At 32.2% G+C, this 141965-nt stretch overlaps 1 protein-coding gene across 3 annotated transcripts; it reads right to left on the bottom strand.

The window, feature by feature from the left end:
* Window positions 1-22723: 22723 nt before the first annotated feature.
* Window positions 22724-136577, bottom strand: LOC123716038 (immunoglobulin superfamily member 10-like). Of its 3 annotated transcripts, none has more exons than XM_045671530.1 (19): window positions 136287-136577; window positions 119416-119449; window positions 85281-85450; window positions 36653-36785; window positions 36324-36532; window positions 35941-36051; window positions 32229-32432; window positions 31480-31631; window positions 30534-30675; window positions 28923-29053; window positions 28394-28553; window positions 27439-27595; window positions 27219-27358; window positions 26745-26881; window positions 26401-26566; window positions 25154-25304; window positions 24605-24771; window positions 24203-24351; window positions 22724-23858 (listed from the first exon to the last, which is right to left on the bottom strand). In XM_045671530.1, exons 3-19 carry the CDS (start codon window positions 85384-85386, stop codon window positions 23712-23714), a joined length of 2562 nt encoding a protein of 853 aa, XP_045527486.1. In that variant the 5' UTR covers window positions 85387-85450; window positions 119416-119449; window positions 136287-136577; the 3' UTR covers window positions 22724-23711. The 3 variants fall into 3 exon arrangements, with proteins under 3 accessions (XP_045527486.1, XP_045527489.1, XP_045527488.1); XM_045671533.1 differs by having other exon boundaries at window positions 22724-23855; XM_045671532.1 differs by lacking the exon at window positions 119416-119449.
* Between the last annotated feature and the right edge of the window lie 5388 nt (window positions 136578-141965).

Below are 141965 nucleotides of genomic sequence, written 5' to 3'. Positions count from 1 at the left end.
GCTAACAAGCGATTTCTCCCAGGCCCCTTATAGATTAGTCAATGGTCTCGGTTTATTGGACAATCTCTTTGTGCGATGGACTATGATAAATGTCCCAATTAGTCGATAGCAGAAAGAGATTTTTGGCGAGCTTCTTCGAATAGTTTGTAACAAAAACTACAATTAAATCATCTGAATTACATACGATCACGTTTAGTATTAGTAACAGTAGACAAGTGCCTAAAAACGCGACCTTTAACCATATAAGGGTCATACATTCGAACTGTATGCGACTTTCTTATTCTTAACATTAATTGGTCGTAAGAACAGTGAAGGATTCAGCTGCAATAATTAGAGGCTATATAGCGCTATTACGAATTTAAAATTATTATACAAAAGACTCTCTTATGAATATAGTGCGAATTTTATAAAATAACTTAAATGTAACATGACCAAGTCGAATCGGAAAATATTAGGTAAGGTAGAAATAATTCGAAACACCGTTAGAAATAAAATCGTAGGCAAAAAGCGAAATAACGTTATATTAGAGGGAATATGGTCCCCAGGTGATTGTTGAACGAATGACCGAAAGAATGAAGGGAATGAATGGGCCGGCCCACTTAATGGCGCACGTCAAGACTTCTTTGTGAAGTAAAACAAATACGAATGTTTCGCTCGTGCGTATTAATCACTAAACTATTTTGGTGAATTAGTGTGACTTGCTTATTTTTTTTTCTATTACGCGATAGTATCTTTTTTTAATACTTGGAGGAGTATTCATTATAATATATTAGAATTACATATTATATATATATAGTTTTGTAATTTATATAACGTACAATATTTTTTGACGATTTTCAATGTTTACCAACTAATAGAATAATACTTATTTAAAGTATATTATGAAATAATCGGAAGTTGTAGCAAGGACAACGCACCGGAAGTCACCCGGACAAACTTCCGGCTTGCGCCTCCGGAAACCGGATGCAGTTACCCGTCCGGAAAAAACTACAACCATAGTCTATACAAATAATTTTCATTACACTTTATGGTTCAATCTTATGATAATTAATAAGATACTAATGTATAAAATAATCTCCAATACCGCGAAAAATGTGTTTGTTGCTGTTGTTCAATTATCTTGTTTTTTAAAACGTAATTCGTTATGGCTTATAAGTTTTTCACTCCTTAAGATACTTCAGAATACATAGTAAATGTACAAAAAGTAAAACAATGTATTTTTATCTCTATACGACTTATTTCCCACTGTAAAAAAAGGTAAAATGTACACACTTACAAAATGATTATTATCACGGTGAAATGTTTTGAATCTACTTATTTTTTTGTTTAGTCACAGCAAATTTCAGTTTACTGAAAAATTTATAAGTCGGAACAATGGCGTTACTGACAGCGGCCATTATGTGTCCCATTTAAAACCGTTTATACGGCTATGCCATATATATATATATATATGCGGCTTATTTGACTTGCATAAGACTATTCCATAGACGATAGTAATAGTGACAAGACTCATTATTATTATTAAAAGTCATTTATTTTATTGAAAAAATGGCGGTACTGCCTCTTTCGTGTTCTTGTGAGCATTTATCTTTAATCTATTTTGCTCTCTTTCCGTCATATATGTAAGGGGTAATGTTTTAATTTGTTTAAACAATTTTTTTTTTATAAGAAATCTAATATCAACTATTAGTAACAAACCATCATCGCAATATATCTGAAGTTGCAATTCATTGTACTCGTGGTGAGTGGTTGTCCCTTCTGCTAGTCATTAGTCACTACCAGAAGAGTAAGAGTCCTTCCATCCTGTAACTATTGGTGATTTAAATAAAGTAATATTTTTTCATAATTAACTTTTCCGTTAATTTTATGCTGTAAATATTTAAAATTTTATAGTTAATTCTATTTCAGATTTCATGTATATGGCTGGTAGCTACAGAACGTTGAGAATATTTCAGTAGAACTGTAGAACAGTTTAACTCTCGCAAGGCGAAGCAATTAAGGCAGCTTAGTCAATAAACAACCCAGCAACTGATCGACCTTAGCACAAAGTTCTATGTTAGTTGTCTTATTGTGCCTCTAACAACCGGATATCCGGTTTAATAAATGAGGATGTCAATGACGATCCACTTGCGTGTATGCAATTGTGATTCAAATAGAGAATTGTTGAACATCCCAACAACTTAAGCCCTCAGACACAGAAGGCCGATGACCTACTTGCCTGTTAGAAAAATAAATAATAATGAAAAAGATATAGAATTCTAAGGCCTTTAAAAGTTATAATGCCACTTTTTTCTTTTATTTAAATAATATGTAGAGCTATATTTGAATTTGGAATAGTAAACTATATCTCTTGCCCCTGTATAGGAAACGTATCACAAATGTTAGTTAAAATATTAATTTAAATAATAATTTGCAGTGATTTTATTTAAAATTACAATTCTTTACTTGACTTTTGACTGAATTAATGTCTTATAACCCCTAGATGGGGCAGAGGGCGTCCACAGTGAGTTTCCATCGCGTTCGGTCTTGAGCCTCGTGTTTCACCTCGCTCCAAGTCTATCCGGCTCTCTTTGCCTGTTCGGCACCAGGTTTGTTTGGGACGGCCACGCTTCCGCTTTCCTTGGGGATTCCAATCAAGCACATGCTTGGGATCCCTTCGGAGTGTATGGCCTATCCAATTCCTTTTGCGTCGCTTGATCTGCTGGCTGATCGGGTTTTCTCGACAGCGCTCCCAAAGTTGCTCGTTGGAGATCTTTTCAGGCCAGTAGATGCCCAGAATACGGCGAAGACAGCGGTTAACGAAGACTTGGAGTCGTTGCGAGATGTCTTTGGTGACCTTCCACGTTTCACACCCATAGAGCAGCACAGATTTGACGTTGGATACGAATATTTTAACCTTGATTCGACGCGTCAACATCCGTGACTGCCATACAGGCCGAAGTTGTGCAAAGGTTGCAAAGAAACGTATCACAAATGTTAGTTAAAATATTAATTTAAATATTTATTTGCAGTTTTAATTTATTTAGAATTACAATATGCTCAAATATATTTATCTAAATATATATTTATTGTTAATTTAAAAAAAAGATTGCTCTGAAAAAGAATTGTGATATAAAATATTATTTGTTTATATATAGCTAACTTATAAGTTTTAACGGTAATTTCAATTTATAGTATATATATCTATAGAAAAGAATGCAATCTACATCTGTATATTTACAGGCTAAATTCGATAATATAAACCGATGTATCCAACCTAATCAACGCTGGAAATGGCAATCAAAAGAAAATTAGCTGGAGGGAGTTCTTACAATTTGAAATGGAAAAACTTGTGGAACCCGAGAGACCCACTAAGATTAATTAAAACGGACTCATCCTTGTAATTTTTGCTACGTTACTGCTATGCTATATAGCTTACTTTCTGTTAAAGATTTGCCACTGATATTTCATATGGTAGTTGGGTACGAAAAACGACAACTGTAACAGTAATACGTAAATATTTTTCATAGTATTTATAATTATATTTGTTTAAATTTTTTGTTATTAAAAAAATACATGTTTACATAATGCACATCTTTACACATTAAAAAAACATAATATATAAAGGTAGCGATGTGGTATGGAGAAAATAGTAACGACATCGGAGGCACCAAATGAGTGCAACCGCTGTGTGGTTGTCACAGAACCACGATTAATTAGCAAAGCTTCAGCGAATTGAATATTTTTTCGCAAATATATAAATAGTGTTGCAGCATATCAAATAAAATGTATTTGTTAATTAAAAATATGCAATCTATGAATTAGTAATACATTTATAACTAAATTTCAAGTGCAAACAAAAATTAAAACACACAGATGTATATGTGTATTAGTAAAATGAAAATATTCCATAGTCACGAAATATTAATATAAACATAACTTACGGAGCATGTTAAAGATTATTTACATATTATTTATTAAAAATATTAGCATCGTAATGAACACTTTCGTGAAGCAAGTATGTTATAATAATTGTTTCTATCGATATTTTACGGGAGTAATTTTAATTCTATAAGGCTACTCGTTATATCTTGTATTAAGACAAATATAGAAAGATACAATATATAATAAGCACTCCCCATAGGTTAAAAAAATAAAGTTTAATATTACCCGACTAGCAGGTATTAGCTATTAAGTTAGCAAGGCGTCGTTTTGCAATTTCGCACTTTTTAAAGTGGTAATTGCGTTAAACTGCGAAGCCGGAGCCTGTAATTGTGATCAACCTTGATCTGACAGATATTACGTGTAATTCTGCATGTTTGCGCTTTATTACGTATAGACCCGGTGTTGAATAAATAATAAACAAAATTTAACTGATTCCAAATATTTAACCTTGTATATATTTAGATACGATTTATAATAATTTGATCATGATTTAAAGAAAATTTTAAAAAAATCCATCTTTTTGTCCATGTTTTTATTTGTGTAAAAAGTTTAATTTATACTTCTTCATTGATTCGCAAGAAAAAATCAAGAAAGTTTTCGTTCCACTCTAGTGTCCATATAATAATTATATATATTTATGTCATCGGGCGCTAGATTATCAGATTGTTAAAATGTGATAAAATTCTTATATAGTCTATATTACAATCACACCAGAAGTTGACTCTTAGGCTATCAAGAGATTACAGCTTAAGAAATATTTATGAGGTGTAATAAACAGCTATCAACATTCAAGTAAATTATTAGGAATTACCTTAATCGTATTCTGTGCTAGCCTTTCCCTAGGATGTATTTTATTTGGGAAGGAATTTAAAATGCGATAATTGGACAAAATATAGTATTTATTAAGATGGACACACATGATAACTTTTAGTCCATAAAATGGTAACCATGGTAACAAAGTAGTACGCTCTTTAGTCCACGTTTCATATTATGGCCGAAACTGTTCGCTCGCTATTACACAATACATGACGTCCTTGTAACTTCCTGCCTCCACAAAAGAAGTGCTCGTTCGTACAATAAAAGAAAATGCTTAATGTTAAACAGGCAATTTGGGGTGCATAAAATAAACGTAGTCGAAACAAACTTCTGAAATAAATCGAAACGACTTATTTATGTACTTGTAAATATAGTTTACATTTTTACTTCGTACTTAGGAAAACAAACAGCGGTCAAAACACCTGACATCTATATTATCAACTAAATAGAAATCAAAAATATTATAAATGTAGATAACAATTAATGTAGATCATACTTATATCAAAATATTCTGATAACATACGTACTGCAACGATATTGCTAATATAATATCGAGGTAAAGGCCGTTTCAAGCATATTTTTCCCCAGATCCTCATAATTGGTTGAATTGTATAGAATACATTTGCGCTAATTGTGTCTAATCTGTATTTATTAAATAAACAAGACATTAATATTTGAAACAACCACCAGATCCAGACAAAAGTTGTGCTTTAACGTTTACAGCTCTATCAGCTCTGCCTACGTTGGAATATACGAACTGAGAATATGAATTAAATATTAATTTAATAAAACGAAATGAATAGAACTAAAGTGTTACGCATTAAACTGTGTTGTGTATTAAAACTACTAATTTATTATTAAGGTAACGTTTACTATATTAAATACCTCTATAAAATATTCAGGACAAGTATTTAATTAGCACGTATCAGAAACTACCAGGAGGTTAGTACTTCCACGAAAACTTAATTAATTATACCTTTGTATTTTTATAAGCAGTTACAAAATCGCTGAAAATATTCACCCGAATGAAAGGCAAGGAAAAATAACTTTTCCTCTTAATTAATAGAGCTTAAATTATTTGATGGTTCTGAATCCATGATATCCCCGAGGACCCATTTGGCTATTTTAAAAGACAGACTCTTTTTCATAAAAAGTTTAAAAATGAATGTAGAATTTCAGAAGTTTGCGATATGTGCAGCGGTGAAATAGAGGGCTGTTAGAAATTCCGGACTGCTCCGGACCACGATCCGATGAACCCAATGGTGGGTCAATGGAGACCTGATATTTGTCCGGATGCGAATTCAATAGAAGGTCCAACAAAAAGGGTTTATGACATCTGGTATTCGCGTAATTTCATCAATTGCGTCAAGTCGTGAAAGGATTTTCTCGCGTGATCAGAGCCCAGCCAGTCGATACGGTGGGCGTTACGTTACAATCGCTATTTTATAACACAGCGCCGAATTAATACTAACAATTACTTCGGTTGCACGCACAAAAATAGCGGACAAATTGCTACTGTGCGTGCTTTTATCGAGTTGGCCCAAGCCACGGGTTACTTAAAGACATACGCGTATTACATATATAAACGGAGAATAATAATTTGCTTCTGTTACCAAGGTGGTCGGGACTTACGGTCACTAAATCACTTTTACGATTGGTATATTCTTTTTTTAATTGCAATTAAAATAAACATCGTCCACTTTTATTTTAAGGTATAGAAGAAATTTCAGTAAAATATGATCAGGGCGGGGTTTTTATAATCAACTAATCGTTTATAGCATAGACCATATTGACTTCAGTGTTTTTGAATTCGATTACATCAATTAATTATACAAGAGCCCTACCGACGCCACATGTTTGATTAGTACTATAAAATTAATGACCTATCTATCGCCAACAATTAACGTACTTCTGTAACTACAAGTTCGCTTATATATGAATGTCCACTGGTCTTAGAAATCAATAATTTGGGGAGAAAAACTTATTTAGTAAGAGGACGTATTACCTATGGTAAACTCTTACGCAACAGAACAGGCAAGACGTAGTCTGTATACTTCTAACCGTGTAAATTATACGCGCACGTCTGGTTTTTTTGTAAATTGGGGAATCCTTTAAAATCGTTGGACACTGGCAAACAATAAGGTTTATTAGCGGCTGATAGCTTTTATACTAGCATTATCAAGAGTCTTTATGTTTTTGTTAAGTACTTACATACGGTTCTACTGTTAATTAACGAACGAAGGTTTATATATTCACAATTATTTGGTTAACACAGTACGATTGGGGTGTTTCTTTTTTCAAAATAAAAGTAAGATTCCATAACAACTAAGTTTACTAGACTATTTTAAGTTTTATTTCTGTTAGGTATATAATGTCCACATATTTATTTCAGCAGTCGTGATTTGTATAAATAATCTAAATAAAAAAATCGCTGTAATGTTGCGTTTCATAAAGAAAAACGTTAAACCACCATTTTAAAATCGTTATAGTTTCAAGAAAATTATATTTTTGTGTACATTGGTTTTCAATTAGTCTCTTGTGACCTTTGTCACGAGACAGTTCCTTGAGTCTTTGCAAATACTAAGGAACTCATATTTCCAGCTTTGTACCCCTGGAACGTAAATTGAAATTTAATATTTCGGGTTTAAAACAAAAAGGTCTCTCTTCACATTGATTATATAATATACAGTATATTGGAGAGTTTATTGCCAGTTCTTCTCGTCCGTTATACGTCCTAGATTTGAGAACTGGCAGTAAATGTAAAATTTGAAATATTTAGCATTTAATATCTATTTCTTTATTTAATAAATGATTTTTAATTTCGGTTATTACAGTAAATATATATTATACAGTAAAATTCATACAAGTCCAGTGTGTTTAAAGAATGCATAGTGCGCACTTTTTGTTGATACAAACAATTAAATATTGGATGGATTCGGTATGAGGCAATTGAAGTAGAATAACTAAAGAAATACTCAAATTCTAAACTTACGTTTATGCAAAAATATTATATCATTTTTAATAGTCTGTCACTACTCTAATCCGGGATTTAAATGTAATCTTTGCGAAGTCAACTGTCGTGTTTAATCAATTGTCATATGCTCTCGATTGTCATATTTAATTAAGCTAGATAATTCATATTTCTGTCATCAATTGTGCAATCTCTTTTTTAACTAATTAATAATTAGACTCTTGTTCAAGCACATGTAAGTTTTATTAAGTAAGCGTAGGCGTGAACATTTTTTCTTGAATAAACGGAATTTATTCAACAGTTAATCTATAGCGATGACGCCGGGTTCATATGAGATACGTTGTTTTATAAATAAATAAAATAAAAATAAAATATGTTTATTATGGAACATAAGATACAATTATCACTTAATCCACGTCATTAAATTTGTATAGGTAGACATCCCTACTCATCGGCAAAGAAGACGGAGGACGTAGGCCGAGAGAAAAAGCCGGCGTAAAAAACTGTCGGTACTCTTTTAAAATAGCAAATCATCAAACAACAGTTATTTTAAAACAAATATCGCAAATTAATTAGAAGTAGCCTGTCTAGCTCTAATCCCAGGCCCTTTTATCAACTAGATAATCGTTAACTTTGTAGTAAGCCTTTTTACACAGACCCTCTGGGATTTTATTAAAGAAGAGTATCCCTTTTCCCAAAAAAGAATTACTAAATTTAGATAGTCTAGTACGGGGAAATTGCAGCCTGTGTTTGTTCCGAGTATTAAAATTGTGCATGTTTTATACTAGTAATCTTATCACTATTTTTGTATACATACATAATATTTTTATAAATATATTGCGAGGGAAAGGTAAGTGAATATGAATTTCTCTCAGAGATTCCCTACATTTTAAATTATAGATTGCACAAATAGGCGTCTTTTGCAGTATGAAAATAGTTTCAACATCAGCAGCATGACCCCATAATAATAAGTCATTAAGCTGTAAAAGTAACTAAAATAAACAAGTCAAGCTGTATCGACATTAGCTAGTGAGCGAATTTTTTTAACCGCGTATGCTGCAGTACTTAAGTCTCTTAGTCAATCCGTCAATATGAGGGGACCACTGAAGTTTTAAATGCAAGAAATACAGTAGTATCATCCAGAATCAATCAATCCTCATTATTTATAATTGGTGTAGTATCCATAATCCTTGCATTTTTTGCACAAAGTTTAATGCATTTCGTTTTTTACCATTAAGTAGAAGGATATTCATACCAAACCAACGGACAATCGAATAGAGAGCCTTGTTTACATGGTCAAAATTTGTTACATATATATATCATTTATATATACAAGAAAGAGGAAAGAGCCAAGAATTGAGCCCTGTTATACCCCCATATCAACTGCCGACCCAGAGGACCTCTTACCATTCACTTCAACCTTCTGAGTTCTACCGCGTAAATAGGAAGTCAGAAGTTTCAGTGCGGTATTTTGATGCCATAGTGGCGGAGTTTTCCGATTAAGGTCTCGTGTTGGACACAATCAAATGCTTTGGATAAGTCGCAGAAAATACCTAAAGCGACTCCTCCCAGGCCTGAACGATATATCTATATAACTCAACACCGGCATCGGCTGTCGACCGACCATTGGTAAAGCCGAACTGATTATTATGTAATAATTTGTTTACGTTAAAATGAATTACTAGTTGATTTAATACAGTTTTTTTTTCAAATATTTAACTAGAAGTAGGTAGTACGAAAATTGGTCTAAAGTTACATACTACCTGCTTTAAATAATGGAATTACTTTATAATATTACTAATGTTACTTAAAATTATTTCAGAACTGTTGTTGTTATTGAAGAAAAACAATAAATAAATAGAATCGATTCACTTCACGGAATCATACTAAAATACTACCTTTATTTTATTTTATTTTTATTTTTCTTGTACTGTTAAAGTTGAAAGCCTAAGAGGGTTTTGTTTGGAGATGTAGAAACAAAGATACACATTAAATCACAAGTATTCAGAAATAGGGGATTATAACAGTATTCGCAAACAATTCTCGCTCAATTTGTAATGTACGGCATTTTTAGATTTATAGTTGTTAATTCCTCAACGTAATCACTCTAAAATGAAGCTATAAACGTTGGCAAAGGAAATTAAAACTAAGCACAAAGTCCGGATTAAAATTTTAATTACGTAGGGTTTGTGACGCTTACAAATAACCTAACGTATGTTTTAATATTAGTGATAATCTTATTTCAATATTATAATCTGTTCCAATTAAGTAGCGAAGGAGTATTTTTCAACACTTTTTAATACATTTAGCTAAATAATAAAATAAAATATTACATTACGTATGTATGTTCTGATACTTATATAATTAAATAAGCCGTCGATTCAGGTGCACAGACGCTAATTAAAGAGTTAAGTTAGCACCTGGTATATAGTAGTTTTTATCATCACTTTGTAGGTTAAGAATATTGTTAATACAGTGTATTTGTTTTTCACGTTTAATTGCATGAATAAAATGATTAAATAATACATACTGGTTATAACGTTTGTTCGTCAATATAATAAATATTAGCGGAAAAGCCTTTAGTCGGCGGCGGTAGCCCGATTTTTTTTCGATTGTGTACATTTGATATTGACTCCTATCAATGTCGGACAATGATTCGGTTGTTTCCGGAAATAAGACCACTGGTGAAGATCTGTATGTGCATTATTAATTTGGGAGTAATTTAATATATTGCTACGAAGACAGGTCGACTGCAATATTTCTAGATTTCAACTTTTCAGCAGGCTTAGATATGATTTCTGACCGTTTCAGGAGAGGGTCAACCACATATTAGAAAATTGTAATTGCCATAATATAGATAAAGTGCGAATAAAGACAAGTGAAAAGTACTGTTTGAAGTGTGCATAATTAAAGTAATTAGTGACTGTATTTTGTGTGTGTATTTAGTGCATTTCTGCGAATAATTTGGGCTCATAAAATCCTCATTGATTTATCAAGAAATAAACCCTGGAAGAAATCTAAGGCATTTTCTATCCCCTAGCTCGTAACAATGTGGTTTCTATTTCCTTTGTTGCAATGATTATTCATTTTTTAGATTTCAGTTCATCTCCTATTAAGGCTTAATATGTTACAATCGTTACTTTTTACATATTTGTAAGTACCTACCTGTTTCTATTTGGTATCATAAATATTGACATTGTTACAAATTATTATATTATTCGGTTTCGTATTTTTTTTACTACCCTGGACGGATAACAAACAAACTGATTTTAATTTATTATTTTCAATGATCACGAATCAGATACAGAAATCTGAGGCCCAGACTTTGAAGTACGTTGCGTGTCGTTCCCACGAGAATACAAATGTTTGCTCCTATTTCCCCATGCCTCCTGCTGACAGAGGACAAATCTTTGTTTTTAATTTATTTTATTATTATTAATTACTTAAGATGTCATGTAGAATAGGAGTAGTGGTGGCACTCCTTACAAACGTTGTGTAAAACTAAAAACTTGGCGATTAAAAAGAGCGGTGGGGAGCTTATTGGCAGTTCTTCTCTTCCGTTCTACGCCCATGATTTAAGTAAAATTAGAAGCATTTCATATATATTTCTTTTTTGATGTTCATAAGTGCACATTATGTTACCTATATTAATAAATGATTTTGAATTGAATTGAAGGGTGTAGTACCACTGGTTTTTGTATGTCTGATATACTTGGAATGTCTTATAAAATATATATAATTTGTTTATGTTAAATTGTGCCTTGGTGTCAGATTTTGACATCTTTAGTTGTTAGTGTTATTAAAAGGCATGTACGTGATATGCGTCATTTGTGTGACACATCATATGACGTAAACACGGTGGATTCAAACAGACAGCCAATGATGGTTTCTTACGTTAACTCTCTTATTAGTAACGTATAAAAAATTGTATTAGTAAAATAAAAAAAATTATAACATTTAATTATCTAACGGTATTTATGTTTCTGGCCGTATAGTCATGTTTTGACATTTAAATGACATTTAATTTAACAACAATTGAATTGTATCTTACGTGCATTATATCTGTAGTGATAGCAAACATAATTTTGTTGTCTATATTGTAATTGCTATTATTTTACTATTCGTGGTTGGCGCTGGTTATATAAAAGCAAGCTGTGAATTCACTTTTAGTGAAACAATTTATAGCTTTAAACAATTGTAATAATTTCTATCGGTTGGTATCGAAAGCATAGCTATATTTTTGTAAATAATAGAAAAATTTAAATACAGTACTAATTACAATTTACTTACGTATAATAATATATAATATTAGGTCGTAGTTTTGAATACCGCCTGTGTGTATTTATGTGCGTATAAAATATGTATTAATTGAGAACATTTCATCAATTCGTTTCTTTATTGGTATTTGATATTAAATAAATTATTGTATTTGTATATTATATGAGCTAGGTATAAAACTCCTTTTCAGTTCGTTGTTTAAACTCCTGCCTCGTGATTTAAATAACTTTTATAACGCATAAATGTAGCCTTACTGAAATAACTAGAAAGTTTTAGTCAGTAAATGCTTGAATGCTCTAAAAAAGCAAGTTACTATTCAAATCCTAAATCGATATAGTAAAAATTCGTTAATTGGCTTCAGAAATATATCTAAGATTATTACCGAAATAACTCAATAAATATAAAGGAAAGGTTAAAAGTGCGCCCATTAAGTTAACTGCTGGACACCAACATTATTCATGGAACAAGGCTAGAGTACAATACAAGCGATCCAGTTACTCGACTCGTTTATAATAACCATATAGCAACCTTATTCTGAATGTTCCTCTTTTGTTGGGAAGATAATTAATATTTATCAAGAATATATAGACATACATACTTTATTACTTTTCTAGAGAATAATTTATCGACAATAAGCCTTTTATTACATCAATAAATTGTTAATCTTATTTTGATGAAATGTTTCTCTAATATTAATTTTCATAGGAACTCCACAAATCTAAACGCTCTCAAAGCAATCTGTCCCATTGAATGCATCTTTCGTTTGATTGGAGGAGAATGCATTTTATAAATAGTTAATGAATTCGGAAACATCTTTACTGTATAAGGAAGAATGTTTTAGGAAAAAAATATCGATTCTCTCATAAACTGAAGTAAAAAATTCCACTAAAAGTATACTTATTGATGAAGGAAATCTGATAAGGCGATGAAAATAATTACAATGGTGTTTGCTATTTCATTAAGCAACTAAAGTTGTAAATAATTAATGACTAAATTATGTGAAAAAAAAACTAAGATGTAAGTGGCACTAATATACATGGTACATCCCACACCCGGCGAAACAAATGAAACTTAATTACAAGATGCTCACAAATCCGGAAGAAATCGAAAGACACGGCGGCACACAAATCTATACGGACGGCAGCAAAAGAAGTATAGGAGTGGGCGCCGCTTGGACGGAATGGAAAGATGGAATGGAACTAAATAGCAAGAAGATGAAGGTGGCACTCCACTGCACAGTATTTCAAGCCGAATTGACTGCACTACGATACGCGACTAGCCACATAAATAAAAATAAGCTTGACGCTAAAATATACAGTGACTCTAGGTCAGCACTAGATGCTTTTGTGAGTGGACGATCTCTCGATCCCCAGGTAGCCAAGATCCGCCGGAGCCTGGAAGAGTGCCGCAAAAGAGGAACTCATGTAAGCCTCTTCTGGGTAAAGGCTCACGTTGGTACGCCAGGGAACGAGAGGGCGGACACATTAGCAAAAGAAGCGGCGGAAAAACTCAGATCAAAACCAGAATACGCCGCATGCCCCCTGTCATATATAAAACAACAGATAAGGCAGAGGACTCTAGAAGTCTGGAACGAGCGCTACCTGGGGGGGTGAAACAGCTGGAACTACAAAATTATTTATCGGCAATGTAAGAACACCGTATAAGTTAATAAAAGAGAAGCGTTTCACTCCCCAGATGGCGCAAATTCTTACAGGGCACGGAGCCTTTGCACATTACCTGCATAGGTTTAAAATTAGGACAAGCCCAACATGTGCCTGCAGTAATGAAGAGCAAACAGTGGAACATGTCCTTCTACACTGCCCTATATTCGCATCGTCCAGGCACGACCTGGAGCAACAAATGCAGATGACTGTAAACCGTGACGTACAGGACATGTTAATAAAGCACAGACCGTGCCTGGAACGGTTCTGCGCAAAAATTATTAAATATTTAAAGGAGGCAAACAAAACCGAAAGAGCGGGTCTCGTGGGGAATTGCGACCCGGCTCGCCCATGAATATTGTAAATAAAAATATTACCGATGCAGCCGGGGCGTATTTCGCGACGCGTAGCCTGCCATTCGCAAACTAGCAGAATTAATTAAAAGCATATTGTTTTAATTTTTGGAAAAAATGTGGTATAAAAAGTCCCTGGACAATATGGCACGGGAGGAGAGTGTTATAAATTTATAAAAATATATATATGGTTTTAAAAAAAAAAACTTTTTCCTGGTAACCCAGAATAAGTCTCCCAATGTCAACGTTAGTTATAACTTTAAGAAATCGTTTCAACATTAATAATATATAGTGATGTAAGCAGTAACAATGAAATATTTTATCAATATATACACAGTAAGGGTAGACAGATAGATCCCAAAGTGTAAAAGTGTTCCTTGTGTGTGGTCTTCATTGTCTTGGTACCAGCCTAGTCTTGGGGTTTCCTCTCTATTTCGGAGCAACATCAACATAGCCGTCTCATCTACTAATAGGTAAATTTTCAACCAGATACAGCCAGGTACTATAAAGGATTAACGTTTTTAATGCCATTTTTATTATTTATGATTTCATTAATCATCTAAATATTAAAAAGTATCGATAAGTTAAATTTTATCGATACTTGATATTGATGCACCACCTGCCCCTTTATAGAATGTGATAATGTATTGGGCTCAAAGTCAGCCACTGGGCGAGCGCAATATTGCCTACTGACTATTGCGGTTAGACATAACGGTGCAAAGACCTCGGTGTAAGAGATTTGCTCATATTCTCGCTCCTAATTCGTTCAATAGATCTCTAAAATGTTTTTATAAGCTTATAAAAAAGATTTATAGTAACAAAATATTATATTACATAACAGGTACACTATGCGTCTTGGCCCAAAGATCAAAACTTCTTAAGCAATTTAAAGTCGGTATTATGAAATACTTAAACGTACAAAGACAGTCGGGTGAGTCTGTCAATAGCCGCTAATGCTGCTCAAACGCCAGTATACGGGCTCTAACGATGTGTCCAAAAGGTTAACTAGATTCAATTTATACTGGCCAAATTACTAGGAGTTATTTCATAAGAATTAAGAAGAAGAATCATACTTTTTACCTGTTCTTATTGTAGCTTTTTCTATAACTTATAGTAAAATAAATGTATTAAATAAAACAATTTTTACGGAATATTCTATTTCGAAGCAGCGAATTTTTATGAAAGCTTGTAGCAAAAAAAATGATGATTTCGATTTTGAAGTCAGTAATACTAATTCACCGAATATCTTAAAAATTATGCTTAATACATTGTAAATTTGGTCAACGACAAATGGAACAATTATTACAATGGACCTGTGGTGTTATTCTTTCGGCTTTTTTCCTAGCTTAAGATCATGAGCGAGATAATATTTTGAAGGAAATATACTGCAAAACGAGCCAAACAGGGCATTAACCGATTTAATAAACAAAACAAAAAATACGATGGATTTCTATCTCGAATAATTTGGAGTGTTTATTTTCCTACCTTAAGAACTAGATCAACTAGTTCTTTCAAAAGTGAAGTCAGCAAGCCAGCAGTCAGTATTATGGAGAGTAAGTTGTCACGCCTTATTATATAACCCTGTTTGCTACACAAATAATAAATATAAACTACCTACTATTTTAAGTAACACGATACCGAAATTTAAATAAGAATAGTTCTGACCACAAAGACACAGTGAAAGAATTTCAGTGCCATAATTTTTTTTATCGACGAGTTTTATTTGGCTCCTAATTCTTTGATTCAACTAATCACGCCAGATATACATATTAATATTAAGGCCATAGCAAAAGCGATTAGAAGAAAAATAACTTTACGCGTGTATATTTGAACTGACGATTCAGTTACGAGAGAAGTATCAAAGTTCTTGATGTTATCAAAGGATAAGGATATAATAATGTCTGCATGTTTTTTTTTTTTAATACAGTCCACTATTTTAAAGGAAATTTTTTACGTACATTTTTTGTAACATTTTATTTTTATATAAGTTAAATCATTGTTTTTTGTATAAAGTTAAGTAAGTTTAGGTCCAATATTATGTAATGTATGTCATTGAGTTGCAATAAATGTAGAGAATGACGTGTTTATTTTTGTTTTAATTTTATTGTCGTAGTTATTTCAAATTGAAACATAAGTGATCGAACAACTACAATAGGGCCCCTTATTCCAGAGCGCCAATTAAACTTAAATCTAGTTTAATCGGCTGTCAAAGCAGTTTTCTATATGAAATCTGCCATATTTGACAGCGCTCAAACGGGTTTATATTTTGAGCTACAAATTCGAATTGGATAAGAGTTTTAAAATACTTTATTCTTATGCGAGTTGTAGTTATAGTACGAAATCAGGCAGCAGGATTAGTGCGTTCATCGGTTATTTGCTAAAAACCAAATTTTTATATATCTATAATTGGAGAATATATATCTACCAAGTCGCCTATCAAAATATGGCCGCTATTATTTTTAATCGATTTTAGGGAAAAAAATTCGTTCACTTGTATTGTTTAAATAAAATATCTGCTAAAAGTAGGCAATTTACATAAAGATTTAAAAAAATCGCGGTTGCCGTTGCGCACCTGGCTGCATCTCTTCGCAGCCAGGTGTAAATATGTATGATTTCGGTAAAAACTTCATTCATAAACAAGTTAAAGTTATTTATTATTACGAATAAATAATATGGGTACATTTATTAATTATATATCAAGTGGATGCTAAACTAAATATGTTATAAGAATGTGTTTAGAGACATTTTATATGTACTATAAATGCAATACCGAGATAATTCTCAAAATATTGTATATTATATGTGGATTATTACATCTACATCTAATATACAATATGTTGAGAGCAACAAAATGTTTAGAAAATTGTTGAACAATAATTTTCGTGGCCACACCTGCTCTGATCAGTCTTTAAGAAACATTCATGAAGAAACTTTTTTTTTATACAATCCGTGTGTGGTAACAATCATACGAAGGTTTATTTTATTTATCACGCATTAAATTTTACGGTAAAACGCTAAAGTTAATTACATCTGAAATTGAGCTGTGGCTGTAGTAGATTATTATTGAAAGCGAGATCGGTGTCTTAAACCAACTGCTCGATTTAATTTAACCTTAATAATATTGTGAACCCTTAAAAGGAATCCATAAAATTGTACGAAAATCCTGTTTTTTGTATTCGCCATCTAACCACGCGACGCCTACCAAGCTCGCTATTGACGGTGTCAATCACCTATCTATTTACCCTCATTTGGCCTTCAACTACTACTGCGTAGTTGGATTGTTAATATAATAAACCAAATGCGATTGCAAATAAATCTTCACTGTTAACAATAATGTTCCCATTTTTTTAAAATTAACTTAAGTATAATGTGTGTTGTAAATAAAATCAAGTGTTAATTAGTTAATTGTAAATAACTGAATGATTTAATTTCTTTTATGGTTAAATAATTTAAAAAAATGCTGGTTTCAAAACGTAATTATTTAGGTATTGCTCTAGAATCGATGTTATAAATGGCTACCCAGACTTAACTCCTAATTTATTGCATTCAACTGCCGATAAATTAGTTGCTCACTTAATTATGTGGCTATTAATACTGCAATTGTCAATGTATCTCGCTGCTAGTCATTATAGTCCATAATCATAATTTATAATTTTGGTCATTTTAATCGATTATTTACAGATTTTTAAGAATGTTTAAAAGCTAAAAGGTATTTAAAGTACATATTTCCAGAAAGGCGGCATTTGCCATCTTACATGACTTAAGCGTAAAATGAATTGTTAACATAATAAAATAATGAACAAGGTAGGCTTCTGACGCTTCCTGGATGACGTTGAAGACTCCGGACGTATTTGGGGGTTACCATTGACCGGAACCTCTCCATGCGGCAACACGTCTCCAGCGGCGTATACGCTCAACTCACTCCACCGGAAACCTATCTCCTGTACCAAAGTCGCGCTACTTAAACTCTATATGCGCTATAACCTTACGTACGCGGCAGCGGCGTGATACTGCTACACCAAGGAGCGCAACCGCCAGAGACTGCGCGCCGTAGAAAACACAATGATACGGCACGTATTGAATGCCCCCCGTTACGCGAGGAACGCCACTATAGCGCGAGATCAGCGGATGGAGTGCATCAAAGAGTTCGTTGCTCGGCTCGCGAAGGGGATGTTCAATTGAGCGGACTTCTCTTAGCATCTCCTCCGGAACTTGGCACCGTAGCAGTCCAGCCTATACATCACTTCCGGTACCCGCGCAGATTAGCTCACGCGGTTATGTGATGTAGACCAGGGAATGAACCACAGTGGCTTCGACAGTTGGTCGTCTTGCTAGGCCTCCGGGTCAAGCGGGCACACGCCACGAACGGGCACTTCCTCGCGAGGGATTTATTATACCTTACCTTGTGTTGTGTACATTTCTCAAATAAAATATTAAAATACAATTATTGGGTTTCGTGGCCTCCATCTTTTAAGGCGACACCTTAATCTCTTAATTAATTATACTTGAGAAACGGCTACTCATTCTCGTCTTAGGTTATTGATAAACGAAAATTAATGGGCTATCTAAGAAATTGATTTATATTCATTTTACTCAATATATGGATTAGTGATAATTATAGATTATAATATACTTTAAGTGCCAATGTTACTGATTTGGTAAGATAGGACAAAGATGGCATTTAAGCAACGGATATTTTGTTTCTTAAATTTGTTAGTTGTTGTTGCTAAATTTAAGGAGTCGTTTAGTTAGAAGAATATTTTTTATTGGCTTGCTTGTTTGAAACTGAATGAATATTATACTTGTTTGTATAATATTCAGTCATACAGACATTACTTCTTGATGTTTTAACAAAATGTTTAAAAACTATAGAGCAGACAACATTTTTCTTTGAACCAGTAGATCCTGAAATAAGAGCGTTCAACCAATCGAAAAAAATCAGTGCATTATAATATTTTGTATAAACTCTTATATAATCCTGGCATTCCAGGTATCACAGGACGAATGGTTTCGAGTAGGTAGTCTTCAAATAAAAATGGAAAAGGCAGAACTTCATCTCGGCTTTGGCTAGACTTCAAAGTATTTGATGTAATGTAATATAATATACCATTTTTAGTTGAGCAGAAAAACGAACAATGGTTCGTTGAGAATATTTCGTAAAAAAATTGACATACGTTTGTATCTTGCCTGTGCACCAACAAGGTCTTTTTTCTATTTGATTAACGACGATGTATGTCAAGGACTGAAGCTTATAAGCTACCTGTCTAAAAAAGAGCGAAGAAACAGGTGCACTGAGAGCAAAAGAGCATCCTTTGTGTAGGTTATAGCGCTACAGGATTATTATAAGGTTAAATAAAAACTCACTGGTTGCCTTATAAAGCCCACACAGCCGGCATATGTTAAAGATTGTTATTTTGGCGCGTGAGGGATAAAATATGAGTGTAAATTTTTACAATGCGCGCGCATACCGTCAAAAAAACTGACAACGATGTTTAGTACGATATTTGAATAGTATGTGTTTACTTGGATATGGGCAAATTTGATATAAGAGCAAGCAGCGGAAAGTGTTGGGACCGATGCCCTTGACATATAATGCGGTGCAAAATATTTCAGAAGATATACCAGTGATTATGCGAAAGCGTAATATGAAGAATGTATTTTGCACAACATACCACTGTGTTACCTTATATAGGACACATTATTATCACTTACGTGAATACATATTTAAACACTTTCTTTCCTTTTTAAAAATACATAAATAACTTCAAAATGCACTAAATCAGAGAGTCCGTGTATTGCCTTTCAATTGTGTAGTGTCTACCCATATATCGTTATCACTATACTTGTATAAATCTAAACCGTTTTAAATCATCGATATAGGTTAATAAATCACGGATTTAAAAGCGAGTAACTGCGATGCGGACTTTAGGAGCTTTCTTGAGACATTTCAGTTAATATTCGAAATACTAATAGAAAGAGAATCATTTAACTTTTTCAACTATAATCATGTAACAAATTAATTCATTTGCAAAGTTATTTTAAGATCTAAACAAGGTCGTTATTCCATTTCTTCTCACGTGTGCTTTACCGTGTTGTCTCATTATAAACTTTATGATCTTTATAAATACAGTATATTTTATTCAATAAAACGACGTTTACGTACTGTACCAATAAAAACGTTTATTGTATAACAGATGCACGGGATTTGTAGTTAGTTAATCGACAAATCCCGTGCAGCGTTGCGTAATAGTTATATAATACCCTTATATAATTTAATATGTAGCAATTTTATTTTCTCTTAGATATATTTAGCTGAGTTTCGGTATCGAAAAAGGTATAGTATTGTTACGAGCTAGGGGATCGGATAGAATGCCGTATATCAGTCAAGGGTTTATTTCTTATTGATTAATAAGGCATTTATAGACACACACAAATTACTCGCATGTAGAAAATATAGTCACTAATTACTTTAATTACACACACTTCGCACAGTACCTACTTTATCACTTCGAACTTTATCTCTTGGCAATCGAAACTAGACTAACTGTCCGCGTTCCGGCTCGCTTATATATTCCTGGAAATAATCTTCAACAATATTCGATAACTCTCTAGGCTGAGTAGCGATTGCACAATTCTAGAACGCCGTACTCTCTATCTCTTTCTCACATAGCTCCGTCCTTGTCGCACGGCATTCTAAAGTGCACAGTCTAGTTTCAAGCAGGTTCCGATATTCCCTCTCTCTCCTGTATCATTCCGTCCTCGTCCCACACCTAGAAAATTCGGTCTAAAATATTCCTTCACCAAAGGGGTATGACTAGACGTGAATACGCCTGAAAACTGTACAACTCGACTACGCATGTTCTGAAACTGTCTGAAAAAATGTTTCATCCTCCTGAAGACTACGATAACATTATGCAAATAACCAATATATCATTGACCGTCCCCTGAAACGTTCAGAAATCACATTTCAGCCTGCTAAAAAGTTCTCTAACTAGTGGAAAAATCAAGAAACATTGCAGTCGTCAACCAGTTTTCGTAACAGTATTAATATAGTAGAAGTATTAATATAATTCTTTTTAAATAAATCACTAGGTACATTATTATTGTACACTATATCTACAAGATATTTATTTGTTGTCTGCCATTTATACAAGTATAATTGAGGGATCTGATTTGCACCCAAGCTCATTTAATAGTAACTGTACCCCAAGAAAATACTTACATTGCACTACCACACAACGGCAATTAAGAAAATCGGTGGTATCGTACATTCGTCGTCACGTGTCTGGCCCAGTGTGTAAACATTGATACTAAAGTTTTATGTAATGTCGTAATTTAAAACGATTTATAATTACACTGATTCATTACAGTTGAAAATTGTATATAACTTAATAAAATATTTGCTTAAAGGATGTTTTGTCTATATCTTTACGTGTATTTAACGTTAATGTGTTTTAGGTCGACTTACTTGCGTAAGCTATAAATAAATTAAAATTAATTGAGATTACATAACAGTAACGCTTATCATTAGTCTTATATAATATCGAGCAGTATAAATGAGTAACGTATATATATCTTAACATTGAGCAGCAAGTTATTGAGACGTGCAACTCTCAACCTTGGTCGAGCAATCGAATCACTACTGTGCAGTAATCAATTTTAGTTTCTATGTGGGCATAAAAACATTTGGTAAAGGAAAACATCGCGAGGAAACAGGTATGCCTTCCAAATATCGACGACATGTATCAGCCACAAAAAATTGTTCACTTATAAAATTCATAAATATGTAAGAAATGGGTGCCACTTTGTAAATATACAACTATGGTCAATACTGTATTCGAATAATACTTTTAGTTTAATTAATCTTATTGTTGTCGTTCATTAAAGCAAATATCACAAAGTATTAAACTATCCTATCCTGTTATTTTAAATTTTACACCCAAAATAAGTAATTGTTGCTATTGAACGCTCTTTAATACTTTTATTTTTGTATATACAATTTAATTATCTTTTACGATGTGATTGTAAGGCATGATTTAAGATAACAAGGCTATTATTATTTATTATATGGTGAACTTTCTTATATCATTATGAAATAGCTTAAGTTACTTTTAATGTTTGTTTAATGCCGTTATACTTTATATTAACAGTCGTAGTCAATGACAGTTAATATAATATAAAGATTTTTTTAAAACAAACACTCATTAGAAAAATATATCAAGTTTGCTAGTTTTTGCAACTCGTATGTTGAGAGGTCAGTAAGGATTGGAATAATTATGCATATAGGAAAGAGAATAACATAAAAGCCACGATCATGAATGCTTGATATTTTATTTCAAAACATTTTACAACAAACAAATTCCATTCAACAATGAAACATACTTTGTATGAACTGACAATTGATAATAGCCTAGTTCGTTAATTTATACAGTACTTAGCACCGTTAGTACTAATTTAAGACTAGATTTGCCTTACTATTTACATATATACAATTTACATTTGATCTGATTAGAATAAAAAAAAAGTCAGTCATCATTAAGTTTGTGCTCATCACAATAAATTAATTACAAATGTATGAACTAAGTAATGGGGCAAAATAAATAATTCATAATATAAATTTTTCAACAAGTTGAATTCTTAATTTTAAAATAATCGCCATATATTTGATTATATTAATTACTTATTATAACAATATAATATAACAATAATATTACGGCCACTTAAAGTAAATAACACAAAACAGGGCTTAAATATAATATAATATATTATGTTTAATAACGGTTCAGGTAATACAATCAATAAAGTGTAGTTTAAGTATATTAAAACATTCCTGATTTTGTTACTCCTGGGATCATATCAAAGATCGCACATCTATACGGTACTAACAATGATAAGTGGACCACAAATACTAAGCAAAGTAACCAAAATAAGAAAAATTCACGTGGTTACGAGAAACGATCACGACACCTTGTTAATTTATAAGTGTTAGATTTGAATAACTGCAGTGAAAGTTTATAAACATCTAATTAATATGCAAATAAATACATGCGATATATAGTAAACTGTAAACAATTGGAAAGGTAAAATAAATACAAAAATATTTTAATTAAATTAAGAACTCTATCAAAAAAAAACTAACTAACTAAACTCAAAATAAAAACACAGTCAGCTGATTATATTAACATCGGAGGGATTTTGAGCATTTTCATGATTATATTATTTAGATCAAAGTAATTTCTTCTTAATAACAGAATGGTCTACTTATGACATTATTGAGGGCTTTTAAGAAGAAATTTGCATCTAAAATATATGACATCCAACGAAGAAGTGAATATTTATTTTATTCGAAGAAGATGAATGTGATCATGGAAATACAATATGACATACCTTACTCAAAAAAAATATTTACTCTAAGTAGGTCTGAAAAGCGTGAACCTGTTTAGCTTGGCGTCCCAATATTAAAATCTAAATACTATATAATTTTTTTATGACACTTAATTTTTTAAATACAAATAATAAAAATCATATTTCTCTATTGTTGTATCCCAAGAATTGAATACATTTAATATTTCTTGGGATCTATTTTTCTATTTCAAATTTTTGGAAATACTGCTATAATAAGGTTTTTGGTACACGGAGTAAAGTTTTCATACCAAAGAACATTTACCTATTCTTCTATCTAGATGTCACAACAATGCTGTAATGCATTTATATACAGCTTTCTTGCACGCGATGTGAGGTGGTAACCACTTCTGGTCGCAGGCGATGTGCGGTCAAAGATGATGTGACGCCGCTGCCGGAATTGGGGCTTGTCGTTACTCCCTTGTTTGCTCGTCCTAGACTATGGTATGACTGCTGAAAAACACAATACATGTACCACAAGATTTGTGCTAAAACGCACTTAGAATAATAAATAAAATTTTCGTTTTTCTAATTAAACTCCTCCGAAATGGCTCGACCGAATTGAAATTTTGTGTGCATATCGGTTGGGTCTGCGAATCAGGCAACATCTTTTTTCGGATTTTTGGCAGTATGGATAAATTTTAAACTGTGACCTTTTTACAAGACCAATTATTGAAAATGTATAGAAACAAACAATTGGCATTAAAATCCTCATGACTGGTACACCTACCGTATTATCAAGTTCGGAGATCATATAGGAGACCATACAGTCAAATGAAATCGTTATAAAAACTAACACTAGTCAAAGGAATCCTGTAGTCCTTCTTCCGGAAGTCATAGTAGCCCGCACCGTCAAGCTCCGATCTCAAGCCATCGTTCTTGGTCAGTTTGTTGTTGGACAAGGGACGCTGTAAGCTCATATATCCATTCGAGACTGGACGACGGTCTGTACGAGGAAAATATATGCTTTAAACTAGCTGCTCTAACGTAATTATTTACTCCCGTGTCATTGTTATAAAACTACACACTTCTTATTAAAATTTGATTTACATGGAAAGGCTTTATGTAACTATAGTTCAAGTACTGCGAGCGTGATGATCAAAAACAGCTATCCTGTTTCATTAAAGATAATTTTATTTTGTGTTGCAAAAATAAAATAGTAATAAATATGTTATGTTGGAACAACGAATAAGTCTCACCGTATAGGTATGGTATAATGTCTGGATCGGCGTCGTCGCCGAGGTCTTCCCTTAGTAGCGCTCTACTTGCTCCACTGACTCCCGATCCCACATTGCTTCCTTCATTGCAAGCCTCTTGCTTCACAGGAGTAGAACATTGTCCCGTCCGATCATTATAGGTAGCCTCACTAAAAACATAAGTTTTAACTTCAATAAGTAAACATAAAGATGAACACCTATACATGTCTATAGGAGGCAGATAAGTTCTCGAAATTGTTACAGGCGCACGCACGCAATTTAGAGAACATTTTTCCATAATCTGGAAATTGCGTGAGTGCGCCTGTAACAATTTCCAGATTATGGAAAAATGTTCTCTAGAGATACTATATTTATCTCAATCGTTTTTTTAGGTACAAAGCCATTGCTTATTTGAGATTTGACGATTTAAAATGGGAACTGGTGTTGGTCCACAGCTAATTAAGACTATTTTAGTGAAACCACCACTCGTTTCGATTTTGTTTCTGTTCATTAAAACTCCCTTGTTCTACGGTTAAAAGTAATAGCACTTACTTCAAAGGCGAGTGTTTTGCAGGCATGTGTCTATGTCTGGCATGCCGACGGTATAGTATAGCTAACACGCCACACAGCGCAGTGGCAAGCAGCGCAGACATTGCTGCTATTGATGCCAACACCGGCGATATTCCAAAAGAGACACTTTCACCTATCAAATAGTCATCTATTAAATCAAAGTTTATTCCATTATATTTTTAAGGTGCTTTTTCATATTTTTGTGTACTTTTCATGATAATTTGTCTTTTTAAAAAGCATGTAGGTGCCTGAGACTACCCATCGATTGCTGGGTGACGACATGAGGGTTTTCTCTCGATGTTTTCCTTCACCGTAGGAGCAAGTATTAAATGCGCACGTATGCGCGCTACTAGACCAACAATACTCATGTTCTAAGCAATTTTATAAACATATATGAAATGTCGTGGAAAAAACGTCTTAAAATCGTTAAAATATTCACTTTGTACTATATAATACTTAAAACAAATCTTGTTTAATAAAAACAAAGGAACCTACTAAAGTAGTAAACATTTCTCATTTGGCTATAACATTCGTGCGTAGCATGCGATCTAGACTGAAACTTGAAACGTATTGAGAATGTATATTTCTTTAATAATACGTATAACTTCTACAAGTAACAAGAAATATATATTAAATTTAAATAGTTGGTTTTAATAGTTGTTATTTTCATTTATTTGAGTTTAACAAGTTTTCAAAGGTAAAATATTAAAATAAGATGTTTCGCACACCTTTCCAAAACCACCTTTTATTATTCGCCTTTATCGCCATTCAGAACGAATAAAAACCTCTAAAAATTAAGTCATTCCTTCTTCCGTAGTGGCGTGACTTCAGTGTTCAGATTACAAGTGAGTTCACGGCTTTATTATTATTGGGTAGTAAAGAAATGGTCGCAAAATTAGAAAAACCTTTTTACACAAATATACACTCATACTCAACTCAATAAAGTTCAAATTGCTTTTGAGGCTCAGCGTGAATAAATTTCAGGTTGTTTTGTAATTATAGTTTTATTGAGGAAAATTGCTTGAAGATGTTTATTTGTGCCAATTGACGTGGAAAAATTGCAAGAGGTTTGTATAAACTCACAGTAAAAATAATATGGGGTTTACCTCCGTGATATACAAACTTCATTTAAACAAGAAATTTATAACCTTGCAATTAATTAACAATGCTGTTTGCATTAAGTGTAGAGATTAATTTTATATTAAATGGGAATGGATCATAAAACTTACCTGTATACTTAGCTTGCCCCCTTAGAGTGACATGTTCTATGGTAGTGACATCACTCCTGCCCTTAGCGTTGACCGCGTACAAGTCGATTCTATAACTGACTCCTGAACGAAGGCTACGGATTTCGAAGACCGGTGGAGTTTTATTTGTAGATACATTATAACGGACCTGTAACAACATTAAACTAAATTAAGAAACAATATCAAACATGAAGGCTTAACATTAAAAGCTATTTCATAAAATATTAATTATACAATAATAACAATGAAATTGTTTCAAATATTTATACTTCTTTACAATAACAAATTAAAACCTATAAATAATTTATATAACACTTTATACGTACAGTTAGCGATGGTAGCTCAAGCAACTCCATGAGGAATGTCTGTGGCAGACCACCATCGAAATTCTCGACGCACTCCACAAACAATGAATCCAAACTCTGATTTGCTACTGTGCAGTTCTGTACTTGAAAAGGCCGACCTAGACGAAATAGTTGAAATTTATATATTTTGTATCAGCATTGCACCAATGGTTTGTCCTTGAAACGTGCAATGAACACTAGTTCGTACGTTTAAGGAAAATGTCGTGAGGAAACTGAAAACTGTCAGGCAGAAATTATAAGGCCAAGAATGTGCAGTGACATTATTATTCAATAATCACGATAATGTGAATGTATTGTAGTCACTTCAATTCAATTTATTCAATTCTGTTATGTTGTTGATGTTACCTTCGATTTTATTATGTCACTTACAAAATGAGCCAGTCAGTCAGTCACAGTATAACTATAAGAATTAAAGATTATATACTTAGAATTTACCTGCAGCCACTAATTGAAAAACGCAAGGCACCTTTTGATGGCCTACAGAATTTTCGCCGTAGCAAGCCAATGTCCCATACTCCATGTCAGTACTGGGCGTATAATTTAAAGTAGACGTGTGTCCTAAAACGCTGGATAACCTGAACAAGTAAACGATAGTAAATAAATTTAAAAATTGTTTTAATTTATTAAAGGGGGTCTATGTAAGATAGTACAATACCGTGGAGGTAATTCAGTCTGTTCGCCAGAGTTGTTAAAAGTCCAATGGAAGGATACAACAGCTGGATTTGCGTCAACACTGCAGTGCAACATGACCGTCTCATGCTTTAGCGCACCAAAAAGCTCGCTATCACGACGTTCCGCGCACACTGGTGCATCTGAAAATTACATTGGCTTAAAAGAGATCTCCACACACAATTATGGTTTTATACACATATATCTAACTTTATTACAAAATGAAAGAGTATCATTTCAATGACAAATACATATATAGGGACAAATATGAGGTTGGTTAACGTACAATCTCGATCAATTTTATGCGACTCAAAATGGAGTATAAATGAATTTTAATATCTCATTTGCATCTAAGGTATTATAAAGAGCCTCAAAGTAATCTGCAGAGAAAGTAACAAAAATGGTTAAATGTTCTCGAAAACCGAATCCGAGTTTTATATAATCTGGCAACCCACATCTAACTTCTTGGTTTGGAAAGTTTTTAATCTAGTAAAATGTAGTAAAAGTCGGACGAGTCCCGGGGCATGGGATAGCAAAAACACCTGACGTAATCCAATTAGATCGGATCGGGTTAGACAATGAAAACAAACATTCAATTCTGATTCGTATGACCTAATCCGTGCGCTTCGGAAAAGTTTCGATTCATTAGCTTTTCATGGTTCTGGCGAAAATTGGGAATTGTCGCAATCGATAATCTTACTGCAGTATATGGATAAATAATGATCTTATTGCTTTTGTAAAGCTAAAGTATATTTGTCTGACTATTAAATCAAGCTAATAATAGGTATATATATCAAGTTTTGTTTATTTCAGCTGAAGTCTAATCTATATAATATTTTCAAATAAAAACCACTTAAACAATTCATGTTATAAATAGAACACACATCACAATGTATCAAACTGTAAGTGAATAACTGCAGATAAAGTATGATGATACTCACATCGCACCAATAAAGATACAGGATTGCTTGTTCCCTTTCCTTCACTATTAGCTGCCACACAAGTGTAGTCTCCAGCCGCGCTCCGCGTTACGCTCTGTAGTACTAGGCTTTGGGAGCTCAGAATTATACCCGCAGAGTCATTGTGGAATATTTCGTTATGCTAAAGAATACAAAACTATTTAGAAGTATAATTCCGGCAAATAAGTTGACCCGAGTCACTAGACGCGAAGTCGTTATTAATTTTTTTTCTACGAATACATACATGCACACTCTATTATTAAAATAATAGTTTTCTACACTGCGCGAAATTTGGCCAATTCAATAGCCGATAAATATAGCAGTTTTTGATATTATATTTTGTAATATTTCATAACCTATTTTACTTGTTTAAAGAGAACTTAGATAATAAATAAATTTCTCAATACTAATTTTTATTTTCAATTCATATGAGAAGTTAAAGTATTTGTAGTATATTTTACTGAATAAACTCTTTGATACTAATTAATACCGTTTTTAAATTGTTACTTACACCGTGATACCAAACTAGTCTGTGTGATTTTGGATTTGCTTTGACAGTGCATTCGAAGTATACATCAGCACCTTCTTTTATTTCGTCTGGATTCAAATTTGATCCCATCTTCAAATCTACAATAGGTACATCTAGACAAAAAAGAACATGTTAGTATCTGATCACTTTAATTATTCTAAAATTTATTTTAGAAATAATATAATGAAATATTTCGATAGAAGATAGATATAATTTTTCTCAAGAAAATCTAAACCACATATTAAAATATATTTAAACTCAGTTCTAGATAGATATGAATGATATAAGAAATACTTCAGTTAGTGTTAAGCCTGTAGTAAGTATTAAGCCTTGAATTCTTATTTAAGATTGAATAAATATCAATTTCGCATTCCATATTTCGCTAAAAGTGATCCTTATAAAGGTTCACAAAGTCAATAGTAAATTGATATTCAAATTTGCATGTCATAATTATATTTTTACGGGATGGAAAGCATACTTAATTTAATAATATTTGGCTGTTGTACTATTACTGAATTTAATTACATGGGATATAACTAGTATGGCCATAAATACTGTTACATAAAATCTTTCTTTTATTTCAAATTTCTAATTATTTTAAAATTTTATATATTTTTCGTGTTCATTATCAAATTACTATATCGAATGGGTTGTTAAAGAAAATAGGATAGCAGTGATCGCCTTGCAGAAAGTGGATATGGATCCGTCGGTCATATTACACACACTTTTAAAGATTGGTATCAGCCGTATGTTCGTATATCGTACTATCAACAGATACAACAACAACACTACGTCTGGCGAAGACCAGAAAAGATCGGGGTGGCCGCCTGCTCTTAGAACTACAAAAGCTGTAAATGCTGTCAAAGCCAGACATGATGAGAGCCAGCCAGAAATTAATCGAAACCGCATTAGGAAACAAAAAATCTCTATCGAGTCCTATCCATTCCTTCTAAATAAAACAAGAATTGAAGCTCGGTGCTTATCGTCGATATACAGGCCATGCCCTAAATCAATGTTTACAATTAAAGAGTGGATCGATCAAAACGCCTTTACCGACGAAAAAAATTCATGATTGAAGAACACTACAATAAGCAAAATGATAAATTCTACGATCACAGTTCTAAAGAAGATGTTTAAGTGGTGGGAAAGGTACAACGTGGTCATCATTCTGCGTCAGTGATGGTTTGGCGGGGCGTGTCTTATCAAGGAGTCATACAACTACATTTTTGTGAAAAAGGATCTTCAGCCAAAGTGAATCAAGATACAGTCTTCGAACATGTTGTGAAACCCTTTCTAAAAATTTCTGCACCTAGTCACAAGGCACGAACTACCCAAGCCTGGCTTGAAACCAACGTTCCGGACTTTATAAGAGCTGAAGACTAGCCCTATTCTAGCTCAGACCGCAACCCTTGAATTTAATGTTTGGATTCCGTGAAAATGTCACAGTGACTACCGACTCTGTCGAAAAAGACGAGAGAACGACGAGAATATACATTAATAACTCACATATTGTTTAGCATTGATCGTTTACTAAGTTAACTTTAATAATGTCATTTGTTTTTTATACAAAAATAATCATAATGAAATATTTACACTGCACGTTAAGCTTCCATTTGTCTTCAATAGCTGAGTCCGGGATGTGTGTATTCTCCGCGCGGCACGTCAAGTACTTCCCATCATCTTCAACACTCGGTACTAAACTGAGCACGCTTAGTGTCTCATTGTTCTCAGAGAACTAGAATAATAAAGATTTTTATACAAAAACCACATTCTTTGAGAATGCGTTTATTATTTTCGAGAATATGATGGCATAGTTTCCTCACGATGTCCTTCACCGTACCAGCGAGTGTTAATGTTAATGGGCAGATAGACTAAAAGTCACACATGCACAGCCGGGGTTCGAACCTCAGGTATGAGAGTCTATACATAATATAAGATAGAGAATTAGTATTGGTAGGCGTAGCGAAATGTTATTGTATAAGATTTGATATTTAAATTCAAGCAATATAATGTTTAGAAAAAAATGTTCACGTATTCAATTCACGATATAAAAATTACAATTATTATTTTATTCTTGTCTTTACAAGCAAGCATTAATTAAGAGCTTCATTTTACTCCCAACAATGATACAGTTTGAAATAAAGAAAAATCTTAAGCCTTCAAGAAATAACCCATTATGCACTAGAACAGTTCTTTAACGTCGAAGTTTAATTAATTTAGAACCCGATCCCTTGATATTAAAAAGGTTCTTAATAAAAGTAAATATAAGTTAAGATTTTTTGTTAAAATTTCTGCATAATATCAAAGAGTATAATAAATTCTTCCTGGATATCACTCACAAAATAAAACCACAAGTTTGATTCAACAAGACGGATCAATAATTAACATAGAATTGGTTTTATAATATCACTAACGTTATAACTTTATAGAAAAATATTTTTTGTTCTATATTATTATAATCCGTCGTAAATAATGTCAAATACGAGGATAAGGAAAAGATCTATTAATTAAAAGACAAAGGACATAGACAAAGGCTCACATTTTTCGCCATCCGCTTGAGTTGTCTATTGTTCTTCCACCAGGATACTGAAACGTCGGGCCGCGAACCAGTCGTCTTGCATTCTATTTCGTATCTTTTGTCGGCGGATACTTGTTTTTCTTTGTTCAATATATTTACTGTGATTGGTTTCACTGTGGAATTGATAATTAAATGTTTGACAGATTAAACATTATACTCATAATTTTAGTTATATCGAATTTAGTTTATCAATCAACCTTTTTTCCTCTAAAGACATATGTAGGTTCGAAAGTAAGACAGGCACATGACTTGTTTGTGTATAAATATACTTAAACAATAATCAGTGTCACGGCCAAATGCCACTGCATGGGCATTACAATAAAGTGCACACGCTAATACGGTAAAAACATTGTGTGTAGTTCGTTGCGGGTATAACATGTATATCTAAGTGAATCTAACTTCAAAATAACCTTTTTTACATAATATTATGACTGACACAAGAAAGTTGTGTGTATTTGTGTATTTACTTTAACCAGCCAGAATAAAATTCACAGAAATTCGAATTAACAGTCTTGCCCAACATTTATCTATTTTACATTATATGTTATGACCCTATTTCATTTGTGTATTTGTTTATTGTAACGTAATTGATATGTTCGACTACAACGGTGCTGTATTGGTAGTGATACTTTAAGTGTGAACAAAGTGTGGTCGATGATATAATTACGATCGGTTAATTCGTTGAAATTAAGTACCAGTCAAGTACTTACAATTAATGTCTAATATTAAAACTTTGGTCTCCGGTGGCGCCAAATTAGTATTAGAAGCCTGGCACACTAGTCTCGCATTCAGATGTTGCCTTCCTATATTGGGGAATGTCAGGGAGTTGACAGTGATACCGTCGGATCGCTGGTCACATGAGTCATCGATCACCACGTTCTCAAGATACCATATAACTCGAGGTCTTGGTCGGCCTGGTGAAAAGTACAAACTTATATACGGGTGCCTACTAATTTATCTAATATTATTTATATAGGTGAATTAGTAAGTAGTGAACCTCGTGATCCTTAATTTGTAAACTTTATTTTGTGGTTAGTAAACTATCAGAAGACGATTCTAAATTTAAAATTGACTTAAATAATTTTTTTCCCTTCAAGAAATTTTAATATGTATTTTAAAGTTTTCTTTTTGTTTTCTGAAATTGCCTACTATTACCTGAAGATATTAAGCACTAATTTTACGAGAGTTCAAAAATATAGATCATTTTTAGTTGTGTAAAACTATCGAAGATACATAGCCTATTTATCTATTAATGACATTAACAAAACAATGACGCAGTAAAAAAAATCTATCACACCGTGGGCCAGGATTTTAAAGTAAAATTATTTTTATAATTGAGCCGTGAAAAAAAAACTGGGCCCCATTTCAAAATGCACCAATTAAGCTGTATCACGCCTCCACAATGTATAATTAAGCCACCCATTCACAGGTTTTAATATAATTATTAAATATAACAATAACTTTATGGCTTATATTCCAAACAATAGGCATACTTCAATGATGCCCAAAACAGGACTTGCCTATATTCGAGGTATATCATTTTGCCATTATGATGTCACTATTAACTTTAATTATACATTATTATTACTTTATTGTCACCTTATGTGTAAATTAAGAAATAAAACGGTCATTGGTATATATTATTTAAATTGTTAATTATTTCGATAATTAATAATTTAGAGATGAAGCATTTATGGTTCTGACTAATTTAAGACGTCATATGAAAAATGGCAAAATAAAAGTCTTTGTAAGCCGAATTATTAATATTTTAAGTAATTCTAAATACATTAAGATATATTGTTATTACAGCTTTATTAATGAATCCATACAACAATTGGTTAGTTTACATTTCTGAGTATTAATTGTGTTAGTATAATTCTAAAACTTTGAGTTAGTTTTTTAGCGTCCTCCTCCAAATTTTTCTATTTCTCTTTGTCTTCAACATTGTCAGCAACATTCATCCAGTTTATCCCCGCTAATTCTATGAGTATAACGTCATCTGTCCATATTTTCTTTTGTCGTCCATCTATTTTCAGTAGATCCTGTCCATGTTGTTGTTTCGAGTTTCCATCTTTTATCACGCGCTCTAGAAATATGACCTGTCCATTTCCATTTAAGCATTCGAGCGAGCACAAGTGCACCTTTAAGTTTTGTTTTGTTTTGTTACAAATGTCAACATTTCGTGTTTTGTTTATTCTTATCAACTTTATGATGTTGGCAAAACAGGATTTTTCTTGTTTTCTTGATGAAAACCCACGTTTGACATGCGTTTATCAGACAGGGTAGAATATTTGAATCCATAATTATCTTTTGTTATAGACTGTAGTTTCTTTTAGAATTTCCTTGAGGGTCCTGTACTTCCTCTAAGTAGCATTTATTTTCCTATCTACTTCGTTTTCACTGCTGTTCTTGTCGAAAGATACTTGTTTTCCTGCATACCGGTAATTAACATATTGTAAAGGTTTATTGTCTATTATGATTGGATGGCACAGACAATTGGATTAAATTCTGTAGCCCACACAAGAACACAAGACTTTTTTACTATCCTTGTCTAGGTTTTGAAGCATTTATTTTTATTTTTGTAGCGGTCTTTGAAGACGGCTATGTTATCCGAAAATCTATGGTTAGATGTTTGTTTCGTAACCAGAGGCCGTTCTTATGCCATTCTATAACCTTGGAATACATCTTCGAGGACCGCTATGAATAATTTTGGCGTAAGTGGGTCACCCTGTCTTTCAATTTGAATTTCTCGGCCTTTGTTCTACTAACACCATTGCTGTATGTGCTCTGTAATATATTTATGTATTTTTCATTTACTTTATTATTTTTAGCGCTTCCTGCAGATTGGCCTGTAGTTCTCTAATGTTTAATGGGTTGCCTTTCTTGTACAGCAATACTATATTTAATTGGCGCCATTGTTTTGGCACTTTCTTCTTCTTTCTATTACCATGTTAAAAAGTATTGTCAGATATGTGACTAGGATAGTTGCTCTGATCTTTAGGGCTTTTTTATTTATGTTTTCTGGCCCTGAGCATTTTCCTGACTTTAAGGTTTTTATGACGTGATGCAATATTTGGCCTTTACTTATAGGCATGACCGTTGTCTATCTACGAGTATATCTATATGTTCTTGATTGGTTGTTATTCGACATGTGTTGTCTGACATCTATTTCTTGTGTTCTCTAGGTGTATTTTAACAAAGTTCTAGATAAAAATTGGTTACAAATTCAAGAATATCTATTTTTGGCTTTCTTCTCACTGTTACCTAGGCTCTGCATCCATGTTTTGTTTGAATTATTAACGTGGTTAACAAAATACTCCCCAATATTGTTGTATTTTCTTTATTTTATTTTTTAGTTGCTATATTCTACAGGTCCTGACGTTGTTTTGCTTTGCTCTGGAGTGAAATATATTATAGATTTTGTTTATTTTCTTGAGCACCGTTATGTCATAACTGCTGCTGCTGTTTTTTTCAGATGGTGACACATTTTCTACTTCAGACACGTTAAAAAATTAAAAAATATGTATTATCTCTGGTCAAGGTGGTCTTGTGGGAACGTTATTTCAATGATACAGATAACGATCTGACAAAGATTAAAAAGATAATTTATGGTGTTAGAAACCGCCTTTAAGAAGACCGTAATTGCCATATTACAAAATATTAATATTCATTGTTTTTTTTTTTTTTAACAAATAATGACTATCATCAAAAGTAGAAGGTTATTATAGGTAAATACATGTTCCTATTAATCAGTAAACTGGGTTGTGTTATTTATGAACGCACGTATAAAAGGTAATTTCGTTTTCTTTTGTCTTCAATATTTCCATAATGATAAGAATAACATTCAATAGCTCTTTAAGGTTTCTGGACCACACCAAAAGTAATCGAATCGTATAAAATTATGACTAAATCTTATAAAAGTAGTTAAATATCGAATAAAAGATCCCAATCCAAAAATTGAATTCATTTTTAATAACAACTATTGACAAGCTTTATCAATCAAATGTGCTCAAATATTAACGCGTCGCTATACAACACGAGAATAATTGTCAGGTGCAATTCCCGGGCAATCAATAATACCTAATTGTCTTCTTTGTGCATTGACATGCAACATGATATTGTGTATTCTGTAACCGAAATTTGGTGGCGCTATTGTATTTTTCAACGAATATAGAGGGCAGATTAATTTAAATGGCTAGGCTGTAGTGATCTCCTTTATTTCGGGTTTTATCAACTCGAGTTTTAGACTCAAAATCCTGTATAAATTTACATACGCTTAATATAAGTTAAGTAAAAAGTTTCTTCATATTATATATAGTTTATGACGTTGAAAAAGATAATAATTATATACAGGTTCATGTTGATTTTAAAATGCAAGTAGATGACTGTCATGTACATGTACTTAATAAGTCTAATCTTTACCTCCGTCAACTTCGCAGATCAATAAAACATTGGATCCTTCGTTATAGGGCTCCACGAGTTTGGTCCTATCTCTTCTATTTGCGTCGTATATCGCTGGACGGCTCGGAGGTACTATAATTATAATATTTGACATAATATTGTAAATATTTTTGTTAGTAGCCCACAGTATAATTTTTTCTTTTAAATTTTTATCTTACTGACTTGACAAATATGGTAACTAAAGCTACGTTTCTTTCAATGTCTCTTATACTATGTAAACGAAATTTTATTGTATCGTGTATTTTGTATAATGAGTATATGAAAACAAAAGAGTAATTGGTAATTTTTTTAAATAAAAATAAATTTTAAGGTACAATAAAAAAAATTATAATACAGATACTTACTTATAACAGTGAAATTAACTTTAAGATTTCTAGTGGGAGAGTTTTTGAAATCTACTCGGCATCTATACACTCCAGCATCCATCGCAGTTACATTGTCAACCGTGAGAACTGCTGGTGTTGCTGCCCCGCGGAAATACGCCCGATTTCCGAACACCAGTGGGGAAGACCAGAGCTTTGGTTGGTTATAGGACCGTCCTCGGATGTCAAAACTATAAATATAAGGATATGAGCCTCGTACGATTGGCGAAAGAACCACACCATTTTTTGTTCGTTGTAACACACACTGATACTTGATGACTTATAACCTGAAACATATGACTTTTTCTCACCTATACAATGGTTCTCCATCCGACTCCTTAAACCATAGTACCATAACAACTGCGTCGTCCGAGTGTAGAGGCTGTATATCACAAGGAAGTGAAGCTTTTTTGCCCAGCACTCCCTGGACGTCTAAAGTTGGTACTGAAACACATTTAACATTGTCAGAATCTACTATATAGAAAGCATACGAATAATTAAACTCTTTCGTTTGCCTTTAATAAATCTCTGTAGAAATTTAAGCTTTATAAAGTAATATTGAAAATATCCAGTTATAATTAATGACTCCGACATGATTTTTAATTATATGAGATTAAAATCCTTATATATGAAATTGACGTTTTGTCGTACTGGCAAATCAAATACCATACTCTTTGGTTGGGAATTTCAAATTAATTCAATATTAACAGGTATTTACGCGTGCGTTTGTTTTACGAAAACAATGATTCATTTCATTTTTGCGTTTTAATTTTTATTCTTAGCGTGACTCTATTTATAAAATGGAAAACATAAAATATCGCGTTATTTACGAGTACGAGTTCCACCGTGGCACCGTGCTGCAGAAACGGCTCGAAGGATTAATAATGTGTATGGCGGTGATGTCGCAAAAGAAAACACAGTGCGTTTTTGATTTCAACTTGTTTTTTTCTGGATATTTCGACCTGCAGAACAAACCTCGGGACGGCCGGAGAGCAAAGTTTATAACGAACAATTGAAGGCTATTGTGGAAACGGATCCATCGCAAACTACGTCTGAGTTAGCTGCAGGCTGCGGTGTTAGTGATAAAACTGTATTAATCCACTTGAAGCAAATTGGGAAGGTGAAAAAGCTTGAAAGGTGGAAAACCTCACGAAATGAGTGAAGCATATCGACAAACGCGCCTTGACTGCTTCGTTACATTACTCAACCGGCACAATAATGAAGGGGTTTTAAATCGAAACACTACCTGTGATGAAAATTTGATCCTGTACAATAATCGAATCGCTATACCCAGCCGAACCAATCAAATGGTGCGAACAAGAAAAAATTTATTCCGAAAAACTATAACTTGCTCGTTCACTATAACTTTCTTAAATTTGGCCAGTATTACAGCAGATATTGTCAGCAACTGCAGACCTTAATGAAAAAGCTATCTGCTAAACAACCAAGGCTGGTCAATGGCTCTAGGCCAGTGCTGCTTTACGACAGCGCTAGACCAGATTAGAGAAGTTTCAATTGGAATGTCTAAAACATCCACCTTTACTCCCTGATCTTGCTACAACAGATTACCATTTTTCTCGAAACTTAGATAACTTCTTGCAAGGTAAAAAATTCAATTCAGATGATGCAGCCGCAACCGCCTCCAAAGATTTTATTGATTCCCGTTCGAATGTTTTCTTTAGTAAAAGTATCAATAAACTACATATAAGATGGCAAAAGTGAAAAGACAGCATTGGTACATACTTTGATTAATTAAATATATTCTATATAAAAAAAATCTACTTTTTGTTCCTCCTATACAAAACACTAATTTTACATGTAAGAATATATATTATGTCCTTATTGCACAGCACGAAATCAAAAAAATCGGCAAAAAATCATAAACTTAAAATTGAGATATTCGTTTTAATACTTATAACTAGTATGAGTTGGGAAAATAGATAAAAACATATCGTATAAACAAAAATCAATTACATTAAATAATTTTATCGGATATAATCGCATAAAAACTGGAGTATGCATACGAATATTTAGATATCCATTTGTGTAATACAATTACATATACAACAGGTATTTTGGTATAAGTAGTGGCTAAATAGCGCTGGTAAATCTGGTAAAATTTGCTCTGAAATAACCTTGGACCGGTGATACAAAGTAAACATTTTATAAATTCGATTCTATTTATATTTTATTCTTATAAAAATATATAATGTAATTCAAAGATTAACATTTAGAAGAAAGCAATTTTATAGTCTGTTGTACCTAACAATGCCTTTGAAAAGTCGAAGGACACATAAAGGTTAAGACGTCTTACATTTGAAACCTACGATTTTCTATTAAATCTTTTCTAAAAGTATTACGCCAAAGAAATGATAAATTGCTTTATTTGAATAAAAATACGCCAAACTTGGCCAAAATAGTTTCTTAATATAATTATACCTAGAAAATCATAACGCAGGCTATAATTTGAAGGAGAGCGCTTTTGTAACCGGGAGCGAAGGACCGTGCATCATCTTGGCAACAACAATTAGGGTTTGATTTCTGGTCGAAACGAAAATCATAATTAAATTTAAAATGTGTACGATATCTCCAGTGGGTTTTCAAGACCCGACGAAGAATTACGTTTCGGTAAGTACTGCATTTTCTCTTGGTAAAGAAAAGTATCGTAACGAAACCTGTATGTCCTTAATCTAAAAATCCAGGATGCTCATAAGGCTGTTAAAAGAGCTTATGAACGAGAAATGATTCCAGACAATGCAATCTGATGCCAAAACATACTAATGACAGTATTATTATTTTTTAATAAAAACAAAAAAATCCGGTAATGAGATGAAATATATTCGTTTAAAGTTAATATAAAACGCAATTTATGAAAGCCCAAGAGCATTTCTCGCTTGTTCTGAAAGTCTCAAGTATAAATCCATGTCAAGCTTACTGCAGCCGTCTGACAAATATAGTACTGTAACAGGGATTCGAGTAATACGACAATGAAACGACATCCCTTAGTCTCATATAGACTACATCTTATTTAATCTCTAATTTATCTCGATAATAATGTACAATCAATACAAGGCTATAGCTGGTGAGTGTGATAATCAATATGCGAATTCAAAGCTTAAGTAAATTAATATAAGCGAGAAAGGATTTCATGAAATAAGTTTTGTGTAAGACATCTTGAAGACAATAATGCTATTAAAAAGTTGGTAGGTACGCATTTTCATGACATATGTCATGTTTGTGCATATGTTTTTTACTGTTTTTCTTTACCGTAAGACCGTACCGTACGTATGCTAATTGCGCATATAGAAACAAAAATTCATTAATGTACATTTGGTATTGGAGTACACGCACTACGCTTAACACTACTCCTGATTTCGTATTAGATTACTTTTTTTAGTGATTGATTTAACACACAAGATCACGAATTTTCCATCTACGTCAAAATAAACGTCGGAGGTAAATTATAATGTGATTTTATATCTGGCGGGAATTTTAAAACAGTCTCATTTTATCCAAATTTTACGGCAACTAGCTTTATGGTTACGATTATATTATCGTGACAGTAAGATCTAGTTCACAAGAAACATAGTGTCTTGAGTAACAGCTGGTGTATTAGCAATCAAACGCGAGACGAGGTCATAACTTTCTTCATACTAAATAAGTCACGGATACGGTACATAAAGGTGATGCAAGAATATTTATTTCAAATATACTTAAATTACATCCTTAAACTTAAAATTTAAATAAAGAAAAATCCACGCGTTATAATCCATTACAAATAGTTACCGTTAATTGAATTAACGGTGAGCGTAATTGTGTTGAAATGAAACCGGTCGAGACACTTCAATAATCCTCACAAAAAAATAATATTTAATTTTACTGACGTTAAATAAATATCAGGTTTCTGTCTAATTACAATACTGAGATTAATGAAATTATATACCATTATAATAATATAATTTTAAAACGGATAATATTGAATCCAATAATTATTGAGAAAACTTAAACCAAGATATCCTATTTATAGTGTACCTCTACCTCAAACTAGTTTTTATTCACGTGAATGGAGCCCGGACACGCCAATAGGGTGTGCACTTAATGTCTGACATAATGTTTGTTGATAGTAAAACGGTAGTTCGGGATATAACGACGTTCAGACGCGCACGAAAACTTGTTAGTTTGTTTGTTTTGGGTAATAGGAAACTTTAATAGATAAACATGTTTTCCGTTACGGGACAGATGCATTTTCAAACTCTTTTGATTATAACTTGTCTCAAAAGAAAGTTTACGTTTATTTATTTAATGTTAGACGACTGCTTGGTGCATGAACTTAAAAAAAATCCTGGCTATAACCAAAGAACATGGTTTCAGCAGGACGAGGCAACGTCACACACGTCCAATACGTCTCTGCCACGAGTTTGTGAAATTTTCTCAGGCAATGTGATCTCCGGGAAAGGTTACATAAGTTTACCTCCACGCAGTCCTGAGGTTACATAAGTTTACCTCCACGCAGTCCTGATTTAACCCCTATGGATTTTTCTTATGGGGTTATCTTACGATATCTACGATATAAACCGACATCTCTCTCTCGTCACGAATTGGCAGCCATCACTGAGTCCACCTACCGAGCCGCAGCTGAGCATTTTTTTGTTTGATTAAACGAGCGCTACATTTGGACGACAGACAAATTCCCAAAATGTGTACTTTAATAATTAATAAACACTTTTTGATACACGACTTACATTTTTTTCATCGATCAACTAAATATGAACTTTCTTTTGAGACACCTTCTATAATTAGTTGCGTATGATTGAGGTTTAAGGTGCATACGCCCAGGGCAGGAAGAGAATAGCACGGAAACTAGGAGAGGGGGAGAAACACGGAACATACTGACAACCTGCCCATTAGACAAATGTACGGTATTTTTTGTTCGTAAATACATATATATTAGTGTTATGGGTAACGTTTCTTTTAGGAAGATAAAGTATGTAAATCTTCGTTAGGGAATTTAATCAGTGATATTTAAATAATTACCAAATATCATTAATGTAAACTTTATGCAATTTTTCTTACTAGGTAGTTGTGACGTTCGCGAACCATTAATGTACTTACATTATAATGGTGAAGAATTAGTTTGGTTCAACGCGCTAATCTCAGTAACTACGGGATTAACAAATTTCCTTGCATCGGTTAGTCAAAGGAAGGGTTAAGTTATAACAATATGCTACAATCAAATTAAAACGATGCCGTTGGTCATTATATAAAATTAAAGTTGGGGTCAACTTGTAAATAACCATATTTTTAACTCCTACGTAATCTAGAAACCGAACAGCATGTGACAATCATGCACTTATTATCATATTCACAATGACGCGTATATATTAACAAGTAATTCATTTCTGATCTTAGTTATATAGCTCTCAAAACTCAGATATGAGTGTTTATTATTTGTGTTTGTCCAGCAATTTTGGTCAAACAGAAAATTTAAGAGTTACTCGACCACTATCAATCATGTCATCAAACAATTCATAGTCTTGACATACATTTCTTTAAATGTTTAAAGTCGTTCGTATGTCAAATATGACATTGACCGTTCTTTCGTTCTACGATGTAAAGTAAAAATGATACGTAAAACTTTTGGAGTTTTATATATCCTGTAAATACCTTTAGTATGGGCACGGTAATATTGGAGACTATTGAAAATTGACAGTAACTACACTATCTATATTTAAATCATAGGTGCTAGCATCACTTGCAACACTGGCTGTTATTGCAACTATATATTTTGAAACCTGTTTTCAATAAAATAAGCAATGAAGTACGCAACCCGTCGCAAAACGTTTTAAAACTAGTCAATGTTAAAAGTATTCAATAAACACGTCAAGTAAAAGTGCTTATAATCTTTTTAAAACGAGACTGTACTGTTAAAAACAGACTGACAGACTAAAAATATTGTGTAATGTCCCTGATAAAAGGCATCTGCTACGTAATTATTTACGTCACAAAAAATGATTAATGAATCGTGGTAAGAATTTGACAGTCACATCTTAATACAAATCAGTCTATCAATAATGATTTTTAGACTCACAAATGAATCATACCATTTTTCGGTAAGTTATAAGTGTTATATATATATAACACTTATACTGTATGGTATAAGTTGTCTAAAAAAATATGACTGGTAAAGTGAAGGGCTCGAAGCCCAATCACTGGACCGAGCACAGCTTTAATGTGCTGGGCCTTGTCAAAGTTAGGGCGGAGTAGAGGAAGAAGAGCGCAATTGATTGATTCGTATTAGTTTATTTGATGCTTAAAAAGGTGGCTATTTAAAATGTCACTGTAAAAAATGTAGTAATAATAATATAATAGAAATACATAAAGGCACAACATCTACGTTTCCAAATTGCTATTTTTTTTTAAATATTCTCTCAGGGTTCGCTCTAGACATTCTTTCAACGTTCAGACCATACGGTCGTGTTCTCTTGACTCAAAAGAAAAGTAGACACGAAATTACAATGTTTATCGAACCCGGATTTTTGGGTGTAAGAACCCTTTACGAAATCGCTAAGCCACAACAACGCCCTGAATCCCATAAATATATATATATATATCAATTGTGAAACAGTGGAATCTCGATATCTCGAACCTCATTCAGTCGGAATCCTCAGTAAATCTAAAAATTCACTATTCCTTTCCGCTGAACTTCTAATACATAATACATAAATACACAGTATCTCGAATTATTTAGACTTTGTAACTCGAACAAAATGTTATTTCCCTACGAAGTATTGATGAGACTATAAGTCGTAGTTGGTAAAATATACTGACGTCTTACTTGGAATACTCCGAAATAATAGCAATAAATGAAGGTTCGGGTTCGGGGATTCTAATCTGTTTTTGTCTTGCACACGTGAATACATTCATACATTTTCAGTTTACTAATTAATATATAATTCATTTTAATATGTAAAACATATATACCAACGGGGTCCAAAATTCTAGGGAATATCAGCAGACACCAACTAGATAACACCATGGTCAGAATCGAAATTCTGAAAGGCGATAAAATAAACCTAAGAGATATAATAAAAGACAGCGCAAAACAAGCGTAAATAAAGAGAAATTAGTAGAAAGAAGAAATGGCTCAGTAAAGAGATAATAGATGTAATGCTGAAAAGAATACAATATAAAAACAAAACAGACGAAGCAAGTATAGAGACATACAGAAAACTAACAAACAAGATAAAGTGTCGAAGCAATCAGACGTAAACAGTTTGTGCGAAGAGGTGGAGAAATTCATGAAAATGGGTAATATGGACAAGGCTTGTGTTATACACAATAAAGAAACTAGACAGAACACACATGACGAAAAGTGCCACAATATTAGACGGACAAGGAAAGATACTATAGATAAACAGCAAGGAAATTGTTGAGAGATGAAAAACATACATAGAAGGGTTATATGAGGGACAGGGACTAAGTGAGGACGACATTGAAAGGGAAGAGGACATGAAACCAGACGATCTCGGCCCTAAAATACTAAGATCCGAATTCAACAAAGCGTCAAAAACACCCACTTCACGGACACATCAAATTGAACAATACAACCTTGGAGCAAGTTACCAAATTCAAGTACCTTGAGAGCATAATGACCAATGACTCCAGATGTAACCCAGACATCATTGCAAGAATAGCCATGGCAAAAAGAGCTTTCAACCAGAAGAAACACCTATTTAAAGCCAACATAGCAACGAAATGACAAGAACACGAAAATGACTTATAAAAACATACGTCTGGAGCATCTCTCTACGGTAGCGAAACATGGACCCTTACTAAAAAAGAAAGACAAAAACTTGAAGCATTTGGAATGTGGTGCTGGAGGAGAATGATGAAGATAAGCTGGACCGAAAAAAGGACCAATGAAGAGACCATACCAAATCCTGGGTATGGTCGGAGAAAACGAAATCTGAGTACCATAGAAAACCGGAGAGGGAAGATGATTGGACACCTGGTACGACACGACAACTTGTTTAAGACCATCTTGGAGGGGAAGATAGAAGACAGAACAGGACGAGGAAGACCGAGAGCAGCTTACATAGACCAGATCAAGGAAAAAGCTGAGGTCGTGACATACCAGGAGGTCAAGACACTGACGCAGAACCGCACTGACTGACGATTAATCCACAGAGAGACAAAACTAAAGTCTAACTCTAAAAATCGAAAAATACACAAATCTTGCCTCTGTAAGTATAAATTTCAACAGTTAAATCATATGTATCTCGAAGTTCTTGTTAAGTCCCTTAAACTCAAGTTATCGAGATTCCACTTGTATATTCTACACAGAGATATGTTTTTTTAAACCTTTTAATAGATTTTTGACGTGACAATATTGATTCGATAGACGAAAAACATATATTTGAATATAATATAAGCAAAGTTGTCATTTGCGTGACCGCATGTGTCCGCCGTTCTATGTTATGTCGTCGCGCTGCGGTACACCGCTGCGAGCGCGGCCTTTATTGTTGAAAACGATAGATAAACTGTACATTTATGACAGGTCAGATTGTTAATAAATACTGAAACGTAGACGTTATTCGCTATTACAATTACGCAAAGCACATCCTAACAGAAATAAAAGCTACCGGTTTAAAGTAAAATCTTGATCATACAAAGCTATATCCAAAAATCATATCAAACAGCTTTCGATATTTAGGCAATAGTTTTTAGAATGTAACCAACCTCGCTGTAGTATCATTACAGCTCGGTGTTAGTTTCAATTTCTTGCAAAACAAGAATTGTTTTGGGACGGTAAGCTATGCCAGGTCACATGACGGACTTCAAACTGACGACATAATGTCAATTTCTATAATCAATCACAATAATTGACATGATATTAAAGGGTTAACGAGTCTCAGTATAAAACTAAGTTGACAGTCCCTCGCGTGACCTTTAGTGGACCTAAACTTGTCGTTAGCAATTTAAATCTCTCCCTAAATACTTTGGTTAATTCACACAATTTGTTATCAAAGTTTCTTCCTTATTTTAACCGTTTACCTCAACTGTAGGATCTATTTTAGGGAATTGGGTCGACAAATATTCAAACCTTTTTATGATTAGATAGGAATGTATTTTTATCGAATATTATTTTATATTTAGATGTAAATGTCTACCATGTAACGGATCGACTTTTCTTCCGGTGGGGTAGAAGGGCACATGGAAATCGGACAAATGCTCAAGATAAAAGAATATTGAGCCCGTTGGAGATTTACTCATTAAGAAGTCCCCGCAACCTTATCCGCTTAAACGTCAGCTGTATTACGCATTGTTGTTAGACAAATAAAAGTTTTGAAAAACTCAGTCAGCTAACAATCGTAATTAAGTAATTTGAACATATTGTATTACGTACGTACAAAAGTATATTTTTTTAATTTCACCAGCTTTGGCGCCATTTATATGTTTTTACACACTTCATTTTATGAGATATCAACCCAATTTACGAGATTCTTAGTAGCTAAATTACTACCAATTACTAAAACTAATTGTATTGTCTACATAGGTTTTAATTAATAAAATTAATATATGTAATCATCTCATCGGGCTCAGGTGAATCGTGAATAAACAGAAATGGACGCATTGCCTTCAACCGCCTAAGTACATAATAACTTACCGCACCACAAACAATATTGTACCTTATGACGTACAGCTAAAACTCAAAGTCAACTGATAATGACTTGATAATCTGGGTAAAGACATCAATTTTTGATTTTAAGCATATAGTATTCTCAGTAAAATGGTCTTGATGATAGGCTAATGGGTTTCAGCGTTATAATTTTACCTTTTACAGGCATGGGAAACTCGAATTCTTCATGGAAAATAACTCAATATTATACTTAAGAAATGCAATAACGGTTGGTAATAGTAATAAATGAAGCTCACGGCTGTCTAATGATTTAGGACTGACTACAAACATTTATTATTAACTTATTGTGACTCACATGGCTTCAATGGCTGTGGTGTAATTCTTATAAGTTTTTATAATTTTTATTTAATTGATTTATAACATCTACTCCCCTGTCATATTGTCCAGGGAATTTTTTTGCCACATTTTTTCCAAAAATAAAAAAATCAATATACAATTAATTAATTCTACTAGTTCGCGAATGGCAGGCTACGCGTCGCGAAATACGCCCCGGCTGCATCGGTAATATTTTTTTTTACAATATTCATGGGCGAGCCGGGGCGTAATTCCTAGCGAGACCAGCTCTTTTGGTTTTGTTTGCCTCCTTTAAATATTTAATATTTTTTTGGCAGAACCGTTCCAGGCACGGTCTATGTTTATATTATTTACAACGTTATACTTCGAAACTGTAAATGAAGAACATTGAACCGGTATCAAAGCTGAAACTTGAAGACCAAAGAGTGTCTCTTAAACTCCTTTAATAAAATTTGACAGCGGTCGCTTAACGCAGTGATAACAAATAGCAATTTTAGGATTAAAGATCAAACGCTTAGGGTATTTAACTCAATCTGTAGAAAAAACACAATTTTAAAAGCAAATTAAAAATGTCACTGTAGTTTGTAAATTTTCTATAACATCTACTTTACTATTTAATTTAAGTTATATTTAAGCTCGATTCACAACCTCAAGATCGTTAGTTCAAAACTCAGTTTGTACCAATGGTAATTTATTTCTCTACAAACAATTGACACTGCCACGAAAAAGTTAGGTATCGGTAAGGTAGAGAAGGTAAAGAAAACTTTATGGAAACAGGCATGATCCCAAAATTATGCCAGGTTCCGATGGTTTTCAGAAAAAAAACCCTTATAGAGTGGTAGTTTTCCTGTAATTGGAACTTTGTGTTACACTTTCTAACCTGCCGCCACCCACCACGGTGTTCACCGTACAATAGTCATGGGTCAACTAGATCGATAGCTTCAGGTGAAAAAGTCACTCTGATTAATTTGGTCCTAAGATAACAGAGCGTGGGAGGGCAGCTTATCATGGCTCATTTTAATTTCTTTGAAATCTTAATTGAACATTAAAACAATTTTCCGAAACATATGATAAATGTACTTTTGTTTGAAGAAGTCAATTTATACGATTATATCCACGACTTAGTGGTCAACTATTAAATGATCCGAATCCGAACCTAGCCATGTAAAGTGTAGATCGGTAACCATGTAAACTAATTACTAACGGGCCTAAAAAAATATAAATACGATTAATTCCTATCATTCACACACGGTCTTACTATAGAAAATAAAGTAATAAGGCCGCGCAGTTGCTGACTCAGCGTGTCACTTAAGAAATGTCAAACCCAAGTTTCGCGTTAGCTTCTGATATTTAAGCTTTAGACATATATTATAACAGACAATTTTTATTAGTAGTAGTAGTAAACAAAGTAAGTAAACAAATAATTAAAAATGCTCATTCATATTATTTATTACTGTTTGTATTTTATTATTATGTAGTAGTATTACATTGGAAGTGTATAAAATAGTTTTATTTATTTAAGTTTCAGCTAAAAAGGGGTGCAACATAGAACTATGAAAGCCCCTGAAATTATTCTTACAAATTATTGTTCAAATAACCAGGTACCGCACAGCGTTCCATAAAAATTAATTGATTCCTTATGCGTAGTTTTTTTTTTAACTTGACTAACGGTGTATCGAATCCAAGGTCTGAGGCTTCGGTTCATTATCGGACGTCAAGACAGAATACAAAATACCATCCGTATTACCTCGACGTCCGTCGTTCAACAACTGAGCGTTCTTTAAGGCAATTTTTGCCGCTATGTGGAACCAGCTGAAGTATTTCTGAACCAATTCGACTTAGAGTCCTTCAAGAAAAGAGCGTACCAATTTTTGGAGGACCGGCAACGCACAAGCGAGCTAGGTGACTGTCCATGGGCAGCGCTATCACTTATCACCAGGAGAGCCTCCTGCCCGTTTGCCTCCTATTACATAAAAAAGGCGTTCCATTTTTACGAAAGCGTTTAGATACGAGGTATGCAACCATACCACAATTACTAAAAAACGAATTATATAATATAGATATTCTGACAGCTCGAACTAATAAGAAAACTATTACAGTATGTTGGTAGCCCTAGGTTGGACCGCCCGTGGAATTTACGACATGGATCCTATTTTGTTGTCACAACAAATAACTGTTATACATAGGTTGACAAGTAAGGTGCTGAAAGCCATAACGTGTTTTTTCTTCAGTTCAATTGAGGCAGCTATTGAAAATAAATTATATATGATTCAAAGTTAGAAATGTTAATCAAATCTAATAGGTAATGATACAATAACTAGTTTAGCCATAAGTTCTGTTACAAATGAAAATGCATTTTTTAAAACTATTTAATCATTTTCAATTTGGAACAAGTACATTATTTTGAAAACTTCTTTCGATTTTGCGCCATTTCACATATTTTTTCGTGCTCATTATCAAATTACAATATTGAATGGGGTGTTAAATATAAATATATCATATTCCAGACACCTCAAAAGCCTGGTATCAGCCGTATGTTCGTGTATCGTACTATCAACAGATACAACAACTCTTGGTCTGTCGATGACCAAAAAAGATCGGGGCGGCCGCCGTGCCGTTAGAACTACAAAGGCTCTTAATGCTGTTAAATCCAGATTTCGTTGAAACCCCACTAGGAAGCCAACAATTAAACACAAGCGCAATAACATCAATCTTTACATTCAAAGAGAGTGGATCGATCAATTCGCTTTCAGAAACATGAAAAACCGATGTATATATCCTCTATACCGTTGAAAAAAATTTCAACAAATTAAAGGCCTGTATAAAAGCCAAAGGTGCCATTTCGAAAAGAATATTTTTATTATTTGTTGCTGAGACTTGAATAAAGGGTATAAATTTTAATAATATTACATTACTTAATTTAAAAATGCATTTTCGTTTTTGAAAGACCTTAACTGTTTTTATTATTCTGGTAAATGCTTTTTATATTGGTATTACTGGTAATAATATTTTAAAGCGTACCGTAAACGTATATATACATACGTAAATACACGCTAGAAATTATATAATAGTAACTGATTATATTGTCCTGGTAATTATATTGGTGTTGCTCATAATAACATTTTAGTACGCTATTCGTAGTGTAATTTGTTATTTCCCTAAAAGTTCCCACAAAACTTTTCCACTATAGGTTTCATAAGTCACTCAAAATTATAATCAAAATCAACACAGGATTTATGTGGCAATGATACCTTTTATATTAAATTTCAATTAATTCATCACTTTTAGTACCGAAACGTAATAAACAGTCAGTCATAATAACCGAAATGGGTTATTCAGGCATGAAAAGCTTTCCCTGAAATCTTCATATTTCAGTATAATTTTCGTTACATCCTGTTCCTTAGAAATACTGCAATGTCAATTCATTACGGACGCAATGGTAAATATGCTTTAGAACTAAATTGAATACATAACTTCTCTTTACGCGACACTGGTGGGCGGCAGAACCCAAATACCATTTGAAATACTGTCCATTGTGCTATTGCAATCTGGCCTTTATTGTTCCGTTATGTCATCTCAGTACAGGGAGATAAAGGTACCGTTGTTTGACATAAGTCAAAATTGCATCAATATATAAAATGACAAGCTTTTTATCATAAAGGTCACATTTGTGTTTTTCGAAATCAATTTGCATTTTAACAAGTCTATTATTGTTAACAAGATTCCTATCTTGTTCATTGAAGAAGTTGTATGTGTAAAATGTCATGTTTATGTGATTGTTATTCGACAGAATTCAATGCATCCTAACATTGTAAGATCTTTGAGATATCTTAATATAGGAAAAAGTATCAGTAAACATGCCGAGCGGAAACCGTATCTTGTTTGAGAATCAAAGGGAAAGGATTCATTCAAAAACTGAATGTCGTGAAAACTGCTTCGAAACGAAGTCGATTCAAAAATGTTGTTGCATTAAAGTTGACATACGTTTTCTTTACTTAACGAGATGTCTAGACGAAACAAACTATTACATATTCATTAAACATGGAAATGAACTAGCAATTTTGATCTAGTAGTTGTTCGAATCGCGGCCAAAGAATTTATATACCAGCTCCTACGTAAATAAACATCTTAAGGACCCCGGGATGTATACGACACAAACATCAGGCTATCTATATGTTCATAAAAGAAAAAAAGGCAACAATTTTGCAATCAGAGGCCAAAAATAAGGTGCTGAACTGCTAATTAATTGTTATTATTTTTAAATATCGCTTACCCCGGGTAACGAAGGCGTAAAAGTAAAAGGTAAAATAAAAGAAGGTAATGCTATTATTACTTCCTAGTAATAATAGCATACTAAGTACATTAGACATACAATTATAATATATTGATATATATATACACACATATATATGTATCAAATAAAAGCTATTTTTCCTATTCTACGATATAAATAATGTTGCTATGTACATAGTTAAAAAAATAAGTAAATTAGTAAAAATAAGTAATTCATTTAATTAGACAATTTTTTCACTGTTAAACATAATTACGGAGGACACAGTAAACACACATTACTACGGCACACATTTCACGAATGTTTAGAACAAAATAATGTACTATCACACTTTAAATTATCTAGTAGAATTACAAATCTTTACGCTTGTTCCGAACTATTTCAGGGGATGTAAAATAAGGTATTAGTTACATTGTGCACAAAACATCGAATTAACACACAATTGTGCACAAGACATCCTCGTGTTTTTTTATAGTAAAATGTTTTGCTAAGGTGTAAAAAACATATCACATAGATCAACCAAGGAAATAAATAATTAGTCTTAATAGTGTTTTACGAGTTTGTTCCCCAGGGCAAGCGATATTGCAATTACTTTTTTACTAAAACCCTGCGTTTCACAATTCTCTGCAATATTATGATTTAGAAAAAAGAATTAAAGGATCAATTATTTCTATTAAATTATCTATTATTAGTTGTTCAATTATCAGTATTAAATTGTTGCTCTGTTATACATTATACTTAGGTTTTCATATATTTTTCTCCAAGCAAATGTACAGGCTATTTGTAAGACTAGGTTTGTATATAAGAACTTTGGAAACCAGGTAGTTAAAAAAAAAATATTTTTATCAATCTATGAGCAATAAAATAGATAGACTGATGCAACATCGATGTACTATGTATAGATATCACTTATCACCTACAAGAAATAACAATGAGTCTAAACCTCAAGTATAAAATGATCTCAAATAAGCGTATATAATACTTGAATGTATGCTATTAATATCTAAGGTAAACAGGTACACAAAAACAAATTCTGTTATTAAAAAAAGTCATATTAAATATCTTTTATATTGGAGAGATAAAACATTATAATCGCGCGGAATGTCATTGTATTATATGAAAATTTTAATATGAAATTTCTGCTTATACGTTAGCGTTATAGTGGTCGTAATACAGTTTATATCCGTATTGATTTAAGTTTTAATATAATAAGTGAATATAATACATACACGTTCACAAATCATATTAATCTATATGTAGTCCTTGTTATAAAAGTGCATTTGATATATTCTAACATATGTAAGTTAAATTAGAAATACAAAGGCAAACTCGTTTTCTACGATAGCTTGCGAGCCAGGGTCGAGGTTTTGATGGCCACTTTTAATGGTAAATTATAGTCCACTTTTATTGTCAATAAAGGCTTGTTTCTATATCTTAAATATGAGTCGTCATTGTAACGAACCGCCGATTTTTTGACAGATTTAACGAAAGTTGTTTTTTCTCGCAATTTGTTAATATAATATAAGCGTAAGACTTAAAACGACTCTAAATATTAGTATTCTTCTCTTTTATAGTCATCGTAATGAACCACACAACTTTATGGTAACCCTTTATAGATAATAGTCTACAAGGAACCATCCCGTAGTATAGTTTTAACGTAACAAAATATTAATGAAATGAACATATTATGTGACTTTATTGTTAAACATCATACATATTTCATATATGTATGTAAAACAATAGGGCTCTGATCCTTAGCATTATTGTTTTTTAGGACGTTGATAACTGATCTAAGAAAGTATAAAGTATCTGCTATCATTTGTAAGCCTTCAATTGGACTCATGGAAATGTTGTTTAACAACTTAACACTTCAAGAATTAAATAAAACTACTGTCTAAATATAGTATAAACCTTCTGTATTTTTATAGAATTTTCTGGTATATTATATTTGTTTGGATATGGAATATCGAAATGCGTAGTGTTTGAGATATTTTTAACTAACTTCGTCCACCCCTCTCCGAAAGAGCCCTCACAATTCCAAGCGTACCTTTATAACTCCGTACGTGTAGAGTATTCCGGTAATAGCGTTGAAACTTGAACAACATTTGACCGTTAAGATTTCACTGAAACGAGGTGGCGAAACCCAAGCTTATAAGCATCTGTGGCTGATAGTGAAAATAGGCTCAAGAGGTCCTATCATGGACTTTGGTATCTCCCAAGTATCCATCAGAAAAAACACAGAATTACATTTACCTAATATACTAAATAAACTCTGAATATTCATATATTCTATATATGAAAAGTAAAAATAACAACACGATTACACACAAAACATCCTCTTATACAATATTCGTTTTTAGTATGAAGAAACTTTTAACGATGGAACGTTGAGTTCTAATTAAAATAAAGCTCTGCCAACTAGCGAATAAAATATATGAACGGTAAAATAACAGCAACATCTCGGTACCAAAAGATTATTCTACATAATTAATACATTACCGTAACTTATACGGTGAGAGAAAAAAATTATAGAATGTATCACGCACTAAAAAAATATTTGCCATTTATGTCTGTATTATTTTCTTATAACATTTATGCTTTAGAAAGTTTAAAAAAATAAAATACTAGAAATACTCGTTAATGAGAAGTCGAAGTGCTTAGAGAAGCACGATAGTAAACCTTGGTTTTTTTGTATAATATTTTTTTTATATAATTTTTATATTATATAATGGTAATCAATTCCTCCCTTCAAAATCCTTTCAAATACTGCTTATGTCGGATCGGACACAATGATATAACATTTACATATTAATTGTTGTAAGGCGATTATTTGTGTCCATTCCGAAGCTAACATGCTGTTAAATTTAGCTAGTTCATTTAGCGAAACGGGAATAATTTGTACAGGGTTCAGTAATTAAATATTAATTATATAAATTATTTAAGGGTGTCAACGCGATAGTATTTACATAATCCACCACATAAAGATCTTTTGCTTTTGCATTTATCGAATTATGCAACAGTGTAATCAAATATCATGAGAAATTTAAAACATTTTAATAATAAAGTTGCGAACAAAGTAAGTATTTGGTAATAATTTAGGGTTTCAGGTACTAAAGTTTATTAGGCTTTAAATGATAATTTAAATTTAAATCATTACATAGAGATGGATATTTTATTATTCCTACTTATGTTATATATTTTTTCTATTATCAGGGTCATCTACTATTATACCAATTATTATTCTTGTAAAATTGGTTACCGCAAAATGGTCGAGTCCAGAAAATGATACCCTGATATTCATAGCAAATCCGGTGGGCTCAGAAATGCCAGATCACTGGATGCCACTCAGCGTTATGAAAATTATACTCGGAGGAACACAAAAACCTGTTAGGAAACTTATACATAAACCATCTTTAACAACGCATAAACTAACTACTGTTAAGGCGACAACAGAAATAACAATGCCACCGGAGACACCAATTTTACCTTAGCCAAATGTACCTACAATAAAACCAACCACGACACCAGCACCGGCATCAGAACCACCACCAGCTCCACCAACAACCACAACGACTAAAGAACCGACTACTGAGCCATTAAAACCAACAACACCCCCACCTCCTCCGACAACTACAACTCCCCCTACGACAACAACTACACCACCTCCAACAACAACAACCAAAAAAGGACCACAACGTAAACCAAAAGCAGCTACGGATGGTCACGAAAATAGACCTAATTAAACGTTAGTAAACGATAAACGATAGTTAAAAACACCTTAATTTTTTAGGTTGTGTTAATTAGTAGGTATATAAGACACATATAATGTGACCTTACTTTTGAATATGTATAATAAAAGACATATATAATACTAACATTATTAATTTACGTCAAGCAAGATTCAACAATTTTTATGAATGTATTAAGTTAAGCCTTCCATTGTGACATTTCCTGTTTTACGACAGAAGTTCCGGGGAAGTCCGCAGGTGTCAGCGGTGCTGAATTAGCGTCGGGGACGGTTTATGAAGAATAACTATTCCGTGGCAAATAAAAAGTTTAAAGTCTGATGCTCTTTCAACTTTGTGCAATACAAACGTAACGAGGTCATTCATATATAATGACGTCGTTACGTGTTGAAATTCATCTATTTTGTTTCTTGTTTTTACTATCCAAATTACTGTTTTCTGTAGCTGTTTAAAAGTCCTACGATCTCGTAATCTTTTCGTTATCATTTTATAAAAAAACATATATTACGCTAATTTTACAAATAAACCGCATAAGTTCGCAAATGAGATTCAGTCTACTTAGTGAAAAGTATGACTCATGGGACGTATGTTATATTAATCGCTTTATATTTCGGAAAAACCAGACAACGAAAAACTCGAATTTAAAGAATACTGCCGCAAAAATTGAATTCAAATGGGAAAAACTGAACAATACTGCTCGGTTCACTGGTCACTATCAAAAATAGCTCCGATTTTGCCTTTGCACAAATTGGTAGAAGAAAAAAGGTTTAACGTGGTATTCGGAGCGGACAAGTGTGATTTGTCTGTTCGAAATAAAATGTTCATTGTTTGTGGTTACCAACTATATTCAGAATACATGTATTGATTGCTTGTGATATGACAAGTTTGCTTGATAATATAAAAAATACGATGTCTGGCTTTAGGCAATACTATAATTTAGGAATGGATTTGGCTGGATGGTTCTAAGAGCAAGTATTTACTCGCCGTATTATTATAAGCTACTATAATCTTATAAAGATTGAAACTGATTTCAAACAATCCTTCACGATATAAGGTATATTTAGAAGGATGGTTTAGGACTTACTACGAGTATAGAGATAGGACTAACTATAACGACAGAATTAAATGGGAGATAAATTATAAATATATGTATGTGTAAAGAGTTGGATTGATATCTTTTTCCAAATTAACATAAACTGATTACTCACTCGAGTAAGGTGCATGCGATATTCCTTAATATTTTTTATAAACTAATCCATAAATAATTAATTTATCATCTCATTGGTGCTACCAGGTTACCACAAAACCATAAATGGGGCAATAATTACGTTATACAAATCTATATGTAATACGTATTGTATTTTACATATAAATATATATATATATATATGATAATTCAACTATGGTTTTAAAAGCTATGCGCTTACTAACACTTAATTTACGCTTACTCACAATGGTCGCCTTTTGTTCGGTGAAATTGACAGAGAAATTAGCCACTCTTATACGTTATACGACCAGAACATTCATTATATTTCATAAAAGTAAGTATTCTGCAATCATCTAAACGATTAAATAATTTATGTAGATTCATAAGTTACGATTAATAAGCAAAACGATGCGACGGCGAAAATTTCCTGAACTCATGAAAGTTGTATCCGGTCCCATTTTATGATTGTTATATAGGGATTAGCACCTCACCAGTACTCAGTAATCTTGATAGTTTGACATCTCGATCGTCAAGTTTCATCTACAATCACATGTTATGCGTGGATGAATAAAAAAACTTCGAGCCCTATTTGTTAAATAAATTCTAATGCAGAACATTTCGCCACAACTTGCGAAAATAACTACATAACCAAAAAACCACAACCTTTATTAAATATAATGGGTCATTATGCCAATGAAATGTGGCGATAAAAAGAACACATTTAAAAAAAAGTACTATGCCTATATATGAATTGTAAAAAATCGTCCTAATAAAATTTAAAGAAAGCTGGTGTAAAAATAAACGAAATTGTAACTAATGCAGGATGTTTAGAGCTTACGACTAATGTAAGTGAAATGTATAAACACAAAAACAAGTGTGAGATCTCTAATGTTTAAAGAAACCAATGACAGACAGTGAACAGCTGCTATATCTTCCACATACAAGTTAATAGCTTATTGGAAAATGAAGAAGTTTAATGCTCTTACATGCAGGTAGATCTAAATAAAATCATAGCTACCCATATGATTTTTGTCTTAACAAATCCAGTAATGCTTTCAACCCTTCTGATCGAGTTACTCGTGGTAGGTACGGCAGTTTGCCTTAAAACAAGTATTAAAAAAATAATTTTGAAAACCTTAATTTTTAGAACATACAAATATTGTATGTATTGAAATAAAATAAACTTGTGCTGTTTAGAAGAATGTTTTTACTACACCATCGCAAGTTATAATTAATACGAAAAAAAGCTACCTTTCTAACTATGAATTTTGACATATCAGCCAATAAATAAAAATTTATTATAACATTCATGCCTGTAAGCTGTTTCCTTAATTACCTTGTTTATAAATGGAACATATAAAAGGATTGCATGTGTAGCACACATAAACAGATTGTTGTCTCACAGTCATAAGATCATCTCGCGCGCAGCTGTTGGAAACTAAAAAATTGTTTGATCCCTTAACATCGACCGACATACGAAAACTTAAAAGTTAACAGTTTACCGTAATTAATTTTACAAACTTATTTAAAGTTGTTTTTCTTATTTTTTTTAAATTATTTGTAAAACCTCACAAAACTTCTTACTTTAAAACGTTTTCTGTGCTAAAGTTAAGCTTTTAAGATCTTTTCCCATGAATATTATAACACTATCCCATGACAATGAGATGAATCAATTTAAAGTACTATTACCGTATAATATCGTATCCCTACATCTCCGTTGATAATATGTTCGAAAAATGGGTTCACTGTATCAATATCGGTTTAGTTTTTTTAGTTTCGATAGTTTTAGTCCTAATGGATTTGTAAGACTATTTTTTTTATTTATTATGCATATAAATAAAGATTATTTGTATTTATAGTTCTTAGTGTACTTTTACACTACTGCTAACTATCCGTATATATTTCAATTCCTAAAGCTTTGGGTTACTTTATTTACTTAAAAAACGTTGTTTACTAATATCTTTTAAAGTTTGATAATGTTGTCATAATTATTTATATTCCAATCAATAAGGGATATCGTTATTTAAAACTACTGTGTAATAGTCTACTATACTAAGCTGAATAGCGTTGGCCTAGTGGTTTGAACATCGTGCGTCATGGACGTCGTGCGTTTGACTAACGGATGTGTACCAATGGATTTTTATCTCTATATGCGCAAATGACACTGGCTATTATAGTAAATGCAAACGTCTTAAAACCCGAAAATAGTTGGCATGTACAAGCTTTAACAACAAACAAAATATAATAAACAGGCATAAAAACATGTTTTAAGTTTAATACTTGTATGTTTCAAATTAATAATTATGAGCAATGTAATATTTCATAAGTACAATGTTGGAAATTATTTTTAATGGAGGCACTCTGCGGGAGGGTTTATATTCAACATAGATCTATGATATTCCGGTTTTTATCTTAAAAAAGAAACCGAAACATCGAAGTTAAAGACAAAGTAGTATCCCGTCATGTGTACGTTTAAATCTATTCAGCTCCTCAACAGAATTTCCGAGAGGTTTAATTAGTATATAAATTATATATACAATAATATATACGTAACGTAAATGGGGTCACTTCGCACTGCTGTTAAGCTTTAAAACGCTTTCCAATAAAGACGCCTGGGCTATAAATTGTAAGTTTAATCTGAACCCGTGGCTTGACACTACAGGTAGGTCAATAAATGAATTAAAATGTAGTTGTCTGAGGTTAAAATCAAATGTACTCAATGTAATTTTAGAACCTGTGTAATGTACGTGTTTAATTTATAGCAAGCTCCATGGCCTAGCTCCGCAGTTTTACCTTAGAATTCGTGATCGTGTGGGTATAGTAATTGTTTAAGCATTTCGCCGTATTATCAATACAACCATGTATTTACAAAGTAACAACCTTCATATGTATTAAGTGGTTGTGGCAGAGAGTTTCTTGCCAGTACTTCTCGTCCGCTCTACGCTCTTGATTTGGGCACTGGTTTAATAATTAAAGTATTTCCTTTTGTCTAAATATTAATGTTCAATAGGAATAAAAAAATCATTTACAATTATGTCATATACATATTTCTACAAACAATGTCGCGATAAACTACTAATATTATTAAGTTAACACATTTTGTCTTCTTTAGAAGAGAATATTTATTTCGATCAACCACATTCTTATAAATAAGTACTGTTGCTTACAAATCTAAAAACAGTAAGAAGCCAACCAACAAGTTTTAAAATAAAATGAGCTACAAATTGAATCACTTGGTACAAAGTTTTTTCTTTTAAATTCTTCAACAGCTATCGACTTTTTGTTTTAAGTTAGTCGTTTTCTTTAATTTACTGAGAGATTTATTTTTTGAGTGATTCCTCGACTGAATTGTTCATAATTTTATCATTTTTGTAAAAATTCAATTTCTCATAATATCAAATTAAGTAGTAATAGACTATATCTTAAAACCAATCTTTTAATGTATCATATCGATTATAAAAACGTTTAGTTTCATTTTCGCTACATAGCATAGTCTTTCTAGCCGTATCGCTTACTATCTAATTTACTTTAAATTAAAATAATTTTAATGCGTCTTGAATGGACAGAAGTAATAACAGAAGTCTTGTACTAATCTATTTATAATAATTATATTATTTATCACTGCCAAATATGATATTATCTCAGTATTCGACATTGAGAAAGCGGTTTGGTTCTATTAGTACGGTATACACATCAATTGTCAGTGATATAAAAACAGAAATAATCCTAAAGATAATCTGATAAATAATTAGTATTGTTTTATTGTCACACGTATTAAATATTTGTAAACACTGTTCTAGTTCTGAACTGTTCACAAATTTAACTTGATTGCGTTAACAGTTGGGATTAACAGCTGACTTTGTTGTTAGCGTGCTACACTTATACACTCATAGTCTACAAGCCCATGCAAAAATTTACCTGCGAAATGAACCAACGTCAATTACGCTGAAAAGGCTGATATATATGAGGCGGCAATAAATTTGACGCCAGCCGACGAGATGAATTGAGAAATTCGGATATTCGGTACATATGAATCTATTTCTCCCACATTTATTGATCTTGTTTTATTGCGAGCCACGTTTGAATATAAAAGCTTGATGTTTCGTGATTTTATTGGTCGTATGTGTAATTTATAAATGATTTATCGATTCAAAGTGCAAGTGTAAAAGTAACTAAACATTGAAAATCTAATATTACCCTATAAATAATATTTTATCATTAAAGTAATTGTATTTACATTAATGAAAACCCATGAAACAACATTAAAAAATAACACAACATAATATAGTCCCGAAACAACGCATACGTATATTCTTTAAAATAAATTATACCTGCTAATTATAATTGCTCTGCAATTTCTTTACACAATCACGTCTCAAATGAACGCATACCAACAAAACAAGCCCGCATAACGCTCGCTACGATCCCGTCATATGTAAGTTGTTTACGGGTAAAGTATCTGTATATGTGTAGTAAAGAAATTACCCAAATTCCGTACAATAATAAATGACCTACATTGCTTCTGCAATTATCGTCGAATCAAAAATTTGCATTGACTTCCGGCACCACCACTTTAGTACGGAATTAGGTTTTTCGACATTTATTTTTGATCATCTATAACAAAGCCGTACATTAATAATTTGTCGTAATTCTTCATTTGTACCTGATAAATTCCATTCACTCACGTACTCACCTGTACGGCACATAAATGACGGCATAGTGCTCAGAGTTATTTTTTGATATACGAATGGAACCACGCAATGGATAGCAACTATGTAAATATATCAATATCGCGGTGGTTGTTATATTTGACAAACAAGCAAATAGCCTTAATCAATCAAAGAACATTTTACCGATCTACAAAAAATGTAATAAATATCAATTTATAAAATTGATTTTCAGTATATGTGTAAAATATATTGCTACAAAAGTCTGTATCTGATGACTAGGCTAGCCCTTAAACTTTTTGAGCCATATACCCAATATTACCACTGTATATTGGAACCAGCCAGTTCCAATAGTACAGTTATATTATAATAATAATATTAAAAGTTTGCTTACATACATACATATATTAGGTCCTTACATATGAAATTGGCGTTTTGTATGGGAGTAACAAAAAGTCGAATATTTTTAAATATAATTTATTTAATTAATCAAAGTATGAACCATTGTTTTCTATGCACTTTTGCCATCTCATAGGTAGTTCATTGATCCCTTTACTAAAAAAATCAGTCGGACGGGAATCAATAAAATCTGTGAAGGCGATTTGGACTGCCCCATCAGAGTTAATTTTTTTCCCTTGCAAGAAGTCCAAAATTCGAAAAAAATGGTAATCTGTTGGTCCGGGGAGTACGGAGGATGTCTTAGACATTCCAATTGAAGCTTTTCTACTTTGGTAGCCGTCTTTTGTGCAGTGTGTGGTCTAGCGTTGTCGTGAAGTAGCAGTGGCGTGGAGCGATTGACCAGCCTAGGTTGTTTAGCCGCTAGCTTTTCCATCATGGTTTGCAATTGCTGACAATAGACATCAGCCGTAATAGTCTGGCCAGATTTGAGAAAACTGCAATGAACAATACCGGCACTAGTCCACCAAACGCTTACAAGTAACTTTTTTGGGGTTAATTTTCCCTTGGGGCAGGATTTGGCTGGCTGGCCAGGATCCAGCCATTGCGCTGAGCGCTTCTGATTATCGTAAAGAATCCATTCTTCATCACAGGTAATGATTCGGTTTAAAATACCTTCATTATTGTGCCGGATCAGTAATGTAACGCAGCAGTCGACGCGCGTTTGCCGGTTTGCTTCAGTCAATTCGTGAGGTACCCACCTTTCAAGCTTTTTAATCTTCCCAATTTCCTCAAGTGAATTAAATCAGTTTTATCACTAACACCGCAGCCTGCAGCTAACTCGGACGTGGTTTGCGATGGATCCGCTTCCACAATAGCCTTCAATACCAATAGCCTTCATTATCAACTTGGGTCTCAGGCCGTCCACAGGGCTTGTTCTGCTGGTCGAAATTTCCAGAACGAAACCTTGGAACCAAAAATAAACTGTGTTTTCTTTTGCAACATGACCGCCATACACAACATTCACCCTTCGAGTCGTTTCCGCAGCACTAGTGCCACGGCGGAACTCGTACTCGTAAATAATGCGATACTTTAAGTTTTCCATTTTGTAAAATGAGTGACACAAACAGAAAAAAACAGAAGAAAAAAAACAAATGAATGACGGTCATCGAAGCAAAAATACATGAGTAAATAGCTGTACAAATTTGAATTTGAAATTCCTTACCAAAGAGGAGGTATTTGAGGTCTAAGTGGCCAGTACGACAAAACGCCAATTCCATATGTAAGGACCTAATATTTAGAATACATCTACAGTATAGCATCTGTTTTATGGACATTTCATATAAACATTGTGTGTTTGTTCAGTATGCTGCTCTGTTTATTGTACTTTTTACATGGCGTTTTAAAACCAAGCTATTGTTCAAATAATATTCAAATAATATTATATAATATTCTTGAATCACTCAAGATTTTTTTATAGCAGATAAGGCAATTACACATTTCATAGTTTTGTAAGAGATGAATTGAAAATTAACTCTAGAAGTTCAAAAGTACAGTTAGTAAAATGCTCTTGAATACAGAAATAACTAGTTATGTAATGTCTAAATTATACATAATTATTTTTAAACAAAAACCATAGCTTTTTAAATAACAATAAAAGTCCGTAAAATATTTGTTGACCCAGTTTCCATCATAAGTTAACAATACACACATTATACAATCACCAATAGGGGTCAACCGTCAGATCATCTACAATTGTTGTATTACCACTAAAGATTTAGTGGCGTATAAGAGAATCTGTGGTAATTTATAACGTGTCCAGCATTAAACAAGCACCGTCTTTATTCAGGCCGACAAGAAATATATAGCAGTAGTTACTTACCGACGGGAATTTAAGACTTCAGGTGTATTCATGTGCTAAAGATTAATTTTATTTTCCGTTAAGTTTATTCAAAGTGACGTATTGCTATACTCGGGAACACGATAACCATTAGGTATGAGTAATACGGGAAAATCTGTACCGATTAAATAGACCGTGGAAAGTTTTCCTTGAATAAATAGATTCCATAACTAAGAGTAATTAAATTTGTCAACATTACGATTTTCGTGCCGTATCAAATTTGTCATAAAATAGTCGAAATTAGTAACTTAATTATATGTACGAAGAGAATACAGTGTTAAGAATAACTAACCGTTTTAGCGACGTAAGTATGGGTACATGTTTGGTTTTCATATTAGCCACTATGAAACTCCGCTTACAGCGACTGACCGCTTTTAACGAAGGAAATTTACACAAAATTGTCAGTTTACACCGACGACGAGCGTTGACGTGTCTACAAATAAATCGTAAACTATCTCTGCCCCGCTCATCTCCCATCCCTGAGGCACGTCGCTGATTTGCATGCGACCGTTTAGTTTATGGCGGTAATTTGAGGGTGATGAGTGATTACGTGTACAAAAAATAAACTAAACGAAAAAGTTTCCCCATTGAAGAAAAAGTTTAATAATACAACATTTAGATGCTGGTGAATCGAATGGTACGATTGCGAAGGTGTTAATTATTCGACAATATCCACAACTAAGAAAAAATAACAGTACATAGAAACTTTGTTTGCGAATTTTGAAGATAACAACATAAAAAGTATTATGTCTCGTTTGCAAATAAAAAAAATAAAAAAATTCAGAATTTTTGCTCTAGTTATTTCGTTGTTAGTTAGTATAGATAGATTATATAGCGTACATATGTACATTTGGTTAAGTTTATGTGAAACTATGTATGTATGTTGATTTCAATTAAAATTATAGTTACTTAATAATAATAAACATTTTGATTTAAATATTTTTTCTTTCTTTGATGGTCACGTAAATATTACCAATAAATAAATATATCAATACATTATATATGTGTCATTATTTTAATGCTTTACAAAAATTGTTAGAAAGACTTTCGGTTAGTGCGACGAAATATCCCGGTCCCTTGGCCGTCGATATATTCGGATTTTTACTTGAAAGACAAAAAATTTTGAAACAGAAACCTATGTAGATCAGTAATTGAAATGCACAGTGGGCCTTGTTTGATCAAAAGTTTTAATGTTCCGTAGAAGTTTTATTCTATGAAAATAGATTGAATACTAAACTCGCCATTGTTACATTTATTATCGTGCAATCATAATGTATTGATTGCAGCTCCATACAAGCACCTTGTAAGACAAAAAAACTTGGCGATTACAATGACCGACGGAGAATTCTAGATTCTAGAGCAGCCTCGATTTAAGAACTGCCAATGAATGTAAATGCGCATGAGCTGCCCATATATTATATTCTATCTCAATATCTAATCAATAAGATAATATTTTTACAAAGCGATATTTCTCACATTTGTTATATTTCTATGGATTCATCCCAACAGCGCCTCAGCCGAGATTTCCATATCCCTAAAGTGTTTATTTAAACGCCATAAGGCGGCAAAGTGGTCATTATCTTCATCATAAACCCTTTGACAATAAAACCCGGGAAATACCGTCTATTTGGGAGGACAGCTCCCAAATGTTAAATAAATCAAATGGATCGTAAATGGTAATCACACATGCGATCTGACTTCTCACCTAGTCCGAAATCTCACGATGTCTTTTTCATCGTTCGCCTGTTTTATAGTGCGAGTGGTTCAAGTGTAAGTTTAAAGCGTATATGTTAAATATATGACTATATAACTCGAATCAGTTTTCAACAAAAGAAATAGTATCATTATTTAGATATACGAGTAATATCCCTGATAATGAATGCCAGTATGGTAACGGTAATGGTGTTACCAGACTTTTGCTGTACCTATTTAAATGTTTAAGTATTTTCACTTGTCACGTAAAAAACCCTCGAAGAAAGGCAAATCAATGCTGGATGTAGATGCAGATGAATTAAAAGCTGTTATCTTTATTGTAACGTGTTTATGTACAGTTAATTTGTATTGTTCAACAGTTTATAATTTGTTGTTTATTCAATAATTTAATAAAACATATTAATGATAATTAAAATAAAAATTCATTCCATTCAATTATTTTGTTAGTTTCGAAGGATATAAAATACACATATAATAATATTTCAAAAACAAAATGAGTTGAATTATAAAACCTTATTACTTGAACCACAGAGAGGTTAACCGTTAGCGGAGATACATAAAGATAATGCAGGAGCTGACCTTATAACGGTTCTCTAGAGTCTAGCCTCTTTGAGTGTTAATAAAACCTACTATAAATCATCCTTGCATGACGTATAGCAAGAATGATTTAGCTTTACCTTAGTAGATATTCATTAATTCAAAGAAATCTGGGGAACCTTACTGGAAACAAAAACAGTACTTTGCTCTTTTAATTAAATACAAATGCTACTGATTCACTCTGCTGAGTGACAAGGAACCGACCATATGGTCAATTATTTATGAAAACCCTTAATTGGTAAGATTCCACCTACTGACCGCGTATAAGTTAAAGGTCCTGGGTTCAACTGTCAGTAAAGCAATAACTTTTTTAGATTCGAACACTCCTTCTCTCGTCTCTCTCGTCTTTAAAATCTCGATGATTGAGAAACAGGATCTTTTTTAAATACCTGTTTCATGTCCACATGCCTGGCTCTTTAATTTGCTTATTTAAGGTTTCGAAACCTAAGCCCCTAGCCAGAGGGTTGAGGTTGTTCTCTTTATTTCCGGTCGGAAGATAATCCGAAAAAATTGGCACTGGTTTGGCGCATTGGCTTCAATGAAGAATTTTATAACTTCCTTGACGACGATGACATCGTCCAATTCATAAATGCAACAGGCTCAATTGGTTAGGATTTGTTCACCAAATGGCGGACAGAAACCCAACCCATTACTGAATCCATCACAACCTAGTGGCGAAAGAAAATCCAATAGACGCAGTTGGTGGGTCAAAGTTGTTAAGGACCTCGAAAAAATTTGTGTTTAAAAAACAACAAAGTGTAATTTGGTGCTTTAAGTAAAAAAAAAACAAACAAACCAATTACACAGCTTAACCAAACCGTAATTTTTAAACACGTCCAAGGGAGACGGCGGCGGGATAAATTGGGTTCTGATGTGTTTATACCGAGCTACGACCGGAGTTTGATAAATCTTTGTTTTATTTACTGTTCATGAGACACGCGGCATAATTTTTTTATGTTATATAACAATATTTTTATTGGAATTTATCGTATAGACTGTTAAAGTCTAACTAAAATATTTAAGACACCGAAGTGTAAAGATACTTGAATTATGAATGAAGTAAAATGTACTATCACTAATAATATTGGCTTTAACAGTCTATACGATGTGGTGTGATGAACTATAATGATTTAGAAACAGAAACCTATGTAGATCAGTAATTGAAATGCACAGTGGGCCTTGTTTGATCAAAAGTTTTAATGTTCCTTAGAAGTTTTATTCTATGAAAATAGATTTTTATTTTAGAACAAAACTCGCCATGCATATTATTAAATGATTTTATTAAAGGTGTTATAAAAAACGTGTACTCTAAAGTAATGTTAACATTATTATTATTTAAATAAGTAGGAATAGTAGAGTAGTACCTCCCGTACATAACTACTCCCCTCTTTCCTCCTACAATAAGAATATAAGTCCCATTCCTTGAATTCTCTAAGACCTTAAAATTCTATTGTGCGGACTACGCACGGTGCTTTGTGTGCCTGAAAATAGCATAGGGTTGTCACTGTAATTAATTAACTTGACGAAAACCAAGAAAAATGTGATTGCAAAATGCTTCTCTTTCATAGAAAATGAAAACATCTACAAGCGTACTTTAATGAGACGTATTCTTCCTTTCAATATGCGAAAATAACTTAAGTAAAAAACCATCACTCTTTCGCATCTGTCAAATTAAATCAATTTAATCATATTGTAGAACATTAGTTGACAGCCCTGTACATGTATAAATAGCTCGCTTATCAAGTTGGATTATGTGGAGATAACAGAGCGGCGGAGACCTTTAAAGCGAATTTTGAGCCGTCCTGAATTCGCTAGGCAGCTTTATTGTTTATATTACGTGCGTTTATTCATTCTTAATTAGGTAGTGACTTAAGTTAACTGATTACATTGACTAACCAACATTATTTTTTAAATGATTTTCCTATGTTATTTGTTCTATAAACAAACAGTTCAAAATATGTAACGAAAATAAAATTCTTTAAAATGAAAAAGAACTAAATTTATCTACTCCAATAACATTGCTGTTGTTTTAAAATTAAAAAGCTTTCGGTAGACGAAGGAATCGTTGCATATTATTCATGGCAACAAGTAAAAGCATTTTTGCATTCAACATTAAGTAAGAAAAAGTTGCGAGCGGCACATTTATTAAAAGTTATCCAAACAAGTAGTTCTACAAGTTTCTACAAAGTCCCACTGACATGATATGACACTATATGAAAATAGAGTTCGGTAAGCAAATATTTGTAACAGATGTGCGAAGTTAGCTTTTGCATAACTTTGTTAACAATATATGATCACGCCTTCATAATTAAAAGCTACGATTCAAGTACACTAATAAGAAAGCGTACAGACGAATTCGTTAATATTATAGAAATAATAATTCTCATGAAACAATATTTAGAGTACAGGGAAAAATAAATACATTTAACTTCCTTGTATTTATGAGGTTTTAGATGTTATCAAAAAACACTTCTTCATATTTTATTATTTATTTTATAACTAATGAATTCGTAATTATAGAAACATTCGGATTTGTATTACTTCAACATTCAGAAAATTAACTACCTAGATTATCTTAGAGACAGTTACTCTAGAAGCTCTACATTAATTGCATATTAAGTGCCTGTGTTCTTTTATGTTTTGAGATTGTAACTGCTTCATTGATTGTAGTGATGATAATTGGTCAAGAGCAATTATCATCGAATACAACGCGCCATCTTTTGTCTTTCAGCACCGTTGATTATAAAATGTGAAACAATGAAACTGCGTTATCTCTTAGAAACAGCAAAATACAAGTAATATTCGACACCAACAAACGGCAGGCTTTGAAGATGATTGATGACGCAACACCAGAATATTGTTTGGCTTAAGTTATACGCGAAAAAAATTACGCTCTCACTAAATAATTGTTTTTCAAACTAACTAGCACAATATAAAAGCAAAGTTGTAAAATTAAAATGAAAATACTATATAATGAAAAATAATTTAAAAAATGTTGATGGTCTAAAATTGGATTTCAATGGCTTTCTTAATATCACGTAAAAAGTGTTTCATTCTGTAGAGGTCGTTATAAGGTCTACAACACCAAAATTTGTGTTGAATATTGAATTTTGCTCGCGTTATGTAAAGTTGTGATGTCTCCAAGTTATTCACACATTCAGTCATATCTGGGTGGTTTTGGAAACATCCCTAGTGTTATTTTCTGATATTTCAGTAGGATAATTAAAGACGTATATAAAGGTATACGTAAACTCTTAACAACACATGTATTGTTAAGAGTTTCGTATTACGCGTCCACAGTTTTAGAAACTGAGTAAATCGTTATTCTACTCCATCTCAAAAGGTAGTTAAAATTAAAACAAGTGGATTTGCCTAATTACTACCAGAGTTCGGTTTACTACAAATAAAAAGAAAATATTCCTACAATTTGACAAAAGAGACAAAACTGAAAAAATACAAAATGAATAATTTACGAGCTGCATTTAGCTACACGCAGTGATAAATTAAACGGAAAAAGGGTAAAAAAATTCGCTATTCGGTAGTGGGTGTGGTCATAAATTACTGGACGTTTAATATAGAGCCGGACTGAGGGGAATTTAGCTACTTTATGGTCTTATAAGGTGACTTAATGTTTGGAATTTTTGAATTTTAATCCGATGAATGGCTACTTTGTTGATATTTGACTGGTAACCAGTTTCAAAAATAACGTGCGCTGAGCGTCAATTGAATGTTTTGTTAAGATAATATAATTGTAAAATGACTCGAGAATGATAACGATAAAACTTTTACGTTATGATTAAGTAAAAGATTTATAATAACGTCTTTTGTTATCATAGCTTTTAAACATTTAAAGAAAACACTTTTTACCGGATTGAAGATATGTATTATTATAAACTTATAATTAAGCCACCGTGACCACACGCTGTACAGCACGCGAAACGTCGGAAAAATTAAAAATTATGTAAAATAATTACAAGTTTCTAATAATACATAGCTTCAATCTGGTAAAAAGGCGTTTTCTTTCAAAGGTTTATAATAATAATAGGACTATGTAGATAATTTTAAATATAAAACTGTGACTGCGCCACTGTGATTTTGAGGAAATTTATATTTTACTGTCCAGGGTCACTAGACAATTAATATATACTAAAAAGTTCGGATAATTATAATTATGAATTCAGATTATTTTTCAAAGTTAGCACTTCTATAAATTTATCCTAAATCCAAAATATCGTTCGGAAACGTGGCACGTTTTATATTGTGAAAAATATGTAGGTCATTTCTGTTCGTTGCTACGATTCTCCCAGAGGCCACCTGTCTTGTGTCGCCGTCAATAAATATATCAGTTAGACACATTTTTATAAACACAGTTTCAAAGAAAGTTTTTATTACGTGTGAATTGTTTTTTATAACACAGCAGTTAAACTAGATATTCCAAATAACAATTCATGCCTAAATTGACCGCAACTAAGTCGTGGGATATATATGTAATAAAACTAGGTATGTTATGAATTTTTTACGCTTTTACAAGCGTAATAAAAGCTACTTTTTGTTAATAGGTTTTTTATCGGATGAGTATGTCAGTTAGGAGCGAAGGAAAGTCCTTAGGAGTTGTATTAAGTCGCCATCCATCATAATACGCCGAGTTGGTTATTTTTCCCACATCACCCGACGACTTTCGATTGATGTGTTATTAACGAAAAAACCTAGTGAATCTAAATTAATATCAAATATATGTACTGAAATATCAAAGATCTTACAAGGTAATACACGGAAACAAAAAATGCTATTAACTTTTGTATGATAGATTAGTTTTAACTTTAAATTCAATATTCAATAAATAATCTTAATATGAAACTCCCCACACCATCAGTAATTACTTCTATAAACATTACTTTAATTAAGTTATTACTCTCAAGTTAAAACGGTCTATCTTGACTGTATAGAATCGCAAATCCGGTATTAGAAGGTATTATTATACTTCTAAATCTGTATTTAATTAAAATTCAATTAAAAACGTCCTGTCGCTTATTGAATTTTGTTCAGTATAAACCAATTTTGGTTTCAGATTGGTATTCAAATCTTCGTCTTCAAACTTATAGAAATCGATGTTCCACGTTCTTCATATTTCTAATTTAAAAAAGTTTAACTTAAAAAAATACTCACTATAGTCGTATATGTCGTAATGTAAAATAATAATTTTAATTAAAGTAAAACATTTAAAAGTTATATTGATCTTTTGTTATTATTCACTAAGGTATATTTCTTATATAAACTTTTTTCATATTTGCTACATTTTTTTAGTATGAGTAACAAAAGGGCCATCATGACATTGTCATACAGTATAGTAACATCTATGTAACTAAATTTTCTATTGATCAATAATCGCTTGAATGCAGTGGGGATTTAGCGCATAGCGCTTTCGTAACCAACTATGCGTGGATGATGTTTGCAAAGCGAATATGCTAATCAACTAACATTATCGGCAAAAAACAAAAAATATTTTAATTGTTTCGTTTTTTAATTTATACTCTGGTATTGCGGAAGAAATGTTTTAGTAGTCTTTTTATTGAATCGGTTTCTTGCTTATCAACTTTAAATAAATACGTTCAACCGACCTTTTCCAACCGAATTAGGGAGTCTCAGTTCTTTGCCACTTTTAATGAGACCGAGGATTACTGGACACATCGGATTACAGCGTAGAATTGTAGCTATTTTAATTCTTATGCTATACAAAGTTTCATTTACAAATCGGGAAGGCTCACTTATAACTGGAACTAGCTGGGATAAACGGAACTATAAATAGAGGTAGAGACTTATAACGTAATTAACATCAGTATTTTAGAGAAAGTGCAGTCGACTATGTAACGAAACTTACTTTGGCGCAATGGACTGACATATATTTTCAATTATGAATTAATTGTGAGTATATTTATAGCTACACTCGCTATCCACGACTGCTGTAAACATCCGAGACGTCGAGTAACATAAAAAAATGTTTGTTCTGACCTTAGAGGAACCCATTTCAAATAAATATAGGAATAGGAATCACAGCGGTGACTTTTAAGTGTCAAAACTACACAGATAGCACAAAGACTTTTCAAATCTATTGTTTGGTGTATGGTACAATAAACTTACCGCTATTTTTGATAGTTAGCGAAAAATGCGAGATTTACTCTTTCTTTAGATAATTACGAATGATTTGTTAAATTTTAGTTTTGTAAACTGAATTTATTTTTAAGTGTAGATTAAAGCTGTTTTGTGTCGGTATGGTGACAATGAAAACATCAAGTTAAAAAATTACTGAGATATAAATGACACACAAATTACGTCATAATCATTATTATGTTTATTATTAGTTTGATTACGTTAATTTTTTTTGCGAAAAATGGGCACGAATACTTAAAAATTTAAAAGCAATAAAGTTTGGAAACTTTCAGGAAACTTGGAAACTTCTTGTTAACTTCCTTTAACATTTGTGAAATACCTATCTTTAATAGAAAGTGCTGAAAGGGCAAGTATCTGGCCCAGTGAGCAGTATCCGCCGTATTTCAATTAAGACAGCCGACAGATAAATAATTACAATACGCAGGGTTTACGCAAAAAACTCCTTTCTGGAGTAAGTATTCTAGTTTAAGAGCTGTCTTATTGCAAGTTTATTAATTTCAAAAGCTATTCCGTATTTTATTGTCGGGTACGATGAAGAAGAGGTAAATATGTCGTATGAACATTAAATGTATTATGCATAATACACAATTTTAATATGTTTTCTTCTACCTTATGAATCAAGTATTACGGAAACAAGGTAGATGGTTATTAATTATCAAGCATAACTGCAAAATTCAAGAATACGAAAGGGCCTAAAAGGTACAGAAATTGATACGTACTATATTATATTATTTTTAATGCGATATATTTCGTTTCCTACACCATACCACAGTAATGAAAAATAAAAATAGATTTTACTAAGTGAAGTGGCACTGCAATTAAAATTAAGTTTACACGCTCGTTTTTTAATCCCTTATGTTTTAAGATTGACTGATCAATTTGTTTGTATCACGGAAACATGACGAGAATGTATTAAACATTTTAAGAGTAGATATTTCAAATAATTCGTTCGTAATAAAAAAAGCGACTTATTAGCGTATTAAATTAAATACGTGAACATTATTTTGTATGTTAAATGCTGTTATTTCTAATAAATGTACATCAAATGTTTGTGTCCTAAGCTATCAAAAAACAATAAAACGCCTAGTCGGTTTTGATCCTTTACGGTTGTCTTCCGCCAGAATAGTTTTTGCTTGATCAATCGACGTAATTCCGCATAACATTATTTATAATTGGTGTATTCTGTCAGCTCAATGTCGTATTTTACTGTCATTATATGTTTGAATACCTAAGATTTAACTACGACCTTTATACTTATTGATTAAAAAATAACGTTACAATTGTGTTTCTATATTAGAATTCGTTTCGTTGATAATTTTTAAGACATGTAGATAATATCTGCCGACCATATATCGTTGCTTTAGTTAGGCTTTTAATCACTGAGAGTTAAGAAATATTAATTCCGCACATAGATGAAACGAACATCCAAAGCCAGGGCAGAACTAAAACTACTTGCACCATCACTTGCACCTTAAACCGTATAACTATTAATTGCATTAACTCAGTAAAATGTCTCTTAGATATAAAATATTGTTAAATTTATTAAATCTCATAGCACTCTTTAAAATTCCCATCAGAAGATAGTCGCCAATTGGAGCTATAAACTCGAAACATGGCTCCCATTAGGCGGCAAATTCGATGTGATTTACATAATTTAATCCCCCTAAAAGACCCTATTCAAATTGACAGATGTATTTATACTTACTTGATCAATTATAACGATATGCTCCCAGAATCTGAATATTGATGAACCGGAAGTGTTAAAATTATTCGAGAATTGAATCTACTTATTTATTTACACGGGATTTATTCACGCAATTCAAATAATATTATATATCGCTATGATTAATAGCACTTCTTAATAATCTTACCTAAAATAATAAATAATGTATTAATAACCGTGTCTAAAAGCGCTATATTTATATAGATGTATTTACATTCACTGTTTATAAAATCAATTACATTTCAAGAACAACTCCCTAAGTTGATTCTAATTAATTTTCATTACAGTGAATTGTAATTAAATATTTAGAATCTCAACTATTATTACAAAGCAAAATAAATTAGTTTCTCTCGAAACTTGTACTGATCCGAATTGAAATTTTTTTTGTGTTCATAGTCCATAAGGCAAGCGAAACTGCGAGAAACAGGTGGCTTATAGTCTCACGTTCACCGGAAAGATTATAATTAAATATCTATATTACGTAAAGCACTTCGCTGTGCTTAAATCCGAATCCAATAATTCATAATACAATCCACTAATTTAGGTCACTTATAATAGGAGTGCCACTTGAGTTGGGAAAACATAGCATCTTTAGTAATCGCAACAAGCAATAAAGGGGTTGCGATAATCAATTCAACAACTGTAATTGTTATCGTTTTCAAGTCTATAAATCTTTGGGTTACAATCAAAACAATGCTCTGCAATTTACGGAATGTGCCTACCCTTTGTTGGCCGACCTATAGTAATGTGACCTTGAAGTATTCGATAACTTTAGTATTATAATAATTATTATATTGCTACAGTTATCAAATAGTTCACTATAATTTCTATAAAATATTAAATTCCTACCGAATTTTGTGGCGTGGCGCGGTGGTGGCATCCTGCATGAAAGTTTATTAATTATGGAATATTCTTCAACTGTTGTAAAATACATTTTATGAATTATTTAGCCTAAACTGTTGATACAGCTCCTGACGTTAACAAACAAAACATAAACACTTATAGGTTACCTGCATCCATTTCGATTTTATATAAAATATTTTATATCATTCGTCATCTCTTCTTTAAGAATTGTTTGTCAACATTTTATCACTATTCAAACCTGCAAAATCAGGATAGTTCTACGTTAAGAAAATAGAAAAATAATAAATGCATGTTAAGACAAACTTGATTGAATAAAATTATTTCAAGTCTGTATAATATTCGAGTCAACATATTCTTTCCACATGCACTTTCACAACAGTATTTTTATTACTCCTGCCTAAGGAAACACGGAGTGATTGGGCTAAAGGCCGTATTGCCGTGGTGGAATTTAAATAAATTTCACGATTTACTTTACTTTCAACGCAACGAATATGTATTAAATAATGCAAAGAAAGCCCCTTTTTCTTCGTAAGTACTACACTTAGTATAAATGCTAGAAACTATATAAGGATATCGAATAGTTTATCAACATCGTATTCGTGGGTACGAAGTTAGCTATCAAGGTGGTACTAGAAACCTAGTTGACAGTAGAATTAATCTTCACTGAATTCGGTAACAAGAACGTAATTCGTCGCACCGAGCTGCAGCCGAGCGTAATCTCACTAAATTGACACTCAACAAGAACGCACCAGGCATAAGGAAATGCCATCTGACTGAGGATTACGTCGAGATTGCCGATAACATCTCCATCAATGTGCTTTATTTAGATGTTCAAAATTGTAATTTTAAAAATATTTAAAAAAAATATAATTTTAATAAAAATTGCTATATATCATAAGTCCTCCCGTGAGTAAGAGTGATGCTTTCCTTTCATTTGTAATATAAGGTGTACCATAAGGTGGTATATTAAATATTCGTAAGAACGCCTCCCAACAATGATTCTATTCTAAAGAGGTTCTAAAACTAAAAGTATAAAGAATTTGTTTTTAGAAAGCACATGCTGACTTTGATTTATTTGTTCACGTATGAGACATTTAACAATTCGTTCTAGCAGTCACCCTCGGTGTTGCGTTATTGTAGCCTTGTTCAGACACGAGGGGCTCTAGTAAGACCGATAACGTCTTTACACCGACTCTGCTAGGGTCTAAAGGCGAGGTGAAAAGTTGTACGAGCTTTATTCACCTAATAACCATGTCTGGGTATTACGTATAAGGAAATAAATACTTGCCCAAAATATCACAGTAAATATAAAATAAATTTAAAACATCAAAGAGCAATATAAAAAAGTTCGTAGAGACCACAAGCAATGCATTTTGACGGAGTGTAATATAATTAGAAAAGTCTTGATTTAATTGTCATGCTTGTCCTAGTGGTTTGGTATTTCTATAATCTGCAAATGTTAATGCACTTTACAGAACTGTTGTCGAGAATGTTGTGTGCGTCAGCGACATTGTTGCGGAGGGTCTAAACTCTAAGGTAATAAGACGTAACTCATAATAATTCAGTCAATATAATAAAATATGGCGTATATTTTTAAACACTAAGTTATTATAATTTATAAAATTGATATTTTAAGACAAATACAGCTGAATTAAAACGAATTAATTCGTAAATATATGGTGCCTATGCGTTAAAGTAAAACAGGAAATTTGATTGAAGTATTCTCAAATATATATTATTTAGATAATTCTCAATAACTTCCTGTAAAAATCTACAATAAGGAATTTTTAATATATGTATTATTACAAAATATATGTTTATTAAAAAAAATACTATATAACAAATTCCACTTGTAAGAATATTTTTTTTAAAACAAGGAGAGTTTTAAATTAAATTTTAATCTGGTTCGGAATGTTTGAAAGCTTTATTAACAGGACTAAACAGATATTCGAATAATTAAAAAATTCCAGCTACATATTGTGTACATTAAGAAAGTTTTGCTGTAACGGGTTGAGGTTTCGTACAAAACTTTTCTAATTTATTCATACCGACCGTCTTTCTTTCACAAACAGGCGAATGAATGTTATGGAAATCAACCTTTAACTCTTGTTGGAAATTCAAGCTAGCTTAAATTTCTTTAATATGGATACTGAAACCATCAGTAATAAAGTTAAAATAACTCAGAGACTTCTGAATACTTATGGATAAAAACAACAACTAAATTAGAAGCTTAAAATGTTTGACACAGAAATAATGAATTTTAAAATATAACATTTTGAGCACGAATGTACTTTTCTATTCTTTTAAACGAACGATGATTCGAACGATGTATGTTCATGCTTCCGTTTATTTGTAGATACGCGAATCGCTGCTCAATTTTTCCATATAATATTGATCGTGTGCTTCTGTGCTAAGTATACAATAAAATTGTATAATATAATCGGTATGATCATGAAAGAGATACAGAAATCTGTGGCCCAGACCTAAAGGTTGTAGCGCCATTAATTATTATTATACAAGTATGATAAATCATTGTATTTCCATAAGAGTGTTAGAACGTTTATTCTGTTTTATAGAGAAACGATACCCATCGGATGATTGACTTAAAGTTGCTTCGTATAATAAACTGTTAAAAACGTTTCACCGCAACATCTAATTACGAAGTTAATTACGGGTCTCGTAATATATTTCGTCTATTTTTCTTTCCTTTTCTTCAAGGTTTTTAAAACTGCGATGAAGGGAGCAATTAAGACACTTATTCACAGTGTAATTCTATCTCTATTACTTTTAAATCCTATTTTCTTCATCACAAGAAACACCTTTTGAATTGTATATAAAACTAAGAATAACTTCTTTAACGAATATAAACAGAATGCAATACATTATTATTATTAACGTTAAGCGAGAAAGATATGAAATAAATAATGTTTCAATTGATTTAAGAAGTGTTAAGAAAATGTAAAGAAGAAATATAATTTGTTTAAGGTTCATTTTCTACTTAAATTTGTTGTAAAATACCTTCCTCTTTAGTTATGTTTTTGTTTTTCTGACATGTTTTTAATAAATACCTATGCAACACCCACTATACTAAGACATTTAATCTTCTAGACACAAAAAATACCTCAAACGTCAATTAAAACTAAGACACTTCTCACTTTATTTAACTTATTTTAAATGACGGGATAGGATTGAAAATGAGCTATATATGATGAGAACTAATGACATTATTGTGACAGTGTAGACACAAAACTATGGAAAAGAAAAGATTCTAGCCAGGATCAGGATGGATCACTTGAAATTATAATTCTCAACGGAAATATTAGTCAAAAATCTAAATACTGAAACGAAGATTACGTAGTCGTTATAATATTTTTAATTTGCCTGCGTCCAGGACATTTTTATTGCGGAGCATAGTGCTTGTGTATTGTGGTCGTATTGATAGACTTTAGACTTTAATAGCCTTGTGAAAAGTGTTTAAAGAAAATAAGTGTCGGAATACCTAAGTTACCAGCATATGAAGTATTAACACATGATTTTAGATCGTATACCTTATTATAGGTCTATTAATAACATCATATAAACATTATATAATTATTATAATGTTGTAATATGAGCATTATAACAGTATATAAAAAAATATTAAGTACATAAAAATGTTCTTTTAAATATTTTGTTTTGTATGAAGATGTCGCTCATCTCTTATACATTAACCCACAGGGCATGGCACAAAGCGAACCGAGGACTTGTGTAATTTATTCATAGTCGAATAATGACACTCGATTACTTTAACATTAAATCTTTTTCACTGAAACGAGCCTTTTGAATTCTTTTTTCTGACGAGGGCTCTGTTCCACATAACACTTTTATTAAAATTAAATTGTGAACTAAATTAATTAATTAGAGGAATAAAAATAAAGCTACGTTTTGATAAGTAAATCGCTCTTTAATACATATTTTATAAATATACTATACACATTCTGTTTTTGTTTTAAAATAAAATACACGAATCCTGCATGTACTTCCGCTGACCTGTTAAACTAGCTAAAGGAGCCATAGCAGAGTATTTCATTTTATTATGTCTTAATGCGACAATTATTTCTATTAATGAACCGTCTCTCGTCAGCTCTGCTTGTTTGCTCAACGCAAAAACTCGACATCTTTGGACTTGGTAGAAACAAAAAGGAAGACTTCTCTGTCTGGATATTGGTTTGAATGAGAAAAGGCATCATTTTTAAAGTAGTTTGTTAGTGTTCTGTTTACCTTTCTTCTACGTTATTACAGGATCGTACTTGGCCCATTTGCTCTAAATTGAATTTTTATTTATTAAATACAATTGCTAAGATTCAGTTACGATTTATGAAACTACATGAATCTTGAACTGCTAAAACTTCACAAAGTTATATAAATACATTTCTAGTGTAGTGATTTCTACAGAATTTAATTCTTCGCCTTTAGTTGAAATTACTTGTTTAAATCAAGATTAACAAACTCGTCAAACATTTACATCGTAAAAGACCTTTTAAAATTTGATTTATGATAATTTAAGCAGTTTGCTGGATAAAGACAAATTATTAAAATAACATCAAGACTTCTCTGTGATATAACAAGCTGCTTAACGAGGTCGTTTTTAACTAATAAAAATGTAGTTTCACTAACTTAACCTACTATTATATCGCAACAAAGATATGTTTATGACGACACGATATGTGTGTTGACAGATGTTCAGCTAGTCGTTAGCGCGCATGGACATTAATTATATAAATATATGCATGATATCCGTACTTATAAAAAAATATCCCATAACCCAGTCCTTTTGTGTGCAACGGCTTACTTTAGCCTAGTAGTAAACTTGATGAAAAGTAGAATAATCGATGGTGTGTGATTTAAATTGCCGAAACAATTAAATTAAAACCTTAAAATAAGTTAAAAAGACAAATGATCCAACAATCGGACATAATCGGAAACTGGATACTGCAAAAGAAAATGTAATCTTCGTTTGATGGAAATAAATTAAAAATTATTCCTATGCTTACACGAAATGGCAAACTTTTTAACACCGAATCAAACAATCTTTATTGAACTAATGAATATTGAAATAAAAGCAAACTCTTTGGTTAAAACAAGTTTTAAAACCATGCCTAGTTTCCATATGTTTGACCTTGTGAATATAACATCTATAATAATATAATAAGATAAATAATACTTTGACTTTTTAATATTTTAATAATATTTAACTTTAAACTTTTTGACTAATCCGCTCTTTTATGATTCTTTGAAATAGTACTTTATTTAATTCTTTAATGTAAGATAAATATTCAACAACTGCGTTAACAGTAACTAATATTTAAAACAAAATACAAGAAAAGAATTGTGTATCAAAGTACTTATATAAGAAAACCTACATGTATTTTTTTATGATTCGTTTTTTATCAAGCAAACGGGAGAACCATAAAAGGCAGTGGCCGCAGCTCAATCACACTTATTTTAGTGGGAGGAGGAGCTATAACTAACTGAAAGACTAGAAAATCATCAATCATTCCAGCCATGGTATTGCGGAGGAACTACACTACATGTAGAACACTATTTCTTGTTCTTATAATTTACCCATATGTACGACCATTTTCATATGCGATTTAAGACGTAGATTTGAAATTCTATAAGCAACGCATTAAATTTATAAACGCTATTTAATCTATTATTTTAAGTACTTTAGTACATAAATACAATATTATTCATATACAACGTACGAACTATCATGCATTAGTTTTAATATAAAAATAATTTTATTTTAAAACAAAGTTTATTTTACTTTTGGTTAAATGACCATTGATTAACTAAATTAATTCTTCAACATAAACGATTGCACTTCCATATTTAAAACTACCTTTAAATAAAATGTAACACGTAATTTACCACAAAGATAGTTGCGTACCTGATACATGTACCGTTAATGACCTACCGATATTTCTTATTTCCATTGAGAAGAGAATTCAATATATTAAACTATAATTTATTTATTTAGATACGGGGTACTTATGCTTCTGAGTAGCATCAATATATGTATAATATATAATGGATTGAAGATTGTCTTGTCTCTTTATATAATATAAAACTCATTGAATTTGGGCACTGACGAGTTCCTATTATATAAATAAATTAAAAAAAACATTTTATGTTTAGTTCCCTTATTAATTTAAGGCCAATCAATACAAATAAAATATATTGTTATTTAATAGTATTTACCTACATGTTGTTAACAGACATTATGATTTTATGCCTGATTAGTTGACGGTTAAATTGAAGAAACTATAGGCAGTGAAATATGTGTTATACTTAAAGGCAATTAATAGTCATTTATAATAATTATTATGCCCAATTAGTCAATTAATAATAATAATTATTCCCTTAAACGAAATCTGCTTACAATTATACAATTTTAATATGGAGCAGGTTAAGTCTTACGTTGAATGGGAAAGTGAGTGAGTGATTTAGGTCAAGAGTTTGGTTTATTAATGGTGGAAACAAAGTTTTTTATATAATCGTTAATATTTTAAGAATATATTGCTTATATATAGATCAGATAGGTAAACACATAAAATCGTTATTTATTCGTGATATAAATTAAAGATTATAAGTATTTAAACGCGAATAAAATGTACGACTTGACTATAGACGATCAACACGTCTATAGTCGTTATATTAATTATGAACTTACAGTTTTACTGTTACGGAATACATAGCTAACGGCCTTACCTTCATAACCTATCAGAGAGTATGGGCCGTTCATGCAGCAATATATTTGTTTCGTATGTAATACGGAAATACGTCATAAGGAATCCTAGATGTATAACGACAGTGTATCATGAGCAGAAACCCTTGCTTGCTAAAAACTCTAAGAAAATAAAGCATTTTTTAAAATAACATATATCCAGGCCAACCCTCAGTACTTTAACCTAATATCAAAAGTATTAAAAAAAGGAATAAATTCAAAATTCAAAGGAATAATCAACAAATCTGAAAACCATCGCGTGAGATTCATATCTAAACGTCACACAATCACTTATCTATTAGATACGAAAACATCTGTATGGAGGAAACTTCGTGGGCCAGTGTCATTAAATTTTAAGATAATTGCCTTTATTGCTATCCTAAAGATACAAATCTGTATTTTACTTGTAGTGTTCGGATTATATTGTGCTTATTATTGCTTTGAAATAAATATTTTTATGTGTAGGTACTAATTTATTATACAGGCCTTAATACTACTACTAACTAGTGTCTAGTTGTATAATTTAGAAACCCCAAAACCACTTTGTCACAGTCTTAAAAATATCCGGTACAATATGACAACGAAACAGTTATTCTCATACATATTCAGGTATAATATATTAAATGCTTGGAATGATATAGGGCCTCCTTATACGCAATGTAAATTTGCTTACGGGTAGGGATGCAGGATATGAAAGGGTAAAAGTTATGGCAGCCCGTTTAGACCTATATAATTTCAATCAATTGTGTCAAATTGTTTTGTCTAACAAACCATCTTTTAACTAATTTTATAAATATAAGAGCACTTGTATACTTTAGCTGTTACAAACATATAAATAACTTTATATAAAGCCGTATATATATTTAAAGAAAATAACAGTATTGAAAACTAATTTATCAATAGTTTTGAGAATTTAAAATCAAACACATTATTACTAGTAGATGTCTACTTTCAAAATATTTACTGATAACTAGAGAATATAGAAAGTTCAGTGAAATTTACGACTTTTAATTTCCAATAAATGTAAAAGATGTGGTCATTAGAACTTTAATAGCCTAAATAGTAATCATCATCCGCAAATATTGAATGTAATGAAATAAATACGACGTTATAATAATTCATTATTACAGAATATATTACTGTAAGCCCAATAGTTCACTCGATTACTGCGGTCACAAATACTTACATCTTAATAACGACCTACGTAACACTGGTAGGAAACATCAACAATTTATTCAAAAGGTAGGCCCAAAGTGTAAATATCACAAAATATCCAATAGATTACAAAGGTGCTGGGTATAATTTTCACTGCATTCCTAAACAGACCCCTTAGAGATCCCGGCCGAAATATTTAGGTCAAAATACAACCCTTGTTCAAAAATTTCACCACATTCCTCACTCAATAAAATAAGATAGTGTCAGTAACTTACAGGACCCTCGCAATCCAGACACACATTAATAATTGCATACCTACTTCGTTTTTACTAATAAAATATTTTCATTATAATTCTTATAAGACTATTACTTCTTAAGTGTTATTATTTAGTCCTGCACAAGGAGCAAAATTGAGGGATATACCTCATTACTATTGAAATATGTATAAAAGTAAAATATTTTCCCAGGTTACTAACAGCGACACGAATAATACTAATTATTTCGCTGATGAAGATGAAGATTTCGATTATTCCGATTATTTTTATTTCGGTGAGCTAAGAGCGTAAATAAATATAATATTGTCTCGCTGAAAATCTTAAACAAAGAAAGTCGAGCATTATTCCTTGTTCGCCGTAATTCCCCTCAGCACGATATCTTGTGGTGAGTCCATTAATGGAACTAATTTCAAGCTTCACGCCTTTTCCTTGAGGTTTCTAAGTGATGGCTTCAACGTCACTTCTCATCAGGAAATATACATTGATTCACAGTAATCGTCCGCTATTAAGTCGTAAAAGATTAATTGTTATTTTATGCTGGCAGTCTAAGTGCGGACACTATGTCCACTTCAATTTTTCTACATAATACTGCTCCCGTTTATAGTATATATATAGTTACGGCCTGTATGTTTCTCGGGTTATGTTATGAAATGTACAGCTAATGCTAATGTTCATTAAAAAAAAAGTATTGTTAAGATAGTTTAAAATATATAGTACATTCATTAAATCATCTTGCCCTAGATATAATATTATTTTATACAAATAACACCCCAGAGTTATAAAGTATTCTCGCCCACATAATGCGTGACAATAAGCGTCTTACAGGGGTATTATCGAAACATAAAATAAAATCTTAGAGACTTATAAATTACAATGGCTTTTAAATACACTTAAATGTTACACAGACAGATTATTTACATAAGCAGGGGGCGTAGAAACTTTACTTATTGTCTTATTACAAGCTTGTCTACTTGCGTACAATTAGTTGGCACATTTTACATTTTATTAACTAAATAATCAGTTAAATGAGACGTGAAAGAACTAGTTGATCTAGTTCTTGACTTGTTTCACTACTTCACATAATTCACTTTACTGACTTAAAAGACACAAAGTTGAACAAAGAAAACCCGTAAGCATGTGTCGCAACTTCTTTTAAAATCTCTTCCCTACTCCGACTCGACATCCCACTTCGGCAGATGTTCGACGTCAATTCGTAAAGAACCGAATTAGTCAAATGAGCAATTAAGGTTATAGCAAGATTCCTAAGAATATGTTTCATAAAATTGTGAATGTGAATACGAAGTGGTATACGATTGACGAAACTTTTTTTTAAATAATACATGTATAGGTATATGACCGGCATCATCTGAAGATAAATTGAAGACTGGAGGAAAATGGCGCAGAATAGGGAGCGATAGAAGATTATTGTTTCGTTTACAAATATTAAATCCAACATTTAGAGTAGTATAGTCAGAAACGTTAGTAATAAATATACTATGTGGAAAACTTACGAACTAATCGCCTGTTAGAGGTATGCAGCCTTCCTTGTATTATATCTACATTGTCGTATCTATCGAAAACAATATCTTATACATTTTATCTCAGTAGCCACCCCTTAGCAGTATATCTCTTCGGTTAACATTTACATTAAGATGTTGATATTAAAACAAGATTTTGAGTATTGAGGGAAGTATAACTAAGCAACAAAGGCATTCGTTAAGTTATAATTAACATGTACGCAATCGTAACGATCCGTTGCAGGTCGTTATGGTAACGTAAATAGATTAGGTAACGACATCACGTCGCGTGATTAGCAAACATAAAGCGCTGTATTTACTGCGATGTATAAACTCTACCGCAATTTTGGAAATATGACTTATATTCCAAATTATAATTATATATATGATTTAGAGTATGAATATATAAATCGTGTAGTATATCCAAAAAATGGTAACCTATTATGAATACTGTATTACACTATTATTTCTCGTCTTGATTCGTGAAGGTTAACGAACATCACGTGAATAACTCCTCACAAGAAGCAGTGACAAAGGGTAAAAAGTGTTCCTAATGAATAGACAATTCATTTATTAACTACGTAAAGGTTTGTTGCAAATTGATTCAAATAATAGTATACGGGTTTTGAAATAACAAAACAAAAACAAGAACATTAAAAATTCAAAAGCATTAAAATCCCTCCATTTAAATGAACTCATAAATAAGCCAGAATCTCGTTTAATTCAGGAATAAATGTTACTAAAACTGGAATGCTTTATTGGCCCAAACAAAGTATAAAAATGATACATTTAATGTATATTTCTTTATTTGACGTTCATAAGTACAGTAACACAATGTACATCTATATAAATAAAGGATTTTTGACTTTGACTTTATGGCCATCGTGGTGTGGTGCGCTCGCATTAGTGTAAGTAAAAAAAAAATTAGGTATATATATATACCTATATATATAGCTCTCATATATAATCCACTTAACTCACAACAGCGTCGGGCCGTAAAGTCACAGGTGTTGTGTTTGGGAAATGAATAGCTAAAACGTAGTTCTCATGCCTTAATGCCTCACATCTTCTACGAATCTGTTTGTATATTACAAATGAAGTAACTGCTGGTAAAGTTTGTCGAGCGTAAATTTGATGAAATAGTAATAAATTTAATTGTTGTTCATTGTTATTAATCCACATTGCCACTAACTAATATATTTCAATCAAACAGACAGTTCGATTCTCCGTGAAATAATTGTTGAGACATGGAGAAATTTAGGGGCTAAAGGACTTAACAAATATACCTATTATTTATTTGACAACCCTATTTTTTGTCTCACATAACTTGCCACTTTCCTTTCTTATTGGCAGTGACGGTAACGAATCGAGAAGCATAGTTTTAAGTCAGTTAGTCGGCATTTTTATTACTTTTTAATAAGACCCCCTGTAGCCTATCAACGACGCGACTACGCGATCGATTTCTCGAAGTCAGAGTGAACATTCTGCAATGCCGTACTGAAAATACAGAGTGACGTACGAAAGAGATCAAGAGTACGTACGTTCTAGATTTGTGCGATAAGGATAGCTTTTCAGTTCCACACCAATCCAGACAGTTCACGAATATCGTTCACGATTATTGCCAGGGTTATATAAGTGGGCCAAAACAGCGAATCGTTCAAAGTGAGAATATTGTGACAAGTGATCAAGTACTGTGAGAGTGTGAAGTGCGCATAAATAAAGTACACAGTAAATTTTAATACTTCCTTGATAAATTTAAAATTAATCCTTGAAGAGTTTCGCGGCGTTTTCTACCTAACTTGTAACAATATAGATTATGAGTACAATAGACGTGTTATCTACAAAAGACATAACATTTATGAGAAATAACCATTTTCCTGCGGGTTCTCTAATTATGTTATAATAGACATAGGTATTTTTGAGTATAAGTGCGCTTCAAATAAGTAAAATACCTCACCTGGTTTGTCTAGATCGCTGAGGAACTCCTCAGTGTCGGTGTAAGCTGTGGTTATCCCCAGCATGATTGCTGTAAGCCAGATCAACGTGGGCCCAAGGCGCTTCATAGCCCCCAGTTTACGAGCACATCACTACACTACTCAGTGCACTAGCACTTCACTTATTATGTACCTGAAATAAAAAAAACAATATTTTGATCCTGCACATCAAGCTTCTTAGGAGGAAAAGAACGTTAGTAATAAAATACACTTAGGCAACAAACACGAACGCAAAAGTTAATTCGTATTTTTAAATAGAATACAGCTATTATATTCTTGTAAACTATTTCAGGAAAGTTTTTTAAATAACATCCAAGTATAATACGGAAAAGCTATTCAATCTTAAACAATGCTCCATTGGTTCGGTTTGAAGGGTTGTATATCTTGATTATGTACAGAAATTCGATATTTCAACAGAAATACACCTTTTGCTTTTTTCAATTATTTTTCTTCCGCGTTTTAATTTATTCTTCCGAAGAAAAGATTTTGGTCATATTTATTCAAAATTGTATATTTCAAAGGGTTTCGTTGTATAAATCTTAAAATAACTTAAACCCTAATACATTAAGGACTAAGGTTATTAATAAGATTTAATCTAGTTAACCTAATGACACCTACAGAGCAACTAGGCCATTTATATCAGTGAAATTTAGCTCTAGTAAACTGCGGTCGTGTTGAACGTCCGTCTCATCGTATGTCACCTATGCACTTAAAAACGTTTGCGAATCTGGAAAATAGTAATCGGGATAAGCTGCCGCAACTGAAAACCTTCATATAGTATTTATGAAAATAGCAAATATGACCCTTAAAAACAAAGAAGAAATTGCATGAGAATAGTATTTTTAATACTCTTTTATGGCGCTTGGACAGATAAGAATATATATATAATATATAATTTGACAGTTACAGGTAATACGTAGAGGTCCAGACAATAAAAATAGCCTTATGTGACTGGCAAATTGGAGGGAACAGGCCGATCAAGCTAAGGCCCTTACGGGTAATGATCGTTAGTATCACACAGGCGCTGAGGCTTGTCGAGTAGAGGAAATCGGAGACTCCTATTGAAGAAGAAGACAGCAAATATGGAGATATTGTGTATATTATTATAGTTGTTGTGACCATTCCATTTTATTAGAAATTCACAAAATTTTTTTTTTCTTGTTTTTTAGTTTAGTTATATTTTCGGAAAATATCTTATTAATGGTAATGTATGTACGTAGTTTATGATAATACATTTAATTCCTTTCTACAATTTTTCACCAGACATTTCCACCTCAAAATGAATCAACTGTTAAGTAATTACACTGGTAACTCAGAATCTATTACGACAGAACACCATTTCTCTCAAGGGTAACCTTTTTCACCACTAAAAAAAAATGTAACCCTTAAGATTCTTGTGACAGATGGACAGCGTGATGAGGGTCCAAACTCGGCCCGCACGTGACTTACCTATAGAGTAGCTTGATTGAAGCCCAAGGTATGATATACCCAAGATAAAATAATCAGAGTAATTACATTTTCACTCCAACACTTCTTACCCACCCTATCGTGGTGATTATGTAATCAATTTAATAAAAAAATATTTTACAATCTCCATTACTTACGTTCGAATTATTTTTTTCTTTTAGAGAAGTTATAGCGTTGTCTTATATCAAAGCATGTTCATTTATTCAATTAAGTTCCATACATATTTATTAACGACAAACAAATAAATGGTAGGTTTTTAATTGGTATTTAAACAATATCAATGAACAAACGAGGAAAATCGGTTTTCTTTCCATTTCGTCATTTGTTTTTTTTCATTGCTTGCGATACTAGGCTTATGTCGCATATCTCACCCGTCGGGAGTCAAAAGTTTTATAACTATCGCAGAGGTATTAAATAGAGTTTGCACTTATGCATACGCGCAAAGTACATTACTGAAGTTAAATTATTATAGTATGCATGGCTACTGTCAAAAAAGGATAGGCGTGCTACATGAATTAGTCTCATACATTTATTTATTTGTTACATTATACGTCCAAATAGTTACATCATTTCATAATATAAAATTCAAAAAAACTGGCTTGCCAAACCCAAAAAGCCGGAGGCGTGTTTCAGGCACAGGATCACCTACATGCCTATTAGATTGGGAAATTATCATGAAACAGATACAGAAATCTGAGGCCCAGACCTAAAAAGGTTATAGCGCCACTGTTTTTTTTTTAATTTACGTATCCACTAGCGACAAAAAGGTACATGATTTAATTACTTTCAGTAATAGAAACATGTAAAATCTCTGAAAATAATCTTAAACATAGTAACAAGAATGGTTTGTAAATTCGATTTCCTCTAAGGAAGTCCTTTGCCCCGGAAAAACCTTATTCGTATTGAAAAGCTGAGACTTAACTCCAGTGGTGAGGGCGTGACACCAAGAATTAAAACATGTTAAAAGTATATGATTTCTATGTTAATCTTAAACTGTTGTTTAATTGCAATTTTTCACGATATCAGCAGAGATCTAGACTCTATATATTTAGTAGTATAAATGTAGGTCTAGAGTTTACCACTATTAAAATAGCAATAAAATTAATCAACATTTTGTAATATGGCCTATAAATGAGTATTGCAATAAATTATATATATTTATCTTCTGATTGCTATTTTTTATAAAAACTAGAAATTATATATATTATATGGTTAAAACAAAGTGATATAAAGCAAAAGTAATAAAATATATATTATATCTATAGCTTTTTTTATCCAATAGAAAATAAAATGTAACTACCACAAATGATGGACCCAGTTAGTAGATGTGTGACTGGCGTTTGAGGGAGAATAACGCTGTTTTCTTAAAACCCTGAAACCCGTCGTATCCTCTTGGACCTCCGAAAACCTCCTCTGGGAGGCGATTATTCAATCCGCCATAGCAAATGACTACTAAAGCAAACTGTGTGCCATCAAGGTGCGGCACCGAATTAGTCCCGTTAACACAATTCATAGAACTTTGTGTATAAAATACATATATAATGACCTCATCCCCTCTCTAAAAATATCGTAGACTGCGATGACCATCCGCAATTCTACACGTGCGTGTGTAGGTCCCATAGCGAAAATGACAAAACAGACCGACTCATCGAGCACATCCAAACGACAACAAAGTTCCTGCTCGAAAGGGTTCCGACCGTTGAAATCGTGATACGACGACCGTCGTTCCACAACTGAGCGTTTTCTAAGGCAGATTTGCACACCTCCGATTTGTGCTGCCCACTGAAGTATTTTTGAACCAATTCGACTGAGGGTCCTTCAATAAAAGAGCGAACTGCATTAAAAAAATATTCAACCCTGGTGTTGCAAGTGTACATGAGCGGCGGTAAGAACTTAACATTGGTTTTTTGAGTTTTATCTCGTAAAAAAAAGTTATTTAACTAAATTTTATTAAATTAAAATAATGAACGTTCGCAATATAAGATAATATTTTATGGACTCGTTAAACATTTAACAAAGTTTTCAAATACAAGATACTTAATTAACTGTTTATCATAACTGGTATTTTATAGATCCGCCTACTAGCAAATATTGTTCACCTCGAATCCACTTAATAAATATGCTCTGGTTAGTAACTTTTAAACATTAAAATTAAATCAAATAATTACTTGTTATAACCTAATTTATTTCATGTTGATAAGTGAAAGACTAGCTTAACAGCGTATCTAAACTCTGAGGTCGTGCCGAATTTTAACCACGGCTTTGTTCCTTTATCTTCAATTAATATTTGCTATTATGGTGAAGGTAGTTAATAAATATACCTGACACAAAATCTAAACATACATAAAAAAAACTACATGCAACTCGAGACCCATAAATGGTTTTACGCCAGTGAATTATTATTTTAAACGTAACGATTTCGTCGACGAGTTCGATGCGTCAGTATTTAAAGCTAATAAAAATTAATTTGTTACTTCAAAAATCTGTACATCATTAAGTACGAACGTACCATTGGAGTTTGGTTACTGAACGTAATATGACATTTAAAATATTACTTAAGGAAAGCTTTAAAAGACTACAAATCACTGTGTGAAACTCATTGCTCCAGTTAAGCTGACAGATTTGACAAAGCACAGTTAACTTTACAACAGCTTATCTGATCGTAAGTCGTTTACAATTGTGTTTCAAGTCTACGAATAAGCGATAGTTTTATTTTTTGTTGCGCATTAAACTTAAAAAATATTACCTATCACAAGTACTTACATCTGGACAAGATTGAGTTATCATGTTTCTTCTGAAAATGAATTAAAATGTTCTTCACTTATTCTTTTTATATTACTTACTAGCGGACCCGAGAGACGTTGTCACAGGCCTTAAGTAAAAAAAACATCTAATTGTAAATCTAAAGGATTCTCGCATCCACTTGAACAAAAACATTCATCAAAATCGGTTTAGGACTTTAATTGCAAATTAGAAGTATACTCATACAGAAAGAGTCAATAAAAACGACGATACGATATTTAGAAATCAATCTGCTATATGTAATATAATAGGTTTGGGAAAAAGTTTTTTTGCATTTTTTAAGAAAATTCACAACATTTTTTAAAAATTTATATGTATTTAGGTACCATTTTGTTCGATAACTTTTTAACATCTTGTAGGTGACATCATGACCCATTGCTATAGAAATCTGATTGATGAAGGCTTCTGATCAAAATACCGCGACAATTGGTTTTGGTAGTCCTGATAATGATGTTAACCTGACACTGCCTAAAGAATTCTGAAGAGACCGAAGAAGGTGGAAATCTGAAGGCGCAAGGTCAGGATTATACGGCGGATGCATTAACATCACCCAGCCAAGTTCTCTTAATTTTTTCTGAATGGCTAAAGATGTATGAGGTCTAGCATTATCATGATGAAAAACCACACCCCTTCTGATGATTAATTCCGGCCGCTTTCTCGCAACTTCTTGCTTTAATCTCATAAGTTCTTCTTTAAGCAGCAGAGTTCAGAATCGATGGTCCTGCCTGGTTGTAACAGCTTATAATGAATAATGCTCTTCCAATCCCACCACGCACCCAGCATCACCTTGTTGCGAGTTAACACGGGTTCGCCACAGTCTGTGAAGCCTGACCGGCCTTTGACCACGACTTTTTTCGCACGTTCTTGAAACGTACGAACGTGATCCATCACCAGTTATCACCAGTATCATAGTTTGAAGATTAGGAATTATCTTCTTTAAAATTTAAACTTTTAATGATACCAAAACCAGCCAGCCAGTTCTTACATACTACATAATGCGAAAAGACTTTTTTACACAGTTGCTCAAAAAGTATAGCGAAGTATAGCGTTCGGGATGTGGGCTATTACGCTCAGGCACACTCGTGCTCTTTCTTTGCCTTTTCCGCACTCGTGCGTTCTCTTTCCTAACTGTCAAAAAATGTCTATTGAAAAGAAAAAAAACAACCACGAAGTTTTTACTAAAAAAAATCATAGAAGTTTTTATGATTCATGCTAATATTTCTAAAAAGAAGCAACTAATTTATTTCAATCAAGAAGCAACTTATGTGTAATTTAACAAATATGTAGCTGCTATGCCATGGTGTTAATAAACGTTCAAGTAAATTTATTAAAATGTTTCCTGTTCGCTATCCCTTTTCCGTTTGTATGTATGATTTTATGGGATTTTGTTTTATTAGTACATAGTTACATAATTTATTAATAACAGTATATGTTCATAAGTTATATCTCTCTTTAATTTGTGTTTAATCAATTTAATAATTTTTTTTGTTATTTTTGATATTAGAAGAAACATAAAACTCGAGTGTTGATAAGGCAAAGAATTCAAGGCAAGTATTATTATTAATTACAAAAGGGGTTGCAACAGTTCTTAACTGGTAAATAATATTAATTATAAACCTGAAAAATCTTTGGTGATCCTGACAAAAAACTATAATGGTAAATAAATAGTACTGATGACGTAATATTTACACAATTTGGAAATACACGAAAAAAAACCAATTGTAAACTTCGGGTTCTTTGGAGTCGTTTTAAAGGTTTAACTTGAATACCTTGGAGCTAGAAACCGCCTATTACACAAAAGTAAAACTAATAACTAATAGTATACAATTAAAGTTTTGCTATATTAATTGTATATACGGATTGCGTATAGTAAAGATGTACTGTCAGGTAAAATAGTTTAAGATTTTTATAATTGGTTTTAATAACTAGAAATTTGTAAAAGATGTATTTCTTACGCTCTGCGATTAGTTATAATATTTATTCACGTAGCCATATAAGGCAAATGAAAATGTTATCTTGTGCCCTGCTATTTAGTATAATTTGTAATATATCTATGATCTATCTTACTATCTATGTAAAAGATAGTGTCGGATAATCGAAAGCAAAGATCATAGAAAAAATATTTAAAAAGAACTATGTTATTCGCACAGTATTTCTATTGCGTGACTCCTTCACATAAAATTAAATCGTTGCATATTTTTCATCTTATAATAGAGATATTTGGAAGAAGAAGATTTTGAATATGGAATTCGGCCAGGTCATCTTTCAAAATACGCTATTTCTATAAACCAAGTAGCGGACAGCTTAAACAGATGACGCAATCTCCACTGTCACGAAATAATCTTTACAAAGGGAAAAATATTTTAATATTAATAATTATTTTATTATTATATCAATATTTTACCTCACCAATCCCTTCCCTTCCTGGAATGTTTTCGTTACTTATAACTCAGGCCGGTTCAATTATCCATTACTTTCATCGTACAAAATTAAATATGTCTCATTATTTTGCCAAAATATTTGATTACATTAATACTAAACTAAGAGTTTTTTGTTAGCTTTAAATATTTAGATTAGACTTAATATTATTTAAAAACAAAATCTCCTACATTAAGTATAATTTTTGAATACAATTATTCTTAAAAAATAATCCTGACTAAAGTAAATCTTTCATCAGGTGTTTTAAGTAATAAAATTCTCAAACGCCCAATACGTTTCACGGCAACACTCGTAGAATGGATATGAAATATAACATCCTTACATAAAATACCATGAACGTAATAAATAAAAGGCAACAAAACTTGGAAACCATAATATATTTCGCCAATAAAATGTTCTCGTACTATGATTACGACATACCACTGTTTGATTTATTTAAGGTAAATGTAATTTTAGCTTCTGACAACTTCTCGATTGAGATTAAAAAACTTTCCCCACGAGGCCTGTGGTGTAGGAAAAAATATTAATGAAAATTTTCGGGACAACCGAACGATGACCGAAGTTGGGTTCATCAAAGTATCTTCTGGTTCGGATAGCCAATTAAGAAATTCAATTTTGTTACTTCCTCTGAGATGAGATTACAATGCGACTTTGAGTTTGTGACTTGTTAACGAGCTTTCGTGAAATTAATGCAAAAATTTATTCGCTTACTCTAATCTTGGAGATCACTTTCTGTTCCCAATTATAACGACAGGAAAATTTTAAAACGTCCTTTGTTCAGCTGTCTATTGTTTTAGATTGGATATTTTTTACTTTTCTATTCACTTTTTCTGTACTGACCGGTGTTGTCAATTTTAATATGAAAGCTATATCAGTGAAATAACGTTTTCTTAACGAGTTTTGAAAGCAAAGTTTCAAACACTTCATTTATAAAATGTCTGCTCCGTTATTGTAATGCATGATCGATTTTAAGTCCCGATCACTTAAATATAGCCAGTGAATAAGACTCAGAGCCACGGTGTTAAACAAGGTTCAAATTTATTTCACCCAAAACAAATCCAAAATCAGATGATATTAAGGTAACTTGGGAAGATGGCACAAACCTTGATTCCCTAACTACTCCTCCTACGTCGTAACATAATTTCTAACGATGAAGTTAACAAAGAAAAATAAAGAAAGCGATATCAGTCTGGGTCAATAAAGTCAAATAACGAAGAAACTCCAACTTTAAGAATTAATGATCACAAAGTTTGCGAGTCTACAGAAATATAAGTAAATATTACCAAAACGCTGAGCCCTCAAGAAAAAAGGTCACACGACAGGATTTTTGGTAAAACCGTTTATTAGGTCCTCGAATAAAACTCTATAGACAAAGCTTTAGTCCAACTTATAGTGAAGTATTTATTTACTTATTGTATACATAATCTGAAATAGAAAAGAAGTTGATGTGGTGGATACACAAACTGGACAGAGTTTTTCTGTCCACCAGACGTCGAACAGATTTAAATAATTAACTTATGTACTAAGGCCAGTGACATATGCACTAAAATCATAAAAAGATGTTTCGAATGAAACAAGACCGCTCGTGCGAATCATTCAAGAAATGTCTATTGTATTTGTTTTGTAATGGGGTTGTCTTTTCTACTGTGGGGTGCTACTGCAGAGGTTCAATCCATATTTGTGCTGCAGAAGTGGGCTGTTTGGGGTATTTGTTTTTTTTGGAAGGGAGTCGGTACGGTACGGTACGGAATAAGTTTAAGGAATTAAATATTATGTCACTATCTGGTCAATATATTCTTGAACCCTTGTTGTATGTACAAAAAAATATAAACGATTTTAAAACATATGGTGACTTTCACCAGTATAATACTCGAAATAGAACTAATTTAAGAGTACTACCAACCAGGCTCCAGAAGATAAACCACTCTTTATATCGAAATTGTATTAGTTTTTACAACAAATTCCCAAGCGAAATTAGAGAATCACTAAATAAATTCAAAGCTCTAGTGCAACGTAAATGTTTCTTACCAGTTGTTCTTGCCCGCTCTACGCCCTTGAATTGCGAACTGGTAGTAAATGTAAATTTATAATTAATTTAATTATTTTTTTTTGACGTTCATAAGTGTACTTGTTTACATAGATAAATAGTTATTTTGACTATTACAATGACTAATGCACTAAAGTATTAATAAAATGAACTAAATAGATGCTTTTCTAAGCAGTTCCACAGTCCGTCCTTATTTTGTTAAAAATATGACTAAAGAAAAGGGGGCCTTGTTTAATTATTTTTTTGCCTTAAGTAATTCGTAACCTTTAATGTCTTAAGACTCCTTTACTCCCAGAAAATGTTTTAAGACTCCTACATTTTACATATACACAGTAATAAATGCTTGTTTGTTATATTTGGGTCAACCAGGTAACCAAAGTAGAGTAAGGTATCGTAAACTATGAACTAAACTGTAACTTCATTTGAGTGGATCTATGTAACCAGCTACTTCCATATTATAAACACCTAGCAACATTTTAGATCTGGGCCTGTAAGAAAGGTAAAGTTTGAATAGGGGATCCGTCTAACGGTACCGTTTTCCTTACTTAAGAACTGCTTTTAAACTTACAGTTGCAATTTTTATAATTTAATTAAAAAATGAAGCGCGTAAAATATACATTTAAGTGAGGGCCTAATTAGAGAGCATTTAAGAGCCTGCATAACGTCACTATGAGCTTTTTAGTAGGCAAAAGTGAGGCAGGTTGTGCTTGTGGTGGTCAAAAGTAGTAAAAAAATATTTATTTTATTTTATTTATTTATACTTCGTTACACTACAATATAAAAATATAAAAAAAATTGAACATATGTAAATCAAAAGGAGGGCAACTGGCGGCCTTAACGCTTTCGAGCGATCTCTTCCAGGCAACCACTGTGAGGAAAGAAAAAAATAAAAATGTATTAAATTACATAAGATATTCAAGTAGTGTTTTTAAGCCGAAATTTTAAAAATATAACTTGAAACGATGAAAAAATTAACTACACACAACTACCCAATTTTAAATCCTAAGTTCATAATATTTTCAAAATTTTTTCTCTACAATTTAATCAATACGTATAAATACTATATGATAAAATTTTCATTCATGAAATAATACTTTTGTGGTAAATCAATTTTTAAAGTCAAACTTTTTTATGGTTGGAAAAAAAATTACCGTCACATTTTTCGGTTAAGCGCCATCTTTTTCTTGCACCTACCACGGTTGATTCGAAGAGTACTTTCTCCAGCAGATAGCGATACCATGTTGTTTAAGCGGACTTATCCCCACCACTTTGTTTTGGCCGTTTTTCTATTGCACTCTTATTTATTTCTAACACTATAGTGACGTTATAACAAAATCAAAGAGTTTATTTTATTTATAATTCCAGTGATTTTCTAAATAAAAGTAATATCTTTTTTGTATTCATGTCTATGATAATAAAAGCCTTTTGTTAAAATTCTGTAAAAATGCATATCATTTTTCGAAAAATAAGTTCATAAAGAAGTTTCACTTCTTACGTGTGTACACTAGTACGCGCACACATTTTTTTTAAATGAAATATATAGCATATATGTAATTAATGAGACCTATGTTTGACGAGAAATGTATGTAAACGGAGGAAGTAATTTACGGTTTTCGATACAAAACTATCTATAGGAGAACTTTTTGTAGGATTTGGTTTCCAACTATTTTATTTAATCACAAGAGCTTTCAACGTCTTCATCCGCGTGGATATTGCAATCCTGAGGGAAATAAACGAGATGAAAAGCTGAATCTATTTTTGGAACACCCTTGAACAATAAAACAAATATTTTTAAATACTATATACAATAGTTACGTTATTTTATCATTTTCTTATCATTTGGCAAAGAAAAAATTGAAAAGAAGATTTCGAAAATAGCGCAATTTGTTAGAGGCGTCAATGTGCTAAGGGAGTATAAAACGAAAATCAGTTTTTAGAGAATAAAGATATCTACCTATTTGTGGCAAACTTTAGTGGTGCCTTTATTAGACGATCTCGCCTCGTATATTTTCTATGCGATTTTGCAGTCACTTAAAAGAAATACCAACGACAAAATGAGAGACGATTCAATCGAATTTCAACTATATTAGCATTCAGCAACAAGTTGATTTATTTGAAAACGCAACTCAATCAGAGTTGAGGGGATTTATGAAATCGTATGGTTATGGTAAATTTAAAAAGCAGTTGATGCCAACTATTTGAAGGAATTTTATTAAATAAGCGATGCAATGTAAAATACAAGATATATTTTATAAATAGAATATTATTTGAGTGTCAAGGTTATCTCTCATTCAAGTTGGTTTTAGAAATGTAAGTAGAGACAATCTGTATAGACATTTGAGATATAAAACTATTCAATTGTAAATAGTTGTTGTTCCTCCTTTTAGTGAAACCCGCGAATATATTGATTTTTCTAGAATTGGTGCACTCTTGTCTTGAAGGACCCTAAATAAGTGCGAAAAAAAAACCCTTAAAAACAACTAAACAACTCCTCTGACCACTCTTCATACGGAAAAAGATTCAGAGAGACCCGATATGTCAAGGCTTGCTGCCTTGATCAAACAAGACTTGTTACAAAATAGTAAATGTACATTTGCGTACAATAGTATACAATTAGAGTGGTATACTCGATATTCCGAATCTTAAATTCATATAACATAAATGGAATAAAAGACAGCAAATGTCTCCATATTTTATTCTATTAATATTTACAATAATATCCGATACTCTATTTAATGTGTCCCCAACTCTGCTTGTAGAGAATAGTGTTTAGTCCTCAAAAAAGGTGCAAACGAGCATTTTTTTTAAATTTTAATACTGGCGTTAAGAGATTTGGACACGTTAAATAATAAACTAAATTGAACATAAGACTGTTAAATTTAGAAAATATACATTTTTATGTATTATTGTCCAAATTATATTCCATATTGTCAAAAATAACCAGGTTATATCAAATAATAACGAACGTTTATCAAACAACAAATGGAGTCATCAAACACAATAGTGTTATGATCAATAGATAAATTCATAAAATCATTACATTATTTTCAATTGGAGGCAGATAATAAGTTCAGTATTGTTTTGTGATATTTGATATTTGTGTAAATCTAAAATATGACAGATAGATACAGTTGTTCTGTAAATCCTGTCCACTTCCTTAGTAGTAGAAGTCACATAATATTAACTAAAATAAACGTGAAGTATACCAGCTATATAACGACAAATTTTGTCTAATCTAAGCTTATAGCAACGGCTGAAATTTGGAATCAAAATTTCGCGTTACCATAATTGTAGCCGTAAATCGAAGCCTCCAACTGAGTGTTCCTAGTTAATGTTGTTAACAGAGGACAAAAAATACCGGTTAAAATAAGTCATAAATAGCGAGTCTAATGATACTGCTGCTGATTTATTTGATTAATTAAATGCACAAAATGTTTATAGGTCATTTAATATATTTTATCTCTCATGTTAAATTTGCATACGATACAAAAAGGGCTGTTTTCAGAAAACTCTTTGTGATAAGCTACAGACAAGGGTCAGTAGAATTAATTTAACATGTTGATATCCTGAGGGATTTGGGTTTTACGATGCCGATTCGGGGATTTTATAGATCATTTTGATAAAAAGAAAACAAAGATAACTAAGATTTTAAGTGGTATCCGCGAACCAGTGGAAAATTATGCGCAAAAAACTGCATCGGTTTTCATATGCAAAATAAAAACTACTCAATTTACCATATATAAACGTATAATAACACGACTTTTTTAAATATAAACGGGCGTCACCAAGAATACTATATAATATATATTGTAATTTAATTAAATTATCAAATTAGTAGTAATAACTTATATCACACGCCTAATACAAACTAATGCAAAAAGAAAACAAATTTTAGTACAATTTCATTATCAATCGAGATTCGAGAGTAAAGCGAAGTTGTCCTCTCTAAGTTTTTAAATTTAAACTTTAATTGTTATGTTTTAATCGGGAAAGTATTCGAAATTAAGTTTACTTTTGTACTTTTTCATTTACAGTTGCTAATTTGAAACGATATCTTACACTGAATAATTATGATAGTTAATCGTTTATAAATTCAAGTTATTTCTGGTGTTTTGGCGTAGTAAAGTTAAGCGTGGTAAAGTATTTGTATATGACAATCTAAATGAAAACAAAAAAAAATTGATTCCAAAAGCGTTTTAAGTTTATAGTATCCAACACTATACATATATTTTCAAGCGACAGAAACCTATTAGTAAACTAGCTTTTTATTTGAAATTTACGCTGACGTAGTTGTACTTTGAAGTATGACAAAAAATAATAATTAAAAGAAATAATATTATTAATTTCATTACATAATACAATCTGGCTTTTTCGCGTTACACAGCTTTTTGGCTCCAGTTCAATTAAAGCTTAAATATATTCCAGCGTATAGAAACTCCTCTACAATAGCGTTGCTAAAAGCATTTAGTACGAAAACACTTCATGAATAGTGCGGGTGGAGCTTAAGAAAAGCTTCCCAGTTTTGGCTAGTTTTACTACATTTTATTTGTTACACTAATGTTGGCTAATTTAATCATGTGTAGTTTTCATATAATTAAATAAAATAAATTTATTACATTAATCATATTTTTTTTTTAATGAATATAAACTAAACATTGTTTTTCCATCAGAGCGTTAAAGCACATTTTAATTTATTTAGCACGACCAAATCTAATTACTTTAGATAACAAGATCTTATTACGCACACTGATTATATATAAAAGTATAGTATATAGTATAATAAGTCGACGCAAAAAGCTGTTATGACAATTATTCTTAAAATACAAAGTGTGCCTGTATACGCGTAGTGTTTTAGAGTTGAGTGTAGGTGAGTAAGTATAAGTTTATACTTACGTTAATAAATTTATACATTAAAGTTTCAGGTCACGAAATGGCCACTTTTGGCTTTTATACAGTCCTTTAATCTGTTTGGCGAATCTATAAATTAAGCACTGTTTCCGAGGTAAATTCCGCCACCGCTTGCTTCAAAGATTTTTTAATAGGCTCAATGTATCCGTGTCGTTCAAGGCAGGGCATGTTCTCTAAAACTAACCATAATTTGAAGTTTAGAGAGTTGAGGTCTGGGCTAGATGGGGGCCAGTCTTCATCTCTTATAAAGTCCGAAACGTTGGTTTTAAGCCTGGCTTGCGTAGTTTGTGCCTTCGTGCCCTTCCGACCACTTAAGCAGCTTCTTTGGAACTGAGACCGTACAGTTTTTTATTTTGCTTATTGTAGGGTCTTCAATCGTAAAAAAAATTCATCGGTAAAGAGGATATTTCTGTGCCTTTCACCTGCGTATCGCTACTGAAGGCCTTTTGGTCTACCCACTCTCTTTAATTGTAAAGATTGATTTAGTGCATGTCTTGTTTATCGACAATAGCACCGAGCTTCAGGTCGTGTTTTCCTCCGCTCCCTCGCGTATAGTAGGTACCCGACAGAGTCCTAGCGGGAATCCTAATTTTTCGCGAAAAGATTTTTTGCTTCCCAATTTCGTTCGACAAATTCACAACGGATTTGACAGCATTAAGAGCCTTTGTAGCTTTAACACCACGCGGCCCCGATTTATTTTGGCCTTTGACAGACGAAGTGTTGTTGTAGCTGATACCAAGCTTTTGAAGAGTCTGGAATATTACCGACGGCAAAATATTTAATTTGTGGAAGGTGATCACTGCAATTTATTTAATACCCCATTCCATATTTTAAATTGAAATTGACATGAATTATGAACATGAATATGAGAAATGCCGCAATATCGAAAGAAGTTTTTAAAATAATACACGTATTCCAAATAAAAAAGTTAAAATAAGAAAGATAACAGTATTTATGGACAGGCTAGTTATATTATGTTATAGCATCTAATCAACCGTTAAAGTGTAGTGTTAGTATCACATACTCATACTATATTCGAATTTCTATCGTCCAATCAAAAAGCAACCAGAAAGCTTATCGTATTATTTGAATTTAATAAAATATTTATAATATGTTTAAATTTTCTGTTTAAAAAAATAGATAGGATAAAAAAACTAATTTCACTATATAAAGGTAAGGCAAGAAACTATCATATCACCGTTATGGGTTATAATTTAAGCAAAAACTAGTATGGAAACATTTACTAATGAAGTCGACAAATGTAGGTCGGCAAACAAGTAATTTAGAGTTTTTGTGGAGTTCCACAAGGGAACCCTTTGGACTCTAATTGTTACATCCGCATAATATACGAGGAAACGCAACTTACTGATAGTTAAGAGCCAAATAGTGATATCAGAAGTGTGATGAACTATGCCTATCTAAAAATATTGCAAGTCTACACAGAATGATTTTAAGGCATAATAAAATCAAGTCTTCAAATTCCGTATATTTTTATAGGCGGAGCATTTCCTTCATCTAAGTATGAGTCTGATGCACCTACATAAACTTTCATTTTACTACTAAAAGTAATGAATAACAATATTTTTAAATTGCATTAATTGGCCTTGCACTAATAAGAAAACACAATGTAAAATGTGTTAATTAATTTACCTAAAAAAAATTTTATCGGAAGACAAACGCGTCTACGGAACTTCCAAAACGGGTATGCATTGCAGCCCATGAACACCCATTTTAGTGGGTGCGTTGCCAGCCTTTGAGAGAGGAGTATACTCTTTCTTTAAACAATTGGAGGTCGTATCTCTCAGGGAAATCTTGACTTAGACCCAAAAAGTCTACGGCGTGTGTCAGGCATAGATAGAGTAGGCTGATAACCTACTTGCTTATTACATTGCAAATTGATCATAAACCAGATACAGAAACCTAAAAGAAGGCCCAAACCTAAAAGGGCTGCAGCGGCATTGATTTATTTTATTTACTATCATGTTTAAATACAGTATAGATAGATATCTGGGATTTTAACTTAACTATATTTTAATACTTACAGTTTTACTTGTTGAGCTTAACATGCGTCAACCTGAAATATAACAAAAAAATATTGTGTACTCGGCACACTGTTAAATATAAACAACGTAATGTATGTAATGTAATAAAGTTTTGTTTAATTGTTAAGTACTCGTCTAAACCACAGACAACGTTAAATTTACCCAAGTCTTATATTAAATAACTAAATATTCCTCCTTCGGGTGTTGAATCCCTAAAAAATCTTTATTCCGCTGATGAGAACGATAATATAAAATGGTTAGCTGCTGCAAATTTAGTTTTTTTCTTGGAAAATGTCCAATGTTATATATGGCACGCGCCCCTGTTGACGCCGAGATTATTAAAGGTGTGTCGAATACAGATTAAGCTTTGTTAGATTTTGCTCTTCCTTTAATCCATATTTCTATTTATTTGAGTCGTATTTATTGTATTTACAAATTATTACATAAAAGTGAGTTCTGAACGTAGGACTATAAAAATAAAGTATTGAAGTTCCAGAATAATATAAGAAGGTATAGCCCGATAAATAAAAAGGCCTTATTTTGTGAACTATGTTTCGTATGAAAAACAATACCTTATTAAAAGGAGCAATGACGGTAAATTCGGTGTATTTATCATTACAAAATTCTGCTTACTAATTCTAGCGAGACATCGAAATATACATCAAACATACATATGTGCCACATAACATAAAACCTATATACAACCATAAGACCTATACACTATAAAACCTATAAGAACAATATTTACCTTTATAGGTACTTATATTAAATGATAAATATCGTAGTTCTTATTTTATGGGATAATAAATATCTTGAATATATCCATTATTCATGAGATAATAAATATCTTGAATCTTGACAATGGTTGAACAGCGTTTATCGTAGTGAAAGGAAAAATTGCTTGCTTTCCTTGCAAAATTCTAATGTACGTAGGATTCATTCTCTACATTGTAAAGGAAATTGTGAGTTTCGTCAAAAAACTCCTTAATTTTTATCGTAACAGAATAAGGGCTCAAACTTTGATAATAAACAAGTTTGTGCCTAAGCCGATCCTTTGAGCCTCGCTTACATAATTTAGTTCCAACGATAACAAAGTTAACTCCAAATTAGTCTCTCCTCAGATACTTGGCTTACGCTCAGAGAAGAAGGCTTCGCGGTGAGAAGAGCATATATAATAATGACACTTAATTCGACCCAATGGAAGGAAAATCGCTGCCTTAGTTACATTTTTATTGTATACATAAGTTAAAAACAATTAAAAACAATTAACTGACGTTAAAATGCACTTCAAATTTTAAATAGTACGTATTTCTATTGATTGGTCTTACATTACTAAAAATAAAAATTTATTAACAGGAAGATCATATAAGCTTGTTTTTGTGGCTACCCGATTAATTAGAAGTATTGTCCAAAAAAAATATATCACCAAGTTTTTAGTTTTTAATTTTATTATATACAACTTCTTATTATTTTTAATTCATTCAGTGCCATACAATTTTTTTTAAAACTTTAATTATTATAAATTCATTTTAATTTTGAATATGAGAATAAATAATGAAATTTTGAAATTATTGCCGACCCGACTCACTATATAATTGAAGCAATGATTACTTGACGGAACAGTTCATCAGTGACCTAACTTATCAATCGGTCTCTCACACTTCAATCTTTCTTTAAAGCTGCAACATCTAATTTATATTAACGTACCTTCCCATAATTTTACTTCAGTCAATATTTATTTTTCATTTCTACCGAGAGCGGCAATGGTAGCAGTATTTTTATTTTCTTTATAAACTCTATTCCTGAAAGATATTATAAAGTGAAATATTAATTTAAACGTTTACGATAAGCTTTCAAAGAGGACAAACATTGAATAAGGGCAATACTCTGTAACCTCGTAATCCGCTGTCCTGACCAACTTTTAAAAAAAAGTAGAAAATTAAATAATTTTTAAAAATCACTCCCAACTCCTAAACTTTAATTGCGACGTCTCGTTGTCCTTTTACGAAAATAATCGAATTTTATTTATTTTGTTAACTCCTGTAAACTTTGTCCCTAAAATTTTCATACCCCCATGTCATTTCATACCTCCCATGTCATTTCATTTCCCCTGCCAGAAAGTATAATCCATAATTTAAAAACTATAAATTAACTAATATTTACTTTTTTTTTGAGTGAAATGAAACGTAATTTGAAGTTGTCAACATTCACGAATGACGCGTTTTATTTTGTTCAGTTTTCATAACAATTTCCAATGCTAGTCTACAGCAAAAAAAAAGACAAAAAGAGACGACAGAAGTAAAACAGAGGAAGAAGTGAAAAAATTGCAGATATAGAAAAACAGTCCACCCGACAGTCATGAGTAATCGTTTTTTACTGATTAGGCGCTGTACCCAAATTTACCTACTGAGATGAACGCTTACATTTGGTAAGCATACACTATCCACTATCATCTCAAGTAGCAATGTTATCTATAATTCTGTTTTTTAGTGGCGATTTCTTAGTACTATACATGTTTCGAAGCGAAAGGTTCGCTATTGTTCTCTTAGATGGTATAGCACCCACTTATGTAGCTTTTTTATCGTCCCGATTTGACGCATGAGAGTAAATGTGCATTTGACACTAAATCCAAGACCAATAATTGACCGTGTTAATGTCGTGTAAGCACATGTGTAAACAGTAGACTTGTAGAGGACTAATCCCCTACAAGTCTTTAATGATTTGTGCTGTTTGAGCGGTGGTATTTCACTATAGGAATTTATATTCGAAAATTGGTCCAATTTTCAGTTCATCTATACAAATACAACCAAAATTTCGCAAAAACAAAAAACCTATCTAAAAACAAATGACTGAATTCGAATTCAATTAACACGGCCTTCGGAAATTTGATTTTAAGTCCATTCATTATTAAAAAAGAATATTAAGTGCCTACTCGCGAGTGCGATGCCGTTCTTCTAAGTGGGACAGCCTGACAACGCGCCTAGAAAACAGATAAATTAAGAATAAATCGCTCAATAATTATTACAGAACATGTGACTAACCTAAATTAAGAGATGACTGATATTTTTGACGTTATTAGTTTTAACCTAATAAAAGTACTATAATCCCAATACCCCAATAATCATAAATGCGCCTATCGTTGGCATGGTACTCAAGCTGTGTGTGGTCAGGAACATCTTCCCGATTAAAATCTGACTCCATAATCAATTGCTCGAATTAAACGGAAGCGGTTTCGATAAATTTTATTGACCGGTAATGTAACCGTTATTCAACGATTCGTTTCGCGATAGCTGTGTAAAATTAGACCCATTTACCATTTAATCAATTTTGGTGTAAGACGAATTAATGAATTGACAATTACGATTTTATGTGTAAAATATGACATCTTAAAGGCGTATTGAGTAGTTTTTTATTAACTTTTGCTTAAGCCATTAGAAAGTATGTAAATTCGTTGACTATAAATGTAATCTTTAAGGCTAAATAAATCCTAAAACAGTTCTAGTGTTCTCAATGACCTTGCCCTATATTTTCGTAAATCAGTTTCAAACTTAGAAAAACAAAATAAATCTTATAACTCCGTTTTAAAAAAAGCGTTTCTATGTCTCTTCATTACGTATTTCAGCATTCATACAATTTTATGAAAAGAGACAAAAAATGCTAAGTACGGTACGGTACGGTACGGTAATAATAATATCAGATTTTTTATAAGTGATCCATACTTATATTCTTGTTAGCTAATTTGCACTTATATAATAATAAGCATTCATAAATAACTGGTAGATACCAGGCGTACAAAGAGTTTATCTAAATCTAACATAAAATCAAACTAAACGACCTAAGTTATAAATTTGATTTGAGTTCTTGGACGAAATAAACAAGGCCAGGCTAACACGATTCTACCTAGGTTCTCTCAAGCGGGCAAGTAGATTTCCTGCTGACGTATTATTTGATCCTAAATATCTTCATCTAATTTATAGGAAATTGAGGTAAATCTTTATTTATTCGAGCGATACATTCGGTTTTATTATTGGTATTCGATTTCATACCTTAGAATATTGATAACCAATTTATAGAAAAACAAGAAGGATTATTTTTGGGAACAAAGTTTTGAAAACTTAAAAATTAGTTACTTAATTACTAATAACTCTTATCCAAAAATATTTTTTTTTCACTTGGTGAGTTGACCACATGAACGTATGGGGGGAGAATGTAGAACAAACGACGAACCGGAACTCGAAAATCGGAACCAAACTCGTTCCGCTTTCAACATGTATTTGATCCGGAGGTGCTGTTTACTAATCACAACCGAACGTAACGGGCCATCATTTCATAATTTGTTTACGCCACTCCTGCGAGCGCAATTCTTGTATCTAAAAATCTCTTAAAATAGGAAACAGATAAAAACAACATACATCTTAGACATAAATGGAACGTACGGTTTCTATTTCCCCCGCAATGCGATACGATACAGTTTATTGGTTATTTAGACCATACTCTTGTGAGAATGAAATTCAACCCGTTTTATGCAAAACCTTGTTTTATCGCAACACACCACATAAAAATATAACGCGGACCTCGAAGACCGCGGTTACTAAGCTTCACCTGTCATCATAAAAGCGAAATAAACCTATAGTTTTATTATTTTGTCCTATTTTGTACTATTTTGTGTCCTATTTTGGACGAATAATTTAGCATTTTAAATATTAAATAATGTACATTTGTGAGCACCCACACTATAAATAAGGAAACCATACTATCTCTAATTAAAAGTAATAACTATCAAAAAATATTCTTAAAATGTAGAATTTTAAAAATGGCATGTAAACACTACAATTTGATTATATCAAAAGCTGTTGGATGATTCGTTTGAATGTTGCATTTTAAATCATGTAGGTACAGTGAAATACTTGATGCGTGATAAAAGTTACCCTCGTAAATCACGCTTTAATGAAATATACTGAATATTTCATCATTTCTGATAAATTTTTGTATTTGAAGTAATGAAACAGGCTATGCGGATAAGTTACTCAATTTATTTTTATATGTATTTTATCTCAAAATATTTTGGGAAATGTCTTTTACCGCCTCTCGTTAACTAGAAGTTGGTCGTCATCCAATATTTGGAATACCCAAATAGTAGTTTAAAAAAATATTAGGATTTTAACACAAAGGATCTTTTCCACACCCTTACCAAATAAGTAATACGCTTGACAACAAATAGAAAAAAAATATTTGACGCTCCGATTGATTTACATTTAAATAATCGATGAATAAATTTAATAATTTTGCAGCACTTAACTTGAATACTAGGACAATAGTGGTGACAGCTTTCCTAGGACCACTAGCTTGGCAAAGGCTTGCAACCTCTTTGTTTTACAATAGGAAATGGTATTGTAACAAAATTCAGAATTGCTCCAAGCTAAGATATTTATCTAGGAATTAGGGAAGGGAGAAACTTGTATTTTAATAGATTAAGTAGGTTATTCGACTGCATACTATAGTAAAATTTTACATATTTACTAAACACATTATGTTAAAACTACTCGGTTATTGTTTTACTAACAGAAAAATATCCATAAAATTCTTCGTTTAATAAAAACTTAATCATACTTAACAAACAGTTAATATATTATAATAAACAATACATATATATTGTAAATATAATACATAATTTGTTCAAGCTCCCGTGCATTAAGCATGGCATTTTAGACGTTTTTCAGTTAATTGATTTCCAATGTTGTCTATTTTTGGTTTGATGCAGCCACTTTCTGCCGGCAATATCTATAAGACCATTTATCTAATACTCAAAAACACCACCAATAGGTACTCAAGTTACGTCCGCACGCTACGGCTGTAGACACTAGACAGTTAACTGGCCCCCACTACTCTACTTCACCCACGTTCGCCTAGGATTTCCAACGCTTTTTTCTAAACTGGGGCCCGTTCGAGCGTTCGTCTTTGAGTCTACCTAAGTGACCTTTCCAACCCCATTTCAGTTGTAAAGCATTTATTAGTTCGTCTTTATCTTGTTTCTAATAATTGTATTCTTTTCTTTTTAGAAGGCTGAAGGCTGTAAGCAGAATATTGGTATATATATAATAATTACTTATACAATTGCGGTTATTACCGCAGGTTACAACTAGCCGCAGTTTAATCATTACATGCATCAATAATTATAAAATTCTTGGAATGTCATTGAGGCAATCGATCAGAATTGGATAAGCTCTGTTGACCTACCACCAATTAACCTGTAGTTTTAATGTTAGGGACTCAGCACTAATGGTTGCGCAGATGTTAGATACTATTCGTTGAATTGTCTAAATTAATATTTGCATATATCTACAGGTCCAAGTACAATAGAAAATATCTATTGTACTTGGACCTGTAGATAATCATACTTCTGCGCTGCAAAAAAGTGTGACATATCCACGACTGCAATATACATTAACATAATATTTAATTATTGGTGTTTGGTTAAAATTTCCTATTGAAAACCGATGTTTCATTAAAGAAAGATCATCTGATGTTAAGTGATAAAAGTACGAATTTAAAACTTTACTCTCAACTTCGTCATCTGAAGGTGTTGTTTCTCTTGGAATGCCCTAACCGGTACGTGAATATTGCCGTCACACTGTTCTATCCTCGGCTTGCCTGTGGGCATTAGGAATGGATAGAGTAAATTAATTGGTAAACAAGTAGAGCAGACCAATAAGAGCAATGGCAAAAAAACTGCATGCAACTCGCAAGCCAGAAAGTTGAGCGCAAGACCTCACAATCCAAGAGCTTAGATTTTTAGATGCAGATTAAAAAAATTGTATATATAGGAAGAACAAGGAACCACTTAATATGTTTCTTCTTTAATTTCGCCAACAGGATAGCTTACAAAAATGTAGGATATCAAAACCATACTTGGCTGCAAAATCGAAGTAAACAGAAATACTGATCCCAGGAGCTGTGGTGTGTAAAATGTACTGCATAGCATCTAATAGTGGACTGTACAAGTCACGAGACGCAAAAGCGATTGGTCACTGTGATGAGTCACACAACCTGCTAATTACAGAGGTTACGCAAAAGAATTAGTGAGAAGACTGAAAAGGACAAAACCATTCAACTAGTGAATTAGTGATAGTGCACGTTAGTATTAAGTGCTAAACAGTGAGTGAAAAAGTAGAACACAAGAACAGAGTGTCTTTCCTTTAATAGAGATCCTTTTTAGTAATTAGGTATTAAATTAGGTAATACTTAATTACTTATTAGTCTTAAGTTAGGCTAGATCGTAATGTTCCATGATGTCATAGTGAAGACACATGTATATAAAAAAATAGGACCGAAATCAAGTCTCCTGACCTGCAAAACCTGCAAAACAAGTCACGAATGCAAAGACTATTTGTGACTTGTTTTGCGGAGATAACTAAAAGCCCCGAACTATCTTCAACACAGTAATATGAATCACTTTCTAGGAGCAGAATGAATTTGTGGCACCAGGCCCTTTTAACAAACCTATCCTGAAATCAACTCTATGTATGTTGTACTTTTCAGATAAATTAAAGTTCGACCACAAATATTATCACTTCGTACCAGTATTTCCTGAAATTAGCGCATTCAATTAAACTCCTCAGTATAGACTGATCTAATATTCGGTCACCAATAAGCAATCTTGTCTCATAATCATTAGTAATTCAGTATTTTATGAAGCCTGTAATATAGCGTGAAAACCACCATAACAGGTAGGCGTGGCGGAGATCAAAGCTAAATGAGAACCTCTCGTGACTCGATGCGTATCAAAATCCCCTCAAGTTTCCAAAGCTTTTATTTCTGCACGAAAGTCGGTATCGTTACGATCTATTGCGATTGATGACGAAACATTTTCGAACGCTGTTGTGGATTGAATTATGTAACTTAGAATTTTCCATATAATACGTTAAGCTTTTCTAATACTTCAGCTATATGTGAGACTGTGTTGTAATTATAATTATTCGGGAGATCTTTAGAACTGTGAATATCGAACGCATATTTCTAATTTTCACCCGCATACAATTGTACAGCACTAAGTAACGGTAGATTATTAATTAAGATAAAATTTATAATGACCTAATGACAAAATTTATACGCACTTATTGAATCAATTCTATACTTATTTAATTATTTACTAGTGCTTAAAGAACCTCTTACTCTGGAACGACTACGTATGACTGTTTTCTAAGGTAAAAGATATCATGTTAACATCAAGATTCAAGGTAATATCTTCAAGGTACATAGTATTGTCTTTGGTTAACATAGCTTTTAACATTGAAAGATGAAAAAAACCAGTTAAACCTCGACGGTACAAGAGATATGTCGATGACACATTTGTAGTACATTAATGTCAAAATATCTTCATTTCTAGCACATTTAAATTCAATACACAACAGCATTAAATTTACTGTTGAACAAGAGACCAACAACTGTCTGCCCTTTTTGGACATTTTAATTATACGCAAAGCAGATGGCTCACTAGGTAACTTAATACACAGAAAGGCAACCCACACAGGTACCTTAATGGTGAATCCTACCACCACCCTTCACAACTGCTTTCTGTCGGTAAATGTTTGTTCCAGAGTGCCCAACGTCTTTGTGATGCTGCACACCTCGAGGAGGAACTACAGCATGTAAAACAGGTGCTACACCGAAACAAGCTGCGCATCCCCCGGCTGCATCACAGAAACAAAAACAAGACACAAACAGTTCCCCGCCAGCCAGCCTACCTGCCATATGTTACAGATAAAATTAGCCGGATCCTAAAACGAGCTGCTATTAATACAATTTTCAAGCCGCACAAGAAGATTCAGCAATTCCTAAGACCAATCAAAAGTAACACCCCGTTGCAAGATGCAGGTATATACAAACTGGATTGCGACTGTGGCCTGTCTTACATAGGGTAAACTAAAGGCAATATGTCCAGCAGACTCAAAGAACACATTGCGGACATAAGACATAGACGACACACAAAATCAGCAGTCTGTGAACACATACTACATAGGCCTAATCACTACATACGCTTTGACCAACCGAAAGTACTTGCGAAAGAAGAACGATTCTTCCCAAGATTGGTACGCGAAGCTATTGAAATAAAAAAACACCCCAATTTCAATAGAGAAGACGGTCTAAAATTATCAAACGCCTATAATCCAATAATATCCCAATTAAAACCCTAAGACAAACAATCCGCGAAAATAGAGGACACCGTGAGTCATTTCTGCAAAAACCCGTCATCTTTTAGTTGATACCAACTCCGGGGAAATAAAAACAGATAACACAACTTTCTCTATAGCTGTGACACTTTTGACATTCAACACCTTTTGTCTTCTGTCACCGTGACCACGCACTGTAAAGCACGCGAAACGTCGGAAATTTTTAAATCATGTAAAATAATTATAAGCTTATAATAATACAAATAGCTTTAATCCGTTTATAAAGTGTTTTTCTTAACCAATTAATTGGTTTCTATACAAACCTATATTTAGTGTTAAAGCCAATCGGTGAGAGCCGTGCAAACACGCCCTGGATTGGATAATGATTAAAGCAATTATTGATTGAATGGTGACTTACATGTTTATATGTGCGTAGATGGTAAGTACAAGAGTATTTCTTATTAGCTAGATGTAAAGTAATTTGTTTTAAGATTTTCTAGAATTGAAAACTTTATGTTTTATTGTATCAACAAACTGAGAATAAGTACAATTTCAAGAAACTTTAACAACACGACAAAGTTTTCTAGATAAAATAGTTGAACATAATATCTATTTAAAAATATCAACTTGTTCTGTATATATATTTTTTTTATGTAATAGGAGGCAAACGGGCAGGACGCTCACCTGATGTTAAGTGATACCGCCGCCTATGGACAATCACATTGCCAGAAGGCTCGCAAGTGCGTTGTCGGCCTTTCAAGAATTCGTACGATATTTTCTTGAAGGACCCTAACCGTCCGCAGCAATGAATGTTGCAAAGTATCAACATATCATTGATATGCAGAATGAACAGGGTCGGGGATAGGACAGCCTATATATATAGATACATTAATATACTGGATGATATATATAAGGGTACCTACTGGAGCACCGCGGTCCAAATTATTAACCACATATTTTAATTCACAGCACCCGTCCGTAAAATTTAGTTAGTAGAGTTAGTACATGAATAAAATTTTCGTAACTTTCAATGCACAAATTCCAAGCGATTTAATACAAGCAATTTTAATTTCTTTGTGAAGGCTTTGTTTCAAACTTCTACAGCGGATACTAAAATAATAACAAAACTTATATGACATAAGGCTTTGCTAAGTTCTTCTTTGAGCATGTAATAAGTGCTGGCAAGACATGAAATGAAAACTTTTTAAGCCATTTTTACCCTTTAATTTCTGGAAATACTAAAATAAAATACTGTGTCTTTTACAATACAAGTTAAAAGGAGTTTTAGTTCTCTTTAAAAGGAATGCAACACAAATAAGCGCTTTATTTGTGTTAGTGATAGAATTTGTATGTAATAAAAATACTATGTTTATCTGCATTTGTCGCGCTCCTAAACAAGACTGCTATGGTTACTTTAATACAAACCACAGCGGTTTTCTAATGTAACATATTGTGAAATAAAGAAATAAAATAACACATATTTTTCATGAGACACAGAGTTGTATTATTTTATTCTTACGTTTTGACTTGAGGATACATGGTTCTATACCTAATAAGGATATAAGTTTTGTGAGCCAATCGAGTTTCATTAATTACGTTCTTAAAATGTAAAATCCTTGGCTATGCCATTAACTATCGCTTTATTTGTCGGACGGGATTAATTCGGGCCTATAGCAGTAAATAATAAATATTCATAACTGGTTTTCCAGCGCTGAGGCGAGAGCACTCTAGTAAATTGCTAATGCGATTTATGAAGATTATTTTGTAACTTACTTGCAAAAGATTCTCTTGCAAATTTAGCCATCATTGCAAGTTTTTAATAAGTGTAACAAGAATAACATATTTTTCATATGTGATTTTCTAATAAATGGTAATATTACAATGTTGTGATTAATATCTGCAAAATGAAAAAAATACTAATCAAAACATTTTAAAATCAAATTCGAAATAAAACGTAATATATCTATTAGTGGATTTTATAACGATGAAAGGAAATACCTTTAGATGTAGGAAGTTATTTTTTTTCAAACTTACTGAACAAGGCGTTAATGGAGCATAAAATATATAAAGGAATATAAGAGCCAGTATTATTTTATTGCCTCCTTAATTTATTTTATCTCAATGTATGTGTACCATATGTAATAGAACAAATTGAGTGAACAAAGTAAATAAATAAAATAAAACTTATATAACGCAATAACTGATACCAACAAAACTCTATATTAATTTATAACTTTATATTAATTTTAACGACTACAACGACATCTTGTCATAAAACGTAAGGTTGAATATGACAGATTTTAATGCAGCGAGGAATGAACGTTGTATTCGAGCGATGAAACAGTTGATTGAGCACAGATGTTTTATGTGAGGTTTAAATTCTTTTGGGAATCGTAGAGTGACAAGTGAAAATGTCATGTCACGTGTGTTTTATCTGTGATTATGGCAATATTTACACACATGGTTTAATGTAAATAATGGAATGACATCTTAGGGGAAATAAGTTAATAGAAAACTACTTACATAACAAACATTGAACATTCAAATAAGCCTTTTTATTTTATATTAAACAGTAAGAGAATTAGAAGTTACAAAACTGTTTCATAATACCTTTTGATAGCTTTTCACATTTTTTGTCTAGTTATAAATACAGTTACTTTTCTATTGCATCTTTATATTGGGATTGGTAAAGGCGCGTGAGATGGGCCTCTCATCATATCGAATGCATTTATGCTATGATTTTTAGACGAGCTTTGGACTCACGGAGGGGTTGAATTATCTCTTTCTCTTGTCTATGGCCGTTGAATTTTCTTTAACAATAAGTTTATCATACTTTATTAAAATGCGAAATTTTCTTTTTGCCTTTCTTCCATTAGTTTGGGTTGCAAGTACTACCTTAATTCTAAGGTTTGTTTTGAGTAGTCTCCTGCTATATGTAACTCGGTAATTTCTTTTTGTTCCTGATAATGTCTGTACTTTTCAATCCGCTAACAAAAGACTAGAAAAGAAGGAAATCTTATAAGGGCAATTTCCTCTTTTACCGAAAGAAAATTGTCTTAGACACTTGTATCTTAAAATAAACACCAAAATATATGCATGCCAGAAAGCAATGGAAATAAGGGCACTAAAAATAAGAAAAATACATAAAATTTAAAGCGAAAAAATAAGACGAAAAACAAAAATAATAGATGCCTTATATTATGCCCTAAAACAGAAGTGGCAATGAGCGGGGCATATAGCAAGATACACAGATAAAAGGTGGACTTTAAAGACAACTATATGGAAATGACCATGGGGAAGAAGAAGAAGAGGGCGTCCAAAACAAAGGTGAATAAAAGAAATAGAAGCGGTAGCAGAAAGCTAATGGAGAATGAATAGTTGACATAGAAAAAGTTGTTGAGAAAATCTAGAAGAGGCTTTACTACTTTTTAGGAATTCCGATCGACGGTCCTGAAAGTAGCTAGGATATACGAGGGTTAACATTAAAAAAAGAATGTAAAAAATGTATGCTATATTTTATTTTAATGTAATGATTGGAAATTAAAAAGGCTTTTCTTATTATCATTATTATTACAAATACAGTAACAAGATTTGGTACTAACATTGGATCAAATATAATAGGTAGACTTTTAAGATTTTTTTACAATGTACATTGAAATTTGATTTGATTGCACAACAAAACCTCTACAAAACAGATTATCGAATTTTTGTCGTGCTGAGTACACTCCGCTAAAAGTCTAAACGGCTAATCGTGTACGATTAGCTGTTTTAAATATCAAATGAAGTTTTTTTTTAAATAAGTGGCAAATAAAACCGACTTTAATCGGAGATACGTTGATGACAACGCATACATCGGGTAATCAAACTAATAATGTTAATATAGATAAATTGGCTTAAATGTACCTCAGAAACCTGGCACAAATTGATCCGTTTGATTTGATGACGTAACGATCAAGTTGCATAAAACTTTACTTGCTTTCGCTGCAACAGGGTTGCTACTCAGCGCTAACTATCCTATTAATATTATAAATGCGAAAGTTTGTAAGGATGGATGTTTGTTACTCTTTCGCGTAAAAACTACTGAATGGATATTAATTAAATTTCACAATAACTATACATCAGAATAACACATTGGCGACAATTTATAAAGATATTGTGTGAATTCTCCATAATGTGTGAACGTTCTAAACGAAGTAAGGTCCGACGTTCGGCGGGTGAGGTGCGGGAAGAAGTCGTTCATCGCTGAGTGAGCGACCCGAACGCAGGCAGAGTGCAGACGCGTGAGCGGAGACGTCATTGAAGGTTGCGTGTGATTTCAAGGCATTAGCGATTTGTTAAAAGCGCATTGTACTTAAAGTAATATAACACGCAACCAAATTTTTTGCAAGTTTATTTCATGGGTGATGAGGAAGCACAAGTTGATAGGCGTTCTGAGTACGTACCAGGTATGGAAAGGAACACAGATAAAAAATTAAAAAAAGCTTCTACATGATCACGTTTTTTTAGTGCATGAATTTAAAATGGCTTAATATAGAGTGACTACTTTTTTCTAATCTTTATTATTTATACAAAATAGTTTAGTACATAATACAAAAATTTGAAAAAAGTATACGACATTGAAGGAAATGTTTAAACGGCTAAACGAATTTTTTATCACCATGATACATTTATGATAATAATTTGACCCAATCGAAAGTATTTTACGATATGTTCAAATAAAGCATATCATACCCTACATAAGAATATTATCGCTAACTAACGCGTGATTTACAGAAAAAGCCAGTAATAAATAAGTGTTATATTAAGTGACCTTTCTGAATGGATATCAAATTGCAAATGAAAACTTTTATAAACAATATTTTAAAATAACTTTTGTATTTTATACATTCGCGTCAAAATCACGAAGCTGTAGTGATGTTATTAAAATTTAATTTTTGACGGATTTTTTTTAAAAGTCATAAAATAAACCTGGAGTAGTATTTCAGATTGTAAAGTCACCTAACCTCCTTAATTAAAAAAATCTAAATTGTTAAAATATGAGTCAATATGAATACGTGTTCTTACATAATATAGAACATACCAAGACTTGAAAGGTTCTTATTATTTATCATAAAAATCTTGCCTAGTGCAATTAATAACAAACGACGATGTATAATACGAATTGTATTACACAATTTTGACCTTAATTAGGGTAAATTTACATTTATTGCCACCTAGGTTACAAACAAGGAGCAAGACAACATGGTGAAATTACCTAACCTGATACAATAATAAAGTTATTGTAGTGTTTCATGAAAAATGGAGTTTAATATTGGAAAGGAACAAGAAAACTAACTATTTTACCTAGTGTAGCGATGTCTACTTGTTATGTATTCGTAAATTATTCTTCCTTTCAAGCGAAGTGTGCTTACCTATAGAAAATTAATAACTATTTAGGGTATTTCCCAACATCTTTCATGACTAGCACCAAGCATGCAGCAAATGTATTCAACATTACAATACGCTTTCAAGAGTATGTTTGCTGTATGTATATATAGAAATTGTAAAAATTATGCTAAAACTTGAATTGTGATTTCAGGTGTTACTAAAAACCATAGTTTTAAGATAGCTAGCATAAAACTGATTGCATTGACGTATTTTTACGTACTTTGCTTTAGACTTTAGAAAGTCACAGGGAGTTACGAACAGGAAAAATGTAGGTATGCTTCATCGTTTATCTTCGCACACAGGTACTGCAGGACGGAAGGAATGTGACGTGATCTGACGTGTTGAGATTATAACGTCACACTATCACCCCAAATATTTTTTAATGAGGGCTGTATACCTAAAAATCTAACCCTAAACTAAAGAGCAAAGAGCAAAACAAATACTGGAAGTTATACGTTTAAGATTACATTCTTACTCATAAGTCAATTTTTATGTCTTGTGATGCTCATATCTATTTTTTGCAAGGTTGAAATTACAATGAAAGCTTAATAATAATAATAAATCATATTATCAAAATCAACATACATGTCATCAATAGATCAACAAAAGACACAATTCAGTGGTAAGTTGGATTTTATTCCGAAATGAACTGAAATATTTGAAAGCTACCTTCATCGAAGAATTCTCTAATGATAAATTCGAATCCCAAGTCCCTTGGGAGGTAATCGGACTCGAACAAAGGTTAGATAGGATTTAGGATTTCTTGAGATAGGTGACGCGTACAGTTTGCATTTTTATGCTGTACATATTGCATTTGTTTATGTTAGCTCTGACTCTGTTTTCACCTTAACAATACAATCTTTTTATCATAAACTTCATGTTTAGTATTGTTGCGTCAAACTTAACTATTTAGTACTTTATAACAATTTTTTGCATTTTGTAACCCTAGATGAACACAATTTAATATTTATACAAACTTAAAACGAGGGTGAGGCAGCTCAACTCACCGTGACGGAGTTTAGAAGTTTTTCCGATCCTCTTATTTGTATTTAAGATCAAGAACGGCGTTAAATTGAAACTTTGAGTTTTGACGGATTGAAAATTTCAACTTATTGTTTATATTCTGTTAGAAATTTTCGCAAGGTTTCGTCCTCCACCGAGATTACCAATTTTATGAAGCCAATAGGTATTTTGAGGAGGCTGAGGTAAATAAGTTTCAGGTATAATAATGACCTAATTATTTGTTGAAAACACGTCGTACAAAAAGGCGTTTCGAAGCTTTTGAGACGCGGTACTACCATCGCAATTTTTGCATCAGCTCCTTCAAAGAATCGGGGCGACACGAAAGTTTATGCAGACTATTTTAAATTTAAGATATTGGACTTTCCGCATATCTCGGATACAAACCCCAGCGGAAGCAATTTTTATTTCTTTCGATGTGTACAATTAACACCTGCTATTAAAGATGTAGACAGAAAACGCTGATCACTTGACTATGAAATAACATGATCAATGAAACATATGGAATCAGTGGTCATACGGTTGTTGAGCACTACTGAATTATGTGATATGGATCTGTTATATTATAAGTAAATATCAAAGATTTCAAACGCTATGCAAACTTTATTAACTAATATATTGTTTTGATTTTGACTGATAAATTTACATACCTAAGAACAAAATTAAAACATTAAGACTGTTGGTAATTTTGTAGACCTTTAAACAATTATATATATTTGAATCTAACATCTATGTGAAGCTAAGGATTCCCTGGACAGCTAAGGACACAAACGTGTCCATACTAACATGGTTACAAGTAAAAAATGTAAAGTCTTTCGACCCTTTGTTACTAACGCATCCTGAATTATTTTTACATGTAACACGCAGAGATCCAAAAAACCTAGAAAAACACATCGTAACTGGTAGAGTGGAGGGCACCAGACATTGAGGCCGATCCCCTACTAGCTGGACCGCTCAAGTAAAGGTCATTATGGGCTAACACGACTTTCAGAAATTAAGAGTGCGACTGAAGAAGAAGATATCCGAATCTATTTAAAGGGAAAACAAAAAATACTTTTTTTTGTTTCAATTAAGAAATGGCTTAAAGATAAGCCAAATAATTTAAAACAGCTATGTAAACCTTAGACATTTAAAAAACTACGCTAATTTGATTCAAGTGAACGAAAAACATTAAGAATTTAATTTGGTTCAAACATTAAATGTATATATATTTTACATGTATAATGTAAACGGTAATGCTCTAAGAAATAACGCAAACAAATAATAATAATGCCCGTTGACTAAACATTTACACTACAGTTTATTTATTTATAATAAAATGTAATTTTTAGTCTTTCTTCACTACAATAGAAGTACTAGATTCTTAACTAAAATAGTCACTCGAAGAAGCGTTTAAACTGAAGACTTATTCAGTCGCTGCATTTGCGTAATTTTTGCACAAATTTGCGTGTAACCTTGCCTTTCTGTACAAGAGATGATTGCTTTGCTCTCATGGGATCAAGATTTGAATATTTTAACATTAAACACGTCAAAGGTTTGAATTTAATAACGCTACTACTAAGTATGTCAGTTTTCCTATTTCCACGATAAGTCAGCATATTTTACCCCTCACATAGAATACCCATATTCTAAAAGTAACCACAAATTGTTCTACTGTGCGCGCCACCCAAGTTTCAAACGCCATTTTCTAAAAAACAAATGTTTGTGTCAAATCAATTCCTATTAGAGTAGCAAATTTAAATTACAGAACAATATTCAACTCTAAACACGTCAAAGGTTTGAATTTAATACCGCTACTACTAAGTATGTAAGTTTTCCTATTTCCATGATAAGTCAGAATATTTTACCCCTCACATAGAACCTTCATATTCTTAAAGCAACTACAAATTGTTCTACTGTGCGCGCCACCCAAGTTTCAAAAGCCATTTTCTAAAAAACAAATGTTTGTGTCAAATCAATTCCTAATAGCGTAGCCAATTTAAATTAGAGAACAATATTCAAATCTAAACCTTAGGACTCAAAGCTCATTGTATCTTAAGGTGCATAAAGCATTTATTTTCCGTTGATCGAATGATTGCACTTGAGTCGTTCATTTAATGATTTAACAGTGTTTTGATTATTACACAGGTCACTGACAGTACTTATTGATAATTGAAAACGCTGACTGAGAATAATTTTCTCAATATGGTACAAAATGTTCAGTCGTTAGTAAATGAAGTTCCATTGGCTAATGTTTTATTCAAAAACATAAATAATGTGTTTATTAGGTTGACTTTGGCATGATATGTCTACCTGTTAGTGAAGCTAAAAACTTTAGTAGTTTAGTAATTTTCGAAGCGACATAGGATTAGAATTTAGTCTTAAAAATGAAACTGTCGATCGCGTCGTTGTCGTCATCGCCATTGTGATTGGCTACCAGCATTTCAACCAATCAAAGTCAAAATAACTTTATTCATATATGAACACATATGAAAATCAGAAAAAAAGTTAAATTAATTCTAAATATACATTTACTACCAGTTCGCAAGTCAAAGGCGTAGAGCGGGCAAGAATAACTGGCAAGAAAATTTTCCCGCAGCCTTTTCAATCGTTAAGTTTTGAGTCATACAAATTGTTCGCGCTGGAGCAAACAATCCAACCAAGGGTAAGGATCATTTAAAAAGATTTATTATTTCTTAATCACAGATATGTACTACTGTTAAAACTGATATACATAGTACTAACCAAACCTAACGTTTCGTCCATTGTTTGACATTAACAATTTTAAAATACTCACATTACTGCTGTATTGCCTCGAATTCTACGTAAACCTGAAACAGAAGATAAAATCAGCAAGATTTATCGGTGTTAAGATTATCCCCAAGTGTTTGTTAGGTGGCACTTAAACGGAGTGAGATTTTAACACGCGGATTACAAATACGCCGCGAAATAGGACATGTTAAAGGTAATGCTTGATGTTTAGATTCGAGCTGATTGAAAATCGTATTCATCGAGTATTCATATTTATAATTACATTTCTGAAAATATCTCGTTTAATAAAATTCGATGAACATAATATTATCTTTATTCAATAAACCGCCAATAGGTCATAAAAATTATATATGAAATATCGGATAAAATTATTTATGTTACCATTTTATACATTCATAAATATAACTGCGGCATTGTAGTTTTATGTGCTCATTTACACTATATTATAAATATTTTATTCAGGTGTGAAAAAAACGTTAAGAAATTCATGATTAAGTTTTATTTATAAAACCAGTATCTAAAGTACTAAAGTTTTATCAATTTGTTACTACGGCTCCCTTTTAAAAAAATAGAAATAGCATCGTAACCACGGTAACAAGCATGGTGCTAACTGTACCGTCGTTTTATAGCATCTAAACAATACTCGAAGCACACAAGAAATATGATAAAACTAAGTGTTTATTTAAAATCTTGGTCATTTGAACTTTATGTTTCATATAAATTAATAGTCATCAAAAATAAAAGATAAAGCAAAAAGATTTTATTCGTTAAAGATCCGCCGCGTGTCTGTTAATTTGTTTCCTCTAAATATATATAGCTAGGCACTACGCCCACTTGTGTAGTGGGCGTAGTAGCCTACAAGACTGCGTTACTCAATATCAAACATTATGATAAAGCAGCTTTAAAGTAATCTACAGTTATCTTCCAAATATACTGTAAATGGGAAGCATTAGGGTCCCTTCGGGCCTACATTGAAAGGACTCCGTTATGTGAATTTCTTAGTGATATTTTTTGAAAGTATGATGATACTTTAATATGGAGAAGTGAGATCATGCAAATTTTTAACGTCTGGAGAGTATATTTGATATTTTGATACTACAATGGAGACAAAGATAATATTTTTCCTGATAAGTATACCGGAGCCTTAAGTGGCTGCCACAAGCAGTTTCAAGTCAGTGCGAAAAAGACATGATATTTCAGTAAAAAGTGACTACAAGAGTTTATCTTTGGAGTTCTTTACTAAGAGATTTAGAGATTACCTTTTAAGGGCTAACTCGTCAATAATCCGCTAAGCTTTAGTGGGACCACGGTACTCCTTGTTGCAAAAGGTTTGTTATAAAAATACGGTTTTCATCCCTTGAAAGCCTTAATGAGCCTCGTTGATGCCATCTTTTATGGATATTTGGGAAATAAGGTAATTTCTTTTTGATAGCGCTTTTTACTTACAGGTGTCTTTTTTGTCTGGTAAAGTTATTTGTTACAAAAGGAAGTTATATAATATGTAGAATATACGTAAACGTATAATCAAACTTGGGAAAGGGGGCTACCATGAGCTCTTATTGAGAGCCTATTGACGGCTTACAACTGAACTTCATCGGTTATTCATATCATGACGTCAAAACCCTATTATAGATTTAGAAGCACTTCGATTTATTACTTTGTATAAGAAAAAAATACTGTTCACATTAAAGTTAAATGTTTTGTAAATCAAAATTTTCAAAAATTTACAGAATTTTAATATATATATAGTATAATATATAACAGAAGTATAATATAATATATAATATAAGTATAAGCATTAAGTACATTTAATGTTTACTAGGAGAGTACTAGAAGAGTAGAGTAGAAAACGAAACTGAAACGATTCGCAAGTTTGTGGTTTCTATTCAAGTTTTGAAGCAGTAATATAATATCTAATCTTTAACCTTTAATATAATAATTTTTACTGTATAAATGTAGTACAAACTGTACATTAACTTATTTCTATATCATAAATAATAATAATTTGTCTACAGCTGAAACTTGACTTGAATGAACATTGAAAATTACCTAAAGACGTTGTTGTATGTTCTTGGAATATTTTTAATGGCTATTATTTTCATATTATATTTATTAAAAAAATAGGTAAAGAAACAAAACATCCGAAAATAAAAATACAATTCATGAACATTATACCATAAGAAAGTTTTAATTACAAAAAGAAAACTGAAACTTATTGTAAAATTAAAAATCAAACGGCTGTCTGCATGAATGCGACAAATTCAGTAACTAGACTGATTTTGTAGTTTGTGACTATAGTATATGGAATTTTTATTAAGGACGTTGAGGTGTGTAATTCATTATGCTATATTTAAATACACGGAGAGGTCGCATAAGATTTTCATCGCAGGCGGAAGCTGGTTAAAAATTATATATGATATTTAAGGTTTTATTATTTTTGCTATACTAGCATAGGTATATAGATAGTATAGCTACTTAATAATTGAATATTATTATATATAGCTTGTGTAATTATTTGTAAGTACACTGAAATCATAAAGAAATAAAAGTCGTTTATCCATAGCAACATGAACGTCATCTTAGAAGTCAGTAGAAGGGGTCTGTCGTCATGTTTCTATATCCGTAATTTTTTTAAATTCTATTTTCAGAAATATCTGAAATGTATGTTAAATTATATAATGTTGAATAATAAAGGGACTGGTATACACACACGCTTAGTTGTTTAAATCAATAAATAGCAATTAGTCTCTCAGTTTTTTTTATTTGTGTCCAAGAAAATTTCTGTCAGCCCTAAATTCTACTTCTGCCCAGGGGGGATGACTCGTTTGCCCATAAGAAGAAGGGCGATCATCTGGGCTGTCTCTTTGCATCGAACACGACTTTGCATGACCAAGGAAAGGCAACATCGATTATTGCCGTGTGATACTTTGTTGTTGTTGCCGAAATAGAACTTCATATTTCGGCTACGGACAGCAGCAAAGCTCTATCTTTCTTGGATATTCATAAGTCGAGCGGACCTGGTTGTATAATCGTGCTGGGTACACTTGTGCTCCTGAGTTGGTTCCAGTCCTAACGCGCCTTTGCTAATACCTGTACTCGCTGATTATTGTCCCGAAGTTCTGAAAGACCGCTTCAATACTCCCGATCGCCCAATAGCTATAATCATTATTAACAACTAGCACCTGAGACATCTAGAAGGGTACCAGCTGATTAGCGATGGTCAGTACAGCTTTCACGGTCGATTACCTTACAGAGGTAGGTGGTAGTTTTGGTGGTAATTTGGACATAGCGAAAGCAACACTTTACGCATCGCGCTCTCGCGAAACAGTTACGGGCTGCGTGCGTGTTGTTGGAAGTTGGCAGCGGTGACACTATCGGGTTTGAGGGGTGTTACAACCCTCGACCCCGAGAGCTTAAAGCTAAAAATCGTTTTCCTGGGGTAGAGTCTAACCTTCTGTACTAGCACATTATATATCTACTTATTCTTCTATCTCGCCTAGGCAAGACGAAACTTAAACTTTACACCATCGTCAATAATTATGAAGCATGTACAATAACAATAATCCCGGTTTAAGCCAACTCATAAAGTTAACTGATATCTGGGTTTGAAGGGTACAAAGCGAGGAGGGCGCGTATATAAGGTATAATGTAATGAATTTCTGCTTGTTGGATACAAAAAACGTGCACTATAAAGGATAGGACTACTTTGGAACACGATACGCTAAAGGGTCGCCATCGAAATTCAGATGTCGGCTGAATCGGTAATTTATCATCACTATATACACTTTTATTGACAACGTATCACTATATGGGTCATAAGATTTTATTTAAGACTAAAACTAGCGCTTACCATCAACGGTGGCGTATCTCACTCCAAACACTGGATCCTTCAATGATGAATAAAAAAACTAAATGCTATACGGTATATATAATATTTAGTGCGCACATGACAGCGGTTTAAATTTAACTCCCTTGCGCCATTACGCCGGGACACCTCCGGTTTGTGTTACAAAGTCAAATCGACAATTGTTATCCTTCTTTGATTGACACCGATTTAGTGCGAACACTACGCATCAAACATAAAAAACTTCTAATCTACTTTTGACATACCTACGAATACCAACCCGAAATTCGATTAGATTTAAACAAATTTCGATAAATTTATACAATGTTTTTCTGTCATAAAAGTTAATCGCTCCATTTTTGTAAATGAAATCTACGTCGTAATAATTTACGACACAGTCTAACAAGTTCCGTCCACGCTTCACTAATTGACCCTTACAATAAATCTTTTATTACTAATTACTGGTAATAAATAAATGACGAATAACGACTATAGGCATTTTAAAAGGGGAAGATCATTTTATTATAACGCATTGATATGTATATTACCAGTGTTGGCCTAGTAATATAGTGATTTTTAACCCGAACGCTGTTTGTAGGTTTCAGTACTGCACCCATGTAGAAACAGACCAAAAATAAATGGTGCGATTTACATACAATTTCATTAGTTCCAAGTAACACCCAATATAGCGCTAGTGAAAACAATTAACCGTCCACAGGAAATACACATAAATTACGTTATTCGGATAAAAGAAATAAAAATAAGACATAAAGGATAGCACACTAATGTACGCTCCGTTTGTCTGGGTAACCCGGGTCATCCGGGCACTTTTTCCTGCCAGCATCAATTACAGAATTCTTGCCTTTCAGCTTAAGCTACTGAAGTCACGTGACTATTTTACAAACATCGCAGTTAACATACAAATTCTATATGTAATGTACTTAATTATAATATTTTTTAAAGAACATGTTGATAGGACGATATACGAACAAACGGCTGATACAAAGCTTTTGAAGTGTCTGGAATATGACTGACGTCTCCATACCGACTTTGATCGAGGCGATCTATTTCAATCCTATTTTATTTAACACCCCATTCCCCATCCATTGATATTTGATAATGAACAGGAAAAAATATGTGAAATGTTGCAAAATCCAAAGAAAGTTTAAAAAAAGTTTTTTTTATGTAACAGTGTTTACGGCCAGACTAGTTAAATCATCATCATTAGCAGTCTTGTACAATTTAGCCATTGAATTGAAAGAGGAACCTATCTCTGATGATGATGATGATAAGACCCTGCCTCTGCCACCAACTTCACCCTAATCTCAATACACAGCGTGTTTTCTTGCTGCGTGGAGCAGCAGTGAGGGCCATATTTATTAAAGAAAACTTTTAAGTTTGATAGTTTTTTAACAATTGAGTTATTTTAAGAAGTAAAACATTTTTAATACATTGTTCTATTTATTTTTGTAACATTATTATATTTATTTTATAGTGACTACTAAAGGCTTCACTAGAATATATGTCTGTAATTTTAAATTTATCTTTACTTAGCTGTGTATCTTGGCCATATTCTTAATAATTAAGTTATTGAAACAAATAAAACATTATACTATTTCATTTTAAAACATTTTTATTATTAAGAAAACACTTTTTAAACGGATTGAAGCTATGTATTATTATTAAAACAATACAATTTTTTCAGACATTTCGCGTGCTTTACAGCGTTCGTGGTCACGATGAAAAAAATTAAAATTATGTAAATAATTATAAGTTTTTAATAATAGAATAGTGGGAATAGTTATACCAACGTTGTAACGAGTTTATAAGCAAGAAATTATGATCTCCTTATTCTTAGCCAAATATAACTATTCTTACTAACTTATTCTAAGTATAACTATTCCTAGTATAAGTTTCGAATACGTAAGTTTTTTTTATTTGTACCACTGTAATTGTATTCCAATTTTTTTAGATTCTTCGTCTGCTAGTTATGGCTTAGAGTTTTAAAGATCGGTGAGTCAATGAGTGAGTGACAAAATTCTGAAATTTGACTGGTTATAATTCTTAATCTACTGGTTCAAATTAAATGAAATTGCTTCGTTTCTGAAAATTCAGGCTTCTAATTTTATCCATAACGATGTTATAGGGGTTCCAAAACGGTCTGAACCGGTTTGAGAAAAGGATACCTACCTATCTACGCCCGGGCGTGCCGCTTTTTTGCTCACCTTGACGGGCGCACAGCCGTGCCTTCAGATTTATTATTATTATTATTTATTTGTTGCTTATAATATAATTATAATTGATATAATTTTCTTCTTCAAATATTATAGATTATTCGTTAATATTCCATATTATAATTACTAGAAATGTCACTTGTACTGCAAAAATAGTCTTATAAAATCTAACGATAAGTAAACTTGTAATATAATCTCTAATGGTTCCTTTTGATTTACAATATTACGATCTCATTTTCACTCCTATTTAATTTTAATTCAACGCAATTTTAAGTTATGTTATAAATACCTGTCTTCTACACTCTTCAATTGAATGCTTTAAAGTTTCTACCCGATTTTATATATTATTTGATACTTGATACGCGAACAGGCGAGGCTTCGGATTGTTACTTTAAATAACGATCTTCTTGTTACAAGGCAAACTGCGCAATTTAACTCTATACGGTTTATTTACTATTACCCATGCCACTCAAGAATAATGTAGGTTAGGTTAGTACGTATCACCGTAAATAAGAAACGGTCTCCTTGAAAATGATACTAATGTTTAGTGAAGCCACCTACCTCTACAGGGGGTTAAACTAACGTACCGGTAAACCGTCTTTAGTACCATTACCTTTTAATTACACCCTTTGTTTCATTAGGGGTTAGGCCGATAATTTCGCCAAGCCGCTTTTGCAATGAATACCTAAGGATAAGGTTTTCTTAGGTATTTTTTGTTAAATTCTTTACCATTAATATTTTAGGTGTGCAGGAAAATAATAAATAATATTGTATAATAAAATCAATTTTTATAATGATTACCAATCGCTATCACATATATAATCATCGCACAAACGCGAGAAACATCTGCCTATATATATTTATTTATTGATATATATATATATATATATATATATATATATATATATATATATATATATATCAATACACAACGTATTTAAAATATGTTAGCTTACTTTTTAAATCAATACAGATTCGACATAATACCTACGTAAATATATTATTAATAATTTAATGGAAGCTTAACGTGACTTTCGTATGTCTTGAATAAGAATAAATTATCATGTATCACATGTGGACTTTCAAGCTAAGGGAGAAGATGCAAAACTTATCTAAATCAAATATTTGCAATACAAATACGTATTTTAAAAACAATTGCTCCCATAAAATTAAAATCACAATATAAAGTTAACTACAGAAAGCTATTTGCATTTTTCAAAATTATACCTATACACGAGAAAGTGCAACTAGGATTATTAAATGAAAACTACTTTACAGAAAATTACATCAAAACAATTAAAACGAATTTCTATTACCCAAATACAATAATTTATATGGGAAAAAACATTAGATTACATTATTCCAAATTTAATAAACTCGATACCAGCTACACTTCTTACTAAAAAAAAAATACTACATAAGTCAAACAATTATAAATTATGCATAACAAAAATTATGCTATATACGTCATTAAAACATATTCGAATACAGGAACTGTATGTGAATTAGAATTCTCGACAAGAACAGGTTTCTTGCATCGGCTATCTATGGCGCGTCAGTGTTTAGATTTGTTTACGACGTTTTACGTGCAATTTTAAATCGTTTGAATGGTGTGATTGTTATAAATTTACAGTTTATATGTCACTGGCCTTAGTATATATATGTTAATGATTTAAATATGTTCGACTGTTAAAAACTGTGTACAGTTTGTGTTTCCACCACACCAACTTCCTTTATATTAAGAACACTTATACAATAAATAAAAAATAAATAATACTCGTGTATTAATAAAGTCTTAATTATGAATATTCGTAAAATTCACATGTTAAGATAACTAAATAATAAACTGTAGTTTAGTTGTTATCATAGTTATGACTCTGTTAGTAATAACCAAAAGAAAACGTGGTTTAAATATAAAGGGATATCCATAGGTCACCTAACAATCTTCATCATTGATGGGAACTCAGCAAATCGTGTCTTTAGTAATAAAATACCTGATTATAACTGATTTCTCAAGCTCCAATCCATCATTTAACATATGATGTACCCGAAACAAACAATCGACATTGTCGAACACTATCAAGCTTCTCGGATTAATTGTGTCCTCATTTTGTTCTCAGATAGAAATATAATTTAAGTAATACAAAAAATTGTTTTACAATCAGTGCAACCAAATAATATAGACAATGAACTCAGGTACCGTTTAATGATAAGGGAATCTGTTAACCCATACGACGACTAGGGCTTAATGTGAATGGTAATTTTGGAGCAGATATTTTGTGCCCATTAAGAATAATTTCCGTCCAAATGTGTTACGTTAAAATTAGGGTCGAGTTCTATCTTGATTGTCTATGTTTCTGTTAAATTGGGCTAACGGATGGGTTATTCTACGCATTTTACGAAAATTATAAATTAAATATTTCTAGGATAACTTGTAGAATACATATATTTTAAAACGTATACGTATACGTATACTACTACTTATTTTAATAGTTAACAAAAAAAATATAAGCAAAACTTGAGCGGTATTCCATTGGCGTATTTGGAAGTAAATGAAATGAATACATTTGTGTAAAAAAGAATAGAAAATATAATATGGCAAGTCGTTGCCATAATTATAATTGTTAATGACTGTAAAATGTAAAATGATTGTAAAGTTCGTGATTCTAATTTGCTAACATTTATTTCTCTCTTAACTATATTAAATAATTTATGAAATGTTTTATAGTATTAGAAACACAATATCCGGTCGCTCGCTATTGACCCATACGTATCATGTCCTTGATTACTTGTTCCAAGACAAGGCTGGTTTTGAACAATATTTATTTCATTCACTGGTTTGGACATATTGTGGCTTATTTGCATATCGTTTGTTGCTTGTCATTATTGATTAAACAGTGATTTAATGTATGTTCTACAAATTGATAAAATTTAAACAAATAATCATTTAAAGAGAATATATTTGATTATTTGTTTGCATGGAATAGGCTCCAAAACATTAAAACTGATTTCAAAATTTTACCTTAAAAAAAGTTAGGGCCCAGTATGAAAATACCTTGATGTGAAAAAATCACGAACGCTGCGAACTTGACAATAAACCAAAGTAACGTACTATATTTTTATAGAAAACATCAATATCTACAAAACAGTCTCCGATAATACCACTTGCAAAGTCGTAAATCACTATTACGACTGTTATAATATTTTCTCATTTTTTAACCACCTTATGTGATGTACAGCAACTGTAATTTATCATTTTTTTTTTTGCAAATACGAGAATGTTTTTTGTCTATGTAAATTATTTTGTGCATAATGTTAGTAATACTCGTTTACCTTATTTTACTTCCCCTCAAATAGCTCGCAACAACCGTAAAGATATTTTTAGTTTAGATTGTTATTCAACTAAATAATCATAAAAGTTAATGTGACAGTAGACGAAAATAGTGATAATAGATTAAATACGTTCTAAAGATTCGTCAAAGCTAGTCGTACCGTCGTACTGTGTCGTCCGTAATTACGTTTAAACGGTAAAACAATCGTAAACGTTCTTGCTTTTTAGTTTAATTAGACGAATGTAATGTACGATTAGTTATATACACTGAATACAATGTAACAATGTTTAAATCGTCGAATTGGGAAAAAGGTTTCATTTGATACATATCACTTTAAATACGTAATGTTCTTAGTATCCTAGTAATAATAGCATTACCTTCTGTTTTTTTTTCTTGAAAAAATAGATTTTGCCATTACGTCTTTGTTCCCCGGGGCAAGCCAGTAAAGTAAAAGTTGAAGAGCTTACGATATTTTTATATGCTTCGGATACACGATATTTAACATTCTTCTCTGTCAGACATGTTTTTAAGTTGACATCTATTTTAGCCCTTATCTTGTTACGTCTAGAAAATGTATAAAACAAAAAATTATATTGTTTAAATGTGTCATGGAATGAAACTACAAAAATAAAACATCCCTTTGTTATGCTGTAAAGATGTTTCTCGTTATATAAAAATAGTTATAATTCAGTATATTATATATTTAATCTATTGAGAACTAAATCGTATGTGAAAAGTATTTATACTCGCTGAAGCTAAATTGCGCGTGTAACGAACGTATTTATGTTACACAAAACATCATGAATATATATATGTATATAAATATCAAAACCTAGGTTAAACAGTAGCCTTTCTCAGAGATCCGGTCAACCATCAATATTTACATGAAAGAGGGTAAGTTCTCGCGTTTGCTTTTCCCAACGAAAAGCAAGATTTCATGCAAGACTTCCTGCCCTGTTTATCTATGCTACGAATGTTTTCTTGGCATGAAATCTGAATAAATTGGTTCTATACGATAACGCTTTATGTATGAAGCTTTATTGGGAAAAACCTCGTAGAAAATTTGAACTTACGAAATTTGAACGAATTGATACTTTTTGTTAGTGCTCATAATTAATATAGAAATAATTAAAGTTTCCAAAGATAGCCATAGTACAAATTAAAAGTACACAGAATTCTATTGATTATCAGATTGCAGTTTTATTTACATTATCCCTTAACATATGCGTGTTGCGCGGGCTTCCCTATGTAAAGATGATTGCGGTGAAATGGGGTTTCAGCTACCATTGCTTCGACCAATATGAGTGATACAAATAAGGCCTTCGTAATTTGAAATACTCATATCTCGATAAATTATCTGAAAAGGTTAATAAATACAAGCAGGTTTATATATTTTAAGTTTATATCACTCAAAAGGATGTAATTCTGGAACCCCTTTTTTAGGAAACTTTAGGCCTTTTTAAAACACAGCGATTAAACAAAGCCTTTATCCTTAAATTATACGAATATTATTATTACGATATTAATTATATATTATATATTTTTGAGCCTTTTATGTGTATCCATGAGATCCTTGAATAACTTACTAAGTTATTTTACTAAATATTACGCTTTAATTGCTAGTCAGACTTGAAGTCGCATTTTAACAAGAAATAAAAAATACTATTATTATATAATAATACATATTCGAATATAAGAACACACCTGTATTCGAATGAGAATTCTCGTCAGGTTTCTTGCATCGGCTATCTATGGCGCGTCAATGTTTCATTAATGGTTTATGACGTTTTACGTGCAAATTTAATGGTTTAATTGTTATAATTTTATAGTTTATATGTCACTGGCCTTAGTATATATGTTTATTATTTAAATATGTTTGACGTCCTGGTGGACAGAAAAACTGTGTACAGTTTGTGTTTCCACCACACCAACTTCTTTTCTATTAAGATCATTTATACAATAAATAAATTAATAATGTTTACATGTAAATATCGTTTGCAACAAAATAAAGTAAATAACTATAGTAAAAAGGCTTGAAATTTTTCACATCATGACTTTAAGCATAGCGAAGCTTTGTAAGGTAATCTAAATTTAATAAACAAATTCGGTCTTTATACAGTTAGGGAGCATTCATGGCGTAGCATTTATAATCAACCTGGTCTAATGAGTATTTATTCTATGTATCCAATTTATGAAGTGTAAAGTGTTTCTACGGTGAAGTGAAACATCGTGAGGAACAAGGCAACGCCGCGGAGGCACGTCTAACATCTTAAAATACAGAATTCTTATCATTTTCTGAAAAATAATTATCAGTATTTTATTTACTCTTTTGTACTTATGACTTAATGACTGACTTCGATTAGGTTATTGTTGCTAATTATTTATTTATTTACACTTCGTTACTATAATATAAAAAATCATAAAAAGCAGGTTGCATAAGTTATTAGAAAACGGGCGACCTTATCGGTAACAAGCGATTGCATCCATGCAACCCTTATATGGAACAATAAAAAAACCATACAGAGGGAACAAGAAATGCTTAATAATTTAACAAAAAAAACTTAAAGTAACATGTAACTACAACCAAAATTAAATACAGTAAAATCTACAGAAAAAATAATAATATGTAAAAGCTAATCCAAAGTTTAATTGAGTAACAATTAATATATATAAGTATTACGAGGCAGAAGAAAAATGATCAAAAAAAGATTTTCAAATTAATTTAAAGACTGAGCTCGTCTGATATCAATTGGTAAGGAATTCCATATCAGGATACTTTGCACATTAAAGGAGGAGTGAAAGAATTCAGTTTTATGAGAAGGAGTTTCAAGAAATTGATTGTTCAAGGAGTCAAAACTACCGCCAGAGAGGAACATAAAATTTTCCTTTAAGTAACTAAGAGTTTTAGGATTAAAAAGAACATTATAGAGAAGTTGTAAAATGTGCATCTTACGCCGCAATCAAACGGGTAGTCAATTAAGCTTTCTTATTGTTATGAGTCTCCTCTATTTCCAGCCAATGTTCTCTGTTTTTGGTTCGGTGCCACTTTCTGCCCACCAGAAGCTCCACGAGATCATTCGTCCACCTACGCCGTGTTATGCCAACGTTTCTTCTTCCAAACTGGGGCCTGTTCCCAGTGGAATCAGATCAGTGATCTCTCCACCTCGATTTAGGTTCTAAAGCCTTTGTTGGTCCAACAGCCGGTCTTGACTGGTTCCTAATAATGTTAAATCCTATTGTCTTTCTTCCTTTTGTCTCTTAGCGTTACCTTAATTGTGATACAAACTTTGTTAGCGTAGGTTTTCGTTTGTCACGTAGACAGAAGCGTGGTGTGGAAAACAACTTTACACCCAAGACCCATTTAGGTGGTGGTGATGGTAAAAAATGCTCAAAAGTGCAGCCATATATCGAAAAGATACGGCTGGGATTCTCTTTTCCTTGATACAATGTAGGTATTTGATCAAGTGTGGCGCAAATGATGACACTGCACAGTATACGTTGAAGGATTGTCCGCAGTGTTCTCACTGCTCATCAATAGCTGAGAACAGCTACGTCATGGTTTTGTGATGGGTAGTAACCTTGCTTTGCCTTGTGTTGTACAAAAAATGATCGGCCGTATCCTTGTAAGAGCGTGTTATGCTACAGGAGACAGCAGAACGAGAGGAGCGCTTTAGGACGATTCCTACAGGTAGAAGACGGGGAGTAAATAGGAGAACATATGCCCATCTCCTACCTCCTATGTAGAGTGTACTGCACCGGAGGTTTTTGAGTGTAACATACCGTTGAAGTCCCGATAGAATGCGACAGCGACCCCGGAGCCTCTGTAACGCGGCTTTGTAGGAACTACTCGAGGTGGTTTTAGTGCGTATTGTTCACCCAGTCTCAGAATAGCGAGGTTTTGGCGTGGGTCGAGACCCCTGAAACCTTTGAGGGCAGGGGATGCGCAACAGCATTTCCACCTCGGATATCAAAAAAATGCTTGCGATAATTTGGTGAAACCAAAAATAATTTAAATTGAACAATTATACCCATTCAAATATCGACGTGACGCCTGAGAATGAGTAAATAAAACAAACAACCATGTACAACAAAACGCGAAATAAATTGAAATGTAAAATAATCCATTGTTATTAACGGGTCGTTAATATTCATGCGTTTAACCGATACCATTATCACAATAATTATGGTGATTTAACCATTATGACGTGGATATTGGCTCTAATGAAATAATTGAGTTTGTTGTGCTACGTCATATAGTTAATTATGATGGTGATAAAGACCAGCTGTACATGGGTATGCTTAATTAATCTGTGGTAATAGAGCTTAACTAGAGTACCCATACTGGAACAATCATTATTGACGCTTCTGTACGGGTTAGACTATAGTATGTACAACCTATATAAAAATAGCCTAATGGTATAACAATTCGGCCGGAATAGGTCTGTCTGAGTTAAGTGTATTACAAAGTCTGAAATCGCTGATAAATGTTACCAATTATTTATTATCACCAACATTTAGGTTATTTAACACTCGCTCGAACGGTGAAAACATCGAAAACCGGCTTGCCTTAGACCAAAAAAGTCGACGGTGTGCGTCAGGCACAGAAGGCAGATCACCGTCTCGACTAGTCGATTAACAAATTATCATGAAACAGATACAGAAATCTGAGGCAGAGACCTAAAAAGATTGTAGCGCCATTGATTTATTTTTTTCGATGTTTTTTGCATGTACTGGTATGATCTAGTTCATTTGTAGACCGACACCGATTAGTTCGTGTATTCTGGAGACTTTTTATTTGTAGACGTGTCATTATAGTAATTCTAATATCAAGTCACGCACATTATTCATTCAAAGATTCAAGTTTTTCAAGATTTGGAATTAATAGAAGATCGACTCCCCTAATGATAACAGTTATAGAACATCAGGTTTTAAAGTTTGGAAGCCGTCACTGGTTAAGTTTCTAACACCCATAGCAAATGGCCTTGACGATTCAAAACAATAACTGTTACACATTGGTGGGCACAGAAGGATGACTTACCTAGTAAAATATCAATTTCACAGATACACAAATGCCATAATCTATGCTTAATCGGAATGTCCTAACAGTTTCCGACCATTAGCCAAACCTATTAATTATATACGTATACCTATATAAATATTATTTATTTCAAAATTAATCTTGCTATACTCTAAAAGCTCATTTTCTTTCATAGATAGATACTTAATATAATAGGATTACAGAGCTTAGAGCACGTCAAGTAAGTATCATTCATAATTTTTTTTGGTGGAATCGAAGGAAAACATGAAAACAGTCAGATTCCGGAATGTTCACTATTCCAAGGACCGCTAATTTAAGCTATTAATCTCTCACGATAACGTTTGAAGTCTCTCGATAATAACTTTTTAATTTTTTGAAACATGATGATTCAATATGCAATGTCCAATAATTGTTATATGTTCTGTAAATAAAGGAAAAATTCATTATTATAATAATCGTGACGTAAAATCTATAGGTTTTAGTCAAATCTATAGAATTTTAGCAATGATTTAAAATGTCAGAATAAATACTACGCACTACATATAAATATAAGAAATCTTATACATAAAAACTTGAATTCATTTACTTAATGCGACGTTTCCATTGCTTTACAGCAGTCGTGACGAGCGACAAACTGATTTATATACGTCAAATAAATTATATTAACAGTATAGTATTCGAGTTAACTAAACAGAACAATTGCAGTATCATAATACAATTATAATTGTCTAAGAAACAGCCTAAATTTGAAAAACTAGTCCTTAAAGTGAATGATTTAATTCATCGTATATCTGTTGATTTATAATATAACGTTTTACTTTGTGTAAACACTAACAATACAAAATTATTTATTTTATTTTATTTATTTACACTTCGTTACACTACAAAATAAAAATTAACATAATTAAATCAAAAGAAGGGCCACTGGCGGCCTTATCGCTTACGATCTCTTCCAGGCAACCACTGCGAGTAAAGAAAAAAGAAATGTATTAAATTATTCGGCTAACAGGCACAGAATATTTTTCTTACTTTTACTCGTTCACGAAGTATGATATGTAAGAAAGAGAAGAAACATTAAAGCCCGGTGATTAAATTTAAATGAGTTATTAAAACGAAAATGTTCCGTCAGTGTGTCGTAGCTGTATTAACATAATTAAATTTCATTACTTTATTCCTGTCCGTTACATTTGGAAGAGCAAGTTCGGAAAACATTTACAGTCCTCTTGCAGAATATTATGGAAAAACCCGTAGATACCTACACTGATCTACCATGAGCCGCTGCCCAGAAATCTTTGCACATATGTTGCATATTACGAGAACACAACGAACACAATTTTTATTTCTTCAAAAATCAAATATATTTTATAATATAACATGAGTCACTGTTAAACATAAAAAGTAAAAAAACAAAATGCCTTGTCTTACTCAGCATACAATCTTGCAGTGTATGTAAGTTTTGATCATAGTATGTAAACAATAGTTTTTGTCTGCTTCTATTATCCTAGCCTTTGGTACCTTTAATTGATGTGAGCTTAGGTCAGGGTCCAATAACTTGTAACTATTTATGCATGTCATACTACTTTCTATTGCTCCGTAAAAGTTTATCGTGTTTTCGATGTTAAAGATGCATTTCCCGGCTTGGCACGTGTATGTTTTCATTTCTGATTGTTACTTAACTAATGTGTGTATAATACATGCACAAAATAGTTATCTCATAAAATAAGTGTTTCATGTAACTTTTTAATAATTACCACGATTAGACTGCGAATCCCAATCCATGGTCGCCATTACTTTGCATAATACAAATCCATATAGAATGCAAAGGAACTACATAATGAACATACTTTAACTTGATATCATACTAAATTATATAGATGTTTGGATTCACAAATAGTATAAAAATCACAATTATTTAGAAATTATATACATAGTATTAGATAAAAAAAAAGATTTGCAAAAGCAATAATGTCATCCTTGCCATCCAAGATGAAGATCTTCGGTCTCAAAAAATTAAGAATTATGCATAATTATTCTCTTAGCAATTTAACATGTCACATGTCTACTAACCAATAAAAAAGTAGAAGATGTACGGTTTGTTTACGATTTTGAATACATTACAAAAAATTTAAAATCATTTTTTTAATACTTAGACGCAACTCTGGCAGCAAAAATCACTTGGAGGTGTTCCAATCAAGGTACAGAGTACCTACATAATCAGTATCATCGAATTTGGGCCACGGTTTTTAAATCGTTACCATTCTAACCTCAAAACTTTAACCATGAATATCTCCATAACCATGGGGCTCCGCAGGTTGGGGAAGGCATAGGAAGGTAGCCCTCAGTGTGAAATATTGTAAGATATCATTTACATTATTATGTATTTCTTTAAAATACACAGACGAAGGACACTAAGTTGATTTCATAAATAATAAACTGATAAATACTCACAGCCAAATGTTAATAAGTTTCGTTAAAATCACAATCACTATATTTTAACACTTTCCGTTACAATCACTTTTTGAAAATCAATTGTGTATTTGTACTAATCGTGTGCTTAACACGGTTAGTACAAATACACAAGCACACAGCACTGCAATCTCCGTAATCCATACACGGTTTACGTAAATGAATAATCCACAGATTAAACCAACTTGGTTTTTGTTTCATAAATTTCGCGTGATTTCTCGGCTGTAGTGAATATTATGCTTTCAAAAATAATAAAGCTGCACACAAACTCTAAACTCGACAGCCCGAAGGGAACTGAGCGCCGATACCGGCAGTCGGCACGCACACAGATACAAAACACACTCAACGCTGGGCGTAGAGCAATATAATATTCTTTGATAAAGCGAAGCGAACGTCTTTACGTGCTTTGTGTGCTTTTGGTCAGTGTCGCATTATTTTAATAGTGATTGTTAAGTAAATCACATGACCTATAAAAATATTGAAACTATCTTACCTAACTTTAGGTCTGGTGGCAATGTAAAGCCGGCTGCTGAACAGGTCTAGGTTGGCGAGAGAAAAGCACCATATTTTTATTCGCACTAAAACCCGTTCTTTGAAAACTCTTGGAATTTATAATCATAAATATTCATTATATTATTACAATATATTGAGACTCTTTCTTTTAATATATACATCATCAAATATTAAAGCATAAATGAATATTTTTTTAAATTCTAATAAAAAAAATATAGCGGATAATTATTTATTAGTAATATTGAAAAGTGATAAAATATACCACTGTGAGCTTTCATGAAAAGAGCTGCCTATGCGGTGTTGTTTAATAGCATAATCATACTCCTTTAATAAAAATAAATTATTGTTCAGCCGTGCAAAAAAGTACAAGCAGCTAATTACGTCGTAGTTCTCGGATTCAGCTAGCACGATGAAGTTAAAATTTTAAGAAAGTAAACGTTTAATAAAGTTTATTTAACTTGAAATATATATATATATATAGGTATATAGTTATTTATTCATTTACTACTAATACATTGCAGCCATAAAATAAAACAAAAACTCAATATATACATTCGTTTGAGGGGCAGAGTAGGTACCATTAACATTGACAGCATTTCTCCGCTGTATTGCGAGGTTGATACACAGTAGTAAGCAAGAAAATAGTCATACATATATGATTTTATTCATATATGTATGACTATTTTTTAAAATAAAACGTGTTATTTTGGATACTAATAATCTACTTAATTGTAAAGGTGCAATACATTTATAATAAATTTTGTGGTAATTGTGGTTTTAATTATCTAATTTATGAAACTGTTGAAACGCAATTTGTATTTTTAAATTAGTGATTGATATTTTCATTTGTAAATTAATTATTGTTACATGAGACATGTGTCCGTTAACAGCTTGTTTTGTTTTCTTAATAACCACTACGGCACCATTGCATAGAATACCACTATTGCATAGAATGACTTAAGATATTGTCGAGTATACCACCACGTATAGAACTTCTGTCTATTCGAACCCATAAGAATTTCAAGATTAGCAAATTACTAACTTTTTTAAAACTGCGTCTGGGTACTGTTTAATGCTTACTGTTTAGCTGTTAAATGTTGAGACTGTCTGCTTGGAATTTGATTTTAACATAAGTACTTATTCTGTTATGAATTGCGAGATAATCATAAAAAATAGATCTTAAAAAATAACCTCACATTTACCGTGTAGCTCCTATATATAAACACTAATTAATAACCGCGGCTTGTAAGCCTAACATAACATAAGCATTATTTAAACGGCGGCTTTCAATCACAACATATAAGCGCCAAATTATTATCAACTTTTATCCATTTTTTTTTTTAAATTTACTTTTACCCCTTCCCTAACATGGAAGATACTTTATTTTATGATATTAAATACTTAGTTTGTCCATAAATACTGTTACAATTAAAAATAAACAAAATATTAAATTTTAATTTGGAATCTGTCATTTTTATATGATTAATACATCACCAATACATTGTACAATATTTTGCGATATTAATAGAGGGGTGTGATGAAGAGAACCGAATCGCTGTGATTGAATTACACAAAGTATTTTTAAAACTCTCCATACGCTTGGTATTAATAAAATGTTTGTGTTCTGGGCTATTAATAGATACAATTAGACCTTCTCTATTTGTGACAGAAAAAGATCTGGCCATCCACGTGGTGTTCGTAGGAAAAAAGTGGTTGACTGCTTCAACCAAGGGAAAGAATCGAAGAATTTTTTTTAGCAGAAAATGCGCAGACTTGTGTCTTCTTGGGGTTAAATTGGACTAGATTTAGTCTACCCCAGACCGAGACTCCAAGTAGAAGAGTTTTGACTTCAGTTTGTTTCAGTGCTCATTGACAACGAACCCAGGAAATATCTGCCAGGCCAGTGTAAAAAGTATACCCAGTGCTAATTAAGAAAACACTTTTTAACCGAATAGAAGCTATGTATTATATTGTTAAATTTTTCACCGTGACCACACACTCTGTAAAGCACGCGAAACGTCGGAAAAAATTAAATTTATGTGAATAATTGTAAGTTTATAATAATAATACAAAGCTTCAATCCGGTTAAGCAGTGTTTTCTTAATGTGTAAAAGCTGTATATTAACACAAGAATACTATCCCCAGTGCTGTCGTCCGCATAGCAATGAATGTTGCTAAGTCATTGCTACACATCATTGATATGCAATATAAACAGGGTCGGAGATAGGACACAGATATTACTACTAAAATAACTGATTCTAAAATACACCAAAATTTATAGGATCACAGAGGTACTTAATACACACTTAAAATTTAAAAGCATTCAAAATTAAACTGAAAACACATATATAAAGTTTAACGAGTAGATTCAAGGATCCTCGATAGTAAATAGCCTTAGAGATTTCTTGTCAATTCAAAAATTTTGTCAATAAAAATGTGCTTAAGTAAAAACATTTCACATCGCGAAACGATGAAGAAAATTGGAACAGTATAACATTACCGCGCATTTGAAATTACAATAAGAATCTAACTGAGCGTCCCCGACGTAAAGTTAATTATTCAAATATTCTTAAAACAGACACAGATAACATTTTACTGGTCGTTCTGAAGTGTGCCACTGCTTCTTATCTTATATTCGTTGTGAATTCTGTTTATTTGGAAATGTATATATTCTGTAACATTCTGTTTTTATTAATATTGCTATGTTTCGTAATTATGTAATAAAGAAAGTTAAAACGTTTAACTAAATAGTTAAGTTTGCGATAGCTTGGTGCGTCTCGTGAACTTTTATATTGAAATACTTATTACGTTACGTTTGATCTTATAAATTAATTAAAATCATGTGACACTATCACAAATCAACAAAAAAAAATTTCAAGATATTATTAAAGAATTCGCCTCTTTTTAACTTAAAAACATCTTATGAAAAGTTCAGAGTTAGGTTTCATCCTTAAGCTATTTTTTTCCAAATGGTTAATTATTGCGCCACCGCATCGTTTTATATAAAAGACTTTTTAAGCAGTCGATGTTATTAAGTCTGTCGCAATATTATTAAACTCTTTGATGTAGAGGCGGAAATTAAACATTCTTTAAGAATAATCCAATATTACAGGATATTGCGAAAACATCGAGCGACTAAGAATACAAGTATCTCAATCTCGTATTTGCTTTTGTGATACACGGAGTTTCATATGATGTAAGTGGTATATTTTTATGCACCGACTTTATAAAGACGGCAGTACTCCCAAACATAATAGCGCAGTCAATTTTAGAGAAGTCTGAGAGATTTACCTTCAATTATAGAAAACTATGAAAAATGAAGCTTACTATTTCTAATAGTATAAGTTGGTAATTACTAAAAAAACGAAAATAATAGTAATAAAACAATCTTTATTTGCCACTTAACTTACAAAATATACTAGAACTCATAGTTTTACAGAGTACCTAACTCCTTAATTTTGCTATAAGTTAACAGTTTTATACATATTTCTCTAAGTTTAAGTTAAATTTATGTTAGCCCTGGTGTTGGTGCGTAGCGCTTGTAGCGTATCGTAGATACGCACTAAAATGTACATACTATATTCTGTAGTAGTTTCTATAAGATTTTGATGTATGTGGCAACATAGATATAAGACGCCAAGAAAAGACGAAAACAGACGACTCAGAGGAGACTTTTAAGACGAGTGAATATATATGTTTTTTTCCTTGAGCGTTTCTATGAGAATATAAATTAATTACTCGTGTTTGTGTTAAATAAACCAATTTTTTCTTTACAACGAACAACGAAGAGCTCTTAGCCCAAATGGAAGCTTTACAACAACAAGTTTTGAACCTAACACAGCCTTCAACAGTAGGGGAGGTTAAAGTCAAACTTCCTTGCTTTTGGGCAGATAAGCCAAAATTGTGGTTTGCCCAAGCCGAGGCACAATTTGAAATCGCTGGTATAAAATAAGATTCCACTAATTATGGTTATGTTTTTTTATGTTATGCTGGATACCAGGATATCCGAAGAAGTGGAGGAAGTCATTACTAACTCGCCTGCAGAGTGGCATTATCTACATTTAAAAACCGAGCTTATAAAAAAGCTCTCTGTTTCCAGGGCCTAACAAGTACGACAAATTTTGAGTGGCGAACATCTAGGAGATAGAAAACCATCTTTGTTGGAGAGGAATTCAATGGAAGTTGAAACAATTTTGAGGGAAATGTGGATGCGGAGACTCCCACAAGAAGTTCAACGAATTCTTACTGCATAAAAATATCTTGCATTAGATAAGGTAGCAGAAATAGCCAATGCTGTCGTTGAGAATTCTTCTCCGGGTCCCACGTCTGTCCACGCAGTTGATACCAGCCGATCTGTTACAGACTCGCCTTCCGAGGTCACAAAATTAATAAAATCTATTGAGCAATTAACAAAAAAAGTTGAACATATTTAATAGCAACTGCGCAGCAGATGTCAAATCTACAAGCGGAACAAGGCGTTAATTAACATTCAATGTTACTTGGTAATTCTGATTACACCTCTGTACGAGAAAACATCGTCTTTAATTTGTAGTCCTTTTTATTAGAAAATAAGTTATTCTTAACTTTCCTTTTATCCTGCGTTATCACCTGGCTTGCATATTCTTAATACCAGTCGTAATCTGCTACAAATAACCTCTCATTATAGAAATCGAGGGCTCGTAACACATACCTAGAAACAAAATAAAACCAAAACTATTATTCAATAATAACTAAACTACGATTTGCAATGAGTGCGCAAAGAGTTAAGACAAAATTATATTGTGTTAACCTTATTTTTCTTATACTGCACTAATTTAAAAAATAAAAGACCTGGACTTTTGTATTTTTACCTCAGAACATTTACAATGTGATAACTCAATGAGATTACAATCATCTTCTATATTTAGAAGAGTTTTTTAACGCCTGGCGTAAATTTTTTGGCTAATTGTAACGGTATGTGTAAAGGAATTGCTTAAGGCGTCAAATGTGTATGACAAATAAAAATGTTGGGTATTCAAAATAATATTCTTACGTTACAACGTCGGATGAAATTAAATATACAATCGTTTTAAAAAAATTGAAAAGTTAGTCAATACGATTTTGCTCTTAAAACCGGAAGAGTGAGTGAATTTTTATGTTTAATTTAGT

Source organism: Pieris brassicae, chromosome 11 (genome assembly GCF_905147105.1).
Source record: "Pieris brassicae chromosome 11, ilPieBrab1.1, whole genome shotgun sequence".
Lineage (NCBI taxonomy): Eukaryota > Metazoa > Arthropoda > Insecta > Lepidoptera > Pieridae > Pieris > Pieris brassicae.
Note: the sequence above shows the minus strand (reverse complement) of the source record. Positions and strands in the feature narration are given on the sequence as shown.

Bases quoted from the DNA above. Each gene is read 5' to 3' on its own strand.
- LOC123716038 (XM_045671530.1), bottom strand. From the start codon at position 85,386: ATGAAGCGCCTTGGGCCCACGTTGATCTGGCTTACAGCAATCATGCTG. The intron at 36,533-36,652 runs GTGAGAAAAAGT...TTATATTTATAG, and splicing joins GATGGAGAACCATTGTATAG to TTTTGACATCCGAGGACGGT. The intron at 30,676-31,479 runs GTGAGCCTTTGT...TTATTATTCTAG, and splicing joins TCAAGCGGATGGCGAAAAAT to TTCTCTGAGAACAATGAGAC.